At 42.9% G+C, this 137126-nt stretch overlaps 4 protein-coding genes, 1 long non-coding RNA gene and 1 pseudogene across 5 annotated transcripts; 3 read left to right on the top strand and 3 right to left on the bottom strand.

The window, feature by feature from the left end:
• Positions 1-6035: 6035 nt before the first annotated feature.
• On the bottom strand, positions 6036-7231 carry LOC106833908 (transmembrane epididymal protein 1A-like). The gene is given in 2 exon segments (XM_070497963.1): positions 6036-6924; positions 6927-7231. Coding segments are annotated over 2 exon segments (906 nt in total). The 5' UTR covers positions 7095-7231; the 3' UTR covers positions 6036-6186.
• An 11428-nt stretch (positions 7232-18659) lies between these two features.
• LOC106833977 (transmembrane epididymal protein 1A-like) lies at positions 18660-20206 on the bottom strand. The gene has a single exon (XM_070497687.1). It carries the CDS (start codon positions 20018-20020, stop codon positions 19115-19117), a length of 906 nt encoding a protein of 301 aa, XP_070353788.1. The 5' UTR covers positions 20021-20206; the 3' UTR covers positions 18660-19114.
• Positions 20207-23323: 3117 nt separating this feature from the next.
• Positions 23324-26309, bottom strand: LOC106833976 (transmembrane epididymal protein 1A-like; annotated as a pseudogene).
• Positions 26310-36867: 10558 nt separating this feature from the next.
• Positions 36868-49626, top strand: LOC123280720 (uncharacterized). Its single transcript, XR_011498359.1, has 3 exons — positions 36868-37026; positions 37616-37758; positions 49368-49626. It is a non-coding gene; the product is annotated as an uncharacterized lncRNA (long non-coding RNA).
• A 1831-nt stretch (positions 49627-51457) lies between these two features.
• On the top strand, positions 51458-52231 carry LOC106833987 (transmembrane epididymal protein 1-like). The gene has a single exon (XM_014845384.2). The coding sequence runs from the start codon at positions 51458-51460 to the stop codon at positions 52229-52231; it is 774 nt and encodes a 257-aa protein (XP_014700870.1).
• Positions 52232-62541: 10310 nt separating this feature from the next.
• On the top strand, positions 62542-126253 carry RGSL1 (regulator of G protein signaling like 1). The gene is made up of 21 exons (XM_070497819.1): positions 62542-62554; positions 65636-65718; positions 69181-69255; positions 70490-70619; positions 73203-73364; positions 74693-75660; positions 89600-89662; positions 90082-90304; positions 93076-93183; positions 103478-103583; positions 108139-108332; positions 109722-109839; positions 110245-110359; positions 112227-112356; positions 115736-115910; positions 118901-119039; positions 119284-119408; positions 121638-121747; positions 123788-123880; positions 124952-125018; positions 125949-126253. Exons 1-21 carry the CDS (start codon positions 62542-62544, stop codon positions 125983-125985), a joined length of 3234 nt encoding a protein of 1077 aa, XP_070353920.1. The 3' UTR covers positions 125986-126253.
• The last annotated feature ends 10873 nt before the right edge of the window (positions 126254-137126 follow it).

Genomic DNA, 137126 nt, shown 5'->3' with positions numbered 1-137126 from the left:
ATGCTGTGTTTATACTGCTTTTCAAGTAATTTATTGCGCCTTCTTTTTAGTCTGAAAAATGAGAATTAGTACCCCTTCTTCCTTTCAGCCTTGCTGTGATGGTTGAGGAAATGTGTATGTGAACACAGTCGTGAAATGGTTGCTTGTCAACATGCACAATAATTGTATGTGCATTAATTAATTTATATACACACATATATTTTCATCGCTACTAGTGCTATTAGTTGATCATTCTATTTTTATTACCTGAAATCCACCTGATGGTGTCTAGCTTTTATTGCATCTTTCAGGAGCCCCAGTCTTTGAGATTTTTTAGTTTGAAGACCAAGAAATCATGCTTCCAGTGCTTTTGCAGGAGGAAGGGAAGAAGTTTGTTCTTCTGGTTGTTTTTTGTACCACAAGTATGGAAAAGAAACGTTGCCTATGACCACACACACATAACTTGGCTTCTTCGGTCAACATCCCTTGCCTTTAAGAGTGTGTCTAACACTGTAGTGCTTTAAAGTAACAGATGCAGCATTCATCTCAAACACAGGGACTTTGGGTGTGTTTCAGACCGATGACAATCCGGACTGGGTAAGGTGCCTTGCAGGTGTAAGAGATTCCATGTTAAGTTTCCCTGCTGCGTGTTGAAGCGTTATGATGTCGTGGGTGAAGGCTGGGCTTCAACTGAGACAAACTAGGTTCAGATTTGGGCTTCACCTCTTACTAGCTTTGTGCTGGCTTAGTGACTTAGCCACATGAAGCCTCAGTTTCCTGCTTCCAAAATAGCTACCTTGTATCTTGTAGGGATGAATTGGGATAGCATATGCAAAAGAGATCAGGATAGTCTCTAGAACATAGTGAATATTTAGAAAACAGTAATATAATTATTATAGGCCAAGATAAACTGGAGAGATTGGATTATATCTTTCTCCATAACAACCCATTCAGTACAACTTTCTAACAGTGTCATGTTCCACTGTTAGTTTTATGAGAGTGGGCTTGGACCTGGTAATAGAGTGAGCGGTCCTCATTCCATTTTCTTCTATAAAGTCTTAAAGAGGTTGAGGAGAGAGAGTGGAGGAGGGGACAAGTGATGTTCTGGTTTTTAAAAAGATGGTAATTTCCAGATGCCAAACTGCCTGAGCATAAACCAGAGCCTTCTACTGCACTCAGCACCATTAAGTTCCCCGAGCAGGTTGTGTATCTCCCGGGAGTGTCCGGGGTGAGTGTTCAATAAGTGATGTTTGTTGACCACACAGAAATGACAGCGGCATCATCAAGAGAACATGTGCTTTGAGTTGCCTTTCCAAGAATGAGAATGGATTTGCTTTGATCCATTCATGTGACCAGGGGCACACTCTGTGAGGGTTAGGAAAGTAATACATGACCACTGAGTCTTTCAGGAGGGAACAAGAGGCCTCGTCCTCCTCAGGCAGCCCCCTACTTACTTAAACCAACCGAATTAGGGCCCAAAGGAGTCCAGGGACTGATGAGGAAAGCTTAAAGGAGTATGAGGGAAGAAAAAGCAGAAGAAAGTCCTTTAACTAACTATTTCGCCCCCAGAAACCCAGGCTGTACTTTTAGAGAAGTTAAAAGTAGAACAGCCTGTGTCACCCAGTTTGACTTTGCTGTGTCTGCTGCCCTTTGTTCTCCTTCTTCCCCAAATTGCCATCCACCCCCATCCTCCACCCCCTCCATAAAAAGAGCATTAGAATACTTGAACCCATGAACCCTTCTGTCTCTTAGTACACCCTGTGTCAAAGCTGACAGGGGGCTCCATTACATGTGCTTTGAAGTCAGGTCTTTCTAGTTAGAGTAGCTTTGTCCAAGGGGTGGATAGAGTCGGGGAGCAATATTATAGGTAAAGATTTTGTTCCAAACCTCCAGAAATGCCCAGAGACTAAAAGCGTTTCGTGAATGTTGTTCCATTTCCTGAAGTAAAGGCCTTGTCTTGGGTGGGCTTTACCTGCGAGTTCTCTCAATTTCTTTCTTTCTATTTTAAAGGACTCATTCTCCCTCTGCAGGTCATAAGCCCTTATCTAAAATGACAGATGCGACATTCATCTCAGACAGGGACTTTCGGTATGTCTTTCCCAGGGTCTGTGTGGGTGCCTTGCACTCATTAGAGACAAGATTTGGGGGAGGGCTCAAACACACCCAAACCTTCAACCATAACATGCAGTGTGGGAAATGGAGTTTTCCCTATATTTGAATGATTTCAACAGGCATTCAACTAAACCCTTAACCTGGGCTAAAGAGACCCAGCTGAGACCCAGGCTTGAGGAACACCCTGGAAACCCAACCCAGAATTGTCAACTATTTTTTTTTTTTTTTTTAATAAACCAACACTGGTTCTTTCCGAAAGAATAGACCATAGTATAATCTTAAAACAAAACAAAAATAAAACAAAAAGAAGAAAAGAAACAGCCTTGGAAGTTAATGTCATTACTCTTAAGCCAAATTTTGAGGCAAAGCTGCAGTTAGCCAAGCTTTCAAATTTCCCTCTGCACAATTAAAGAAAGACTAGGTTTTACCTCAATTCATTATCCAACACTGAACACACAGGAATGGTTCTTTACATCCTTTCTGATTGTTTGATATTCTTAAGCTCAGGTTAGGAAATTAGAAGTTCAAATCTCAGCTGTGTTTCTTTAGCCTGATTTGAGTTTTGTTGAAGACCTCTTGAAATCATTCGAATATGGGGAACACACCATTTCCTGAACTGCACGTTATGACTGAAGGTTCGGGTCTGTTTGAGCCCCACCCCAAAACTTGTGTCTAATAGGAAACTGCTTAGAGTAATTAAGTTCATCTTAGCTGACAACATGGGAAAATAAGTCTTCCTGAGGAAATTAAAGCTGTGCAATTCTAGAATTAATCTTCACACCATTCTATCTTATTTAATTTTTTATTGAGGCCACATGGGTTTATAACGTTATATAAATTTCAGGTGTACAGCATTATGTTTTGACTTTTGTATAGGCTACGTCATGTTCTCCACCCAAAGTCTAGTTGCCCTCCGGCACATACACGTTGCCCTTTGACCCCTTTCGTCCTCCCCTCTCCCCCTCTGGTAACCACTAATCTATTCTCTGTATCTATGTTTTATCTTCCACATATGAGTGAAATCATACAGTATTTGGCTTCTCTGTCTGACATTTCTTATTCTATCGTAGAGGTGAGGAAGCTGAGGCCTCAGTGACTTGGAGGAGCTAGCTGAAGTCACCTTTGTGCAGCATTTCACAGCCTAATGTGCTTCCAGGGTGTAACTCCCTTGAGAGCCTTTTTCTGCTTCCCTTCCTTCCCATCTCCTCAGGCTGTGGACGAGGCATTCTGAGCCACCACCTCGAAAGCACTGAGATCCCTACTCTACCCCTGAGGAAAGTACCCGGTGCAGGGACTAACCGGTTTACCTCTCAATCCGACATTGTGTCTCACCCAGTGCCTTACATACAGTGGATGTTCAGTTTATTCTTTGTGAATAACTAGATTACCAGAAAAAGAAAAGCTTTATGGCAGCTTCTCTGTAAAGGATTCTTTGGAGATCATTTTGCCTATTTAATAATCTGTCCCTAGTTTCGTTGTGCTGTGAATCTGGGATTTTTTTTTATAGATAAATTCTGTTCCTTATTTTCAGTGTATGTATGAATCCTTGTTCTCTAGATTGATTGGAACATTATTGAAGCTTATTAAAAAGTTTAGGAAATGTAGCATTGTAGTCAAAAAAGATCACAGTGTGTCCTTTAGCGCTTTTCCCGAAGATATCCTCAACTGGATCCACAGCCCTTCCTCCCTCACCCCCCATCCCATTAGTTGATTTGAATCCCTGTTTACTTCACATTCACATGCCAGATTTTAGCAGGAAACAAACAGTCCACAGATATGTTTTCTGGATGCTTGGGCAATACTTAGGCTGGTTCTGTACTTTTCCTGACCTCCTTTCCCCTCCTCCCAGTTCTTTTAAACCCTTTCTTGAGAGACTTGTTTACAGGGTTGGAGAGCTAAAGGCTTGGCTGGGGTGGTGTGAACGTAGTGCCCTCTGGTGGAGTTTTGTGAGAAACTCTTCCCCACGAGCTGAAGAGGGGAAGTTTTTTTTCTCGACTGGCCTTCAAAGGCTGGGGGGGGGGGGGGGCTCTCCGTTACATCTGAAATATAGTAAATTAAGAATTCGTAAGCTTATTACCTACACCAGATATTTAAGAGATGTTATGTTGGGGTAATCCACTGATTACCAGAGGTTTGGCTATCAATATAAAGTTAGCCCTCAAATGACTAGAAGTGGGCAGCTTGCTTTTTCATCATCTCCCGTCAATGCGTGCGAGAAGTGAATAGAACAGGAGGCCCCTCGAGAAAGGTCACTGAAAAGCCCCTAGGAACCAAGAGTTAAGGGGAAATGGCAAGGATCAGAAATCTTGGTCACAAACAAGTCTTTCCGCAGCTCCCACTCGGATCCCAGCCCAGAAATTTAAGACCTAGCCAGAAGTTGAGAGCCCGCCAGACTCTCACTTCCAGAGAAGACTAGAGGGTGGGGGCTGGGGATGGACAGAAAGTGGGACATAGACTCACCCTTTGGGGGGGTCTAAACTATTTACACCGAGCGGCAGCTGTAGCTGGGCCTTCTGGCTGAACTTTTTTTCTTTCTTTTTTTTTAACAATTCCATTTTGAGGATCACTGCCTGCTCCATTGCCTTTAGCAAAGTCACTGTGTCCCGGAGGACACAGTCACTGGCTTGAGTCAGACACACCTGCACTTGAATTCCTGTCTTGCCTCATACCAGCTGTAAGACTTGGGCAAGTGAGCCTGCTGAGTCTCAGTTTTCTGGAGGTTCCTTATAGGAATGCTTGTGAGAATTAAAAACAATAACAGAGTAAAGTGGATTTTGTTATCCCAAGAACGAGGAAGCAAGTGGGCTCATTACTAAGGAGATGACTCAGGCTTCAGGGCTGTTGGTGTTTTCCAGAGGCTCACAGAACCTCGGACCCATGTGGCAACACGTTTAGAAGGAACAGGTGTTGGCGGAGATGCTGGAAGCAAATAAGCCTTCATTAAGCATCACCTATGCTACATATTTGGCACACACATAGGAAATGATGTAACTTGGATATGGCAAAGTCCTTACCCTTTAGGAGTCTACACTTTAGGTGGCGAGGAAAAACCTCCCCAAGGGAAATGATTTCAGAAACACAACAAAGCAGAGTCTATCAGCTGTATGAGCAAATTATCAAAGCGGGTTTAGTATAAGTGCCTAAGAGTTCCCGAACACGGGAGTCAGCGAGAGCTCTTGGAGAAGGCCCCCTTGGGGGTGCTCATTGGGGTGCAGGGGAAGGTAGGTTTTATGCTGGGTACCAAATAACATGGTAAAAATGTGATTGTGGAATGGCTTTCTGTGAGATGCAAGGGAGTGAAATTTGCAAAGATCCAAGGATAAGATCTAGTAAATTACGTGTGCAGAGACTGCGAGGGCGGAATAGGTAAGCTTTGTGAGGAATAGGAATAATAAAATATGAAGTGGGGGAAGTACTGAGGCATTTGAAGTCTATAAAAATTTGGATTCTACAAATTTGAAATGTTACTATATTAAAGCATTGGTAAAGTCTCACTTTATTGATCTGAATTTGAAAAGAAGCCAATCCTTAAAAAGAGGGGCGGGGGAGAGTGGGGATCAAAAACAATGTAATTTCAATGAATATAAATTAATTATAAATTCTGATTACGCTACTCCCACATGGTGGCGCCACATTGGCAAGCAAACAGATGTACCCACTTTTCTTTATCAGGATGACATTTGAATGATTCCTGTTTTGAATTGCGAGAAATCATTATTCCCTCAGGTACAGGGCAGTCGCTTGTGCCCAGAGAAGAGGCTGCTAGCGTCATGACTGCTGGATTCTGTTCTCTTTCCTTCTATTGCCTTCTCTCCCCACAGGGCTTTTCTTGCACACTTAACTATTCCCCTGGTCCCCCACCACCGCCCACCCACCAACCCCATCAGTGTCCCTTTCTCAGGCTTCTCTCTCTTCATCTCCTCAGCGATTAGCGGTTCCAGGGACAGGAGATGTACCAGCAGATGGAGACCACCTGCTCTCCTTCATGTGGCCATTACCTTCCCTGGGGACCAGAGAGGGTACAATGGCAATGTCTGAGAGAACACACAAGGAGGAAGATGGAGTGGACCATGTGCCAGGCATCTAGGTTCTGTCTCAGGGCGAACTCTTTGAAAGGAGAAGAGCCTGTTCTTCTTTCTCTGCCTGCTCCCCTTCCTGCAGCAAGTTGTAGAGGGATCCTACAGTGCTCGTGGCATATGGAGCTTCTTTAGTCTCCATGAGCTTCAAGCTGGGACTGTGACAACGATGCCAAAAGAAAGAGACACCATAGATTCCCAACAGGCACAAAGCATTGATCATCAAATGCCAGCAGAAGAAAGTGGTGATAAACATGATGTCGCTGATGTCATCGTCCTGCCATGGGTAGCCCGTGACAGGTCTGTACAGAATGAAGGCTGCCTGTATCAGCCAGGAGCCCATCAGGAGAAACAGAAAAGTCTCGATCAGCGAGAGGTAAAACATTTCAGGAGCCCAGAGCTCTACAGTCAACACCAGCATCAGCAGAAAGACCACCAAGATGAGCAGAGAATGAATCTGCAGCTCCACCCCTGATGAGTCCTGAACATGTGACACCAGCAGCAGCAGGAGCACATAGAAGGTCAGGACCAGGGTACCTTTTTCTAGGAGTACACATCTCTGAGGCAGCAAGTTCTTACTCGTGACATCTACACAGCCATTGAGGCTGAGGAGGATGAACATGGTGAGGTGCTGCCACTCTTTGGGGAACATAAATCTCGGTGGCAGCTCCCTATTCATCAGCTTCAACCCTCCTGTGACACAGCTGATCTCATAAGCTATCAAGAGGGAGCCAGTCACCATCTTCAACAAACCTCTACATAGCATAGTTTCCACAGCCTGGCCCATCTTCCCTTATTCCTGAGAGGGCGTGAAGAATACAGGAGAGAGTCATTGAATATCGCAGCTTTGGAGACCACTATTGCCTGATACAGTCCATAGAAGACTAGAAACAGCCCTGGGTACATATGACCGATAAAGTGTCCCATTGAACTGCAGAACTCCCTAACGTAGGAGAGAAGACAAAGCTCGGACACGTCCACACCTTCTGGAGCCACTTCAGGTTCTGGGCTCTGGAAAGAATTGCCTTCCACCAACTTTTATCATCTTACCCCACCCACTGCTCCCCCACAGACAGGAAATGTCTCTTGAAACAAGCCTACGCCTTTGATGGCCTAAAGCCTCACTGTTCCATTCCATTCTGGTACATTGGAAACTAACTGGCTTCTGCCAAAGAAGAAAACTGGTGTATGTGCTTGCAGAGGCTCCCCTCTATGGCCCTTGAGGCGCTCTGATCACACTTGTCCCTTTCTCCCGTGGCTTCCTTCCCCTTGTGCTGCCCAGCACCCAGAGGAGGGGGTGGCGGAGCATGAGATGGGGGTAGGGGTTGCCATGGTGTCCAGAGGAAGCCAGGACACTTCCAAACCCTTGAGTATCCTTCAGTACTTCTCAGACATAACTTTGGTCCACTTGTAAGTTTTTCTTTTTGGACACATATATTTATAAACATTTGGCTATGTGACCATGTAACGGCCTATCTGACGTCTGTTCTTCTCTTATAGACACATTCTGAAGATCACCAAGAAAGCTCCCTTCACCTCTTCCTTTTACCTCTTCACATCCCCACTCCCTTCCCTCCACTTCAGCATCTCTACTAGCCAGTAAATGGATCTGAAATTTACCCTTTGATATTCATTTTAGGGACTGTGGTGGTTTCATAGTATGTCAACCTAACTAAGCTTGAGCACGTTTCCCAGAATTTGCTTCCCTGTGTGGCTCCAGGTTGGGTTGGCTACCAGAGAAATTTACTTGAGCATCTGAAGGTGGAAGTCAAGCAGCAAGCTAAGCATTCTCTGAGGGTGTAGGGTGCCAGGTGCCACTGTAGCTGTCGCATCCCGTTACTGAGCTGCTGGCTCACTTCCTTGGTATGGGCAGCAGGCAGGCCTACAGCTCCCTCAGCTTCTCTTAGTGTGAGGGGTACCGGTTGCTTCTGCAGGTCACCTGCCACTGAAGTATGAGGTGGTGAGAGGCAGACACGGGCTCCAGTTGGTCCTCATGGCTTTCAGTATGTCCTTGCTCTTCCCTCACTTCCTGCCTGCTGATCTGAGGCCCCTTCTACAGCAGAGAGGAACCAGCCTTCCACAGACTTCTTCACTACAAATGTGTAAGTTCTGATAGCCATAAGAAATCCATATTCCGTATCACTCTGCTCCCATGATCCATCTCTCAGCGATGCAAGGGATTAAGGTGTAATCCTTCACGTTCAGATACTGTTGAGAGGAGTGTCTCCAGTGAACTGTGTTGGCCATGAGAATTAGCCCATCAGATTCATCTATCTATCACTTAACTACCGTCTAATGTGCCCTCAGAAGACAGTGTCCTGGGTATTGGGTAGCAGCCAGCAGAGTACAAGGCAGAGAGGAAGGTGGAGAACAAGGTACAGGGAGTGGGAGGCATGCCCGGGGCCCACAAATGCTTCTGGGTTTATTGCAGGAGCTACATGGACTGGGAGTTTCTCTGTTGGTGATAACTGTGGTGAGGGGAGAGGGAGTTCGTCACTCCACTGGAACCATGCTGACGTCACAGTCATCTGCATAATCAGCCGTCCTCACAGTGCAAGCAATGGTGTGGGGCAGAGAGGCAGCATTTACGTGCTGACAGCGCCCCTAGTGGACAGGAGAATTTCTAGCCAGATCACAACACTGCCTCTGAGCCCTCACTCCCATACAGAGATGGACTCTTTCTCAAGTCCACTGAATTCCAGGGACATTAAGTTTCTCTGCCCTTGAGGATGGCAATAATTCAGATTACTTCTTACTATTGAGAGATTTAGTGGGGCTGGAAATTTGAGTGTGAATGCAGATTGGAAAGACAAAGCTTAATTGGTTTTTTTATTATTTGCTTATTTATTTATTGAGGAAGATTAGCCCTGATCTAACATCTGCTGCCAATCCTCCTCTTTTTGCTGAGGAAGACTGGTCCTGAGCTGACATCCGTGCCCATCTTCCTCTTCTCTATATATGGGATGCCTACCACAGCATGGCTTGCCATGTGGTGCCATATCCACACTCAGGATCTGAATGAGCGAACCTGGGGCCAGTGAAGCGGAACGTTCAAACTAAACCGCTGTGCCACCGGGCCAGCCCGAAAGCTTAATTCTGCTTTCTGAAGGGATTTGCTTACTGTAAATTTCTATTTTATGTGTTTTTATTCAATTAATATATAGTCACTTAGAAAAATCAGGTGAAATATATAAGCAAAAAGGAGAACATTAAAAATCATCTGTACTCCATAATAGGGAGGTGGCCATTGTCACCACTGAGTATAGAAACATAGTTTCAGGAAGGCAGCATGAGGAAGTGAAGATGCATTGGCTGGAAGTCCGAAATCTGGGTTCTAATTCCAGTTCCCCCTGATTGCTGATTGTCATACCCCTTAGCTGAAAAGTTGGGGTTGAACTTTCTGTTAAAGTGAAAATAAAAGGACGTGAATGTGGTTGCACAGTAGTGAGCATCTTTATCTCCTGTCTCTCTCCCCCTTTTGGTGTATTATCCAAACCCTTGGAGCACACTGCAGAGCTCAGGACTGAGAAGGGGAAACTCTGAGCGACATTTCTGAAGTGAGTCAAGGAGGAGAGAAGTCTAGGGGTTCCTTTGGTTTGGGGTTGCTCTGGGAGAAGCACAGGGTCCACTGCTCCCCTGAGCATCAGCAGGGCCGGGCTGGGAAGCACGTGGCCTGCAGGCCTCAAGAGGAGCTGCGTTCGATCACTCTTAATGTTGCTCCTAGTCCTTCGAGGCTGTGGTCCAAGTGAGGCAGGGGCGGCAGAGCTTCCTCCAGCTCCCGCGCTCCCCCCCAGTTCCTGGCAGCTGTGAGCTGGTTCTCAGTGGCCAGAGGAAGGGAGAGAGAACAGCAGCACTGACCCAACAGCAATGCGAGGTTGAAAGTGGCACGTATGAGGACAAGTAGCCCCACTTACGCTCCCATCTCGGATGCTCGGGCCCCCACCTTGGCCTGGCACCAAAGCCACATGTTGTTCATTAAAGCACAAACACCCTGATCTCAGACTTTGAAGATAGGAATCACCCATCCCAAACCAGACACTGCCCACAAGTAGGCGAGAGGAAGCCGAAGGTGGTGAATGATTAGCAGAACTGGCAAACAGCTCCGGAGCCTGTGGACACCGAGTCCTGGAAACCTGTGTCATGAGGAAAGCTTAGTTTGACCGCGGGAGCCCTTGGAGGCCCTTCATGGCCTGGCTGCTCCACTGTGAGAGTCCCCTAGTCCTGACCCCCAACAGCCCTCACTCCCCTGCCCGTTCTCCAGGGGCCCCTGGCACAGCCGCTGCCACTTGTCTGGCATGAAATACCAGAGTGAGCAAGAATGTTTTCAGGAGTTCAGAAAACATGAATTTACTAATTGCTTTGGATTCTACTGAGGGTAGCAGGGTGTATAAAAAATTTTGTGACATAGTTCTTGTCCTCAAAGAGATTACAACTTAGTTGAAGGCACACACCTCTGCACATGCACAAAACACAGACATTAGAGAACTATTTAGACTACCTCTGTTCCATGGAGATTGTCACATGTGTTAAATTTTCTAAAAGCAACATAAAAAAGCATAAAAAGGTGAAATTACTTTTAATGAGATGGGTAACCAAATATTTCCATAATATTTTTCAACAAGTAATTAATCTCAGAATTATCAATGAAGTACTTTGTAATCCTTTCATACTGTCTTCAGACTCCAGCGCATATCTTGCACTTCAAGCACCTCTCAATTCAGACAAGCCATATTCAAGTGCTCAATAGCTCCATGTAGTTATTGGCTGTCTATTGGATTGCATAGATTTAGACAGTATAGAATGACAAGTTGAATGAACTTTTAAGTTTTAGTGAAAAGAGCAGTTCATGGAGAAGGTCAAAGTTTGGTCAGAAATGGCATCTAGAGAGCTACACTATCAACTTGTCAGGCTGTGGGATTTTAGTATGTTGCTTTCCGAAAGCATCTCTTTTGTTTTTCTCCTCAAATCCCCTCAGTACGTAGTTGTATATCTTAGTTGTGGGTCCTTCTAGTTGCAGTATGTGGGATGCCACCACAGCGTGACCTAACGAGCGGCGCCGTGTCCGTGCCCGGGATCCGAACCAGCAAAACCCTGGCCCGCTGAAGCAGAGCGTGCGAACTTAACCACTTGGCCACGGGGCCGGCCCCCAAAAGCCTCTCTTAATTTACTTCCTTTCTGTTTAAAGGCATTATCATCATCATCAAAAAATGACTGTAACTCACCTTGCTGCAAGGCAGGAATACACTGTAGGAAAAGAGAAAGCCAGAGGTGAGAGCACAAGCAGAACCACAAAGGGAGCAGGTCCCTAGAAACTGGGACCAGGTTACAGACAGGCCATCTGTTCATGCACCAAACTTTGATTTTATTTCAAGTAAAGATTACTAAGCCTTAGGGTTTGTCACTGAGTTACCAAAACAAGGCTCCCAAGAGACGGAAAATAAGTCTAATTTCTTAGTGTCAAAGGTCATGCATGCTTTATCTCTCCTGGCATACCAGCTCATAATTTTCCTCTGGCATTTTCTATAATGTGAGCTTTTTACCTCATTGCATAACCGTGACTTACGTTTCACAGTTTATATAATTGATATCAGGTACTTTTTGACAATCACATTTCAACAGCTGCAAATTTCTTTTCTTCTGGAAACTTTGGGCAAGGAGGAAGCACGTACTCGCCTTACCTCTGTTGTACTGAGTTCTGCCCTAATACTACACTATGAACTCATACCCGTGGCTGAGGACAGAACTCAAGGACCATGAGTCTGTTTTTCCATGGATCGTTTCTCTTCCAAACAAGAATATGCATCCCCAAATTAGGTGTTACCCTCTGCTGCCTCTTGTTCGGGATTCTTAATTCTGTAATTTGAGAACCCCATTCTAAATTCCAAAATTCCTTGTGGGAGAGACAGCTATCTGACCACTGAATATTCTTGCTCCCCTCCCACAATGTAGTGTTCCTAGGAAATTGCTGCCCCTACGGGGAGCAAATTGCTCAGCCGCACAGTGACTGAGTTTGGGCCAGTGGGGTACGTGTGGAAGTGATTTACACCACTTCAAGATGTGGGCCATGGAAACCTCCCTCCTATTCCTCACCTCTTCTTTCCATATCTGCTGGCTGAATACAGAGGACTTTGAGGCCCTAGAGGAGGACAAAGTCACAACATGGGAGGAGTCTGGCTTCTGAAAGACCAGGTGAAAGGCTGTCTACTAATTAGGCGTGCTGACATTTGACTTTATGAGTGTGACAGAAATAACCTGTTGTGCTGAGCCAATAAGATTGAAGGGTTTATCTGTTTTATATCCGTTAATTAATATACATTGTCTACCAAGCCTCCAAGAGGCCCACTGGAAGCTCATGTAAATTCAACTCCTGGTCATCAACTTTGATGTGACAAACCACCCGGAGGGTTCAATTGATCACTTCCACCCAGCTCTCTCCTCTGCCTTTAGTATCTCCAAGTCTAGAGTTCTCATCAGCCCTGTCCACACCACTGTTTCTGGGGCCCTGGAAACTGAACCCACATAGGCTGCCTTATGATTACAGACACGGAGTGCAAGAGCTTGATGGTCCTGAAGCTTCTCATTCTCATTGGGATCTCTGCTTCATTTTGGATACAATCTTCCAGTAACAGGGCCACATATCTTAATGAGATAGAGTGCTTCTCATCACTGACCAGAGCTCGATGAACCTTTTCCCAAAACTCATACCACCTGTATTAGTTTTCTATTGCTGCATAACAAATTAACATAAATTTAGGAGCTTATGCAACACAAATTTATTATCTCACAGTTTCCATGGGTCAGAAATCCAATCTGGGTTAGCTGAGTCCTCTGCTCAGAATCTCACCAAGCTGAAATCACGGTGTCAGCCAGGGCTGTGATTCTCGCCTGAGGCTCAGGGTCCTCTCGCAAGCTCACTGGCTGTTGGCAAAATTCAGCTCCTTGTGGTTCGAGGACTGGAGCTCCTAGCTCCAGCAACTAGAGGTTGCTCTCAGTTTCTTGCCATGTGGCTCCCATAGGAGTTCATAGCATGGCTGTTTGCTTTCTTCCTGGCCAACAGGAGTGCATCTCCTTGATGATTCCTCTTCTTGTAAAGACTTCAAAGGTCAGATCCATCCAGAGCAATCTCCCTTTTTCACTAATTCAAACTCAACTAATTGGTAACTAATATGGGAGTGATATTCCATTATATTCAGCAGTCCCACTCATGCTCAAGGGGAGGGGCTTATACAGAGAGTGTACATCGGGGGAGGAACCTTGGGGGCCATCTTAGAGCACTGCTTACCTCACCATCCAATCCTTTTCAATCATTACTATAAGTTGCACTATAATTGTGTCTGTCTTTGTATCTTTCTCATTATCATATTGCTAATCTCTGCGTGGTTCCCTGGAAAATAGTAGCTATTTAGGATTTTCGAATGAAAGAATTAATACTTTGGTCACCTCGATTGAATTTAGAAGATTCTCTTAATTTATTACCAACATGTTAACAAATTAGTCCCTTTTGTTGTGTCTTCACTTTTGTGAAATTCACTTGTAAAAGTTCTTCTCTGGTCATTGTTCCAAATATCTGGGGGTGAATTCTGTTTTAGGCTTCTGACTTCCTGTGCAATTGCTCCACTGGTGTTGCAGATAGAGTCCCAATAGGAAATAGATGGCAATCCAAATGGGGATAATTCAAGGAGGGTTTAATAAAAGGACTTCTTACCTAGATGTGCATAGGTTGTAAGGAAACCATAAAGAATAGTTGAGTAACAGTTGGCACTCTTACTACCTCAAGGCCTCGAGGGAAATGGGAGGGGAGAAGTTTGTGGATGTGTAAGGATGGTGTAGTGGGTGGAATGATGGGCCCTAAAGAGATATTTCTAACTCCTAACGCCCAGAACCTGTGAATCTGACCTTATTTGGAGTAACGGTCTTTGCAGATATAATTAAGGATCTTGAGATGAGATCATCCTGGATTTAGAGTGGGATCTAAATCCAATGATAGGTGACCTTAAAAGAGAAAGGCAGAGAGAGATTTGAGACACAGATACACAGAGAAGACAGTATGAAGATGAAGGCAGAGATTAGAGTGATGCATCTACAAGCCAAGGAATGCTGAGGATTTCCAGCAGTCATCAGAAGCTAAGAGAGAAGCAGGAGACAGATTCTCCCTGACAGAGTCCGGAAGGAACCAACACTGTGTACACCTTGATTTTGGACTTCTGGCATCCAGAACTGAGAGAACAAATTTCTGTTGTTTTAAGCCACTAAGATTGTGGTGGCAGCCTGGGAAACTAATACTGATGGTGGCAGGATACTGCCAGCCCGAGGTGACCACAGAGGCAGGTGCTAAGAGAATAAAAACCCTATTCTTACTGTCTTCTCCACCCTCCTGCTGGGGCTTGTCAGTGGCTGAACATTGCCTGAAGCCAGAGGATAAGGGAGCTCAGCGATGTGCTACAGACTAGGGCAGTCTCCTGGGAGAGCGAGCAGGATGGAGGTGAAAGATGGATTTGGAGGGGCAAACTCAAGATATACAGCACAACTCTTTTTAGGTTATAGGTAAGGTAATCATAAATCCCCATCTGTCTGGAGCAGTTTGGTTTTTACCTGTTGTCCCAGGGCAAGAATTAATTTTGCTTCTTTTCCCTCTCAAGCATCTAGGTTTGAATGATAAATTATATGGTCACTTAACTATAGGTTAAATTCCAGTTGGATCATTATTCAAATGGAGATAGAGTTTGCTGTAGTGTGTGTTGCGTGAGGCAAGGCACCACACTCATCAAGATGCCTTCTCTCCTGATTGCCCTGTGGGCCTGACCATTCTCGACAGGTGTGAAAATTTAACACCTTCTGGAGTTAACAAGAACACGCCCGTCTCCAAAACCTGGCTCATACACTCCATATTTTCTGCATTTAGCTTTTTTCACCTCATCTTGGAGATCTTTTCATGTTAGGGCATACAGTTCTGCCCTGTCCCTCTAACTCCTTCACAGTACTCCATAATTTATTGAATCATTCCTCTGTTGGTGAACATTTGTTATTTAAACTTCCCTATGGAAACAATGCTTCCGTGACCATTCTTGTACATGCTCTTTTTGTAGATGTGTGAATATTTGTAGAATTGATACTGTATTAGAGTTCTTGGCAGGAGACAACAAGAATCCATCTGGCTAGCTTAAGAGAAAGGGATGTATTAAAATAGGTGAATTCGTTCACAGAATCATCAGCGGGGCTGGAGAAAGAGACTCAGTGTTAAGTTTGAAGGACCAATGCCTAGAACTCCACTGTCGAAATGGGCTTAGGTTGCTGCTTCTGGCACTGACCTGAGAACTACAGGGCAAACCAGCTTGATGATGAGAACAGAGGTTACCATCTTTGCCACCACTTGTTTTGTGGAATAGAAATCCCATGCAGAGCCACTTTCCTTCCATTGCTTGCTTCTGAGCTGACGTCTCAACTGAAGGTGAGTAATTGGTTCCATGTCTGTGCCCTAGGTAGCTACGGGGGAGGCCAGGAGTTAAAAGTCAAAACCCACCAAGAAGGCAGGCCCAACAGGGTGGAAACTGATTAGAATGTTGGGAGGATATTTCAAAAATGTTGTTAAGCTCATATGACACATGTCCTCTGCAGATCGCAAGAAGTGGAATTATTTGCTTGAAGGATATATGCACTTTAAATTTTGGCACACTCTGCCAAACTGACTGCAAGAAAATATAGACCAATTTACAGTGTCATCTACAGTGCATAATAGTTTCCCTTTCCCTACATCTTCTCCAGTAATGGGTAATACCGTCTCCTTAACACTATTCACAGTTTTTGACAAACTGACAGTGAAAAAAAAGATCCTACTTTATTTAAATCTGCTTTTTCTCAGAATTGGTTAGGTTATCATATTTTTTTATGTTTATTAGCCTTCTTCTTCTAAGACAGTCATTTATATCATCTGCCCATTTTTTATATTAATTGCCTTTGTGTTTATTTATGTTTGAACATCTCTATATATTCTGGGTATTAATTTTTTTTCCTGTTACACATGTTGAAAATATTCTTCACAGAGTCTGGTTTTTTTTCTCTTTTTCTTGTGTCTTTTACTTACATGATATCTAAATAAAATGGGTAATCGTTTCAGAGTTTTTTTTCTTGCTCAAGAAAGTTTTTCATGTTTTCTGCTGTAAAATATCTTCCTTGATTTCCTTTAAAACATTTTTACAGCCTTGTTGCTCATGTTTAACTTTTCAATCCACATATAATTTTTTTTTTTAAAGCTTCAGTGCATGGTTATATATCCTAGTTGTTAGTTTAGTTCTCTGTGTAACCACTGCCACAGTGTGACCACTGACAGATGGGTGGTGTGGTTCCACAACTGGGAAACGACCCAGCTGCCTCAGCAGTGACAGCCCTGAATCTTAACCACTAGACCTCCAGTGCAGGCTCTGTAAATCTTTTTTCATGAGTTCTGTGAGTCAGAAATTAAGTGGATTTTTATTCCCCCAAATGGAGAGCCAGTTATTCCTCACATTAATTGAAGAGTCCATCTTTAATATGTATTTAATTCTTACACTACCTATTTCTGTTTCTAGAGTCTCTATTATATTACACTATGTTGATTTATGGACCTATCATACTTGTTCTTTCCAACACCACAGTTTTAATTATCGAATATTTATAAAGTATTATGAAAGCTGATGAAGCAATTTATTCCTCATTTTTACTTCTAGGGAAAAAAAGACCTGCACTCCTCTCTGTATTTCTTTCCCAGATTTTAGAACGGTTTTGCTGAGTTCCATTAAAATTAAATTCTGTTAAATTGTCATATTGAGAATTTTTTTTATTGGGAGTGCATTTAATTTAAGAATGTTTCTGTAAATGCAAGTATGTTACCCAGAAGTTATGTTTTATGAGGGACAGTCATTCCTCCGTATCTGTGGGGCATTGGTTCTAGGACCCCTCAGGGATACCAAAGTTGTCAGATGCTCAAGAATCTTAGGCTCTTTGTATCTGTGGGTGCATCCACGGATGCTGGAGGGCCGACTGTGTTACACTGGAAGAAATTCATTAATTATCAGAGATTTGCTTAGCAATTTAGAACTTGGGCACAAAAGACTTGTCAAGATCAATGAGGAAGTGTTTTCTGTGTTTCCTCATCATTTACCATGACTGTATTTAAAAATTGCAATTAACAAATGCAAGCCCAGAAGAAAAATAATAAGAAAGAGCCTAGGAACTAGGTGTAATAGGAGAAACAAGAGGATTAGAAATACTTAGTCAGAGGAACATGTTGTCCCAGGCTCCACTCTGACCTGTACCCAGAAATGTAAGCCCCAGCCAGGCGTGAGGAGGCCCCTCAGCCTTTCCACACCCCCGTGAGCCTGGGGATATAGAGAGAGGAAGTGTGATGTGCACATGCTCTTTAGAAGGATGTGGGATAGTGCATTGTTCTACTCATGCGCTCTAGGTCTCCGTGCTGCCCGCTTTCTACCCATTTTATTCTCTGGATCAGTCACTCCAACCCAGATGACAGAAGCAAGGGCTTGACTTTCAGACCTACCAGCTAAAGTTGCCGCCATGTCTCTGACCAGCAGTGAGTCTTTGGACAAATGAACCCTTTGGAGCCTTAGTGATGGAGACTTTTGGAAAGCCAACAGTGTGTACCTTGTGTAGATATATTAAACAACGATATACAGAGAAACGATTTTAAACAGGCCAGTGGAGTTTATTTTGCACACAGACCAGGAAGAGAGTGGACCCGCTGCTTAGATGATTCAGACTTTAGACCGTGGATGCCTCCCTGAAGGTTCACGGCGCAGTCAGACGTTACCTTTGGGAGGGACAGGAAGGAAGGCTCTGGAAGCAGAGACTTTATTAAACATCAACCACGTAGAGGACAACGTTTTATTCCTCTGGAACACGCAGAGCAAATTTGGTAACTAGGATGTGACAAATTCTCTGCTCTTAAGGAGCCTATGTTTTAGTTGGTGAGGCAAAACTTCCCCACGAAAGACAATAGAAACAGGACAAAGCAGAGTATAACAGCAGCATGGACAAAGTAACAGCAGATTTAGAAGAGTTGCTGAAAAGTTCCAGATCAAAGAAGTAGAGGAGAATTTTCTGGAGGAGTATTTCTTGATGGTAGTAGTGCAAGGAGATTTAATGCTGGGTAGAAAACAGCACTGTGCAGTAAATATGTGACTGGCAATACCATTTTCTAAATTGTACAGCATGTCCTTTGGCAAAGGCACAAGTTAGGATGTAGTAAATTAAGATGTAGTAAGTTGCTGGTGGGGCTGGCGGTGGTTAAACAAGTAGCTAAGCACCTTGCTTTGGCTGGATTAGAAGTCAGGAATAAAAATGTGACAGCATTTAATAAAAATCGGTTTATGGAAACTTGAAAAATTGTAATATGAAAGTATTAATTCTCATTTTATGTGCAAAATTTGAAACATGGTAATTTACCCAAGTTTAAAAAACGTATATGAGATTCTTATCACTTCAACCAGGTAGGAAAGTGAATTGTACTATATCTGTTTCCACATGGTGGTGTCACTTTCGAAGGCAAACAGAAATACCCACCATCACAATTTTGATTTGTGAGAAGTCTTTATTCTTGGAGTAAAAGACTGGAGAAGCAGCCGTTGGCAGCATGACTGCTGGATTCCACTCTCTTTCCTTCTATTGCATTCTCTCCCACCAGGGCTTTTCATGCACACTTACCTATTCCCCTGGTCCCCCACCACCACCCCGCAAACCCCATCAGTGTCCCTTTCTCAGGCCTCTCTCTCCTCATCTCCTCAGCGATTAGAGGTTCCAGGGACAGGAGATGTACCAGCAGATGGGGAGACCACCTGCTCTCCTTCATGGCCGTTACCTTCTCTGGGGACCAGAGAGGGTACAACGGCCGTGTCTGAGAGAACCCACAACGAGGAAGATGGAGTGGACCATGTGCCAGGCATCTAGGTTCTGTCTCAGGGCGAACTCTTTGAAAGGAGAAGAGCCTGTTCTTCTTTCTCTGCCTGCTCCCCTTCCTGCAGCAATTTGTAGAGGGATCCTACAGTGCTCTTGGCATATGGAGCTTCTTTAGTCACCATGAGCTTCAAGTTGGGACTGTGACAACGATGCCAAAAGAAAGAGACACCATAGATTCCCAACAGGCACAAAGCATTGATCATCAAATGCCAGCAGAAGAAAGTGGTGATAAACATGATGTCGCTGATGTCATCGTCCTGCCATGGGTAGCCTGTGACGGGTCTGTACAGAATGAAGGCTGCCTGTATCAGCCAGGAGCCCATCAGTAGAAACAGCAAGGTCTCGATCATCAGGAGGTAAAATGTGTCGGGAGCCCAGAGCTCTACAGTCAACACCAGCATCAGCAGGAAGACCACCAAGATGAGCAGAGAATGAATCTGCAGCTCCACCCCTGATGAGTCCTGAACATGTGACACCAGCAGCAGCAGAAGCACGTAGACGGTCAGGACCAGGGTACCTTTTTCTAGGAGTACACATCTCTGAGGCAGCAAGTTCTTACTCGTGACATCTACACAGCCATTGAGGCTGAGGAGGATGAACATGGTGAGGTGCTGCCACTGTTTGGGGTACATAAATCTCGGTGGCAGCTCCCTGTTCATCAGCTTCAACCCCCCTGTGACACAGCTGATCTCATAAGCTATCAAGAGGGAGCCAGTCACCATCTTCAACAAACCTCCATAGCATAGTTTCCACAGCCTGGCCCATCTTCCCTTATTCCTGAGAGGGCGTGAAGGATACAGGAGAGAGTCATTGAATATCGCAGCTTTGGAGACCACTATTGCCTGATACAGTCCATAGAAGACTAGAAACAGCCCTGGGTACAAATGACCAGCAAAGGTTCCCATTGAACTACAGATCTTGCTAACGTAGGAGAGAAGACAAAGCTCGGACACGTCCACACCTTCTGGAGCCACTTCAGGTTCTGGGCTCTGGAAAGAATTGCCTTCCACCAACTTTTATCATCTTACCCCACCCACTGCTCCCCCACAGACAGGAAATGTCTCTTGAAACAAGCCTACGCCTTTGATGGCCTAAAGCCTCACTGTTCCATTCCATTCTGGTACATTGGAAACTAACTGGCTTCTGCCAAAGAAGAAAACTGGTGCATGTGCTTGCAGGGGCTCCCCTCTATGGCCCTTGAGGTGCTCTGATCACACTTGTCCCTTTCTCCCGTGGCTTCCTTCCCCTTGTGCTGCCCAGCACTCAGAGAAGAAGGGGAGGGGAGCATGAGATGGGGGTAGGGGTTGCCATGGTGTCCAGAGGAAGCCAGGACACTTAGAAACCCTTGAGTATCCTTCAGTACTTCTCAGACATAACTTTGGTCCACTTGTAAGTTTTTCTTTTTGGACACATATATTTATAAACATTTGGCTATGTGACCATGTAACGGCCTATCTGACGTCTGTTCTTCTCTTATAGACACATTCTGAAGATCACCAAGAAAGCTCCCTTCACCTCTTCCTTTTACCTCTTCACATCCCCACTCCCCTCCCTCCACTTCAGCATCTCTACTGGCCAGTAAATGGATCTGAAATTTACCCTTTGATATTGATTTTAGGGACTGTGGTGGTATCGTAGTATGTCAACCTAACTAAGCTTGAGCCACGTTTCCCAGAATTTCCTTCCCTGTGTGGCTCCAGGTTAGGTTGGCTACCAGAGAAATTTACTTGAGCATCTGAAGGTGGAAGTCAAGCAGCAAGCTAAGCATTCTCTGAGGGTGTAGGGTGCCAGGTGCCACTGTAGCTGTCGCATCCCGTCACTGAGCTGCTGGCTCACTTCCTTGGTGAGGCCTACAGCTCCCTCAGCTTCTCTTAGTGTGAAGGGTACCAGTTGCTTCTGCAGGTCACCTGCCACTGAAGTATGAGGCGGTGAGAGGCAGACACGGGCTCCAGTTGGTCCTCATGGCTTTCAGTATGTCCTTGCTCTTCCCTCACTTCCTGCCTGCTGATCTGAGGCCCCTTCTACAGCAGAGAGGAACCAGCCTTCCACAGACTTCTTCACTACAAATGTGTAAGTTCTGATAGCCATAAGAAATCCATATTCCGTATCAATCTGCTCCCATGATCCATCTCTCAGCGATGCAAGGGATTAAGGTGTAATCCTTCACGTTCAGATACTGTTGAGAGGAGTGTCTCCAGTGAACTGTGTTGGCCATGAGAATTAGCCCATCAGATTCATCTATCTATCACTTAACTACCGTCTAATGTGCCCTCAGAAGACAGTGTCCTGGGTATTGGGTAGCAGCCAGCAGAGTACAAGGCAGAGAGGAAGGTGGAGAACAAGGTACAGGGAGTGGGAGGCATGCCCGGGGCCCACAAATGCTTCTGGGTTTATTGCAGGAGCTACATGGACTGGGAGTTTCTCTGTTGGTGATAATTGTGGTGAGGGGAGAGGGAGTTCGTCACTCCACTGGAACCATGCTGACGTCACAGTCTTCTGCATAATCAGCTGTCCTCACAGTGCAAGCAATGGTGTGGGGCAGAGAGGCAGCACTTACGTGCTGACAGCGCCCCTAGTGGGCAGGAGCATTTCTAGCCAGATCACAACACTGCCTCTGAGCCCTCACTCCCATACAGAGACCGACTCTTTCTCAAGTCCACTGAACTCCAGGGACATTAAGTTTCTCTGCCCTTGAGGGTGACAATAATTCAGATTACTTCTTACTATTGAGAGATTTAGTGGGGCTGGAGATTTGAGTGTGAACGCAGATTGCAAAGACAAAGCTTGAGTCTGCAGGAATTTGCTTATTTTCAGTTTTAATTTTAGGTGTTTTTATTCAATTAATGTATAGTCCTTGTAGAAAAACCAAGTGAAACATATAAGCAAGAAGGAGAACATTAAAAATCATCTGTAATTCCATAATCGAGAGGTGGCCATTATCACCACTGAGGTATAGAAACATAGTTTCAGGAAGGCAGCATGAGGAAGTGGAGACGCATTGGCTGGGAGTCAGAAATCTGGGTTCTAATCCCAGTTCCCCCTGATTGCTGATTGTCATACGCCTTAGCTGAAAAGTTGGGGTTGAACTTTCTGTTAAAGTGAAAATAAAAGGACGTGAATGTGGTTGCACAGTAGTGAGCATCTTTATCTCCTGTCTCTCTCCCTTTTGGTGTGTTATCCAAACCCTTGGAGCACACTGCAGAGCTCAGGACTGAGAAGGGGAAACTCTGAGCGACATTTCTGAAGTGAGTCAGGGAGGAGAGAAGCCTAGGGGTTCCTTTGGTTTGGGGTTGCTCTGGGAGAAGCACAGGGTCCATTGCTCCCCTGAGCATCAGCAGGGCCGGGCTGGGAAGCACGTGGCCTGCAGGCCTCAAGAGGAGCTGCGTTCGATCACTCTTAATGTTGCTCCTAGTCCTTCGAGGCTGTAGTCCAAGTGAGGCAGGGGCGGCAGAGCTTCCTCCAGCTCCCGCGCTCCCCCCCCCAGTTCCTGGCAGCTGTGAGCTGGTTCTCAGTGGCCAGAGGAAGGGAGAGAGAACAGCAGCACTGACCCAACAGCAATGCGAGGTTGAAAGTGGCACGTATGAGGACAAGTAGCCCCACTTACGCTCCCATCTCGGATGCTCGGGCCCCCACCTTGGCCTGGCACCAAAGCCACATGTTGTTCATTAAAGCACAAACACCCTGATCTCAGACTTTGAAGATAGGAATCACCCACCCCAAACCAGACACTGCCCACAAGTAGCTGAGAAGGAAGCCGAAGGTGGTGAATGATTAGCAGAACTGGCAAACAGCTCCGGAGCCTGTGGACACCGAGTCCTGGAAACCTGTGTCATGAGGAAAGCTTAGTTTGACCGCGGGAGCCCTTGGAGGCCCTTCACGGCCTGGCTGCTCCACTGTGAGAGTCCCCTAGTCCTGCCCCACAACAGCCCCCACTCCCCTGCCCGTTCTCCAGGGGCCCGTGGCACAGCCACTGCCACTTGTCTGGCATGAAATACCAGAGTGAGCAAGAATGTTTTCAGGAGTTCAGGAAACCCGAATTTAGTAACTGCTCTAGATTTTACTGACTATGGCAGGGTGTATAAAAATGTATATGACATAGTTCTTGTCCTCAAAGAGCACTTCCTGTCTCTGCCTGCAGGTTTCCTGGGGTGTGGACAGGCTGATGGGCCTCTGCACGCCTGGCTGAGGCTTACATTTCTGGGTACAGGTCAGAGTGGAGCCTGGGATAACTGCACACCTCCTTCCTTCAAGCTGGGACTGTGATAAGAATACCAAAAGGAAGAGACGCCATAGATTCCCAACAGGCACAAAGCATTGATTGTCACATGCCAGCAGAAGGAGGTGGTGATGAACATGATGTCACTGAAGTCATCGTCCTGCCATGGGTAGCTCATGAAAGGTCTGTACAGAATGAAGGCTGCCTGTGTCAGCCAGGAGCCCATCAGGAGAAACAGCAAGGTCTCAATCAGCAAGAGGTGAAATGTGTCGGGTGCCCACAACTCTACGGTCAATACCCTTTCAGCAGGAAGACCACCAAGATAAGCAGGGAATGAATCTTCAGCTCCACCCCTGACGAGTCCTGAACATGTGACACCAGCAGCAGCAGAAGCACGTAGAAGGTCAGGACCAGGGTACCTTTTTCTAGGAGTACACATCTCTGAGGCAGCGAGTTCTTGCCCATGACATCTACTCAGCTGTTGAGGGTGAGGAGGATGAACACGATGAGGTACTGCCACTGTTTGAGGTACATGTATCTTGGCAGCAGCCCCTTGTTCATCAACACCATCCCATCATCCAGACAGGGGACCACACAAACCATTAAGATGGACTAGTCACCATCGTCAACAAACCTCCATAGGATATTTTCCACAGCCTGGCCCATCTTCCCTTATTCCTGGGAGGGCATGAAGGATACAGGAGAGAGTCATTGACTATTGGGGCCTTAAAGAACAATGTTGCCTGATACAGTCTATAACAGAAAAGATATAGCCTTGGGTGAAAATGACCACTGATCTTTCCCATGCATTTATAGGTCTGGTTGATTAAGGAGTGAAGAACAGAAGTTAGGCCCTTTCTGCCCTCCTCCCCCTTAGGGCCTCTCAAGTTTTTGACTGCGTAGACAGAGCTAACTTGTACCTACTTTTATCATCTCCCTCTGCCCACCGCTCCCAGACAGAATGGAAAGTTCTGGACAGAAGCCTACACTTTTGGCGAGGTAGGGCTCATTGTTCCATTCCATTCTGATACACTGAGAACTAATTGACTTCTGCCAACAAAGGAGGATGAATATTTCCTAATATGCATTTGTGAGAATGTGTGCTTTCGTGAGCTCTATGTCTGGGCCCTTGAGATGTGTCTGGACACACTTCTCCTCTCTCCCGTGGCTTGCTTTCTTCTTCCCCTGTCCCGTGCTTAGAGGAGCAGAGGAGAGGGGAATAAACGTGGAGACCACCCAGAAAAGGCCTAGGCTACTCACAAACATTTGCACATCTTTTAAAACTCCTTACTCATATCTCTGGTCATAAATTGAAAGCAAATATATTCTTCCCGAACATAAAAGTTTATCAACATTTGGGAGTATGCTCACATGTATACATATTGAGCACCTACCTGACCTCTTTATTTTTCTGTAACAGATAGATTTGGGGAACCACCAAGAGAGCCCCTCACCTGCCTCCAATTCTCTCTCCAATGAATAGTAGATGAACCTGAAAAGCTCCCTTTTGAGATCAATCGTAGGGTGTTAAGGGGTAATTTCTTAATAAAATGCAGATATTTTGAGACAAGTAGATTCAGGGAGTTACTTATATTGAGTTAGCTCGTTAACTTTGTTCTCTCTTTAATTATCATTTGCTAAGTTAAGTTGTTATGCCCTGCTGTTAGATACAGCCTTGCAGCTGAGTTCTAGCCAATGGAGTGTGATGGAAAAGATGGTCTCACCCACAAAATCTTCCCTCACATACTCTTCCATGCTATTTTCTTTTCCTCTGGCTTTATACAGAATATCACAGCTTACTTGAAAGTCATATGTTGTTGAGGATGGAGGAACCCCAAGACGGAAGGAAGAGGTTTCCTGGATTCCTTCTAGGAGTCCCATACGTTGTTCAGGAACTCTCATTTTGGACTATGTGTGGTCAAGAAATAAACTTATTTTGGTAAAGCAGGGCAAATTTTCACTGTTGTTTGTCATAGCAGCTAGTTCACCCAAGAGAATGCAAAATTAAGACATCGTCTTTATAGAAAAATTTGGAAAAAAATCCACAACCAAAAAATGAGAAAAAATTAAGCACTTGCAGTTCCAAACCTGACGATAACCACTGCTCATGTTTTGCTGTAGAACTCAAGCTTTAGGAAGGCAGGGTTGTGAAATGAAAAAATAAAATGACCGGAAATTGAGAGACCAGGATTCCAGTCCCAATTTCCCCCTAATTAACAGAGATTCAGTTTCTCTATTAAGGATTGGAAAGAGCTTTGGTGTCTGCGTTCTCTAAGTAGAGAGAGAGAGAAGAGGGAGGGAGAGGATGACGGGGAGGGAGTGGGAAAGAGGGAAACATGGGCATTGTTGCATAGAAGGGAGTGATTTTGTTACACCGCAGTTTTTCCTTTTTAGCTAGTGGTCAAAACATCCAGAAAACTTCAAAGTGCTGAATGCTCAGGCAGAGGAGGTACGAAGAGAAGCGGTGAGCTTGACATTGTGATGAGTGGAGCAGGGGGAAGTCTCTGCTACTCTCTTCGGTCCTTGCCTTTGCTCTGGGAAGTCATTGATCTGCTCTGAGGGGAAGCGGCCCTTCTATGCAGCAAAGTCCATTGCTGCACTAAATAGCCGTCATCAGCAAAGAGCAAGTGCATGTTTTTGAGTAGCACAGTTCTACCGAGAATGACTGCAGGTGTTGAAAAGGTTGCTTTGGGTCAGTAGTAACATCATCTCCCACACCTCAGAGCTGTGGGTCTACGGGACGTAGTGGACACTGAGGAACAAGCAGATATCCTTCTTCTCCTGACCACCACCTTTATCTCCATCTCTTGGCCACTCTGGGCAGCTGTGAGCCAGTCGCCAGAGGAGGAGAGAGAACAGCAGCAATGACCCAACAGCAATGCGAGGTTGAAAGTGGCACGTATGAGGACAAGTAGCCCCACTTACGCTCCCATCTCGGATGCTCGGGCCCCCACCTTGGCCAGGCACCAAAGCCACATGTTGTTCATTAAAACACAGACATCCTGATCTCAGACTTTGAAGATAGGAATCACCCATCCCAAACCAGACACTGCCCACAAGTAGCTGAGAAGGAAGCCGAAGGTGGTGAATGATTAGCAGAACTGGCAAACAGCTCCGGAGCCTGTGGACACCGAGTCCTGGAAACCTGTGTCATGAGGAAAGCTTAGTTTGACCGCGGGAGCCCTTGGAGGCCCTTCATGGCCTGGCTGCTCCACTGTGAGAGTCCCCTAGGCCTGCCCCGCAACAGCCCTCCCCCCCACCCCCGTTCTCCAGGGGCCCCTGGCACAGCCGCTGCCACTTGTCTGATATGAAATACCAGCGTGAGCAAGAAAGTCCTCAGGAATTTTGTAAACATGAATTTACTGGGCGCTGTGAGATAATCTTGTCCTCACAAAGCTTATAATATAGTTAAAAGTGTATTATACGCAGACATACACACACACATGAAATACACAAATATGCATTAGTTAGAGAATTATTTAGAATTAGAGGATGGCATGCTGAGTGATGTGTAGAGTGCATTTTAGAAGATTTCAATGACGGGAGTTGTTCATGGGGGAAGTTCAAGGTTAATCAGAATCATCCCTAGGTACGTCCTAGAAAACGGTTAGTAACTCAGGGAAAGTTTTAGTGTCAAGTTCTTTCAAAAGCCTTTATACCAGCTTTAAAGGAATCCTTCATTTCTTATCATTGCAGGGGCGCTTATGACTAAGAATCCAGTGCTGTATTGTATAGATTGTAGAGCAGCAGGGCCAATTAAATGCTTGCCCTACCAGTCTCTAATGCTAGGACAGCGACACTTGTGGGAGAAAGAGTGAGACCCTGAGTTTGGGACGAGGAAACAGGTGAGGCTGAGAACTTTCAACTCCCCAATTCCACCAGACCTCCCTTTCCACTGGAGGAAATCCCTCTTCCCACCTGAGAGGAAAAAGTCTTCCTCTGAATAAATACCTTTCAATGACCACACCTCGGGGACATCCATCACAAGGGTACACCAGTCTTTGTAGGACCCACTGTCACCGCTCTTATCACCTCCCTGTCCATAACGAGAGTATATCCCAATATAGCCCGGGATGTACAAGACCTGGTCTAAAGCGGGAGAGGAAATCAATACACCAAAAGAATTAGAAGACCTCACCAGTTAGTATTGGCAAGCGTGTGGGGAGCATGGATGTGAACGAATTCTAAAGGTGTCTGACCATGCAAAGAGTTGATTGAGCCACATTTATCAATATGAGTTTACTTGCCTGCGATTCTAGGTTTAATATGTGGCTTGAGGATCTGGGAATGGTATAAATAGTCTGCTAGTTTGGCCACTTGAAACCAGGACTCAGTGATGGCCTACAGTCAGTGAAGATGGCATATTGGAACTTTCCTGGCCACCATTGAGTCCAGAAGCACTGCCAAATAGAGCTTTCTGCAAAGATGGGAGTTTGCTATAACCTGTACTGTCCAATACGATAACTTCTAGCCACCTGTGGCTATTGAACACTTGAAATGTGGCCAGTACAGCTAGGGACCTGAACTTTTAATTTCAGTAAATTTAAATTTGACTAGCCACATGTGGATAGTGGCCATTGTATGGAATGGTACAGCTCTTGTGTAAGGATTCTGAAGGCTCAGTGGCATGGCAAATGACTGCGTCTTTTATCTGAGTCCACTCTGGCTGCACCCCGCAGGTTATGATATATGGAGTGCTCTCATTATCGTTCACTTTTGAATAACTTTCCCATTTCTATTTTTATTTTCTCTTTAACCCAAAAGTTATCTAGAAGAACATCTGTTAATTTCCAAATAAACTGTGCCCTTTTTTCTTTCTTTCTTTGTGTTTTTTGGTAAGGAAGATTGGCCCTGAGCTAACATCTATTGCCAATATTCCTCTTTTTTTTCCTCCCCAAAGCCCCAGCACATAGTTGTACATTCTAGTTGTAGGTCATTCTAGTTCTTCTATGTGGGATGCAGCCACAGCATGGCTTGATGAGCAGTACTATGTCCGTGCCCAGGACCCAAACCAGTGAACCCTGGGATGCCGAAGCGGAGGGGGCAAACTTAGTCACTTGGCCGTGGGGCTGGCCCCTCCTTTTTTCTTTTATTATCCTTTTTATGTTGATGTTATTTCTGCTTTTTTAAAAGTGTTGTTGTTCTTCATAAATCTTCTATGAGAAGTATACAAATATCCTGTATTCCTATTAATTTTAAATGATGTGATGATTTCTGAGATAAGTATGTTATTTTCTTTGTCCACCACTCTGGATTTGTTCATTTCTTTTTTTATTTCTACCACTTTTTATTTTAGCATATAGATGCCACAGAGTTCATGCATTAAAATTCGTAATTGTTATATGTTCTTGGTGAATTGAATAGAAAGAAGAAAATATATTTGTCCCTTTTCTTTGTTAATGATTCTCATCTTTAGTTTACTTTTGTCTGATATTAGCATTATAACATGTGCTTTCCTTTATTATTTTCTAGTGTACTTTCATGCTTATATTTTCAACCTTTCTGGGCCCAGTTGTTTAAGCACATGTCTTGTAATCAGCAGGTAGCTTGACTTTGTATTTTAACCTGTTCTAAAAATCTGTGTTATTTTGACAGGAGAATTTAAGATACTTAAATGTATCATGATCACTGATATATTTAGACTTATTTCTAATATTTTATTTTATGCTTCCCTGTTCCTTTCTCGGTCCTGACCCCAGTTCCTCCTTTAAAAATATTTCCGTAGGAATGAGTAACTTACATTTACTAGAATGAAGACTTCCATGGAAATAAAGATATGTCTGCTAGAACTGAAGGTTGTGGGAACTTGAGGTCGGTGACACATTACTGTGTTTCCATGTTCTCCAACTTTCCTCAGCTGTCCAGCTCTGTCTTTGTAAAATTTTGCAAACAATCCTGTGGATCTTGGAACCTTGATATGCTATAGGGTCATGCCACATAGGAGAGTTTTGCCTGGGTTCTCACAACACAGCGGTTTATGTGACAACCTCCATTCTTTTGTTCCTCAAATAAATGAATTTTTATATATGAAATTTAATAAACATGAAGGCCTCCCCTCATGGGTACCTCATTCAGAGCAACACAGTTACTGCAGCGTTATTGGTTAGCGTCTTTTCTGCCTGCTAAGAAAGACATTTTGAGATATCCTAAGAAACAACAGGGTGAGGTGGTTAGTAGAATGACTGCAGGAATACTGTGCCATGGTTGGAAACTCAGCTTTGTCACCGTCTCTGCCGTTCGATGGTTATGAGATTTCAGTCCAGTAAGTTAACCTCTCCAAGCCCCATCTTCCTCGTAAGTAACCTGGGGTCAGTACCGGCACCACTTAGCGGGTTACTGTGAGGATCAGAAGACATAATTCGTGTAAAAACAGGGCAGTCCAGGGCACACAGGAAGAACCCAGAAAATGGTAGCTGATATTGTTCATAATTATCTTAGTCCACACCCAGGACTCTAGACACGACTATTTTCATACAAACTGTCGTTTCCCTAATCCCCTCTTCCTCCCCTCCACCTGGCACCAGGAGAGCTGCGGAGCTCCTTGAAGACACATGATATCTCTATGAAGAGACATAATCTACTTCTCTTGATATTCTCAGCATCCCCAACACTGACTCAAGGTGTCAGTCTGTGAACAGAGGGTCCTGGGTTTAAGAAGGCGCCGCATGCGCTGGCCTCATACTGGCAACCTCTGCCCTATTTTTATGTTTCGTCTGCAGTTGCTGCGTTAAGAAGACCTGGCCTTAATGAAATATTCACTCCTGGATCCTTTCATGTCCCAAATTAACTTTAATGAGCAAACAGGGAAAGATCAAGAGGGCTGCGACGGGGACTTAGGGGAAACTTTGAAGCGGAAGCCAGGATGGGGTAGATGCCCTCTGGAGACAGGCCAGCGTTTGCTTTTGATGACAGCGAACCCTCAGATCTTGTTCATTTGAGCTGCAAACAAGGGGCTCCGGTACCAGAATACCTGAGATTTCATCTTTTGCAATGCCTCTGTGTTCCACATTCAGCAAACATGTGTTGAATACCTACCGTAAGCAAGAAATTTGCTCTGATGCTTTTATTATATGCTTTGGGTAATACCAAGGTGAGTAAGACACTGTCACTGCCCTCAAGGATTTTATGCTCTAGTAGAGGAAACAAACCAAGTTAGGAGGGGGACTTTGACATGTCATAAAAGAGGTACAAAGTTTCATCAGATCAAGGAAGGAGCAATTGCTTCCACCATGGAGGGAACCAAGACTGCTGTATGCAGGAAGTTAGATGGGAGTTGCCCTTTAAGATTAGTAGGATCTGGAAAGGTTGGGGGGGGTGTGGGGGAGAGCAGTGGTCTTTCTGGTGGAGCACACAGTGTGAGGACTGGCAGGGAAGTCCAGGGAACGTTCTGGGAATAGTAAGTTGTTCCTACCCTGTTTCTTCTCTCTGTGTTTTCATGGGAAAATCTCTTAATCAGTTTGAGCCTCAGTTTCTCCATGGGGCTAGTTCTATATACTTCTCAGAATAATTGTAAAGATTAAATGACTTGTATTGTAATAGGCAAGTGTGTAGATCATCGTATGTGCTTGAATAATGGTAGTTAGTGTCCCTCATGCCTGTTTCTGTTTCTACACTTTATTCCAGTCCCTAAGCTGGTGAGAGCAGAGCCCCAGGAATTTCTACTGGAATATGGAGTTTGGGAGCAAAAACAAGGCATCTGCAGGTCAATACTGATGTTTAAGTAAGGAAGTTTAGGATTGCCACAGGCAGTCCCCAGAATAGACAGTCCCTTCCCGTCATAAAAGGGCCCTCGTGTCCTGCATAGAACCAATCCTAGACTCACTATCCCCCCTGTTCCCGTCCTTGTTGCAAGATATGGTCATCTTTTCCAAGTGCTCTGTCACCTCCACATCACCAAAAATCTCTTCTTTCAAAGACATTTCCTTCACTGCTTGCCCAGTATTCTAGTTGCAGACTTTCCCAGAAAGGAGCTTAACAATTCATCCGATGCTCTGTTCTTAGCAGAGTTGGTCTTCCGGACTTGTCTCAAGAGTAGTAGACCTCATTTGGTATTTTTGATATTTAATTCTCATTTCCATTTTTGATATTCAATTCAACAAATATTTGAAACAGGATCTTAACTGTAATCATCTTTCTGCCTCTGAGTTTCAGCAGAGGCTTCAAAGGCCAATAATAAAACTGTTGGTGGGAAATCGCGTTGTCATTCCAAGGTGAGATGCTGGAGCCTCCTTCAAGACTTTCAAAGGGAATGCCTGGAGTCACGCCGCAGACCTTTGCCCAGCAGCCAGCTCGAGCCCATGTAAGAAGCTGAGGTTGACAGGAGATCAGAAAGTGGGGATTTCTTTGCAGAGAACTGTCACGTCCTGTTCATTCTCTATACACCATCCCCACTGGCCAGTGGGAGGGATGAATGTGCAGTCCCCTCACCTTTAGCCAAGTGAAAGGGGCTTCAAGGGTGCTATGGGGAGAGCAGGGTATGTGTTCTCTGGAGGGACAGAGAGGTTGTGTCTGACTCTGTGGCAAGAGGCCCTCATGGGGCTGCCCCTGCTTGGTGCACAGCCGGGGAGATGTGGTACAGTGGAGGTGAGGTGCGTGCCCACTGACAGAAGGACAATGGCAGTTGTGTCCAGGATCTGCAATGAACCCTGTGGAAGCCAGCAGGACTGGGCTTCTTCAAGGGTTTTTCCCCAAGAGGACCCCATGGAGGTGTGAAAGGACCTAAGGGATTCAGAGGAGGAGTCAAAAGTGGCCATCTGGAGGAGAGGCGTTGCCAGCATTAAGGTAGCCTCAGTGCACCATCTCTGAGGAAGCCACAAAGGCATCTCTAGAGAGAGCATCAAGCAGAGAGCATGGACAGATATACCAGCCTCATAAGACTGTGCTCTTTACCCCAGAGGGGAGTGTTCCCCGGGCCTAACCAGGGAGGGATCAGAAAGGGCAGCTAGAGAGTGGGCAGAGGGGAAGCAAGGGAGAGAGAGGAGCTGACCACAGGCCCTGCTGCAGCCACCTCCACCACCTTGGTGGACTTCTCAGCCTAGAGCAGCCCAAGCTAGGAGACGGGGAGTTTTAAACTAGACAAATGTTTAGGGTTTAGATATTACATATGAGTTGGGCTGGATTATTTGGTGATTATACCAGACTGGACCTTTATTATATGAGTGACTGAGATATTGGCCTGGGAGCAAAAAAATCATTTCCACGGAGCAGGTTTGTAGCAGGTCCATGGTGAGAAAGAATAAACTGCTTCCAGCTTGCGCCTGGACAGATCACACGCATTCAACCAACTATTACCACACTGTTAAGAGCTGAATACAGCCCAATTTCTGCAGTCTAGGGGCTGCTAAAGAGCAGTTTAATAAAAGGCACACCCTGAAAAGCCTGCCAGTAGCATTCCAAAAGAATATAGAGAAATGGGAAGGAAATTCCATCTTAGGACCTGGGAGCATTTGTAGAAGGGTATCTGAGGTGGGGCAAAGACATTCAATACACACAGAACTGCTTGAGACAAGACAGGTGTACAAGAAAGTGCAGGAATGCTTGGAGTTCAAGATCACATAGGCTGTGATTGGCAGTGGGAATGAAAAATGTGGTATGTTTTAAAAATAGGAACCATAAAGCTTAAATTCTCACAGCACTATACCGTTTGCAAAGCTCTTTCGGATATCTTACTTCGTTTGACAATGACCACAACCCCTGGGCTAGGCTGGGAATATGCTCTTAATACTTGTTTGACAATTGGAGTTACTGTGGGTCAGTGTTATTGTCTTTCCCAGCAGTACAGGGCTGGTCAATAGCATAGCTGGGATCTGAACGCAGGCTTCCCGCTTTCAAGTTCTGTCTGTTAGTTGTTTCCTGGCATTTGTTCCTGTCCCTCCACAAATGTTATAAGCAATTCAGTTCTGGAGACTATTTCAAATTTTACTTTTGGAATTATAGGGGTGTGTTGTGAAAATTGTATTAATTGATTCATTCATTCAACAAATAATTACATTTTAGCAGAAGGAGATAGATAATAAAAAATAAGCAAGTAATGTATGTATATATTAGATGCTGGTAAAGGCTAGAGAGAAAAATAAAGCAGAGAAAGGGAATAGGCTGTGGCAGGCCTGTGAGGGGTTGCTCTTTTAAATAGGGTCATCAGTGAAGGCCTATGTGATAATGGTGACATTTGAGCAGAGCCTCGAAAGAAGTGAAGTGAGCTAGTGAGTCGGCAAACATCTGGGGAAGAGACCAGTTAGGACTGCGGCGGTTATCCAGATGGGGGCTGACGGTGGTGTACACCAGGATGAGAGAGGTGAAGATGGTGAGAAGGGGTCAGATTTCATATATTTTTTGAAGTATTGTCAGGAGGATCGAGAGATCGATTCAATGTGCGGCTTGAGAGACAGAGAGGCATCAACAATGACACCAAGATTTTCAGCCTGAGGAACTGGAAAGATGAATTTGCATTCTATTAATGAAAATGCCTTTATTTGAGGATGGCAAAGGCTTCAGGAGGAAAAGGGTTTGGGGGAAAGGAGTTTCTTTGGGACATGCTAAGTTTGAGATGCCTGTTTGACTTTTGAGTATTGATGGCTATTGTTTATAAATGTTTGGAGTTCCGGGAGAGATCAAGACTAGAATATAGATTTGGGAGTTAGCATATAGTTCTGGTGATTTTCAATGGAGCGCTTATCAAGAGGTGTGAAGGATCTGAGTTTTACCTTATTTACTAGTCAACGAGTCAGCCTACCACAGCCTCATGGAAGCCGGCAGAAGACATGAGCCTCTGGGTCATAGACAGAGGCCTTTTTTACTCACAGCAATGGCTGTAGCCAGAGTAACCACCTTTTCCCTCCCCAGTTCCATGAATCTCAAGTCCCAAAGGCAGCCTGGAGAGGGCCAGAGATGCCTGCACACGCTGCGCATTTTATGACAGGAAAGGAACCCAGGCTGAGGAAACCTGAACATTTTGTAGTGGGCGAAAAGCTCTTTGCTCTGAGGTGGACACTATCTCTGTGTCCCAAAGCTGCTTCCTACACAAACAACCTTGAAAAGACAGTCCAGAATAAAGCCAGTTAGCGTCTCTGCTCATGAGCCAGGCAGAAATGCAAGAGACCTTGGAGAATTGTCTCACCGCACAGTATCACCCTCAAAGGAGCATTGTGGAAATTTTAAGGGGCATTTTTGGTTTTTCAATGATCAGGGGGTGCTACTGTTATTTCACAGGCAGAGGCAGGGATAGCAGACATCCTGCAATATAGGGGACAGTATCACACAAAAATAACAATGTCATGGGCCACACAACTTTTAATGTCCTGTCAGGCATTCACTTAAGTGAAAAAAAGTTATAATTATTTGAATTATTTAAGCCTAGACTCTATTTCCACTTTACAAAATATTCTTAGTACGAAAGAATATTTGGTACAAAATATTCTTTAATCATTTAAATCAAAGGAACATCGTACTTTGTTCAGAATTCTATCAAGAGTCACTATTCGGATGAAAAAATACATGGCTAGCAGCAACACTGGTTACTGGAGAAGCCACACGTATATCAGACTACAATTGTAGCTGACACAATTATAGTGATTTTATGTGTGTGTATATATATTTATTCAGCCTTTATTTTATAAGGTCAAACACGAAGAAAATGTTTTTGGAATACTATCTAACTTCTCTTAAGTAAAACTTACTCATTATAAGAAGATATGATATAGTCAGATGCTTGTATCAAATACTGTTGAAAGGTCAATGGAGAAGAGGAGTGGAAATTGGCCACTGGATTTAGCAGCACAGAAATCATTAGTGACCTTGAAAAGAACAATTTCAGGGGAGAGGTGGGAGCAAGAGTCTGTTCGAAGTTGGTTCAAAAGAGCACGAGAGGCCAGGAACCCAGACAGGAGGGTAAACAACTTCCTTGAGGAGGTTTCCTGCAAAGGGGAGCCAAACAAGAGGGTGAAATGCGAAGCACCTAACACAGCGCCTAGCACACAGGAAGGGCTCAGTAAATGTTGGCCCAAGAAGGGCTTGAGGACCCTGGGAGGTGCTCAGTAAACCGTGGCCTACTGAAGAAGCGCTAATAAAAAGAAATGTAGGCACAGGGGCTGGTGGGGACGGAGCTTCTCCGAGTCTTTCCTTTTGAGTCTTAAAAGAAATGATGGAGTTAGAGGAGGAGCATGGAGATGAGAGGGTGTCCCGACACGGGCTGAGGCACCAAGACGGAGAGGGGCTGGAGGAGGGGCAGCCTGCCTGCAGAGCTGGGAGCTTTTAGGGAGCAGCCGGGCTTGAGTAGAGAGACCTGGAGACACAGCTGACAGGAGACCTTGAATGCCAGATCGTGGCATTTATTTTGGGTCTAATGAATCAGTAGGGAGCCAGAGATCTTGAGGAGTCAGGAACATAACGGGAATATAGCGTTAATTATATTTTTCAGACTACGTGCTGTGCTTCTGTTCCAAGTGTTGAAGTTGGGCAGGTTGCAACTCATGCTCCAGACAAGCTAATGAGAAGCATATGTTTTTATGCTAACTCCAACCTCAGTTTCTTCCCTGAGTTAGGACAATCCTGGGAATAAAATTCTGGGGATAAAGATCAATGGGAAATAGAAACTCAATTTAGAGATTTAAGGAGGGGCGGAGAGAATGGGTCTGCTGAGTGAGTGCCTTTGATGCTGGCCTTAAAACAGACTGTTTCTGCGGAAAGCAAGGCACTGCTATCTCAGAGGTCTGTTGGTGGCAGGCTCTGGTTTCCCAGATGAGGGTGAGTATGCCTTAACAACGCCTCTCCCATTTCTGTGAATCAGAATGAGAAAACAGTGACCTGGCTGGGTGTTTCAGAGTCACGGTAATTCATCTTGTCACGTATAGTATTGAGATTATGACCAGGCGTGGTGGGCACAGCCCAGTTACCCAGGGAAACGAGTGGAGACGGTGGCTCTGAGAGGCAGTGTGGCCCAGGGGCAAGCACCTGGCTGGACCCGGGTTTGAATCCTGACCTTTCACCTCCTGGCTACGTGACCTTTGATAAATCCTTGAATCTCAATTCCTTTACTGTCAAACAGCGATGATGCTTATTGTGAGGATTTACTACCCCCATCGTTTATCACCTAAAAAGAATGTTTATTACTGCCATTAGTTTTTTTAAGTGCCTTCCAGTCCTGGCAAGTCAATAAGTGACGGAGTCAGTGGAGAACTATGGGAGAGAAGCGGCAGTACTTTCTGGCGGGAATGTGACAGTTCCACCCAGTGCAGCCCCTCTTAGCCTCCGATTATAGTCCACTCTTTGGCAATCCTGCTTTAGTCACATGGTCCAGGTTATAAGGAAAGCTCAACTGAGATTGCAGTCATTTCTGAGTTCTTTAAATTATTAGATTATTAGATTATGACTCAATATCCTTTTTGATCCTGGGGCTTTTCATATAGAGAGATTGGGCAGATGCATAGCTGGAGGAAATGAGCAGGCAAAGAAAACAGCTGTAAATCGGTGACTTTGGGCTCTATCAGCAGCGCAGAACTACAGCTCTCTCTCTTTTTTTTTTTTTTTTAGGAAGATTAGCCCTGAGCTAGCATCTGCCGCCAATCCTCCTCTTCTTGCTGAGGAAGACTGGCCCTGAGCTAACATCCATGCCCATGTGTCTGTGTGTCCCTGCTGCAGTAAAAGTTCCCTTTTCTTTCCTGGGAAAAGAGATGGAAACGCATCAAGGAGGAATGAAAGGTATTGTTCTACATACCCTCCTGGGTGGCACATAGGCCTCGGTGTTCCTGAAGTTTGGATACTCCTTGTCTCTCAGGAGGGTGGGCAGCCCTCTCTTTGTCCTGAAAATGCAGAACCTTCCTGCTGTGCTCAAACTATTGAAGCAGAAGGGGTCAGGACGGACCCTTTGGGCTTCAGGAAGTTAAAAAGCTAGCAGCAGCTCAGCCTTTGGAGGGAATCCCAGAGACTGGGAAGAGCATGAGACTCAGGGTTTAGCTGGGAGTAGATGCAATCAGGCCTTCTGAGCAGGGCCTCAGTGGGGTCAGCAGGGGTCTGACAGGATCCAACTGGAGAAACCAGGTCCTGGGACCTGTGCAAGGAGCACTGGTGTCTGAGGCAGCACAGAGTGACTGTGGCCACTCAGAGTGGACCTCCTTCAAAAGCCCCTGCTAGCTTGAGCAGGCACTAGGCTGTGGCAGCCCCTACCTCACTGGGCTGCAGCCCTGGAGACTCTGAGCTCCAGTTCCCCTCTGAAGCTGGAGGGGCGGGGACATCATTGCTGTATCTACAGCAAGAGCACTCTGTCATGTCTCTTCCCTTTCTGATAAAGGCTGTTGGACAGATCTTCTGGGACTGCGTTAGCCATGGGGTTCTTGGAGAAAGAGAGAGATGGACTGTGGCGGATGACAAAGGATCCACTTCCTGACAACCTGGGAGATTGGGGCTGGAGCCACTTCTATTTTCACTTCAGAAGTGAGTGACATTACTTCTGTCCAGAGAGGGTGAAACTATTAATGTGTAATTTTTTATATCTGCATAGATAGGAAACCAGGACAAGGGCTGTGTCCTCCTTTGTCTGATGTTCCCATAACCAAACCGTTGTTTCTTACGGCTGTTCAAGGGAGCTGAGTTATTTTGACGCCCCTGGGTCAGCTTTCAGAATGACCCTGCCACCTACAAAGCAGTAAGGAAGCTCTCACTTCTCCTGATGGGAAACTCAAACAAGTCTTCTCTCTCAGAGGCCCACCCAGGGCCCAGAGCTGATTTTCACTGTGCTGTGACTCAAGGCCATTATGATACATCTTAGTCTGGCTAACTAGCTGGCAGAGGCATCACGGTGCCAATCTCGCAGATGCAGATGGGATTGCTAAGAACACTTGAGGGGAACTTGAGGTTCTCAGACAGCCTTCAATTCACAGACCCCTGACTTCCCTCACATGAGAAATTGGGCTGCCTCATGGGCTTCGGTATCTTAAACTCATGATGGAAATAAGGCTAATGAGAATGGGCAGGTCCTCTTAATTATGATCTTTAACACAGATTATGTGTTTAGTGGGCTATTTCTGATGGCTCTAACCCTGACATTAGTCATTAGGATTTTCTGTACTTGGCTCCCGTATGTCTGTCCTCCCAAGGAGAGAAGAAATCAAAATCCTTTTCAGGTGATTTGGGACTCAGTTGCAGGGCAGCAATGTTCTCTGATTTCTCATGAGTATTGAAAGCTCCTGACAGGAATGGATGCGGTGGGGAAGAAGGTTACATCAAGGCTGTCCTGCGAGCAACCTCGGCCCTCAGAGGAGGCTCCTTCCAGAACGTGGGACACCCTCTGCTGCCCGCATGCACACACCGTGTGGCTGGACCAGTGCCACCGTGCCCTGAGAAGAAAGTGTAGGGGAGGAAGAATGTTCCACTACCCTCTAGGTTCTTCTGGCCAGTCTAAGTTGACATGAAAAAGAATAACAGGAGAAAATCAAACAATTTTAATAACATGTATACATGGGAGAAACCTAGGAAAACTTGGCCAAAGTGGTAAAGCCATCACCTTAAATGCCGTCTTCAGCTAAAGACAAAGGAGGATGTTGGGGGCAGTGGTTTGGGACTTCAAAGGGGAGGAAGGCAGTTCACATGGAGATGAAAAAGCAAATGTTTGGTGAACAAATGTTTGCTGGGCCATCTATAGACAGTGAGAGAGAATCTTGCTAAAAATGGGCCTTGCTAGGCTCCTCCCTGTCTGCCACACCTAGTCCATAGTATACTATAGTTATCCATGCTGATAGCTCCTTCCTGAAGCAGGCCCTCTGTCTTAAATTCTTTTAGGCAGTTAGGGGGAAGGTCAAAGTTTCTTCCTGACTCTTTTGTTCTTAAAAACAATTAAGCCAAAGAGACACATTCTGGGGTGGCCAATTCTGACCCCCCAGAAAAGCAAAACACCCACCTAGATGTGTGAACTGTCCCAAGAAAATGAGCTTGTCTTTACTAACTACTCCAAGGACTTCCATTTTTGGCAGCATAGCAGACTGACCTAAACCCCTCATCTCACCCCATGGGAAAAGACATGCTGGATAAAACAAATAAGTTGTAGCAGAACAAGATTATTAATTTTTACCTAAGATCTAAAGAAGAAACCCCAAATCCCCAGGTGATAAAAATATAAACTAACTCAGCCCTGGATGACAGGCCCATGGGTTGACCCTACGGCAGGTAGGGTGGGACAGGGACCAAGACAGAGGCCCTCCTGGCTGAGGTTTCTGTGCCAACAGGGGGACAAGAGGTATAGGCCTGGCCTCAGACACTGGGGGAGCTAAAACATAGATTTCTACATAAAGGCTGGGTTTGGAAGTGCGTCTGCTTCAGTGTGAGGGAGGCCAAGCAAATTCCTCCCAACCGCTCAGGGAGTCAGGGAGCTGCTGTCTGCTGTGAGCTCAGCGTAGAGGACAAAACAAGGCACAAGTGAGAATCAGAATCCTCTCTGAATTCACACGACTCGAGTTTAGGGGATGCCAGAATCTCAAGCCATGACGTTCATGTAAAATATAGTTAGCATGGACTAGTGAAACTTCTGGGTGCCCAGCAGAAGTGAGTGAGACTCCTGGAGGAAAAATCAACACCGGCTGGAGTGGGTTCATAATCAAATTTATAGGCCCCCCGCTGAAGGAGATTGTACTAGTTTGCTGGAACTGCCGTAACAAAAGACCACAAACTGAGTGGCTTGAACAGAAGGAACCAACCCTGCCGACACCTTGCTCTCAGACTCCTCACCTCCAGAGCTGTGAGACTATACGTTTCTGTTCAAGCTTCCCCCCCAGCTGCTGGTGGTTTGCTGGCAATCTTTGTCGTTCCTTGGCTTATAGAAGCATGACCTCGATCTCTGCCTCCATTTTCATGTGGCTTTCTCCCTGTGTGTGTGTCTGTGTCCAAATTTCCTGTTTTATAAGGCTATCAGTCACACTGGATTAAGGACCCCCCAACTCCAACATGACCTCATCTTGACTTATATGGTTGCATCTGCAGTCCCCCATTTCCCAATAAGGTGACACTCTGAGGTGCTGGAGGTTAGGACTTCAAAGTATGAATCTGGAAAATGGTGTGTGCACAATTCAACCCGTAACAGAGACGACCCACAACAAGGAGGGTCAGCTGATAGGCATGGTGGTAGAGTAGCAACCCAAGAATGTACCATGTCACATAACAGAAGACTCCGAAACAGACAAGGCTCTTCACTGCTGTCAGACTCAGTTTCCTCAGCCATCACAGGGAGGGAGCATCCTTCACTAACATGGCTGCTGTGAGGGTCAGACGAGATAGAGTAGAGAAAGCTCCACAAAGTGAGAGGGCGTGAATTTTCATTTCTATTGTTTTAATTAAAACAATAACTCCCGTTTATTGAGGGCTGTGCTAAAGTCTATCTCACTCAGTTCTTACCATAACCCTGTGTGGTGAACATCCTCATTTCGTGCGTAAGGGGACTAAGGCTGAGATAGGGTCAGTCATTTGCCTGAAGTCACATGGCTAGTAAGTGGCAGAGCTAGAATTGAAACTTTAGACTGTCAGCGTCCAAAGTGTGAGCCCTTAGCTATTCCAAACATTTCCCCATATTAGGGCTGAGTTCTGGGGAGTAGTGAGGCTGAGGAAGATGCAGGAGGAAGGAGATGCGCTCTGCAGTGACAGGGAAGATCCAGTCCAGTGAGGAGAGTAGATGGAGATATATTTTAAAAGCCAGTAAGCATGGTGTTGAGTGAATAAATGAATAAAGGGATGAATGAGCCCTAGTCCCTGCCCTGGAGGAGGCTGGGAGAGCAAATATCAGATGTGCATTGCAGCCTCGGAGAGAGCAAGCAGCCTCTGACCCCGAGGGTGTAACTTTCTTGGAGGCGGAGGCCAGGAAGGCAGGGAAGGCTGCCAGGGGCAGGCAACTTCACCCTTGTTTGGAATGCGCCAGGGTAGGGGCTCTATCTTGAATCCTAGCTCTACTGTTTACAAATTGTATGACCTTGAATAAGTTACTGAATTCTCTAAGCTTCCATTTCTTAAACTTAAATGGAAAGAAGTGCTTGTTTGCCTTCTTAAGAGCCACCTGCCTCTACTTTTATCCTATAGAACCCCCCCCACCCCTTTTTTTTTCCTGCTGGCTACTCTCCTCCCTCTCCGGTGTGTCAGGGGAGGTGGGCCTGGCGGCCAGCCACAGCTGCAGAGTGAAGCGGGTTGAGTTTGGGAGTGATTCCCTTGCTGGTGCTGGGTTTAGGTGTGGGCGTGAAATCCAGGTCCAGTCAGGGAGACGGAAGGGGAAGCCCACTCCAGCGAGGTCCTCCTCCATCTTGAAGAAATACACACACACGCACACACACACACACACACACACACACACACACACACAGAGTCAGCCCTCCACATCTGCAAGTCCCACATCTGTGGATTCAACCAACCATGAATGGAAAGGCCTATGATGGTAGCGTCTGTACTGAACATGTTCAGACTTTTTTTTTTCTTTTCATTATTCCCTAAACAATACAGTATAACAACTATTTACACGGCATTTACATTGTATTAGGTATTATAAGCAATCTAGAGATGATTGAAAGTATATGGGAGGATGTGCGTAGGTTGTATGCAAATACCACACCATTTCATATAAGGGACTTGAGCATCCGAGGATTCTGCAATCTACCTGGAACCCATCCCCCAAGGATTCCAAGAGATGACTGTATACACGCATCTCCAGGCTGGGTGGAGATATATATATATATAAAGAACAAAGCTCTCTTTTCTGCCTCTGGGCGTTCTCTGAGGATGTGGTATCTGGAAGTGTGGCAGCATCTTGAAGCCATGATGCTTGCTAATCTGAGGATAAGGCCCAAGGAGAGTGACAGAAAGGAAAACTAGAAATAACCTGGATCCTTGATGACTTCATTTAGCCACTGTATTAATCAGCTCTGGGGCTGTACTCCCTCTGGAGTGCTTGTTAAGAGAGAGAATAAATTTCCTTTTTTTTTTTTGTGACGAGGAAGATTGGCCCTGAGCTAACATCTGTTGCCAATCTTCCTCTTTTTGCTTGAAGAAGATTGTCACTGAGCTAAAATCTGTGCCAATCTTTTATTCTGTATGTGGGATGCCACAGCATGGCTTGATGAACAGTGTGTAGGTCTGAGACCAGGATTTGAACCCATAAGCCCTGGGCTGCCAAAGTGGAGTGCACAACCTCAACCACTATACCACCAGGCCGGGAGAATATATTTCTTAATGCGTAAGCCAGCAGAATTAGGATTTTCTCTTTTTTACAGCCCGAAACTTGCTAAATGATTTATCACCTCATAGATTTGTGTGGAATAAATGAGGTAATGCCTATAAAGTGTTTAGCAGTATGAAATGTTGACAATGATCATTAACAGGACAATTTATTATGGAATGATATAGTGTTTTCTTCTTTACTAAGATATGTGATATTTCTCCAAATATATATGAGAACATTTTTTGCCAGAATCCAAGCTTCTGCTACCAAACTCAGCTGCCAAACAAAACACATAGTAGATGTTTAATATCTATTTCATGATCAATCAATGTATTTTTTCCCTAAATGTAACCCTGATAGACAGTCTAACTCAGATGACCTTGTGAGGTTGGTGGAGACTGTGTCCCAGAGAAGAATGTTTTATTTCGCCACTGGGAAGTGAATTCCAAGAGAATCTAACTAGTCTGAAAAAGCAAAAGATGGTGGATCTTTCTAAAACTGGAGGGTGCCAGAATCCCAGGCTATCGGACTAAAAAGGACCTGCGAATCATCTGGTCCGCCATCTTCATTTTACAGTTGAGACCCAGAGACTTGCTTACGGTCACAGAGCTGGAGGCCAGGACTGGAACCCAGCCTCCAGACTCTTCCTCAATCCCTTTTCATTATCTGTCATTACTTGCTCCAGAGTCGAACTTCCCTTACAACCCGAATAAGGGCGGAACCCTTTCCCTGGAGGCTGTTCAGGCTGCCGGGATCCATGGGAATCTGTGCATCCACTTTCTACCAAGGTCATTCTACAGAGTTGCTGCCAGGGACCAGGTGGCCTGGCAGGAGATCTGAGACTCGGCATCCTTTGCTGACTGCAAACATCAGCCCCTCATCCCCGAGGGGTCACTGAGGGTCAGGAGTTGGGAGTGGCCTATGCCTGTCCACACACTGATCAGCTCCTAGCTTGAGGGCTGGTAACGAGGGCAGTGAGGGGCAGAACAAGGGAGAACACAGCACTCACAGCCTGGGCGGCGCCGTCCATCCCAGGGTGAGGTCTAGGAAGACCTTTGTTCCAGTCCTAGTCTGGCTCTGCACGTGGCCTACCCGCGCCCCCCCCCCCCGACCCCCGACCCCCAACCCCACACACCATGTACATTCACGGCTTTCTTCGTGCCATTTTCCGCACCTGAATGCTCCTACCTACTTTCATCGGCTCCCCACCCCAGTGGTTGGCAGGTTCAATTTAAATTTCGGTGTAAATGTCTACCTCTCCATAAGAGTTAACCACACCCTCCTCCACGTTCCCACCATACTCGGTTTATTCCATCATCGTAAAATGTAATTCAAAACAGCTTTAGTTGGGTATTTTCCACTAGATCAGTGCTTCTCAAACTGTAGATGCATGCAAATCCTGGACATCTTGGTAAAATAGAGATTCAGGTTCTGTAGGTCAGGCATGGGGCCCGGGAGTCTGCTTTTCTAACAAGCTCCCTGATGATGCTGACACTGGTGGCCTCTGGGCCACGCTTTGAGTGGCAAGCTACTGCTTTGAGGTCCTTGAGAGTAGGTGCCTTGTCTTATTCATCTTTGTAATACTAGCTTTTAGCATAGTGTCTGGCTGATTATAGGTGATTAATATGCATTCATTGAATTGAAATGAAGTGGGTCAAGGCACCGGTGTTTCTGGGGTGTCTCCTTTAACTGCAAATATGTGATCTGGGCAGTATTAGAAAACTATTGTAACTGGGATGGCAGAAGGTGAGGTGGGGCAGGACTTGGGGCACACAGGAAGGCAGGATACATCCTGAGAGGACCAAGACCTCAGGTTTACAGATCCAGAAACTCAATTTTACCAGTCTGTTTACGTTCTGAAGGACTGATTGACACTAATATACAAACCAGAAGCCCAATTTATTCATTGACATTAAAAGATATGTCTTTCCAGTGGCTGAAATGATCGTGCCTGCTTATGAGACACTCCTGCCCCCTCCACCCATCCACGCTCCCCCCTAAAACCCTGCCCCTCGCCCTGGGATCGAGGTAGCTAGGAATAGCTTAGCTCAAAACATTGACTCAGAGCGTGGATAACTAAATTAACTTATGGGAAAAATAAAGCAGGTAAAGGAAATGCTTGACAAATTGTCCCTTCTCCAAAAAGATTTCACTTCTGCAATAGAGTACTTATTTTCTCCCAGATTACAGGCTTTCCTCTTGGGTGGCACTGGAGAAAGACAGATAAATTCTTGCTTCTAAGTGTCTGTGTTTTTGGACTCCATATTGACCAACCACTCCCCCTTCAGCCAACACATCCTTCTATCAGGAAGTGCAGCTTCAAAAGAACCGATGCACTCACAGCTTTTTCCCAGTGTGTTCTGGTCTTGAGGATACATTCAAAGCGGGCATTTTAGTGGCGGGCGTGTGTGGCACTAAGTAGCTCTTAGAATGGGACACTTCTGCAGAGACAATCCTGCTCATTTGATGCTGACTCCCCCGTCCCCCAATTCTGAGGACACCTCATTTGGCCTCTCCTCCTGACCATACCAGAGTGGGATTGGGCAGAGTGGGACAGATCCCGTGCTGGGCTCTCCTGTGGCCTCCGGGCCCCGTAAGCCGAGGGGCTAGCTGGGCAGGGAGGCTCACAGGCTTGGCCCACTTACATTTGCCTCATGCTGAGCTGGGGTTTTCTCATACTTGTTGACAGTCTATGACTGAGTATGTCAGCATATACTTTGTTACCAACTAACCCACTGACCATGTGACATCCTGTGAGTCACTTCTCTCTAGGCTTCAGTTTTTTCTTCTGTGAAAAGAGGGATTTGGAAGAAATAGGCTCTATGGTCTCGTCCAGCTCTAAGATCACCAACTTAAAGTACTTTATATCCTGCTTTAAAGCACGACATTTCATGGAGTCCCCACAACTCCACACTCACCTAGGAGGAGAAGGAGTCTTAGAGAAGATAAATACTTTGTCTTGAAACATCCACCTAGCAAATGGCCAAACTAGGTCTCAAAGACAGAGCAGACTCCTGGTTTTCTTAATCGCTAACTGATAACATCTCCTGGGGCCCTGACAAGGAGGATTTTTACTTCCCTCCCACCCTCTCCTCCTCCCCCATGACAGCCCCTCTTGGGAAACGTCACTGGGTTCTGCTTTTGTGAAGATGTTGCCCCACACTCCTGGGTGGATCAGTGGGTTGGTGAGGGCAGGAAGACGGTGTCTAGGTGTGGTTAATAACCAGGGTGGTGTTTTCTAGTCTAGTGCAGTGGTTTCCAAGCATCAGGTGAAGGATGGCCTGCACTGCCAGTGGAGAGACAGGGTATGGTTCGAAATGCAGATTCCTGGGTCCCAACCCAGAGACCTCATTCAGTAGGGTCAGGGTGAAAACTTAGTACTCTGCTATTTTTAAAAGCTCTCCCGAGATGATTCTGATACATAGCAAGGTGTGTACCTTACTGTTGGGACCAGTGTCCATCAGATCCTGTCCTCATGGATAAGCCAGAGAGTGGCCACGGTAGTACCAGGAGGGTTGTTCAGGTGGACGCTTTGCTTGTGGGTCATGGAACATCAGTTAGTGCATCTGGCACCTGTTCCTTCCCCATCCTAGGTGGATGCCCCAACAGTGGTACGTCTGGCTCAACAGGGAGAGCTCCTTTCTTCTGCCAGATTTAGGCAAGCAGTCTTCTGATTTACATTCTGTCTATTTTTGGCTACGAGCCTCCAAACCAGAGATACGTCTTTTCGTTTCATCCTTTTAGGTGACACTTCCTTCTCTCATACGGTTGTTATTAGCTGGAGAGGAGTAAGAGGAGAGTTTTCACTCAAGTCCCTCTAAGGAACATGAGTTTCCAAATTAATTTAATTAGTTTCCTAATTAAATACCAGGACTTTCCCCCATGACGTCTCTGGGGTCTGATGGCCACACATGCAGAATTTGGTAGCATCTTTCAGCCATCAAGTCTACCCCTCACTAATGAACCCTCACTGCCTGTCGCTGAAAGGCAGACCTCTGAAGATGAGCTCGGTGCTGCATCCCCACGCCCTTTGCTGGGATAACACTCTGCCCTTGGTTTATACCATGTACTCTCAGTGGGGGCAATATTGCCCCCAAGGGGGTGAAAAGTTATGATTTTAGATTCTACAATGGTTTGTGGCCCTCCAGAGGGCCACAGGACATAAAACAGATATACAGTATATCTACAGTATTAAATTTTCATGGGATGAAGGTGATAAGGGAACACGTGTTGAAAATCTTCCTTAGGGAGGATAAAAATGACTAAAGGGTTGAGAAACACTGGTTTACGCAAAGGGGTTGGTATCTCTGGCTGAGGAGGTATAATTATGCCAAGTCATCCAGACCCTTTCATTCGGCCTCTCCTGTGTCCAAGGACGAAGGAATCAAAGATATTGAGCTCGCCTGTGTTAGTTTCTCCAGCTGTTCGTTGGGGATGATAGTTTGCTCTGTCTTCACAGCCCGGGTGAGCTCTCTCCTCTCATTGCATAGCTCTGGTCATTTGTTCCACTCATTTGGCATTTAGCTCTTAGTGTTAGTGACCTTGTGTCATTTGTATGTATCTGTTCTGTCTTTATAGCTAGATTATAAAGCATTTTATGTTGGAGACCAGGTGTTTGTTTGATAGTTCATTCATTTATTCACTCGTCTATCAAATATTCACTGAGCACCTCCAGGTATGGCGCTAGATTCTAAAGAGACAAGACAGGACATGGTCTCTGACTTCAAAAACTTCCTGGTAATTAAAGAGTGGTGAAACTGGGTGACAAGTGTAACGGTAGAAACATGTACAAGTTGCATAAAGAGATATCCTTACTAGTTGGGAGGAGGCAGTGGTTGAGCTGAGCCTTGAAGGAGAAAGGAGGAATTTCCCAGATAAAGAATGTGGAATAGGAAGACCATTCCAGAATGAACTGGAAGCTTCTGATGTGCCTAGAGACAATGATACACCCAGGAAGGGACTGAAAATGAGGCCAGGCCAAAGTACAAGGGGCCTTGAAGCTTATTAGACGGGCATGGATTTTATCCACAAAGCAATGGGATGCCACTGGAGAATTTAAATTAGCCGGTGGCATAATGAGCTCTCTATTCCCAAAAGCTCACTCTGGTTGCAACGTGGATAGGAATGTATGCGGACTGGAACCTGATTAAGCGACGTAGCAACAAGGCAGAGTCGGTGATGCCTGGACAAGGGCAGTGGGTGGGGATGGAGCGGAAGTCCCTGACCATAAAAGTTACTCTGGAAGGAAAATCCAGAGAACCTGTTGATGAATAGGCTGTGGGGTTGAGTGAAAACTGATACCACCACTTTGAAGGGAGATTTATCATTATCTATTAAAATTAGAAAAGGGAATAGTCTATGACTCAGAAATGTCATTTATAGTTAGCTACTCTAAAGAAGGATATTTCAACATTGTTTGTTAAAAATTAGATAGACCAACACGTCCATCAATAAGGAACTGGATAAAGAATGTGACATTAAAAGGCATGAGCAGCACCTCTATATAACAAAATGGTTCTGTCTCCAACGCGTTCTCTGACTGAGAGAAAAAAAGCCAGTTATAGCATCATACATTGAAGCGTTGATGCGCTAGCGAAAAACTCATTTTGGCATTTGGGAGAGCCCCATTGTGGACAGCTGGCCTCCCACCTTCTCACCCTGAAGCAGACTTGCTAGACGTCAAGTCTCACACACCCACACTTCTACTTAGTCTTCTTATCTCTTTAAAAACATTTTAATAGTGAATAGATACACAATAACATTGACAGAATGCACGTAAACTATACAGAGTTAGGATACAATGAACACTCTGCTCACCACCAACTGTAAGAGCAGAAAAACACTGTCATTATTTCCCATGTCTTCTGTACCCCTCTCTAGTCCGTCCTATCCTTCCCCTCTCAGAGGTAATCATTTTCCTGAATTTTGTTTATAGTTCTACATGTGTTCACATTGTTTACTTTTGTGTGTTCTTGAACTTTATAGAATCACATGGTATGTATTATTTTGTGATATTCTTTTTTTACCCCAAATTATATTTTTGAGATTCCATGTTTTGTATTAGACAAGGTTCTCCGGAGAAACAGAAGCAATAGGAGAGATATAAAAAGGAGATTTATTATGAGGAAATGGCTCATGCGATCATGGAGGCAGAGAGGTCCCATCTGCTCTCTCCAAGCTGGAGACTCAGGAGAGTTACTGGTGTAATTCCAGTCTGAGTCTAAAGACCTAAGAACCAGGGAGCCAAAGGTGCAAATCCCAGCGTGAGGGCAGGAGGCTTATGTCCCAGCTCAGGAGACAGGTAGGAAGGAGAGGGGCAAAGTCCTCCTTCCTTTGCCTTTTGTTCTAGTCAGGCCTTCAACAGATTGGATGAGGCCCACCCACACTGGGGCAGGACATCTGCTTTGCTAAATCCTCTGATTCAAATGCTAATCTCACAGTTGAGCCCAGAAATAATGTTTAATCTGGGTCCCGTGTGGCCCAGTCAAGTTGACACATAAAATTAACCATCACGATGTTGTTGAATGTAGCTGTAATTTTCATTTTTGCTTCTCTATAGTATTTCATTTTATGAGAATTTTACGAATTTATCTATACATTTAATTAATTTAAAAATTTAAAAATAAGTTAAAAATTTAATTAATGAAGGACATTTTGAACATTCCTCTTTCTCTCTACCAAAACAGTGTTGCTACAGACATTCCTGAGAGTTACTATACAGTGCATACAAGGAAGGATGTGTATCTCCAACTTTACTATATAACGCCATATAATGACAAATTCTTTTCCAGATGGTTGTATCAATTTACATTCCCTCAGCAATGTATTAATTATTCTGTTTCTTTCCCATTGTCAGTCTATTGTCAGGCTCATTTTTATCAATCTGGTAGGAGTGAAGTGATATCTAGTAAGCAAATGGGGATCTCAGTCCTGTACCCACAAGGAAACAAATTCTGCCACAACCATGTCAGCTTGAAAGAGGACCATGAGCTCCAGAATGAAACGCAGCCTGCCTAACACCATGACTGTACCTTGTGAGACTCTGAGCAGAGGACCCAGGAAAGCCATGCCTGCATCCTGACCCCCCAGAAATGGAGATAATAAATGTATATTGTTTTAAGCCACTAAATTTGTGTTAATTAGTTGTGTAGCAACAGATAACTAAGACAATATTGGATCCATGGAGAAGGAAATATAATCCCAAAACACTTCTTGGTTCTGCAATGAGCAGTATTTATATACCCTATGAAAGGGCTGAGAGCTGTTTTCTTTGGTTAAAAAAAATTCTGGAGAGGGGCTGGCCCCTTGGCCGAGTGGTTAAGTTCGCGCGCTCCGCTGCAGGTGGCCCAGTGTTTCGTTGGTTCGAAGCCTGGGTGCGGACATGGCACTGCTCATCAGACCACGCTGAGGTGGCGTCCCACATGCCACAACTAGAAGGACCCACAACGAAGAATATACAGCGATGTACCGGGGGGCTTTGGGGAGAAAAAGGAAAAAAATAAAATATTTTAAAAAAACCCAAAAAATTCTGGAGAAGGGCTTAGATTGGCCTAGCTGGCTCAGGTACCCAGCCCTTGACTGTTCTGTGACTAGGAAAGCAGGATTTATTAGAAGATGACAGCTCCCATTTAACCCGAGTGGTTTGGGGGGGCACTTCCCAGAAGAGGGGAGCTTTCATAGTCGAAACAACAGTAAATTTCTACCATGCCAATGTAATTAGAAAGTCAGAAGTATATCTAAAAGGAGATCATTTTTTCATTATTTGCAAATAATATGATTATATACAATCATTTGAAAATTAGTAAGAACAGTATGTAAATGCAACAAGATGATTAATATGAAGATAAATATACAATTACAGTTTCTTATATCAGTAAAAATTATAAAATGAAGTGGAAGGTCCGTTCATAGTAGCAACAAAAGACAATTTACCAAGAAATAAATCAAAATGGAAAATCTGTTGGCTCAAAATGAACAAATTTAATTTGAGACATTTCCTATACTTGATTGACTGTCAAGAAGGATAATATGAGGGAATTACATTCTAAATAAATGCTTATTTCATGAGGGAAAATATTTGATGGCTAATTCTCACTAAGGTTACTAGTTTAAGAGGATCTTCTTTCTTCCAGGTACCTACATTTTACTTAGTGATTCTCAAAACTTAGTGTGCGTAAGAATTGCCTGGGAATGTTTATTGAAATGCTTATTGTAAGACACCACCCCAGGAGATTCAAAATCAGTACCTCTGAGTAGAACGTATTCACCTGCATTTTAAGTTGAAAAAACACTGCTTCGACCCAAAGGAAGGAATCTTAGATGGTGGCATCTCAGTTCCATCTGGAGATCAACAGGAGAGAGATTCCCGGGAGTAAACATTTTTCTGGCAATCCTCAAACAACATCAGAGTAATTGGGCACTGTGTATGTTTATTTGTGGCTCATAAGACTATGTACGCCAGGGGAATGCATTTGTGCCTAGTGTTTCTCTGACGTTGTATGTGAGGACTCTTAAGGGATGTGCCCTACATTGTCTGTTTCTCCATGCTTTCTCTGAGTTCCCCCTCATGTTCTGTGAATTTGAGAGGGAAGTAAGAAGATAGCAATGGCATCAAGGACACTTGGGAGGAGAGCCAAGTGGGGGCCTAAAGCACAGTCTCTGAGAATGGCAGATGCCCAGGCATTGTGCTGGAGAATGTGCTCATTCCATTGTTTGGCAATGGTTGGTTAGGCGTCAACGAACCAGAGCTGAAGAACGGAAACCATGACACCCACCCCACCATAAGTTTGGCTTGCCTCCAGAGCCATTTCCCTTCTGTATGTGGATGCAGTGAGCTGGCTAGAGGATAAAAGTGGGCTTCAGGAAGCTCCATCCACACTCTAGAGCCTGAAGTGGCCATTCCTGAGCCTCTGGCTTCTGCCTCTGGTCAGACCTACCTTCAGTTCCATGGGGGGCTTCGAGGGTCATCTGTTCCCAGGGCTGTCTCTCTTCTTCTATGGACTTTATCACACACGACTCGTCTCCAAGGCTTTGATATGCAACTACCCTATCCAGTATCCGCCAAGCCGTCCCTGGAGCAAAGGAAGATGGGCGAGGCTGCGGCAAATATACTATGTTGGGTTGGTGAAGATATTGAGCGCCGGCATTTTAGTAGCCCAAGAGCTGCATAGCGTTCATGGACAGTTTGTACTTATCAGCAAGATATATCATCAGAGAAACTTTTTGTACCGCAAACAGTGGCAGCACCTCACTCTATATATGACCTTCTTCCTGAGTGGCTGTGTAGATGTGGTGAGCCAGAACCTGCTGCCCCAGAGGTGTGCTGCTCTGGAGCAAGCCGCCCAAGCCCTGGGCATATTTCTATTTGTGCCCCTGATGGTGTCTCATGTGCAGGACTCAGAAGGAGTGGAGCTACAGTCTCACATCCTGCTCACGCAGGCCATGTTCCTGCTGTCACTGGTGGTGATCGCAGAGCTGTGGGCTCCCAATATGCCGCAGCTGTGGGTGATGAAGGCCTTTTTTTATTTGATGACAGGCTCTTGGCTGATGCAGATAGGGTTTATGCTGTTCAAACCAATCTCTGGCTATAAATGGATGGACGATGACAAAAACGACATTATGTTTGTCACCACCTTCTTCTGCTGGCATGTGGCTTTCACTGCTATTTTGATGATCTGGATCTACGGCTTCTCCTTTTGGTGGTATTGTTACATTTGTTGATGTCTGGACCTGCTGAGCCCAGACTGGATCCTGTCACCTGTGCATTCTGGGACACCTGGATGAGACGTTGTAGGAAGTGGCGTTGTCAGAGAGGAGGACCAGGTGTCCTTCCTTCAGAGGTCCCGCCAGAGGCAGCAGACTCTGCTGAGGTGGGCATCCTCCTTTCTCCCCTTCCGGCTTTGCTCCGTCTCATGTGCTGAGCGGTGTACAGAGGAAAGGCAAATGAAACATGAGGGGCGTGTGACTGTGACCTTCCCTCTCCACTCCGCAAGTTTTTCCCCGCCTCCTCTGAGTCGCCTCAGCTCCAGCCAAGCCCATCTTCTCACCCTTCTCCTCTCTACTCCTCACTCCCCTCCCAGGAGAATGTGAAATAAATGTACTGTATCCTGCCTTTGGGTCTTTATAAATGTCCCTCACCCACCACGTGGAATAGCGACACTAGCCGCATTTCGTACAGCATAATAATTTACATTCTTTAGGACATCGTAATAACTTACCCATCATAAGAACCACCTCCTCATTCTTTCTCTTTCTGGATTGCTTCAGTACTCATAGTAAACCCAAACTGTTATTTTATTTATTTATTTATTTTAAAGATTGGCACTTGAGCTAACATCTGTTGCCAATCTTCTTTTCTTCTCCTTCTTCTTCTTCTTCTTCTCCCCAAAGCCCCCTAGTGCTTAGTTGTATATTCTAGTTGCAGGTCCTCCTGGTTGTGCTATGTGGGATGCCGCCTCAGCATGGCTTGATGAGTGGTGCCGTGTCCGTGCCCAGGATCTGAACCGGTGAAACCCCAGGCTGTCGAAGCGGAGTGTAGGAACTTAACCACTTGGCCACAGGGCCAGCCCCTGAACTGTTATTTTGACTATATAGAACTCACAGAAGTGTTATTGAGTTCTTTCTTTTGATTACTCTAGGATTTATGGAAGAGAAAGTCAGACCCTTTTTTTTCAGCTTTATTGAGGTATACATTAAGTATATTATTGAGGTACACATTAAGTATATCAAATACAAAAAATTGCACATATTTAATATATACATTTTGATGAGTTCGGACATACGTATACCGTGATCCTATCACCACAGTCCTTAAAGTCAATTTCTCTCCAGGGTCTAGTAGGACAGAGCAACACCCTAATGTAGGACTCAAAAGGGGTCGTCTGCTTCCAGAATTTCTCGGTTTCTGTCTCTCCAAGCGTAGAGTCTGTCGGATTCTTCTACCTGGATAGAGCAGCCCATCGCTCTCTATAGACCGCAATCCATTTCCAAGTGGTAGACTCACCTGGACCCACTTCTTTCTGGTTCTCACATATAATAAAGTCCAAAGGCTTGTTTATTCTGTGTACTTTTCTTTTTAATCCTCACAACTATCTTAACGGGAAGGTTTAGAGATGATCATCTAAAACTCTAAAGGGTTGGGAAACTGGCGTAAGGTAGTTAGAGACAACTATGTCACAGAAGGCTATAGCTGGGTGTCAAGGGGCAGGGAGGAATTCTGAGGATAGAGTTAACTTATTGGGGACTTGCCAAAGAATGTCTTTCTGCCACCCATTCTGCTCCTCTCCCTGCTGCCCCCAGGATGTGGAGAACCCGTCATACTTCGCTTACTCCTGGTCATGCTTAACATACCGAGGCTTAGGGTAGAGTGAGGCTGGCAGGGATTCTAGAGGGTCATCAGCCTTCTAGTTTCCCTTTGGCTTCTAGTTCCTAGGAGAACTGGATGCATCCCTCTTCCTTCAGTTCTGACCTCACTCTTCCTTGTTAATTTTCTTGTTCAAAAGTTAAGGTGTAGCACGCATGAATTGTTGTCTGGTTGTGAAGGGCCTCTACCCTCTGGTTTTGGGGGCTTGTGAGCATTCTTGTTAGCGAACCTGAAGTGAGTTTGCTCACCCGTGGCGCAGCAAGCCAATCTCTGACACCGGGTGTGGTGGAAGAAAGCAGGAATTTTATTTTTGCACAGTGCTGAGCAAGGAGAGAGGGCAGCTAATGCTGAAATCCCAAACTCCCCGAAAAGCTAAAAGGAAGGGTTTTTATTTGGAGTTTTAGATAGGGGAGGGGGAGCATATGGCCTTGCTGGTCGGAGCTTTCCCACCAGCCTGTCTTTGGCCTTGAGACACTTGCAGAGAGGAGGAAGCCTGTGACCTTGCTGGTCAGCAGCTTTCCCACCAGCCCGTATCTCTTTGCGGGAGGAGATAGTCCAGGTGCTTGTCCTTGACAGTGTCTCTCTCCATGGAGGATAGCGGATTCTGGAGCCAGGAAGCCAGAGAGTAAGCAGGGAATGAGTGTTTTGGTTTTAACCCCATATATGCTGGGTTTAATGTGGGGAAACTGATATCAGGGTCGATATCATTCTGAATTATTGCAAAGCAGGGAGGTGCTTCCCAGCATCATTTAGGTGGGGCTCAGCAATGTCTCAGAATGCAGGATGGCATGCGTGTGCAGGACATCCAGTGTGTGACCAGCAGACAGCTCTTAGGGAAAGCTTACACTTCCCCCAGTGGGACGATCAGGTGACAACGCTGCTCTCCACTAGAGATGAGCAGTGGTCCCTGGTGTGGAGATAAAATATTCCTCAGGCATTAATTCAGATTCTGTGCTTCTCCGTGGTCCTGGTGACCAACGGGGCTCCACAGCTTCCCCGGTGGGTTCTGCCCCGTTCCTGGTTGTCACCCCCAGGTCCTAACCCCTTGTTCCTCCCCCACAACCTTGGGGGTCTTTTCAGGCCTTGCCCAGCCTGCCAGTTCCCTCTCTCCAAGCCTGGCTGAACCCCCTCTAGTGTCCTGAGGTTGGGGTGGTGTGGACTCTATTGTTCCTGTAGATTCTTTTCTAATGACATGGCAAAACTCTATCTTCTACTTCACTCAGGCTTCCCCTCTTTGATATTAAGAGCATATTTGGGATTTTTTTAACCTAAAAATTTACCCTTTTTTGCTATTAAAACCTGACCTCATCTTGAGGCAATATCTTTCACTAAATCAGGGAAAAGCATATAGGGTGGAAGAACAGAGCCAAAGTATTAGCATTTCAAGATATTACTTGTCTACAAAGGTAAAAGTTGAAGAGCTACCAAAGACACTTGTTGACAAGTCTGTCCCGTTTCTGAGTACTTCTGAGGTCCTGTTAGATACCGATGGACTCATCTCTAGTTGTGAATTAATGCCTCCAGATATTATTATGTCTCATAACAGGTATCCTCGAAGTAAAATAATAAATACTAGCAGGGACCTACTAAGCCACAAAGAATTATTACTGAGCCTGATTTAATGGTGGCATGGATGAGCCTACCGTTTGGATAGGGCCTTCTCATATTCCTCACACCACGGTGGGTACGAGCACTCTGACGGTAATCCTGATCACTTTGGATTGTAAAACCAATTGAAGCTAAATTTGAGGAAAAACAGAAACCACCTGAATAGTTTTGGAAAGAAAGGTGTAATCTTTACCACCATCCACCAGAGGGCACCATCTTCACATGAGCAGGAAAAGGGCACTTGCTCTCCTTGTGCTATCAATTTAAAAGTGAAGGAGAGATGAGGAGGAGGGCAGAAAAATACGTAAGCAAGTGTCCGGGCATCCAGGAAACATGATGAAGATCCGTCTGTTTCCTGTCAAACTAGATGTGCAGGCATGAATAAGCACAGAATTCAATCGATAGATATAGATTATATAGATTATTTGGATCTCCATCCATACACAGATAGATATAGATATCTATATATCAATATGTGTGTGTATCTCCAGAACACATTCGTGTCAAAACGTCCTTCGAGCTAAAATGACTGATTTTTAGCAACTCTATAAAAATCATCAAAATGCCCTTGTTTAGCCCATCACATAAGCATGCAACAAATAATTGGTGAATGAGTAAATGAAGTGTGTATCTAGTACAAGTGTAGCACAGATGAATGTCGGTTTAATTCTGATGTGGGTTTTGAGGCATAAGTAGGAGTCTGTTAGACGAAGGAATTCAGGACAGGCATCCTGAGGTCTTAGCTGTTCCTGCACTCAGACACTGAAGCTTGGCAACCACATGCCCTGGCAGTGCAGTCCTAGTGATGGAATTTCATGGCCCAGTTGTAAAAGAGAAAACTGTTGAGTTCCTGCCCCCTACGAAGGGTGGCTAAGGAAAAGCCACACAAAATTGTTTTATGGAAAGATTGATAATTTGCTTTTCAATTTGAAAGCAGAAAATTATTAATGGGCTCTTACTAATTGAGGGGGAATGTTGTGCCAGCAAAAGCAAGGCTTGCAATTGCCTGTATTGTAACAAATATTCAATTTATTATGGTACATATTTAATAAACTAATTGTTAAGCTTTTACACTTGACATATAGAATTATTTATAAATTTAGTAATTTTATTTAAAAATTGTTTTTACTTTTTCATTTTTCAATAAAACCCTACATGTTGTAAATCAAATTCTCCTAAACAGATACCACTTCCATATTTAATTAATAATAGTTTCTTAGATGTTTCAATTCATGAATTTAAAAGATCTGATTCTTTGAAATAGCTAACAAGGCAGATTTATAAATCTAACAAAGAAAATCCTCCAAAGAACTTAAGAGGTTCTTATAAATTTAGTAAGTGAAATTTTCAAATAAAAGTAAAACAAATTTTAAGCATGCTATTTTATAAAAAACAGCATACACAAAATAGCATCCAGTTTTAAAAGTACACTTCCAGGAATAAAACTTAAACCAAAGGAAACATTTTTTCTACATTAAAGGGTTTAAATATACCCACTCAACCCAAAGAAAATTAGCATCTTGAATCACTTGAGGCTTCTCTGTCCAAAACTCAGAATTCTAACACATATTTTTGGTCAAAGAATATCTGGCCAACAGGAACCTACCAAGATGAAACCTATAGCTATTGAGTCGACTCCTTTGTATGGTCATATCCATGATGAGTTTTTGGTTTTGTTTTTGTTTTTTTGAGGGTTTTTTGGTGTGGAAGATTCATGCTGCACTAACATCCATTGCCAATCATCCTTTTTTTTTTTTTTTTTTTTGCTTGAGGAAGATTGGCCCTGAGCTAACATCTGTGCCAGTCCTCCTCTACTTTGTATGTGGGATGCTGCCACAGTGTGGCTTGATGAGTGGAGTAGGTCTGTGCCAGGGATCTGAACTCAAGAAGCCCAGGCCAGCCCCCGTTTAATTTTTTTTAAATCTTTGGCCAAGACTTAATCAATTGCCAATCACAAAAGATTCTACTACTTTTAACTCAGTATCTTTCCCTGAAATGAACCGTTAATTGGATAGGCTATTTTAGTGGAAGACTTTCTGGTTTTCCTTCTCTTTCTGTACTACTATAGTAGTATAATTGCACCAAGATGTAATATGTACCAAAAGCATTTTGAACTCTTTATTCAGGCTGAAATTGTACCTTCCTTGACTTTTAGAAATAGTATGTATTGCATTGACCATCGTTATGAAGCCTTTGTTTTTTGTTTTTGTTTTTTATTTTGGTGAGGAAGATTGGCCCTGAGCTAACATCTATTGCCACTCTTCCTCTATCTTTTGTATGTGGGATGCCGCTGCAACATGGCTTGATGAGCCATAAGTAGGTCTGTGCCCGGTATCTGAACCTGCAAACCCCAGGCCGCTGAAATGGAGCACGGAAACTAACCACTATGCTACTGGGCCGGCCCTGTATTCTGAAGTCTTTGTATTGAAATCTATTATATTGGCAAAGGTGACAGCAATTAGCAGCAAGGTAGAAATTCTATCTGCCGTGTCTTTCCTTACGTAACTCACCACAGATGAGAGCAAACATGAAGTTCTGAATCAGGAGACACAGTTCTGCCCCGGAGGAGTCTGTGGACTGTCAATGTTATATTTAGAGCTTTTGTAAGTTAACGCTGGGACAGTCATTCTGTTATTTGCTCTGTGTCCCTCACCCTCTTTCAATGTCCCAAGCCCTCCATCAGACAATTTTTAGACCTGTATATTTGTGCAGGACTTAAAGCTTTCCCTATCGCCTTCACCTCCTTTCTCGGCTGAATTAACAAGCATTCTTGCATACCGACTTTGTGCCAGGCACTAGAGGCACAAAGATGAGTTAGACATGCACTCCCACCGCCTTCCTGCCGTTTCCTTTCAGCTGAGCTCATTCAGTTACTAATTATTGTGGTTCATGTTTCTACTGTTAAAATAGGACACCAGTTTGAGGGAACAGATCGGGGAAGTAGCAGCGACTTTAGTTTTTTGCCATCCAACCTTCTATTTGTTTAATAACCTCTGAGTCCCTCTCCGTACTGCTCCATCCTCTCCAACCCTGGGTGACTTTCGCGTTGCTAAACTCATTGCTAACTCCCAAGGGTTTTATAAACTATTACATTTGTTGTTAATTTAACAAGCGATAACTCCCAGATGTCCTGTCCACTTAAAACATCAACTTCTAAGAGGCTTGAGTTTCCTTTCTCTGAAGGGCTGTCAGGCCCTTGGTTTTCTCATTAAACAATGCTTCCATTTCTATTGTCCTCTTCTCACAGGAAGCGACTATTAAGAGCAAGACCATCAGCCCTTAAACCTTAAGACTTTAGGGCCAGCCGTGTGTGTGGTTAAGTGCACTCGTTCTGCTTCAGTGGCCCGGGTTTCGCTGGTTCATATCCCGGGTGCGGACATGGCACCTCTTGGCAAGCCATGCTGTGGCAGGCATCCCACATATAAAGTAGAGGAAGATGGTCATGGATGTTAGCTCAGGGCCAGTCTTCCTCGACGAAAAAGAAGAGGATTGGCAGCAGTTAGCTCAGGGCTAATCTTCCTCAAAAAAAAAAAAAAAAACCCGAGAAAAAACCTTAATACTTTAGCCAAAAATTACTGAGAAGAGAGTTGTTCCTTGTCACACCTAAGAGAGGGTTAAAAGGGTTTAAAAGCCCTAGGATTGTTGGGAAGCTTTCTTATACCGAAAAAACCTTGTCCCATGAAAGAACGTTAGAAGCTGGAAGGAATGTGGTTAGGAGTGAATTGCCAATAAAATATCACTTACATTTGAAAAAGTGTTATACTTTCTTTAGTATGTGTAAAGACCAAATGCTGTTTTTTAAAGCGATTTTGATGAGAAGAGATTCTTTACTTCTTGATGTTTTGTTTGTGCCAAGATGAGTTTGTAGCCTAACATATTTCTTCAATCAATTATCAGTTCCCTCATTCATTAGTCGGTGTAACACACACACACACACACACACACACACCTCTTAAGAGAGTTCAGGGTAAAGCTCTGGATAGTTTAATAATCTCATTTTATTCCTTGGATTATCACCTTCTTTGGAAAGAACGATCACAACCTGGGCAAAAGAAATTCTTCCAGGTCTCTTCCTAAAAGAATGGCATAGAGAGCACTGACGTAGAGCCACATTCCTCACGATAGTGTGCCTTCAGACCTATCTGCGTGACAATCTGTGTGAAGCCCCTCGCTGCTCCTAATCACTGCCCCGCCATCTCCCCTACAGCTGGAGAGCCTGACTATGGGAGCCAACAACAACCAAATGGAGTGTTGTCACTCCATTGATGACAAGAACTAAAAGCCAGTACCCCTGGCTAGAGGCTTGAATTGCATGATGGTTGGATCCCTGACCCTTTCCAGACCTTTTAGTTTCCAAGGAAAGGGAAGCAGGTGTCTCACAAACTCCTGTGATAATAAGAATCACCAGTGGTACTTGTTAAACGCATGTTACCGGATCCTTCTTCTGACAATTCTGGCTTAGAAGGACTGTGGGGGGGCTCAGGAATCCGTATATCTTGCAAGTGCCCCAGATGATTAGCATCATCAGGCACATAGAGGAAATACTGGTTTTTGTAGTTAGATAGACCTGAGTTCACATGTCAACTCTGATACTTAACCAGCTGTGTGTTGGGTCAGATCCAGCGTGCAAAGCTCTGGGTGTCTCCTTTACCCCGGTGCACAGTTACCCTGGAAATGGCAGCTTTGGCAAAGGATTAGGAAAACAGATTCACAGTAAGTTCTTGCAAAAATATTGCAAGGTTCTAAAGGGCAAAATGCTTTCTTTTTATTTAAGAGCTTCTAGTTCTGGCTCAGGACTGAAAATTGGATGAGGGACCTGATATTCTGCCAGGTTGGCTCATTTTAGGCTCCTATTTATATTAATTCATTGACTCAACAAATATTTACTGAGCACTTCATGTGACAGAAACTGCTCTAGATATTTGGGATGCGTCATTGCATGAGACAGTCAAAATCTCGGCCATCATGGAGCTCATATTCTCAAGTAGAATCTTAGTGGCTGCCCACACATTTTTTTCAAGGGACTCTCTGAGTAACACCAACTATGTGCCACTACAAAGAATTTGTGGGTTGGATCATTCTGATAGCAACACTGGCATAGCTGCTATTATGATATCCACAGACGCTTTGTCTTCGGTGGTCAGCATCACCTCCCCTTGAAATCAAAGCTCATTTTCAACTCTGGCATCTTCTTTCAGCATTTGTGGTTCTCCCCACTGTGACACTATTGTTGGTGCCACCACCATCGAGTATTTGTGGTCATAGGCACCACCATGCCTAATCTCTCATTGCCCCTGAATTTTGAGCCACCTCTTCAAGGTGAAAAGTTCTGAGCGGCAGGTCTGATTCTGAGCCTAGGACAGGTGTCCATGTCCTCGCTGCCGGGGCAGGGAGAGCGACTGTCTGGCCCCCTCTGGCATCCAAAGTGGCAGACAGTCCCTCCAAGACTCACACAATGATTTTAATCAAACCCAAAGCCTGGACTACCCAAAAATCATTTACCTATCCTTGAAGTGAGCAAGAGCCTAGTCTTCAAACCCATTTAAGGCAATAAAAAATGAGTAACAAAAGTTAATTTCCATATTAAAGTATTCTGAATGTTTGTCTTACCACTGGTTGTTCCCTGTGAGTAAACTGACGCTGAGTCCCAAACTTCCAACTTGGAACAAACATCTTAGACCTTGGTAAGTTGGAAATATTCTAGAAAGTTCTTCTGTTTCCTTCATTGTCACTTATGATTGTTCTTCATTTCTAGGATTGCCTCCATGTGGATTAAAAGTTTTCTGCTCTTTTCTTTGAGATGGGCTTGATTGTCCATAAGTGGACCTGGCCCAGTTTACAGCTGAGAAAAACATTATACCATCTTGAGAAAAATTAAAACGAAAGACAATTATAACTTATTTCCCATATTGTCTCTTGCTTGCTTCTACCTTTTCCGGAGTGATGGGTCCAGATGAATGGGAAGTGATCAGGATTAGAGAATTTTTGTTCAAAATTGGTTAGAGAAAATCTCCAATTCTTATGTACACCACAATTTGATGAAAATATTAAATGGCTTTGTTTCAATCTTCTGGTAAAATTCTTCGATATATGGGATACCTTTTTCCAAGTAGCTTCTTTCCATATAGATATTGTTTACTTCTTCTTTTATAACATCTGTGGGAAAGAAAGTGTAATTAAACACAGAATAATACACACGAGAAGTGGGAGGAATTATACAGAAAAATAGATCATTGTGAGGAATTCCAAGAGGCTTACTTTTAAGTCCATTAAAATGCCTTTTCATGTAAAAAGGAGGTTTGATTTACTGGCATATTTAAGATAACATTGGCTCTTGAATGAAATAGGCAGAGTTAAATCTCAGTGTTGTACTTACTATCTTTCAATGAAAAGGGGGTGATAATAATCTCTGTTTTGCAAAGCTGAGAACTGAATGAGAATAAAGTATAAATACTTAGTCTAGCTTCTTCTTCATGGAAGGCATTCAGCTAATATTTATTCTATTCCTTTTCAAACCCAATGGATAATGAAGTAACCCACAGCCAACCAGAGGAAATTATCTGAGAAGGAGGAGAAGGGGTAGAAAACAAAACATGGATATTAGGTTGAATTTTCCACCTTATCGGAGGGACAAGTCAAGTCATTAAACATTCATTGAGTGCCTATTAAATTTCTGGAAGAATATTAGATCCAAAAGATGCATTAGAAATAAATGATCTCCGATCCCTGCTCCCCTGAAGCATAAAGTCAAGTTAAAGAGACAGAACTTAAACTCAGGATCTTTAATTGGTCGATTATGAAGAATCTGTCAGTGCACAGAAAACAGTATAGCCTAAAGGCCTTAAGTATTGGAAGAGTCTGGTAATTCAAGGGGATCCAGGAGATCAGATGATAAAGACTTATCCTCAGGTTGAGGTCTACACTACAGATTTAGGCCGCTTCCCGATGGAATCTGGAACCCCTTAGAGGAGGTATCACTGTGTGTTCACAGGGGGCAGAGTTCTGTTGACTGCGAGCTGATTCTCCTAATCAATCACGGTGGCAAGAAGAGCATGGCAACATGAGCAATGCTGGTGAGTCTCTGAGAGGGGTGCGTCTGAGGCTCTAAGCCCCTCAAATAAGGCAGACCACTCACCTTCCCAATCCATGGCAGATCTGAGACATTCGGGGACAACACACGCAGCTTTTATGTTGTTCATGCCCTTTGATTTCCTTGTCACTTCTTTTTCTCCCCCACCCTCCACCTTATGCCACAGATCTTTCAGGAAATGACAGGGCCCCACTCATAAGACAACTAAGGGAACTAAGAGGAAGGAAGTAAAATGCAGATGGGGCCGTCACGTGCCATACCTCCTCCAGGGAGAAGACTAGCATGAAGTTTGGGATTATCCAATGATTTCTTTTGTTCCAAAGTCAATTTTATTATTGTGTTGAATTAGTGTTGAAAGCCTTCCCAGATTATTATGAAGTTTGAAGGCAGAACAGGTGAGAATGGAAAAACAAGAATGAAGAAATAGGATGGGAAGGGGAGGATGTGGGGAGCCTTGTTCCTATACCCCATAAAGACTGTGTTGTTAATGCCAAGCCCTGTCATAGTCAAGCACCCTGTCACCAGCAGTGTGTGCACCCATGGAAAACAACCGAGTGGGAAACTTCTGCCAAAGTCCACTTTCCTACAGTCGGATCATCTCAATAATCTTATTCAACAAATCCATGCCAGGCTCTGTGAATGACAAGCAAGGAAACGAACAAAAGCCCAAAAGATGGAAGATCGTCTCTCGAAAGAACAACCCATTCAACGTTTTTAGAACTTAAACACGGTGCAAACACTTTTAGTGCCTAGAGGAAGAAAGGCGAAAAGACATAGAGCTCAGTCTGGTGAGGAAGACAGAGCGATCAAGGGATGAAAACAGTGACTTGTTAAACGTAATGACGGAAGATATACACGACGTGCAGGGGCTAGTGATCAATTTTACCACTGTAGTAGATTCTACCATTCTTGGTTCACCAAGAAGATGATATGTAAATCAGTTTTTGATGGATGACTAGTAATTTGTGAAGCAGACTGGGATTGAGAGGACATTTCAGGTGATGGGAATATGGGAACACAGACATGGAGGTTGGGAGTGAGAGTGCATAGCATGTGCAGGAAAGAGCAATGTCTTGGCTGGCAAACAGGAGGCAGCCTGATGGAGAGTGGCAGGAGATAAGGCTGGGAGGGAACCCAAAAGCCAGATCGAGTGAAGCCTCAGACACTGAGTTTGGACTTTACCTGGTAGGACACTGAGGAGTCTTTGAAGGGTTTTAACAACAATGGCATCAGAAGATTATGGTGGCTGTGTGTTGAGAGTGTTTGGAATGGAAAGAGACTGGAGCTAGACCATTTTAAGAAACCGATGCAGTAGTCTAGGGAGAGATGATAGGGGCCTGAAAGAAAAGAGTGACTTTATGGATGGAGAGGAGAGGACAGATTCCACAGATATGTAGACGAGGAAAAGACATAGCATGGTCCTCCACTGCATATGGGAGTAGCGAGAGAGAGACAGAGAAACAGAGAGCGAGAGGGGAATCAAAGATGATTTTCAAGTTTCTGCTTTAGACAATTGGCTAAGTGGCGTTCCCAGTAACTGACCTGGGAATACAGGGAAAGTAGCAGGTTGGGAAGCAAAAGGATCAGCTCAGCTTTGAAAATGTTGAGATGAAAATGCTGGTGGATGTCCACGTAGAGATGTCCCAAAACTCAATGCACATTTAGAACTGGAGCCAAGGAAAGAAGTCTGGACTGAAAACATAGACTTTGGAATCATCCGTGTGGAATAGATTAAATAAATCAGGGAATGCTCATAAAAAGAAGAGCAGAGGGCTGAGGAGGGAGACAGAAAGAAAACATAAAAATTTACAACACTAGATAGCAAAAACAAAGATGTCTGTAGAAGAGAGGGCAAGAATGACGTCAACTCTGTTACGATAGTGTTTGATTATCTGGGATTCTATTTCTATTTCTGTTACATGAAAACAATAACCACCAAGTATCATCAGAAAAAGTGATGGAGGGCATTGTTTAGTTTTCTTCTATGATCATAACTGCACTCTAGCGATTGCGAGTAGCATGTACTATTCTCACCAGACCTTTAAGCAGACTGAGAGAATGGACTAGTGTATGATATTTAGGTTGCTCATTTTACGTCTTTCATTGTAAGCTTTGGGTAGGATGGAAAAATGTTGGGCCATTGATAAAACAATTAGCTTATTATTAACTGGTTGAACATTGTCCTCTAAAGAGCATTGACAATGAATTAGAGTAAACTTAGAGGGGCCACCTAGTCCACCTGTGGTCTCTGTGTTCGGCTTTGTGACATTCAACATTTATCTCCTCAGATTAACTTGGGCAGCACAATGTTCAAGCCTGAGAGGGATAATAAGTACGTTGCATGACCAAATCAATAATTTTAAAACTGTTGGGTGCAAACCAATAGGGTGAAATTTGACTGAGGTAAATGTAAATTCCTGCCCTTGGTTTCTGAAAAGTGGCTGCATAAATAAAGGATGGTGGAGTTAAAAGTGTCCCATGAAAGCCCCCGAAGCTAACCCCATTTCCAGCCACACTAATATAACATAGGATATGGGCAATAGTTGTCACATGCCCTTCCCTAGGAAGCATGTGGAGTGTTTGAGTTGTGGGTACCAGTCCACCAATGGGAAAGGACCAGATGGAAAGGAGGCCGTGCGAAGAATGTTTGAAAAATTGCTTATTGACTAGTCAGAGGGGTTGGAGGTAAGCAGAAGGTTGTGATGTCTTCATAAAAATTGGGAGCATTGTCCCAGTTAAGAGGACTTAGGTGAATTCCATCAGATTTCAGAGGGCAGAAATTTCTACAATTGGGAGGAAATAAAAGAAGACAGTCCACAGTAGGAAAAGTCTTTCTAACCATTTCATGGCAGCCCTGTTAGTTAGTGAGCTCCCCATAGCTAGGAGTGTTTAAGCGGAGAGATCCTGCAGAGGAGAGTCCTGGAGAAGGGGAGAAATTGAATTAAACAACCTTAAAGGCTGTCATCATTTGAGATTTGGCCATGTGAAACGATTCACTCAATTGCTTTTTTTTCTCATCCTGAATGCAATCCTGGTTCATGAGGGTTTTTTCCTCCCCATACAGAGATAATTGGTTCTACGAATCTTATAATTCTGCTAGAGGATGAAATCTTTGCTGATTTTTTCAACACATTTCTTTCTCTCCCGGTAAGTATTCTCAGACTTAAACCCAAATGTTTCATCAACAGCTGAATAGTGAATGTAACTGAGCTGAGTACCATTTTTTTCTTTCAACTTCTTACCAAATCAAAACTATCTCAAGTTGAGCAAATAAATATGAACCAGAACTTTCTCTAAAATCTCCAGGAGCTTCCTATTATTGATATAATAAATCCCCAACCCCCAGCTACTGGAAGGCCTTTGCCTATCTACGGTTATTTCCCATCACAGCCTCTGCCCTCACTGAGTACACCTGGCGTTCTCCCACCGTGGCGCCTCTCCTTGGCTGTGTTCTTAGTTTCCATAGTTTCACCAACCAAAGTCTCAACCATTTTTCAAATCTCTGCCTAAATCCTGCTCTCCTTAAGGAATTCCTAGGTCCTTCCAATCAAAACTTATTTCTCCCTGCCTCTGTGCTCCTGAGCATGTTGCAAATCTTTTGGTTTATTTGTGTGTGTCTCCCCCACTGGATTGTGAGATTGTGAATTCCTGCAGGACAAGGACCACTGATTATCCATTCTGCTCTACTCCCCTCACCAAGTGTTTAGCACATAACAATTGTTGAGTTGTTAACCAGAACCAAACCTATATATTTTTTCAATCTATGCAACTAAAACAAACCTCAAACATCAAAATATTCTTAAATCCAAACCTACACTACTCCCACATCTGTTTTGGTTTAAATCTTTGGTTACATCTGACACGGGTGCCTTATTAATGGTGGCTCATCTCAGTGAACCTTTTTCCATGGAATGCCACCTGTTGAAAGGCGAAATTTCATACAACTGGGAAAACACTCTGTATTACCCCATCAACACTTACATGGGGGTGGTCACTTTGTGCCGGCCACTGGGATTAATCTGGGGCCTTGGATATCAATGATATCATCCCTCTCCTCAAGGAATTCCCAGTCTAATGTGAGAGACTGACATTTAAGGTGAGTGCAAAGACGATTGTGGGTGACATGACAGAAGTGTCTCGGAGGCAGCGGGGTTCAAGTGCCTTGGAGGGAGAGGCCACTCCTATGCTCCTACCTGGAAGAGTTGGGAAATGCTTCAGTGAAGAGGTGACATAAGCCTTGAAAGAGGGGACACAAGTCTTGAAAAAAGACTAGGTATTTGACATTTGGTTGGGGCAGAAGATGGGGAGGCAAGGAGAAAATCCCGGGGGTTGAGTAGCAATAAAGCAAGGGCCTTACAGAGAGACAGAACAGAGTAAGTAAATGTACCAAGGAGTACAATCCTATGGCACTTTGGGGGAAACTCTAAGTAATCCAGTAAGGTTGAAGAAAAAGTTGTGAGAGGCAGACATAGCAAGAGATAAGGCTGCACAGCCAGGCTAAGCCAGGTTGCTGAGAGCAGGCAGGCCGTGCTTGGGAGTTTGGACGTCATTCTGAAGGTGACAGAGAACCGTTGAAGGGTTTTAGGTAAAGGAGTAACATGACCAGACTTTCATTTGAGGAAATGATTTCTGCAGAAGTCCGGCCATAGGTTGGGCTGTCAGGGGACCTGGTGGAGGCAGGAGACCAGTTAGGTGATTGTTTCAATAGTCTAGGTGGGAGGTGATGAGAGTCTAAAGGCAAAAGGATGAAGAGGATGGGAGAAATGGGAGAGCGTTTTTACAAAGCAAAACGCAGGACCTTGTCACTGAACATCTGGGATATGTGGTAACAAGAAGGGAGGAGTGCCTTGGGTGCTTGGGCGGATGGTGGCGCCAGGGACGTGGTCAAAGGAAGGACGAGGAGGCCTCTGACAGACGGTCTTTTGCGTGGTCCTCACTCATGCTATTGCCTCTGCCACTGCCTTAATGAAAGGTTTCAGAAGTAATTGTAAGGCATGTTAGTTAGTCAGTTCATCAACAGCCCACAATAATTTTCTAGAAATGGAGAGAGTGATGTGGAATCCCAGCCAAGCATTTAAGAAAGTCCTGGCCATTAAGAAAGTCCTACCAGTCCTAGGTAGCTGTGGTCTCTGTAGAGAGACAGGGGTAGTTCATGTTGAATACTGCTGTCAATTTACAAATTTCTACCATTTAATTTCCACGATCACCCTGTGAGGTTGACATCGTTCCCTTCTTACAGATGGATCTCAGAAGTTAAATGACTTGCCTGAGATCACGTGGCAAATCTGGGACAGTTCTGGGAGCTGACCCGGTCTCCCAGCTCCAGGCCTTGCATGTTTTCCACATCAGCCTCGTGCCCTCTATGGGGCAAATGTCAGTGGTGAAACTGCTTCCACGCCCTCCTCCCACATAATCTCATGACTTCACAGTCCCACTGCACACGCCATAAAGGTATTTCCACACCCCAGGCAGGGTGTGTCATGTCAAACATTGAGTGCAGAGCAGGGAGGGGTCACTAAGGACTGAGTGTCCTTTCTAGACTGGCATTTGTAAAGTGCAGGCAGCACCATCCCCTTCCTTTGATCCCTCACAGTCAAGGCCAAAGGGGAGAGAGAGAAGGAGGGAGCCACAGACTGACAAAAGTTTGGGGTTGCTAGTCTCGGGAGATGGTCAGACTGACGTGCTGTGCTGACAGCTCAGCCAGGAGTTGGGGTTTCAGCCCCTCTAGTTTGTCGCAAACACTTTGGGGACACTTTGAGACATTTGGTGCCTCTAGTGAGACTGCCAAGCTTAGAAACCTATAAACATAGAAACCCTTTCCCATCAGTCTCGAAGCTGGTTGCCTAGGTAACAGTCCCTTCTCCATGACAAAAGAGAACAGGAGCCGAGAATTATCTATCCATTTTGGACACTTTTACTGCCCCCATGAGGAATTTGTACCCCTAATGCTCACATCCTCAGTCCTCTCTACTTTCTCCAGTTCAAGAGTTTAGGCAAATCCAGAGCTGTTTCTCTTGATGAAAAGGCTTGAAGCCTTTGCTTGCTCTCTAAGTCCATGGAGAAATGAACAATGCAATACACAAAGTACATACCTTTGCATATCGTGGGCTCTGGCTTCAGTACACAGGCAAGATAACTCCCAGGTTGGGGCAGGGTGGAGCCAAAATATAAACAAATCTTGCAATTTAGTCTATTTTGGATGTTTTTGTGCAAGGCAAGTTGACCGAGTGGAATAAATTTAAGAATTAATGTCCCTTAGGGGCTGGCCCCGTGGCCGAGTGGTTAAGTTCGCGCGCTCCGCTGCAGGCGGCCCAGTGTTTCGTTAGTTCGAATCCTGGGCGCGGACGTGGCACTGCTCATCAGACCACGCTGAGGCAGCGTCCCACATGCCACAACTAGAAGAACCCACAACGAAGAATACACAACTATGTACCGGGGGGGCTTTGGGGAGAAAAAGGAAAAAATAAAATCTTTAAAAAAAAAAGAATTAATGTCCCTTAAAATAGGAAAGCAGTAGAAGCTCTCTTCCCTTGTGGCTGCAGATGGCCCATGACGTGTTCACGAAGAGAAGCTCTGCTCCTTTGGCTGTTTCCTAGCTTTCTTTTGCAGGTCTTTGGTCAGACACCATTTTATACTGTTGAAAATTCGCAGTGGAGTTTGTGGCCTGAAATACCTTATGACTTGGTGAGTAAGGTTCTTGAAGGGCAGAGCGTCTGGGGTGAGGGAAGGGGGAGCTAAATTTGAAGTGTGGATTGGAGAGGGAGAGGAAGAGGAGGCCCAAAAGCTGACTATGGAAAAAACTACAAAGCAGGTGAGTAGAGAGACAACATCAAGCGAGGGAGACATTTCTCCTTTTTGCATTTTTTCCACTTGGGCAAGCAATTGCTGCTGAATTCTTTCCCTTATCTAGTCCATGGGTAGCAAATGGGATTCATCTCTCATATCTTCTGTGATTCTTGGGTAGTAGACGCTTGGAGCACTGTGTTAAGAACTCTGAGGCCACACCTGAGCAAGAAAGAGTCTGGAATTGATTGGCAATGGCTGCCACGGGTGTGGGATAGGAAGTGTCAGCGCCTGGGCCACACAGTGATTATTTGATTACAAGCTGTAGCGCAAAAGAAGTTGCCACTTTCTGGTTCCTAATGACTACCCCACCCTTCTCCTCCAGAGGCTTGTCTTTCTCTATCTTTTTTCCTTATTGATTGTCTTTCTCTTCTTTTCCCGCTCCCTGTCCTCCTTTTCCACTATGTAGACCTTAGACTTACCAGTGGCTTCCACATGCCCTACCAGTGGTGAGTGGGATCAGAAAGATCACCGCAAGCCCTGCTAACAAGAGTTTGTTTTTCTCTGGTTCTGCAGAGCTGAGCAAGCCACTCCACTCTGATTCTTATATTTGGTTTTCCTAGGAGAACCCTGAAACTTAACATTTTTATTTTTTTCTTCCTTCTCTGTTGGCTCAGTCTCTCGGGGAATCCATCCCGTACTCTAAATGATGTTATGTCTGAGTCTGTGTGTGTTTTTGTACATGTTGTACAGTTAATATGAGTTGGGAGCTTGTGAGAAATTATATGTGCTTACAAAGAAGTAAGTTGAATAGAGTTATGACTCAACACCACAGACCAAAATCTCTTCTGCTTACCTTCTATCAAGCAAGGCTAGATCTTTTCTTAGACAACTTCACCCAGGAATAAAGAAGATTTTTTGGTGGAAGACCAAGCCTTTTCTTTCCTACCAATCCATTTACTCCTCTGGCAGCCTTAGCCTGAGTCCTCCCTCCCCCTAGATACTGTTTTTAATCGACACATCTCTCCTCTGAGCCAGATACTGTAGGTGTGAGATTATTGCCCCTTGCTAAGCTGCATTTCTTAGCAGTTCAGTTCCATTTCTCTTTTCTGTTCCTATTTTGTTTGGACTCTAGATTGCAAAGTACAAAGGATTATTGACCTGGTTGGAAAAATATCGGTTACCTTTCTTCTGTAAAACCAACTTGTGTTTCCATTACATTCTCTGTCAGGAGCTCATCAGTTTTATTAACTCCCCAGAAGGAGGTAAGCATGGGGAGTGGGCTGTGTGGAGAAATATGGGAAGCCGGGCTACATAACGATCCTGTGCCTATCAGTCCTACAGTAAGGTACAAATACTGGTTGTCTTTGTCTCAGCCCATGTTGCGTCAGTAGGTGAAATCTTAGGCTGAAAAATTGGTACCCAGAGCAATAAGGAGGAGTCGGATAGGCTGGGCTATTTGTCTCACTGCAGCCGGAAACGAGAGAGTTAATGGTGGTCACCCAACATGGCCAAATTACCTAAAATATATCCAGAAGCAAACATATCTCATCACCTTTCATTGCTACCACCTGTCTAAGCCACCATCATTTCTCACCTGGCTGCTGAAATCATCTCTTAATTAGTCTCCTTGTTTCTGCTTTTGTTTTCCTGCTTATAGCAGCCAAAGTGAGACTTTTAAAACTTAATTCAGATTATGTCATTCCTTTGCTCACCACCTGTGCCCTCCCCACCACCAGGAATGGTTCCTGTCTCAGTGTGAAACCCAACGCCCCTACAATGGCCTTCAATGTCCTAGAGATCTGGCTCCATTTCCTTTCTGACGTCGTCTCCTCCTACCCATCCCTCCCCCCCGACACCATTCCAGACACATTGGCATCCTTGCAGTTCTTCAAACATGCTGGACTCATTCCTACTTCAGGGCTTTGCACTGGCTGTTCACTCGGCCTGGAATGCTCTTCCTTCAGATATCCACATGGCTCCTTCTCTCACTTCCTCAAATCTCCGTGCAAATCTCACCTCCTCAATGAAGGCTACCTTGATGACCATAATGCCCACTCATCCAGCCCACCCCCAGCACTCCCAACACCCTTTATGTTGCTCAACTTTTTTCATTTTTTCCTGCAGTGCTTATAGCCTTTAACCTTCCTAGATAATGTACTTATTGTGCTCATTGCTGATTTTCTATGTCCTTCACTAGAATATAAGCTCCTTGAGGGCAGGGATTTTTCTTCTGTTTGCTGATGTATCCCAAACACCTAAACCAGTACTTGGCACTTAGTAGGCACGTAATAATTATTTGCTGAAAGGATGATTGAATAAAATTTCCATTTAGAGTTTAATTGGTAACTTGACTCTTTGTTCAACTGGCCAAAGGAAACTATTTTCCACCCCAGGGAAAGTTAAGATTCAGGAGTAAAATGTTGTAAGAAATCACCCACTATACTCATCTCCCTCCTTCAATATACGTACTGGGAAAATTGGACTGGCAAAATCACTGTCAGTTGGGGACCGTATAAGGTGAGGGGCCTTGGTTGAGGGGTGTTTTTGATCTGTGCACTGTAGGTGTGCTTGTGGGTCCCTTGCATGTCACTAGAGGTTCTGGTGCCTTGCTTCAAAAGCACCACATAATCAGGACCCAACTCATTTCACTGGCCACCATTTTTCTTCACTCATACTGAGCGCATGGGGTCTGGTTCTGTGCAAGGCTGAGAGAGGGGCTGGGGAAGAGCTCATTCTCTCTCTCTCACCATGAACTTTTCCTGGCAGCGAAAATGATGAGATGGCAAAAGGCAGACCAATGGCTACTCCAGAAATGCATTGGCGGGGTCAGAGGGATGTGGCGCTTCTACAGCTACCTCAAGGGCAGTGCCGGTGGGTCCTTACAGTTGTTTCTGGGGCCTTTGCAAGTTCTTAACAGCTGGAGAGTTACATGTGTCTACGGTGACTGTAAAAAATGTTCTATAATGTATAGGGTAAAAGTCTTTGAAAACTGGCGTCCATAGTGCAGGTTAGGGAAAAAGCAATCAGAGTTCCTTTCATTCATTCATTCATTCATTTAAAAATGTTTATGGAGCACCACTGTACGGCAGCCACTGTGCTAGTAGGTGGGGATACGAAGATGAACAAGAGCCATAAGTCCCCGCTTCTTAAGGCTGCCATGACAGTGGGGAGACAGACAAGCAACAAGTAAACAAATAAATCCCTGTGGCAGAAGTGTTGGCATGCACCGCTTCCTGTTCTATCGGGTCCAGTAGTTGATAGTGCTGAGAGGCTGGCAGCCAGCACTGGCTGACACACCAATTCAGCAATGTTAAGTTTCACCTGGGGACAAACCCTAGTTTAAGGGTGAAATCCTGCATCTCCAGGGAGCAGGTAGGGAAGAACTAGACAGACTATCCTTCGGTTTGTCACCCAGACTTCAGCTCTGGCGAAGTTATAAAACAAGGAATGTCGTCTTTGGCACCTTTTGCCTCCACGTTCTTCTGTAGGCTCTTCTAGATCCGTGATCTAGGAAATGTTCTTTTTCCTCTGATCTTTATTTTTTGGATAAAACTCAAATGTCTCACAACCTATCCTCAGAGTCTTGCAGTTTTACCTAAAGTGACAGTTTTTCTAACAACAAAAAAGTCACAAAAGATCCCTATCCATTAAGTTCCTTCTCCCCGTGCCTCCCATCCACCCCCACATTAGGAGATGATGCCTTAACCCAGAGGGGTGACTAATGGTGATGTTTGAGGCAGTAAAGAAGGCTGGTGGGGGGGAGGTATGAGCTGCTACACCCAGATGCAACCACTGAAGGGGCGAGATTGGGGTGCAGCTCTGTGCCTACCCTGTCTGATCTGTAGGTGAAGAGCTGGTGGATTTCTGGATCCTTGCTGAGAAGATCCTGAGCATAGATGAGATGGACCTGGAAGTGAGAGACCACTACTTGTCCCTCCTCCATGTGCTGAAGGCCACCCATCTGCAGGAGGGCTCAAGGGTGCTGACTCTCTGCAACATGAACATCAGTAAGAATCATAAAGCATGTCTGAAGTGAAATCCCTGGGAGATGTAACGAAAAAAATCAAGCCAGTGTCTGATGATCCTCAGACTGCCACCCTCTCCATCTTCTCTGTATCAGGGATGCCAGAGGGAACCCTAACCCTTTACAGGGAAGGGTTGAGAGAGACCAGTTGTCTTTAGGCTGGTATGCTCCTCTTCCTTACTTGCGGATTAAGGTTGGCTGGAAGGAGTAAAGAGGAATTGGGACAGGGTAATTGAACACCTCTTGCATCTTCTGAGACTTCATTGCTTGTCATTTTTTAAATTGGAATTCTCTAGAACAAATGACAGCCTGCAGGCCAAATGCAATACAGGTCGCCTATGAGCTAAGAATGTTGTTATGTTTTTAAAGAGTTAAAGAAGAAGAAGGAGCCAGCTCAGTGGTATAGTGGTTAAGTTTGCATGCTCCACTTTGGTGGCCCAGGGTTTATAGGTTTGGATCCCAGGTCCGGACCTAGCACCACTCGTTAAGCCACGCTGTGGTGGTGTCCCACATAAAATAGAGGAAGATTGGCACAGATGTTAGCTCAGTGACAGTCTTCCTCAAGGAAAAAAGGAGGAAGATTGGCCACAGATGTTACCTCAGAGTCAATCTTCCTCACAAAAAAAAAAAAAGAGGACTGTGTAACAGAGACTGTGTATGACTCACAAAGCCTAAAATATTTACTTTCTGACCCTTTACAGAAAAAATTTGTCAATACCTCCTCTAGAACATCAGATTCATCCAAATTTATTTGTTTATTTGTTTGTTTGTTTGTTTGTTTATAAGTGAGGAGGCATTCCTAACCCAAATAAAATGTGGTTCCAAAAATTTGCTGTTTGGGATTAATCACATTCCTCTCTATTCATATAGATAATTGAGAATTTACAACATTAAAGTCAGGGCTGGTAAAGACTCCTTCAAATTATTTAGTCCAAATGCCTTCCTCCAGTCAGATCTGGCCCTAAGAAATTCCATTCAGAGGTACATGTCTCCTGTACTTAAGCATGTTTTCTTGTGCCTTTTGCTTTTCTTTACAATAACATTCAACAGTCTAGAAAATAGCTCAAAGAATCCCATAAAAATGTTTATTTCTATTGGGAAGAAGGAAGGTAATCAGAGAAAGGGGCCACTGTGCACTGAGCAAACTCTAAAAATGTGGGCTCCCTGTTCGACCTGTCCACACCCCAGGATTGTATGAGAAACAAATGAAATGCTTTACACAACATTTGGAAAAATTCAGATCTCTCCAACATCAGCATCAGCACCATTACCACATCATTTTTATCCTTCATCTCTCTGTATTCTTTCCAGAGTCCCTCCTGAACCTCTCCATCTGGCATCCCAACCAGTCAACCACCAGAAGGGAGATCCTGAGCCACATGCAGAAAGTGGCTCTGTTTAAACTCCAGAGCTATTGGCTCCCCAACTTTTACACCCACGCCAAGACGATCATGGCCAAGGAAGAATCATGCCAAGGTCTGATGCAGGAATATGAGACTCGCCAGTGCAGTATTTGCTATACCCACGGAGGAGGGCTCCCTCTGAACATGAGCATCAAGAAGCACCATCAGCCCCAGAAGCGGTACTCAAGCAGGAAAACCAAGAGGAAGATGTGGCAGTTGATAGACCATGGCTGTTGGTCTCTGGAAATGGATAACAAGCCCGACACTAATACTATGTTCCGCCAAGAGATGTGTCCCCAGGAGAAGGTGGTTATACAAATGCCTTCCCTGGAAGTGACCTCTTCAAAGGAGAGAATAATCAGTTCCCTGGAAAAGGATATTTTCTGTGCCAGGAAGTCCAACGCGAAGAATAAAGCCAAGAGCCAACTCCACATGGAGGGCCTCTTTGAAACGAAGTTCTCTGCCCACCTGAGGACTGTCACCCCCATCATCAGTCACTCTCCCCAGATGATAATCAAGAAGGCCATCAAGCAAAGCCTCCCCTTGGGGTATACCCACTGGGCCTTGCGAGCTGATGCCTGTGCAGGGAGTCCCTTCCGGGACCACCTGAAGAAGTTGAATTTGAAAGTGGAGACCCAACTCCTGGACCTCTGGCAGGACCTGCACCATTTCCTCAATGTCCTGAAGAGTAACAGGAAGACTGGGAATGCTGTCTTTCGGCACACGCTGGGCAACCGAATCTGTGAGCTCCACCTGAATAAGCAGATTAGCCCATGCCTACCACTCAAATCCAAAATCATTGACGGCCTGAAGGAGCTCCTCCCTTCTGGAGATGTGAGCCCCTGGATTCCCATAGCCCAGAAGGAGATCTGCAAGGTAGGTCTCGCCTCATAGAAATGGGTTAGTATCTGTAAGATTAGGTCAAGACTGACCAAAAATCTTATCTGGTCGTCTATACTGGCTAAGTTAATGACATGATTATCCACATAACCTTTCACATACTGAAGAGTTGGTTGATCTCATAGGAGAAACCATACAAATTCCCAAGAACCAGCCAATACTCCAAAGCAAAATGGAGCTGAGGCAGTGGTCAATATCCATCTTTTATTTCTTCTTCAATTCCCCCTTATATGGAGTCTCCCAAAACCATGAACCTTGGAGTGTTCCATTGAGGGAAGTTTTAAGAACTCCGTTCAAAACACTGTGTATTGAAATGCAAGGTCTCTCCTTCCTAGACTGGCCAGAAAGGAAATGGGGAATTGGGAGGGGCTTACTCTTACCCTAAAATATTAGATAGAAGCATGGGCCTATCCTGAAAACTCACAGGAAGTAAGGCCCATAGCTTGACTATTGTATCATCGAGATCTTGGCAGAAAACAAATGGCAGAGTTAAGTTGGGTAACAGATGAGATTCCAGTAAAAGGGACTACTTACAAAGGAATGGGCATAAGGGTAGGGAAACCATAGAGGATAGTGCAATACCCCAGAGCAAGTAAGGGGGAATCACTTTTATGACTCCTAGGCCTAGAGATTTGAGGAAAGGGAGCAGTTATCAGAACCAGGAGAGAAACAGCTGTATGAAGTGAAACATTGGCAGGAGCTGTAATGGTCAGTAGAGAGGTATAACCAGTCCACAGTGATCTGGCCAAGAGGGATCAGGGAATAGATACACCAAGCTCACTCACCTCCTGTTTTCCCATCTCCTGTCTGGACTCCTGACTGGAGAAACCCAACCAGAGCTCAAGGGAGCTGGTTGATATGGTCCATACAGCTTAAATTCCCAAGGTACAGACAGGGTAAAGAAGGGTAGAGAGTAGATCTGGAAGGGTAAGTGGATATAAACAGCAAAATTATTTAGTGCCTTATAATGTATCTACCTTATAAAGTATATTCATGCATATTACCTCCTTCAGGCTTCTTAGCACCTCCTAGAGGCAGACAGGGTGCTATTGTTACCACTGTTGTATAATTGTGGCAAATGGACTCAGAGAGGGTAAGTGGATTAACCCAAAGGCACACAGCAGGCTGGTGGAGGAACCAGGGTCAGAACCCAGGAGTTTTTGGTTCTAAGTCCAACACAATTTCCAATACACTATAATTTTCCAGGCTTGCACATCTGGGTAGTGTAGGACCAGATCAGTCTGGTAGATCCACAGGCAGAGCTCTCCTTTGCACAATTCTTGAGTAGTGGAAGCCCAGAGGCCCCCTTGCCCTTTGTGGAGGCATTTGGGGCTAGAGGCTTAGGCTAGGGCTGTGCTTCCTGGATCAGCAGATATCCACAGAGCAAAGCCCCCTGCCTGGGCCTTGGTCTTCAGTTTCTCAGATTAAAAATCTTGATATCCTCCATGACTCACTTCTTTGTCTCACACTCATGTCTAGTCTATTGGTGAATCCTGTTGGTTCTACCTTAAAAATATATCCAGAATCCAAAAGTTCCATGCACCCCTATGTTCATCGCAGCATTGTTCACGATAGCCAAGTCATGGAACCAACCTAAGTGCCCAGCAACTGATGATTGGATAAAGAAGATGTGGTATATATACACAATGGAATACTACTGAGCCATAAAAAAAGACATAATTGGCCCATTCACAACAACGTGGATGGACCTCGAGGGTATTATGTTAAGCGAAATAAGCCAGTCAGAGAAAGACGAACTCTATATGACTCCACTCATAGGTGGAAATTAGTAGATTGATAAGGAGATCTGATCGGTGGTTACCAGGGAAAAGGGGGGGTGGGGGGAGGGCACAGAGGGGGAAGTAGTGTACCCACAACACGACTAACAAAAATGTACAACTGAAATCTCACAAGGTTGTAATCTATCATAACATTAATAAAAAAAAAAAAAAAAAAGGACAAAGTCGTCCCATTCACAACAACATGGATAGACCTTGAGGGTATTGTGCTGAGTGAAATAAGCCAGACAGAGAAAGACGAACTCTGTATGACTCCACCCATAGGTGGTAGTTAACATATGGACAAAGAGAACTGATCGGTGGTTGCCAGGGGAAAGGGGAGGTGGGGGGAGGGCACTAAGGGTGAAGTGGTATACCTACAACATGACTAATAATAATGCACAACTGTAATTTCACAAGGATGTTAATTTTCATAACCTTAATTAAAAAAAATTTCAGAAAAAAAAATATATATATCCAGAATTGGCATTTCTCCCCTCCTCTGTCACAGTCATTCTCATCCAGTCTTGCCTGGGTTACTACAATGGCCTGCTGGCTGATGCCTCTGCATCTACCCTAGGCCCTCAGTAGGCTCGTTTCCACACTTGCCACAGTGATTCCACCAAAACATAAGTTGTGTAATTGAACTGAAAATAAGCAAAAGGAAGTCAGTGAGGACTTTGAAAACAGATGGCTTTCTGTCTCCAGTAAAATCCAAAGCCCTTGCTAAAACTAACAAGGCAGACATGATCTGTCCTCCACCTCCCCTCTCTGGCTCCATCTTCCTCCGCCCCTGTGCTCATCACTCTGGCCATGCCAGGTACACTGCCAGCTCATCCGTGCTGCTCCTGCTGTGTGTAACATGCAGGTCCTGCATGGCTGAGTCCCCACTCCCTCAGGTCTTTACTCAAGTCATCTCAGTGAGGCCTTCTTTGCCCATTCATTCAAATTTCAACTCTATCCCCATTTTACTTTTCTCCTTAGCTCCTATCATTATCTAGATCCATCCATCTATCTTTCCATATGTAAGTACCTACCTATACTATGTGTGTGGGGGGGTATACAAAATACAGGTATAATCCTTACAGTGTGCATGTATGCATACTTATATACAACATACATCTATTATGTACACATACAATATACTTGTATTATATTTTAAATAGATACCTAATATGTATATATGTTATATATTTTAAACTTACTTTGTTTATTTTCTTTCTCCCTATGAGGGCAGGGATGTTCATCTGTTTTGTCACTACTGTCTCCTCAGCATCTAGAACATTACCTGACAGTGTAGTGTTCAGTGTTCAATAGGGCTGATAGACATCCATACTCAAGAGACACTTGTTGAACCAATCAATCCCAGTTGGAAATGACCACTCTTTTGACCTTGCCCAGGACTATCGTTTCTAGTTTGAGACAAGTGACTCTGTAGGAACTCTGATTTTCATCCATCTGCTCAACCATCCTCCAATTATCCAACTAACTTCTGTTGAATGCTGAAAGCATGCCAGCCAATTTCTCTATTTCCTGACTTCTCGCTCACTGACGTGGAAACATGGAGTAGAGGAAACAGTTACTTTAAGTCCTGGCTCTGTCACCGTTTGGCTATGTGGTTTTAGACAAACTCGAAGTCTAAATTTTTAAATTTCCCTAGGTCTCTTTGTCCTCATACAGAAAATGAGAATTGGGACAAAATCCTATTGTATAATTATATTTGTGAATTTAATAAGTTTATAGATATATTGAGGATACTATACTATAAAGGGCAAACAGGTAGAGAGAAGAGGGTGTGAACCTGGAAGACAGAGCATTGGCCTAAAACTCTGATCTTGGTTCTAACCAACGAGGGAAGGACTGAGAGAAAGTGGTAGCAGTAAAGAGACCCACAGACACTGGCAAGAGACCAACTAGAATGACAAGAAATTAAACTAAAATTCTTTAATTGAATAAAGAGAAGATCTAATAGAAAGTAGATTCAAGGTTACCAGGGGCTCAGGGAAGTAAAATGGGAGTTATTGCCTAATGGGTACAGAGTTTCCATTTGAGGTGATGAAAAAATTTTGGAATAAACAGTAGTGATAGTTGTGTACCATTATGCGTATGATTAATGTTGCTGAACTACATACTTAAACATGGTTGAAATGGCAAATTTCCTGTTATATGTATTTGACCACATTAAAAAGTTTTTTTTTTAAGAGAGAAAAACTTTTAGAGAGAAAGACACAAAGGATATTGAGTTTTAGTGAGGAGAGTAGACAGCAGGGAATTTGAATTCCAGTTTCCCCACTTTCAAATCATTTGATCTTAGGCAGAAGGTTGCTGGGTCCTTCTAACCCTTATCTCCACATTGGTACAATGGGGATCATAATAGCTCCTTCAGAAAAAGACACTGTGTGTATGATATCTGGCAAGTAGTAAGTACACAAATGTCATCCTCTTCCAACCCTTTATCAGACCCATGGAATCTTAGAATAGGACGAGGACTTTGAGGTTCCCTCAGCCTCTCCTCTTGTTGTACAGATGATCAGCCAAGGTCTAAGCTCTCACTACTGTGAGCTCAGAGCCTACGTCGGATTTCTGCTCAGTCTATTGCCGGGTCAGCAAACTACAGTCCAGGAGCCAAATCTGGCTTACCACCTGTATTTGCATGGCCAGAAAACTAAGAATGGTTTTACGTTTTTTTTTTATTAGGATTATGATATTTAACAACCTTGTGAAATTTCAGTCGTACATTATTGTTAGTCATGTTGTAGGTACACCACTTCACACTTTGTGCCCTCCCCCTACCCCCCTTTGCCCTGGTAACCACCTATCAGTTCTCTTTGTCTATATGTTAACTTCCACCTATGAGTGGAGTCATACAGAGTTCGTCTTTCTCTGTCTGGCTTATTTCACTCAACATAATACCCTCAAGGTCCATCCACATTGTTATGAATGGGGCGACTTTGTCCTTTTTTATGGCTGAGTAGTATTCCATTGTATATATATACCATATCTTCTTTATCCAATCATCAGTTGCTGGGCACTTAGGTTGGTTCCATGTCTTGGCTATTGTGAATAATGCTGCGATGAACATAGGGGTGTATGGGACTTTTGGAATTGCTGATTTCAGGTTCTTAGGATAGATACCCAATAGTGGGATGGCTGGGTTGTAAGGTATTTCTATTTTTAACTTTTTGAGAAATCTCCATACTGTTCTCCATAGTGGCTGCACCAGTTTGCATTCCCACCAACAGTGTACGAGGGTTCCTTTTTCTCCACAGCCTCTCCAACATTTGTCACTCTTGGTTTTGGATATTTTTGCCATTCTAACAGGTGTAAGGCGATATCTTAGTGTAGTTTTGATTTGCATTTCCCTGATGATTAGTGATGATGAGCATCTTTTCATGTGTCTATTGGCCATCCGTATATCTTCTTTGGAGAAATGTCTGTGGTTTTACATTTTTTTAATGGTAAGAAAAATATCAGAAGAAGAATGTATCATGACACATGGATATTATATGAAATTCAAATTTCAGTGTCCATAAGTAAAGTTTTATTGCAACATAGCTATGCCCATTTGTTTATGTGTTGTCATGTGCTAACTGCACAGTGGAATAGTTCCAACAGAGACCATAAGGCCCACACAACCTCAAATATTTATTATCTGACCCTTTACCCAATACTCTGAGGAGTGGCCAGGAGGGTTTACTGAGTGATGAACAAACTCAATTCTGAAGAAAACCCTAATACATTCTAACAAAAAACAATTATAGGAAAAAAGAGACAATATAAAAAATAAAAATAGTATGTCAAGTTAAAAAAAAGCAATTATAGGGTTTTTAGATATTGTTTTATTATATTTATTTATTACTATTATTTTGATGCATATCTGATTATTTCTTTGAATGGAAAATGCTCTATTAAACATTATTTCTTAAGAGCCCAGTTTGGAGGGAGTGACATCAGCATCATGGTGGAGTGAGTTGTTCCTTTTGTCTCTCTCCTCTAAGTTACAACCAGTAGGACATCCATAGACCAACAGAGGACTCTCTGCACAGCACATCAGAACGCCTGAATGATACATACATCTATACATCTGAAGGTGGGTGGACTGGACATCCTGGAGGCAGTAGAGCTAGGGGTGCAGTGGCGGCAGCTCCCAAGACTGGACGTCCCAGGGACTGCAGCTGTGCCTGTCACCAGAAACCCCAGGAACTGAGGTAACACTCATGAGTGGAGGCCCCAGGAATCCAGGCAACCCATGTTCCCAGAGGCACCAGGAATCACTACAAGCTCACGACCAGAGGCTCCTGAAACCACGACAATATGTGTGACCCAGCTACCCTTCTCTCCCAGCTGCACCTCTGAAACTGGCCCTTCCAGCAGTGGGGGCTGCATCTAAGACCCTGATACCCCTGGCAGCAGCACTGGTGCCCATGACATGAGGTTCTAAGAAGCTCACCAGCACCAGAGACCAGGGGCTGCAAGAGTCACAGCAGCACTTGCAGCTCAGCCCCTACACCTCTCCCAGCAGTGGCAGGTGGCACCCAGGATCTGAGACTTCAGGAAAAGTAGTGGTGCCTGCAACCCAAGCCTTAGTAGCAGCACTCCCAACACTCCCTGCCAGCAGTGGGGGCTGCATACAAGATCCTAGGCACCCAGCAGAAGCAGCAATACCCATGACCTGAGGTTCCAGGAACCACGCAGATGCTGGAGGCCAGATGCTTTGGGAACCCCAGCAGGACTCATGACTGAGGTACACCTCCCCTCATGGTGCTGGCAGTGTCACCCACAACCCCAGCCCACCCAGCAGCTGGGTGACACCTGTGAACCCAGAGCTCTGACAGCAGCATTGCCAATACCCTCAGATAACCTGGGAGTGGTAGCACAGTCTCCTGTGCCTGAGCCTGAGGAGAGGCTGTGGAGAGATGGCTAACAGCAACAGTGGAGCCCACAACCCCAGTCCTCCCCAGCTGCAGAGATGCCTGCAGCTTTGGCCCCCCACCCATAGCAGCAGCACCTGCAGACCCAAAACCTGGATGTGGCAGAGGCACCCATAACTCTGACTCATCCCTACTGTCCTCCTTCCCCCACTGCAGTGGGGGAACACATGACCCAGGCAACCCTGGAAGCAACAGAAGTGCTTGCAGCCTGGAGACCCTGGTGGTGACATCCATGGCTGTAACTTTGTAAGCAGTGAGGCACCAGCAACCTCAGAGGCACAAGCAGCACAGAAAGGCACTGACAACACCTCTGGCAAAAGCAGTGGAGGCTGGAAAGCACAGTTCTCAAATACAACCAGAAACAGCTCAGAATCAAAGTAAATAAAGCCCTGCCTAAATAAGAACGATGTTTGCTACCACAGATGCGCCAGCAGAGGAACAACTTATTAAGCATCGTGAAGAACTACAGTAACATGGTAGAACAGAAACAAAATGAGAGCTCTCCAGAAACCAAACTTGAAGTCATGGAAGATTGTGATCTAACTGAGAGAAAATTCAAAATAACTGTCACAAAGAAACTCAATGAGTTATAAGAAAACTCAGATGGACAGTTCAATGGGCTTAGGAATAAAATTAATGGACAAGCACAGTACTTCATGAAAGAGAGTCAAACTCCAAAAAAAAAAAAAAAAACCCCAAAATCAGAAGTTCTGGAACTGAAGAAAACAATAAATGAGATGAAGAATATAAAGTAGAAAGCCCCAGAAATAGAGCAGACCATATGGAAGAGAGCATCAGCAAGCTTGAAGACAGAAATCTAGAAGTGTTCAGGTGGAAGAGGAGACAGAACTAAGATTTTTTTTTAAATAGAGAAAATCTATGAAAAATATCTGACTCAATTAGGAAAAGCAACGTAAGGATAATGGGTATCCCAGAAAGAGAAGAGAAGGAGAAAGGAGGAGAGATCTTATTTAATGAAATAATAGCTGAGAACTTCCCAAACTTGGGGAATAAACCAGATATGCAAGTACATGAAGCTGATAGAAAACCTAATTATCTCAACACAAAAAGACCTTCTCCAATGCATATGATATTGAAACTGTCAAAAGTTAATGACAAAGAATATTAAGGGCAGCCAGAGAGAAGAAAATAACTAACAAAGGAATGCCCATTAGGCTATCAGCAGATTTCTCAGCAGAAGCTCTTCAGGCTAGGAAAGAGAGGAATGATATATTCAAAATATTGAAAGATAAAAATTGTCAGCCAAGAACACTCTATCCAGCAAAGTTATCCTTCAGATGTGAAGGAAAAAGAAAGACTTTCCCAGACTAACAAAATCTAAGGGAGTTCATTGCCACTAGATCTGACTTACAAGAAATGTTGAAAGGAACACTCCTACCTGAAACAAAAAGGCAAAGATTTGTAAAACTTTGAGCAAGATAAATAGATAAATAGACAGAATCAGAAAATTGCAACTCTATATCAGAATAGATAAGTAAACATTTAATTATAACATAAAAGCTAAAGGGAAAGAAAGCATTAAAAATAACTATAACAACTCCACCTTGATAACAAACTCATGATAAAGGGATAATTTGTGACAATAGAAACAGAAGGGAGAGAGGAAAGGACAGAACATGCATGGGCAAATGAACATAAGATGCCACCAGAAGAAAATGACTATCTCATTCATGAGATCTTTTATACAAACTTCACAGTAACCACAAAAAAAAAAAAAATTCAGAGCAGAGTCACAAAACATAAAAAAAAGAGGAAACTGAGAAACACATCATAGAAAACTGCCAAACTGAAATGGCAGACAGAAACACAAGGAAAAAGAAACAATGGAAATATAGTACAACCAGAACAAAAGATAAAATGGCAATATTAAGCCCTCATATATCAATAATCACCTTAAATGTAAATGGATTGAATTCAGCAATCAAAAGACACATAGTGGCTGGATGGATTAAGAAATAAGACCCAACAATATTCTGCCTCCAGAAGACCCATCTCAGCCCTAAAGACAAACACAGAATCAGAATAAAGAGATGGAAGATGATACTCCAAGCAAATGGCAACAAAAAGAAAGTGGGTGTAGCCATACTTATATCATACAAAGTAGACTTCCAGCCAAAAAAGATAACAAGAGATAAACATTATATAATGATAAAGGGGACATTTCACCAAGAAGATGTAACATTAATATATATGCGCCTAATATAAGAGCACCAAAACATATAAAGCAACTACTAACAGACCTAAAGAGAGAAATTGCCAGCAATACAATAATAGCAGGGGACTTTAACATCCCACTAACCTCAATGGATAAGTCAGCCAGACAGAGTCAACCAGGAAACATTGGCCTTAAATAAAACACTAGACCAGATATATAGAGATTTGGAGAACAATCCATCCAAAGGCAGCAGAATACACATCCTTCTCAAGTGCACGTGGAACATTCTCAAAGATAGACCATGTATTGAGAAACAAAACAAGTCTCAATACATTTAAGAAGACTGAAATTATATCAAGCACCTTTTCCAACCACAATGGTATGAAACTAGAATTCAACTACAAGAAAAAAGCTAGAAAAGTCACAAATATGTGGAGACTAAATAACATGCTACTGAGCAACTATTGGATCAATGAAGAAATAAAAAGCACCTGGAGACAGATGAAAATGAAAACCCAACATACCCAAACCTATGGGATGCAGCAAAAGTGGTACTAAGAGCGAAGTATATAGCAATACAGGCCTACCTCAAGAAACAAGATAAATCTCAAGTAAGCAATCTAACATTACATCTAAAAGAACTAGAAAAAGAACAAACAAAACCCGAAGTCAGTAGAAGGAAGTAAATAGTAAAAATCAGAGCAGAAATTAATGAAATAGAGACTAAAAAGACAATAGAAAAGATCAATGAAACAATGCTGGTTTTTTGAGAAGAAACAAAATTGGCAAACCTTCAGCTAGACTTACTAAGAAATAAAGAGAGAAAGCTCAAATAAGTAAAATCAGAAACGAAAGAGGAGAAATTACAACAGATACCACAGAACAAAAAGGATTATAAGAGAATGCTATGCAAAACTATACACCTACAAATTTGAAAATCTAGAAGAAATGCACAAATTCTTACAATCATACAACCTCCCAGAACTGAATCAAGAAGAGATAGAGAATTTGAACAGACCAATCACAAGTTAGAGATTGAAACAGTAATAAAAAACCTCCTAAAAAACAGAAGTCCAGGACCAGACAGCTTCTCTGCTGAATTCTACCAAACATTCAACAAAGATTTAATACCTATCCTTCTCAAACACTTCCAAAACATTGAAGAAGACAGGAAGCTTCCTAATTCATTTTACAAGCCAACATTACCCTGACAGTAAAACCAGACAAGGACAACACAAAAAATGAAAATTACAGGCCAATATGACTGATGAACATAGGTGCAAAAATCCTCAACAAATTATTAGCAAATCTAATATAACAATACATTAAAAGGATTATACACCACAATCAACTAGGATTTATTCCATGGACACAGGAACGATTCAAAATCCACAAATCAATCAATGTGATACACCACATTAACAAAATGAAGAATAAAAACCACATGATCATCTCAATTAATGCAGAGAAGGCATTTGACAGGATTCAACATCCCTTTATGATAAAAACTCTCAATAAAATGGGTATAGAAGGAAAGTACCTCAACATAATAAAGATGTATGACAAATCCACAGTCAACATCATACCCAATGGTGAAAAACTGAAAGCAATTCCTCTAAGAACTGGAGCAAAACAAAGATGCCCACTCTTGCCACTCTCACTCAACTTAGTGTTGGAAGTCCTAGCCAGAGAAATTAGACAAGGAAAAGAAATTAAAGTGATCCAAATTGGAAAGGAAGAAGTCAAACTGTCACTATTTGCAGATGACATGATTCTATACATAGAAAATCCTAAAGAATTCAGCAAAAACCTATTCGAAATAATAAACAAATACAATAAAGTTGTAGGGTACAAAATTCCGTTGTATTTCCATAAACTAGCAGAAAGAGAAATCAAGAATGCAATCCCATTTAAAGTCACAACTAAAAGAATAAAATTCCTAGGACAAAATATACCATGGAGGTCAAAGACCTGTACACTGAAAACCAGAAGGCATTGTTGAAAGAAATTGAAGAAGACAAAAAGAAATGGAAAGATATTTCATGCATATGGATTGGAAGAACAAACATAGTTAAAATGCCCATATTACCTAAAGCAATCTACAGATTCAACATGATCTCAATCAGAATCCCAATGGTATTTTTCATGGAAATAGAACAAAGAATCCTAAAATGTCTATGGAACAACAAAAGACCCTGAATAACCAAAGCAATACTGAGAAAAAAGAACAAAGCTGGAGGTGTCACACTCTCTGATTTCAAAATATACTACAAAGCTATAGTAATCAAAACAGCATGGCACTCACACAAAAACAGACACACAGATCAATGGAACAGAATTGAGAGCCCAGAAATAAACCCACACATCTATGGACAGCTAATTTTCAACAAAGGAACCAAGAACGTACAATGGAGAAAGCAAAGTACTTCAACAAATGGTGTTGGGAAAACTTGACAGTCACATGCAAAAGAATGAAAATAGACCATTATCTTACGTATACACAAAAATCAGCTCAAAATGGATTAAAGACTTGAATGTAAGACCTGAAACCATAAAACTCATAGAAGAAAACATAGACAGTACACTGTTTGACATCAGTCTTAGCACTATCTTTTTGAATATCATGCCTCCTCAGACAAGGGAAACAAAAGAAAAAAATAAACAAATGGAACTACACGAAACTAAAAAGCTTCTGCATGGCGAAACAAACTGTTAACAAAATGAAAAGACAACCTACCAATTGGGAGAAGACATTTGCAAATTGTATACCAAATAAGGGGTTAATATCCAAAATATATAAATAACTTGTACAACTCAACAACAAAAAAAAATCAACCCTATCAAAAAATGGGCAGAGGATGTGAACAGACATTTTTCAAAAGAACATTTACAGATGGCCAACAGGCACATGAAAATATGTTTAACATCACTAATTATTAGGGAAATGCAAATCAAAACTACAATGATGTATTACCTGACACTGGTCAATGGCTATTATTAAAAAACAAGAAATAACAAGCGTTGGAGAGGATGTGGGGAAAAAGGAATCCTTGTACACTGCTAGTGGGTATGTAAATTGGTGCAGCTATTATGGAAAACAGTATGGAGATTCCTCAAAACCTAAAAATAGAACTACCATATGATCCAGCTATTCCAAATCTTGTTATTTATCCAGAGAACATGAAAAGACTAATCTGAAAAGATATATGCACCCCTATGTTCACTGTACCATTATTCACAACAGCCAAGACTTAGAAGCAACCTAAGTGCCCATCAAAGGATGAATGGATAAAGAAGATGTGATATTGTGGTATATAGATATATATATACAGTGGACTACTACTCAGCCATAAAAGGGATGAAATCTTGCCATTTGCAATGACATAGATGGACTTTGAGGGTGTTATGCTAAGTGAAATAAGTCAGACAAAGACAATTACCGTGTGACTTCATTCATATGTGGAAGATAAACAAACAAACACATAGATACAGAGACCAGATTGGTAGTTACCAGAGTGGGAGGGTGTGGTGACAGATGGAAACTAGACTTTTGGTGGTAAACATGATGTAGTCTACACAGAAGTCAGAATATAACGATGTACACCTGAAATTGATATAATGTTATAAATCAATGTGACCTCAGCAAAAAAAAAAGAAACCAATTTGATCATTTATTCATTAGTTATTAGATGGAATCATAAATCGTTCAAACTAGAGGGGCCGTTAGTAGGGTACTCATTTCATTTCACACATTTTATTTGTTATTCATGCTTAATACATATTTAGAGCTCACTCATTACTCAATAACATTATATTACATTGTATATTGCTAGTATTTAATTGCTGAGCTGAATTCTCTTAGGAATATACTTCACTCACTTCCCAGGAGCCCAGGAGATCTGATCAAGTTACTAAAACTCATACTCTTAAACTCACCTTTTGGGAACATGACGGGGGCGGTTTATGGAGACAATCTTACATTCTTTAAAAATTATTTTAGTGACTCATTGCCTGCAAAATAATGCCCAGACTCCTTAGCAAAGCATTCCAGTCCCTCATGTATAGTCCCAACCAACCCTCCTTGCCACTGCCCCATCTCTGTGCTCTTAGCAAGAATGTTACCGCTCAGCTGTGCTAGAATATTCATCTTTCTCAAACATGTCCTTTCTCATCTCTGTGCCTTTGCTTAAGCTCTTGCACTGCCTGGAATGCTCTTTACTCAACTTTCATATGGTGAGCTCCTACTTATCCTGCGAGGTGCAAACTCTGGTTTAAATCTCTCTGCCTTTATGAATTCTTGCTGGATTTCTTAGATCAAAACAGAAGTAATTGCTCCCTCCTCTCTGCTCCCAGAGAACTTGGTTCATACCTCTATTGCAGCATGTGTCATTCATCATGCTGGAAGGTGAGCGAGCTCCTCAAGAATAAGACTTGTATCATATTGATCTGTATATTTCCAGCCATTTGAACAGTGCCTGGCATGTGGGAGGCACTCAGAATATTTGTCAAAGAACGAATGAAAGCGAGATTATGGGTAAACAAACCTAGCTAAGCACTAACTCATAGTTTTTTGCATGCTGTTTTTTGTTTGTTCGCTTTCATGTAATGAAATATTCTTCACAGATGGGTAAGGTCTTCAAGTGGGGGATGTGAAGAGTAGACACATCAAAAGGAGATGCTTGGTTTTCATGACCACTTTGAGAATCAAAGAGATAGTACTTTGAAAAGAAACAAAGAAGTATGCATATGTCAAGTAATTGTCCTTCAGGAAATTATTTGTCATATGTCTTCTTAAGTAAATATTGATTACTATTCTCCGAGATTCAGAGGGAGGCTGCGTGAGCTGCCATATTCAGAGAGGCAAAGGAATGCCTCCTGATTGATCATGGCTAGCGTTTGCTGTCCTGTCATATCTCCAAGTTAGAGAATCCAGGATCTGCAGCCTGCTCTTCTCTCAAGAGAACACCAGCAGGAGAGACGCAGTCAGCTGAGCAGCCCCTCGTAACGCTTATGTCGTGTTTGGATTTCAGATGCTCAGCCACTGTTATCATGAATTCCTGGAGGAAGAGGACTACTGGTTTCTCAATTTCACAGTAGGAGGGACTTCGAGGTGGGGAGGAATCATGAGGTTGGGGCAAGAAAAGAAAATAATTGCTCTTTTAGAAGCCTTTTTTGTTAAAGTAAATGAGATTTTGATTTTTTTCCTAGAGGCAACTGGGGATTGACATGGTCCCTGACGTTCTAAAGATAAACCTCTCAAGGAAAAAGACTCAAGTGCATAAGCTGACTTGGAAGAAGTCATTCATATAGACTTTCTCCTTTGTAGAAAATGAGTTTGATTAGAAGAGGGAAGGGTTTGGTGTGTAACGGAGCAATGGGTCTTAGCAAATTAAAAACCATCTGCATAAGTCTGCATGACGGGGAAGCACTGAGGACTGGGCTGTTTCAAAAATCTTGTTTCTGATCTAGTTCATGTAGCAAACGCTGTCTGCCTCCCACCTCCTTCTCTTAGACTCAGACTAGGTTCATCAGCACCAGGTGGAATAGAAGAGAATCTATAAACAAAGAAGAGAATATTCTTCTTTATAAGAGGTTTGAGGAATCTCTGGAGTTAAGCCAGGGTTTGGCTAACATGGAGGAAATGGATTCTATGCAGTGGCAAAAGATAGCTACTGAGGACCTGAAACAAGGCGGGTCTCTCCAGGTACAACTGAAGTCTCCAGTGTTTCTGACAGGTAAGGGCAGTCACCGTAATTTTTTTGACCCTTACGTGTAGGCAACTGGGAAATATTAATACTTAAAATTTAATGATTATTTACTCTGTGTGAGCACTGTGCAATGCAAAGCCTTCCTCATTTGATCTTCACAATAACCTATGAGGTAAGTACTGAGTAGCTGACACACAGAGAGGATAAGCGACATCCCCAAGGTCACACAATCAGTGGCAGAGCCAGGATCTGAATCCAGACTGACTGACTGCAGAGGCCCCTACTGGCACTCAAGTTTGGCCAGACTCATGCCCATCAAAGCATCACCACAGTTACACTGAATACTTCATTTCGTGAGTTTGAGAAGCATGTTCCGCCTCACCATACCTCCACCAGACTCAGGCCTAAGGCACTTCTGTGAATATATTTTACCAGTCACCCCCCGCCCCCAACATCACATACCAGCCCATCCAGGCAGTGGAGAGAAGTGGATCTGAGCACAAGGCAATGCTGTCCCAGAGGTCTAGCTCTACCAGTGACTGTGTGAACTTGAGCAATGTACTGAACCTCTCTTTAAGCCCTAGTTTTCTCAACTGTAAAATGGGAATAACAACAGACTTGTTGTGAAGATGACCCGAGATCATCTTTGAAGGCTATTAGCGTAATGCTTGGCAATAGTAAAAGTCCAATAAATGTTAGCCATTATTATTCAAATTGAACACAACGCTTTAATTGTCTACGCTGAGGCAGTCAGAGTAATGCAGGATTTCTCAAACTTCAATCCACAGTAAATACATTTGACTTCAGGGGTCATAAACCTGTATGTATGCGTGTGCCTATACATGGAAAAACATTTTCACAAAGCAAGACTTACCCTTATTACATAAGATGGTGTACTCCAATATTCTCTGTTCTATTCTATTCTATTTCATTTTCTAAAAGCTAGTGATAACTCAGCTTATTTTTTGACATACTATTGAATCATGACCTTCACTTTGAAAAACACGGATAGAGAAGGAGTAAGCGAAAGCTTTGAAAATTCGCTTCCACCACTTCTTTGCTTTGTGAGCCTAGATAAGTTACTTCATCTTTCTGAGCCTCATTTCCTCATCTACAGAACGAGGATAACGGCCTCTACTGGGCAGGATATTTCAGAGGATTGGAGGTAATGCACTCACAGAGCAGGCAGGTGCTCAATAAGTTGTACATGTTAGATTACACTAAAAAATGTAACATTCAACTCTTTTAAAACTTTGATGTGCACTCCATATACAAAACACGATGCCTTGGAGCCTTGCCTCTCGGAGCCATGCATGGGCACGAGTTATTTAACTCTAACATGAACAAGCCCTCCATTTTACCTCAGGGTAGATTTTCCTCAGGGTATCCGGAACATTCCAGAACCTCTTCCAGAAATCAAGAGAAAAGTGGAAGAAAGGATGGCTGATAAATTTCACCACACATATGCTGGGCAACAGGCATGTCTTTGGTGGCTGTGTAGGACAGGGGATGGCCAGGAAGAGCGCAACCACCCTCCATGGAGATGCCACCTCCCTCTCCCCAGCACACGTTATTACTTCCTCCACCACTGCTTTTTTGAAAGGCAAGTCTGATTTATAAATGGCCTCCTGTGCAACCCAACCCAGGGCCCTGACTCCCGGTAGGCTGATACCTCCACTCAGGCTACACCATAAACTTACAGAACACCAGAGCTAGAATACTCTCAGCTTTCATATGGAGAAAATGAGTCCCAGAGAGGTGAAAAGACTTGCCTGAGGTTGCTCAGCAAGAAAGAGGTTGATCCAAGACCAGAAAGCTGGGTCCACTGCAGAACCACTGCTCTTACAATTTATAGCCAGATTCCCCTAGCTGAGAGTTGATAATGATGACAATGACAATGCTGACATAGGCTGACATTTGTGGGTCCACCCCCAGTATTCCTTCTAGACTCTACCAGCATAACCTCAGAGAGCACTGGACTGCCCTGGAGAGTTCCAGGAGAACCGTGTGCAGTTAGACTTACTCTAAACCCCAAAACTCACAACAGAAATGAGTGTTTTCACCTTGGTAGCTGGCAAGGTGCTGCTAATTTGCTTTTATTGCCCAGAACTCAGTTAAAACTTCCCTTGCTGTCTCAGTCATGCTGTCCCACCTCATTTTGGATACAAAAAGGTATTCCCTTTCAATTCATTATGCATGACTAGAAATGATGTATGGCTATTTCTAGAAAAAGTAATTCACTCTCAGAGGACAATGATTTGCAACCATTAATGATATTCAGTGATATGAGCTGTCAGTTCTGAAAGTAATTCCCAAAGACAGAGCCAAGAAAAAGTTCCTAGCATGTTCTTTGCCATATACTATCCCTAAGTGCATCAAATTCTTTGAAGCAACAGCAGAAGGTTTGAAATGCATTTGCAACTCCTCCCCACAACAGACGGCTGCTTGGAAGGGGTCAATATTCATTTGAATGAATTACTTTTTATATATATGTTAACAATTAGTGCTTCTTTCAAAGTCATAGCTCAGTTACCCTCGTGTCCCTCGGGCAGAAAATCTCCATGAGTCGGGTGGCCCCAAGAGGGCGGAATCCTCCCATTCTGGAGGGGAGGGCAGGCTGTATTTCCCTGCTTCTAATTTGGCCTAGGGAACTTGTATTCCTTGTGTAAACATTCCATTAAAACACTATTGTCCTACTTAAATAACATTTTAAAGGTAATACCTTCAACAAAAGTTTATAAATCTTTGAACCCAAAGTGGGCAACTAGACTCTACTTCTGTTTTTCCCTACTTGATAGACATAGAGAAAATGTCCTTTGAAGAACTCTGCTGTAAGTATCCAAAGGTGGCTATAGAGAAGATCAGTGATGACTACAAAACATATTGTGAAAAAGCACCTAAAGTAGGTAAGTGTTTAAACTCAGGGATAGATTTGAGACAACTAGGTAAGAGAATCTCTAAACTCAAGAGGCATAAGCCAGAAGAAGAATCGTCCTCCATTAGAAATGAGGGATGGTCAAGGGAGAATGACCATGGTTTTTTTTTTCTCCTACAAAGCCATAGAAGGACATCATGAAAATGATATGCAATTTATAAATGAATGAGGGTGATGATGAAAATTGTTAATTCTTACCTTCTTACCTGGTTATTACTCTGGGGTTTTAAATAATGCAGATTTGCATTTATGCAAATTTCTTATGCCAAGTTTCCTGGAGTCAGAGATGTGTGGAAGGAGGTTTGTTGGTGCATGTTCTTAGAAGTAATAGATATAAGGGAATAAGGAAAGCAGGCCTGGGTAGATGTAGATGCTGAACTGCAAGGCAAGTACGATATGTTTCAGAAGATCCTATAGGAAGCTCTAAAGCTAGGATGGCCCTCAGAGTTGTCTCTCATTGAGAAAAGGGACTTCTTTGCCTCCACAGTGACTCGGAGGTGGATCCCCTGGGAATGATATAACCTTGGGTCAGGCAGTGCCCTTTGGCCGCGGCAGCACCCCAAAGAGGTCTCAGCTATGAGTTGTCTGCAGCCAACACTCTGGGCAGCTAAGGGAATCAGTGCTTTGGTCCTAAAGGGAAGATCTGAGCTGTGCACCACAGCACCCACTACTGTCCACTTGCTTTTTATGGAAATTTCACCACCTTGGAACAGCTCCTCCAGGAGTCTGGTTGGTTTCTTTTCCTAGGGGACTTTTACTAGAAAGGCTGACCCACACTACTACAACTCTCTGGAGACCACAAGGATCACTTCCCTTCTCCCTCCTCTGTTACCCATCATAGATTCCCTTCATGCTCAGCTAATGTCTCTGCTGGTCTTGAGGGGCTTTCCTGGAAGGATGACCTAGACTCTCTCTCCTGAGGGACTTCTCAGACTGTGGCTGCACACTTGTCAATTTATCACCAAAATTGGACAGGAGAATACCAAGAGTGAAAATGAATTCTCCCCTGTCCCTGCTGTGTAACTGATGACACTAATGATCACAGTCAATTACCCTGCCAGTACAGTGACTCCTTTGTTTGTCTTCTGGCCTCTTGGCATAAAGAGCTTGAAGTGACTGAGTGCCAACTGAGTTCCTAGTAGAAGCATTCCCGCTCTGGGCACCAGGATCTCTAGATTGGCACTATCCAATACAGGAGCCATTAGCCCCATGTGGCCACTGAACCCTTGCAATGTGGCTGGTACAAACAGGTTACATAAAATATATTATTAAAATTAATTTCACCCTTTTCCTTTTAGTTTTTTTAATGTGACTACTAGAAAATTTAAAATTATATATGTGGCTAACATTATATTTCTATTGGGTAGTGCTGGTATAGACCCACAGAACCTAAAGATGTAAGGGTTGGAAATTTCCCTAAGTCAGTCGCTGATACTGATGGTAAATGAATCGCTCCTACTTTCATCTCTTGGTTCCCATACCTATGTATTCTACTTATTAAGGACACAACGTCTTATAATGGTCTTCAATTTATTAGGGAGGATGATACCCCATTGTCCTAGGGTACCATCTCCAAGCTAGTTTCACAGCTCCACCTTCAAAAAACGGCTCTGTTTCTCTACTGGGCAACAGCTCTCATAAGTGATAGAACTAGTGGATCTCATTGTCACATGCCCGTTGTTGCCAACTTCCTGTGCTGTAAGTATCACTTGGTCAGAGGCAGTGCTATGTGGGAATCAAACACTTGTAAGGCCCCAGAGAGCAATGCTGACTGAGACCTCGCAGGTAGGAATACATGTCAGTTCCAGTCAAGATAAATTGCTACCCCTTCCACAGTAGAAGGACTCCAATGTCATCAATTTGCTCAGCCATTTCTCCAAAGAGTGTGCTTTCTTTTCTTAGAGAATGGTATTTAGAAGCCAATGGTATTTAGGAACAAATAAAAAATAGGAAGGTAGAATTTAAAACCTAATATATAAGAAGTTACAGTAAATGTAATCGGACTAAACATTCTAATTAAAAGGCAATTGTCAAATTGGATTTAACAAAAACAAACAAAAATACAAAAAAAAAATTTCTGCTTAAGAGGCTCACCTTAGGTATAAAACAAGAAGATATTAAAAAATAAAAGGATGGACAAGAATATAACAAGCAAACACAGCCACAAAGAAAGGTGATGACTATAATAATATCAGACAAAGTAGAACATAAAGCAGGAAGCATTGATAGAGATAAAAAGTTACTCAACCAGGAAGCTATAACAATTCCAAATTTGCTTGCATCTAGCACAGATAGAATAAAGGAAGGACTGAAAGTCTTAAAAAGATAAATAGAAAAAATCAATAGAGTGAGAGATTTAAAAATATCTCTTTTGATAAATGATAGAAATGTAAACCAAAACTCTCAGCAAAGATACAGAAAATCTGACCATGCTTAGCCAAATACACCTAAATGATAAGACAGAGTACTTCACCCAACATTGCATGTCTTATAGATACCTAAATGTAATAAGAGGATGTCATAAACAACCTAATGTCAACATAACTGAAATTTCAAATGAAACAGACAAATTTGTGGAAAATACAACAAACTAAAATGACATGAAAAAAATAGAAAATCTGAAAATTCCTATATATTTTAAATAAATTAAATTTGCAATTAAATCTCTCTCTGAGATTGAGACACAGGTGCTTGCCAACACCATTTCCATCTAAAAGGGTAATGGAGGACCTAGTAAGAGCAATGAATTAATGAAAGGAAATCAAAGGTATAAATATCCTAAAACAATAAATAAAACTCTATTGGCAGAGGACAGGATTGTGTGTGTATAAAATTCAAAAGAATTTGCAGACGAACTTTTTGAATGAATAACTTAATTTAGGGAGGTTGTGGAACACACGGCCAATATATGAAAATCAATTATATTTCTATATGCCAGACACAATTAAAAAATGAAACTTTAAAATCATGCCATTTACAAGTATACCAGAAAATATCAAAAGACTGGAAACAAATATAACGGAATATATACAATAATGTTACATGATAGCTATAAAACATTATTGAAAGAAATTAAAGACATAAACAAATAGAGGAATATACCGAGTTCATGGATTAAAATGTACAATGGAGAATGACATCACAGAAAATGGTGAGTAGGGAGCTTCAGGGCTCCATCCCTCCACAAAACAACTAAAGATTTGGCAAAAATTGTCAGAATCAGAGTTTTACAGAACTTTGGAATCTAGTCAAGAGCTTACAACAACCAGGAGAAGTCTTGGAGAAGAGAGAAGGGGCTGCATTGTGATAAGCAAGTGCTGTGGCAATTGTCCATCTACCATCCCCTAATTCCCTCCCCGCCACTAGTGATGGCATGATGACAGCAGCGCAAATTCTTGATGCAGGTTGCTAGTGCCAGAGAAAGCAATATGGATCTTATTTTCAAAGAATTGTGGTGCTCTGTTTCAACCTGAAGTTGCTTCTTGGCTCCCTGAAGGACTGGCACAAGGACTTGCCTTTGTTTTGCCCTACTTGGAGTGTTTTTAGGGCTGAGAGGCTTCTCAAGTGACATTTGCCAAAAGCATTTAAAGGCACAAGTATTGGCCACAGCAGCCTGGGCCTGGGGACAACATTAGACAGACCAAAAAGCTGGAGAGAGATGAGGTTGTAAAAGTAGATACACGGGGTAATAAGAACGTTTTTTTCCTGCTTTGTTTTTTTTCTCCCCAAATTCCCCCAGCACATAGTTGTGTATTTTTAGTTGTAGATCCTTCTAGTTACGGCACGTGGGACACCACCTCAACATGGCCTGACGAGTGGTACCATGTCCGCATCCAGGATTGAACCAGCGAAACCCTGGGCCGTGGGAAGCAGAGCGTGCAAACTTAACCACTCAGCCACAGGGCTGGCTCCATGGGTAATAGGAACTTTTAAAACTCCCACATATACTTGAAAATCAAGAGAGTCATGCACATGGCCAGAATTGGATGTGTGCTCAGAAAAGGCATGAGAAAACCCAAAACTTTCACCTCTGGCTGAACTTCAGGGTCCAGGGAAGCAGGAAGTTAAGGCTAAGAAGAGCTGTAAATGGCCTGGCTGAGCATTTGCAAAGATGCTCACAGAGCCAATTTACACAGCCTAGTAGAGTAATTTTTTGGGTTTTTTTGAGGAAGATTAGCCCTGAGCTAACTGCTGCCAATCCTCCTCTTTTTGCTGAGGAAGACTGGCCCTGAGCTAACATCCGTACCCATCTTCCTCTACTTTATATGCGGGACGCCTACCACAGCATGGCTTTTGCCAAGCGGTGTCATGTCCACACCCAGGATCTGAACCGGTGAACCCAGGGCCACCGAGAAGCGCAACGTGCAAACTTAACCACTGTGCTACCAGGCTGGCCCCTCTTCTTTTTTTGACATCTAAGGAAACCATCAAAACACTACTTGGCCACAAATTAACAGAACACAGACTTCAGTGGCCAACATGACAAAGAATACAGACTTTGCAAAAATAATTGAGAAAAGTCACCAAACAAGCAAATGACAACCACCACAAAAGCAGAAACAACAAATCCCAGGCAGAGGGGAGAATCTGATTTTCAGAGTTGCCACATTATAATGCTCAAAACCTCCAGTCTTCAACAAAAAACAATGAGGCATACAAAAAAAACCATGTAAGGCCCATTTGCAGGAAACAAAAAATCAACAGAAACTGTCCATGGGTAGCCCAGCCATTTTGTTTGCTAGGCAAAGACTTTAAAACAACTGTCTTAAATATGCTCAGAGTCAAAGGAAACCATGGACAAAGAATTAAAGGAAGTCAGAAGAGTGGTACTCACCAAATAAAGAATATCAATGAAACAATAGAAATGATGAAAAGAAATTCTGCAACTGAAAAGTACAGTAACTTTGAGCAAAATGAAAATTAAAATATCACATACCAAAACCTAGGGGATGTAGCAAAAGCATTGCCCAAAGGGAAATTTATAGTTGTAAATGCAGATATTGAAAAAGATACCAAATCAATAACCTAACCTTATACCTTTAGGAACTAGATAAAGAACAAGCTAAACCCAAAGTTAGCAGAAGAAGGGGAATAATAAAGATTATAGTAGAGGTAAACAAAATAGAGGATAGAAAACTAATAGAGAAAATCAATTTTTTCTTTGCAAAGATCAGCAAAATTGACAAACATTTAATTACACTGACCAAGAAAAAAAGAGAGAAGACTCAAAATTGCTAAAATCAGAAATGAAAGTGGAGACGTTACTACCAACCTTAGAGAAATATAAAGGACTATAAGAGAACATTATAAGCAATTGTATGCCAACAAAATAAATAATTAAGATAAATGGACAAATGTCAAAAAATGTGCAAACTATCAAAACTGACTCAAGAAGAAATAAAAAATTTGAAAAGACTATAAGAAGAAATTGAATCAGTAATTGCAAATCTCCCAACAAAGAAAAACCAAGGACCACATGGCTTCATTGGTGAATTCTACATAACATTTAAAGAATTAACACCAATCCTTCTCGAACTCTTCCAAAAAATGGAAAAGGAGAAGGCACTTTAACTCATTCTATGAGGCCAGCATTATCCTGATATCCAACCAAAGATATCACAGTTAAAGAAAACTATAGACCAACATCCCCTAAGGACATAGATGCAAAATACTAGCAAACCAAATCCAGAAGAATATTAAGAAGATTGTGTACCATAACCAAATGAGATTTATCCCAGGAATGCAAGGGTGGTTTGACATATGAAAATCAATCAATGTCATACACCACTCTGTTAGACTGAATGAAAAATCCTCTCAACTGATGCAAGAAAACACTTGACAAAAATCCAAAACTCTTTCATAATGAAAACATCCAACAAACTAAAAATAGAAGAGAACTTTCTCAATATAATAAAGGACAAATCCACAAGTAACATTAAACTCAATGGTAAAGGACTGAAAGCTTTCTCCCTAAGATCAGGAACAAGAAAGGAGGCCTTCTTCCACCACTTCCAGTCAACAGTGTACTGGGAAAAATAGCCAGAGCACTTAGGCAAGAAAAAGATAGAAATGGCATCCAAATTGGAAAGGAAGGAGTAAATCTATTTCTATTCACAGATGACATGATCTTATAGATAGAAAATCCTAAAGAATCCACACCAAAAAAATCTAGTAGAGCTAATAAATGAATTCAGCAAAGTTGGCAGGGTGCAAGTTAACGTGCAATAAGAAGTTGTATTTCTATACACTAGCATGAACAATGTGAAATGAAATGAAAACAATTCCATCTGTAATAGCATCAAAAAGAATAAAATACTTAAAAATAAATTTCACTAAAGATATGCAAGACTTATAAGCAGAGAACTACAGAATTCACTGAAAGAAATTAAAGACCTATGGGGCCGGCCCTGTGGCTGAGTGGTTAAGTTCACGCACTCTGCTTTGGCAGCCCAGGGTTTTGCCAGTTTGAATCCTGGGCACAGACATGGCACCACTCATCAAGCCATGCCAAGGCGGCATCCCACATGCCACAACTAGAAGGACCCACAACTAAAAATACACAACTATATACCAGGGGGCTTTGAGAGAAAAAGGAAAAATAAAATCTTTAAAAAAAAAAAAAAGAAATTAAAGACATACATAAATGAAACTATATCCTGTGCTCTTGGCTTAGAAAACTTATGTGACAATACTGCCCAAAGTGATCTACAAATTCAGTGTAATCCCTATCAAAATCCCAGTGATTTTTGTGAAGAAATGGAAAAGCTCATCCAAAAACTCACATAGAATTGCAAGGAACCCCAAATAGCCAAAACTATCTTGAAAAAATAAAACAAAATGGAAGGACTCAGACTTCTTGATTTCAAAACTCACTACAAAGCTATAGTAATCAAAACAGTGTGGTACTGACATAAGGGTAGACATATAGATCTATGAAACATAATTCTGAGTCCAAAAATAAATCTATATATCTATGGTTTAGATTAAGAAATTTTTGGTTAATAATTCTGTATGTCCTCTCTGTTAGTGTGTTATTTTTACACATTTTCTTCCTCTTTTGGTGGTTACTGTATAGATTTCAAAATGCATCTTTGACATGTTAAAGTTTAATGTAAATTAGTACTTTTACTGCATATATATTATTGTTTTATGTCAATATTTACTTAGGCTTACTCATATATTTACTTTTCCTTTCTTTTTTATTGTTTCCTGCTCGTCAGAGCGGCCATCTAGGATTATTTTCCTTCTGCTATAGGGCACTCTTTGGTATTTCCTGTAGTGTAGATCTAAAAAATGTCTTTATTTTGCTTTTATTTTTGAAGAACGTCATCTCTGGATATAGAATTCTTGTTGGAGTTATCTTCTTTCAGCACTTTGAAGATGTTATTTCACTGTCTCTTGGCTTCCTTGGTTCATTTTGAGGAATCAGCCTTCAATCTTCACTGACATTGCTTAGTAGAAGAAAATATTTCTTCCTCCACCCTATATCTTCTCATTGTCTTTGCTTTTATGCAGTTTTACTATGATGTGCCTAAGTATTTATGCAACTTGTGGTTGCAGGACTCCTTGCATTTCTGGCTTGATGTCCTTTGTCAGTGTTAGGAAAATTCCAGTTATTATCTTTTCAAATATTTGTTCTTCTCCATTAGATCTCTTTCCTTCTTCTGATAATCTTACTACACTTATTTTCAACATTTCATCATGTGCCATATGTCTCATATGCTTTTTTTCTGTATTTTTCCATGTTTTTTTCTCTATTCATTTCAGTCAAGATATTTTCCTTTGATGCAACTCCTAGTTCAACAATTCTCACTTCAGCTGTGTATAATTTGTCAATAAAACCATTTATTAATTCTTAATTTTCTAAATTGCAGTCATTAAATCTTTTATTTTTAGAATTTCCATTTTCTTTTTACTGTGTTCAGTCTATATTGATATTTTTCTTCTTCTCTTTAATTCATTGAACTATATTAATAATAGTAATTATAAAGTCCATGTTTGGATTCCCTGTGTTTATTTAAAATGTCATATTTTTCCCCCTTGGTTTCGGTCAAGTCTTTTTAGATATCTTATTATTTCTGCTTTGTTTGTGAACATTGTTGGTACAAATTTGTAAAGATAATTTGAGGCTCTGGGTGATGTTATTTTCTTCCAGAGAGGATTTTATTTTACCTCTGATATACACTGAACTAGTAGCATTCAGATATCCTTAATCCTTTTAGGATTGAGTTGGCTCAAAGCTAGCTTTTATTCTCTCTGATGAAAGAGCTATTTCTGGTTTCCCTGATTCCTAGAGGTTCCGATCGAAAGCCTGGGATGTTTATCAGGGCCTCTTCACCTTTGTGGTCTGCAATTTTTTTCTCCTTCTGCTCTGAGAGTCTGTCCAAAGCTTTGCTAAATTTCTCAGTAGCAATTGTCATAATTGTCAAATGCCTTGAGAGTAAAAGCAGTGCCAAAAGTTTTTTTGCCCATTTTTCTAAAGGCCTATAGTTTGTTTTCTGTCCTATTGTGGCTTTATCACTGCAAATGCCTCAAGGGCAGTTAAAGTATTGGTGTGGCTTACCTTTCTGGTTTTTAACATTCTCTTTGTTTCTCATTTCTATGTTTTTATTTTGTTTTGTCTCAATTTCTTACAAGCTTACTTATGAGGATAAAAGTGGTTTTTTTAATCCAAAATTTCTAAGTATTTTTTTATTGGGAGGTTTTTTGGGATTCCTTTGAGGGTTTTTGATATCTAGTCTTCTATAATTTGGATTTTATTTTTTAACATATTTAATTACACTATTTAGATCCAGTACATATATCTATTGTTTTCAATCCTTTTTGTATGCTATCTGTCACCGAAAGTGTTACCAAACCATGCAAAAAATTCCTGTGGGGGTACATTCCTACTTAATAAATATTTTAAAGCATTGCCTATATTACTGGGCCATGTTCCAATTTCTGGGGGTGAGATGAGTAATATACCATCCCTACCTTTAATGAGTTGATAATCTATATTTTCTTCTACAATATTAACCTCAAAGGGCTCCTCAATACTGAGACCCTTGGAATCTATTATTCTTTAACAGTAATGCTTTAATACATTTTTTGAAATAATGGTTTCTAAATGGCAATAATGAAATAGATACCCACTCTAAATTGTGTGTGGTGTGATAGAATACCAGTTGGGAAGCTTGTAGCGGAAGCAGTGTCCTCAGGAAAGAAAATGGTTTCAGTTAAAGCAAGATGGTATAGGGAACTCTTACTAAAGAGGTCAAGAATCTGTGAGAGCTTGCTGATTACAAAGCAGTAGTTCCAGAGGGCAAGTGGAAGGGTTTAGGATGGGATAGCAGAGGTGTCAAGGAAGACCAAATGTCATGTGGAGTACGGTCTAGTAAAAATGGTTGATTGGGGAAGGCATGAAATTTGGTGTTGGAATGAGAAGCATGATGGACTCGGCCTCAGCAGTTTTCTGAGGAAGGTGGGTTCTAGGCCTTGTAGGGAAGGAAGAAATTTTCCTTTACCCTTCTAGGTTCTTCTGAGTGGTCTAAAAATTAAATTGACATGAGACAGAATTACAGGAGAAAATGAAACAAAGTTTAATAATATGTATACATGGGAGAAACCCAGGAAAACTGAGTAACTCGCCAAAATGACCAAAGCCACCACCCTAAATATCATCTTCAGCTACAGAAAAAAAGAGGGTGTTGGGAATAGTGGTTTGGGACTGCAAAGGGGAGGAAGGCAATTCAGATGGTGATGCAAAAGCAAATGTTTCGTAAACAAGTTTGCCATGCCTTGCAGAGACAATGAGACATGGAGAAGACTTTGATCAAATGGGCCTTGCTAGGTTCCTCCCTGTCTACCTCACCTGGTTTATATTATATTATAGTTATCTATGGTGATAGCTCCTTTCTGGAACAGGCCTTCTATCTTAAATTTTTTCAGGCAGTTAAGGGGAAGGTCAAAGTTTCTTCCTGAGTCTTCTGTTCTTAAAAATAATCAAGCCAAAGAGACATTTTGGGGTAGCAAATTATGCTCCCTTACAGCCTAATGGCCAACAGACTTAGATAACAGAGCTTGGACTGATATTAACATCAGGAGTGAAAACCATCCCTAAGTCACCTCTTAGTACTAATGGCCTCAGATGGCAGCAGTTGTGGGACTGTGGTTTTTCCACATGCACTCAATGTATGATAAATGGCCTTGCTACTTTGTCCTTTCTTATTCTCTGCAGTGTCCTTTATAACATGGTATTCCCCAATTTTGTGATTTATCATTAGATTTTACAGTGGAAATTGTCAGAGAACCAAAGATACTTCCACCTTCATATAGGAAGATGTCTTTGTTTAAAAGAGTTGGTGCAAGGAAGCCTTCAGTAAGACCCAGGTAAGACATAGGATCTGGCTACAGTAACATCTCAAGGCACAAGTTCTCTTTAATCTCAACATCTCTAATCCTGAACTTACCTTTCTGTGGGAAGGTTTCCAGACTTTTTTCCACATATCATACATACATGCACAGACACACTTTGTATTTTAAATCATTATTCATTTTCTAAAGTCGGTACCTTGCAATAGATATTATACAATAACTTTTTTAACTTAACAAACTATTATGGATATCCCTTCATGGCAATGCATATAGGTTTACCTCCTTCCACAGTATGGATGTAGCATGATTTATTTAACTATATATTTTTATGGACATTTACACTATCTTTAAAATTTCATTGCTATAAATAGTACCACAATAGACATCTTTGTATATGTATCCTTGCCTATTTGTGTTTTTCTGGATTGTGTACTACTATGGTAGCTTCCTAACTGGTTCCTTACTTCATCTCTCTCTCCCTTATAATCAATCCTAGAGTCAGCCTCTGGTAAGTTCCCACTGATGGGCAAAGATTCTGTGGTCCTTTCTTTTAGGAGTACCCCCTCACCTTTCGTTCCACTTACCTTAGCACAAGTGCGACCTCACAAAAAATTCTCCACATATATGTCTTCTATGACTTTCCTCTCCTCTGACACTAAATCTCTAAAACATAACACCAAGCACTTACCATGTACTATTTTTTACTGCTCTTTATTTTTTAGGTATGTTTTCCACTTTCTTGACTATAATTTTCTTGTAAGCCATATCATTCATCCAGTCATTAATTTTTTTTATTCAGTAATTATCTACTAATGACTAGCTATATGGAAAATCCTCTTAAAATGATAGAGATATATTAGCAGATAGAAATTTGGTAGTCAAAGTCACTGGCAGAATACTTTGCATAGAGAAAGTTCTCAGAAGTATGTTTTCAGTTACTGATAACATCTATTGGGGGTGGTAAGTCCTCTGTCTTTCCTGAAGACTCTATATAGTTATTACTCCTCTTTAAGGAACTGAAATTATTCCTGGAGATTCAATCATTTATACCTTTGCTGTTCCTATTTGTACTACTCACCACTCTTCACTACATCTACAAAAATACCTATTTTCCAATTTAGTTGAGTATGAGTATCACAGAAGTCTTTTCTAAATCATGTATTCACAAGGTCATTAAATTCTAGAGGGAATATGCAGGGCCATATAGTCTAGCTTCAGTGAAAACCACAACAGAATGGCCCAGGGATACCAGAATTGCAACTCTCTTAAACCTTGTCCCTAGCCTTTTTTCAATGTAATAAACAGTTATTTATCATATAATGTGTCCCAGACCTTCTGTGAGTGCTAATGATATAAAACATAAGGCATAGTTCTTGCCTTTAATCTAATACATAACTAAATAAAATGTAAAGCTGACCTTAAAATCTTATGATAAAATGTTGGCTAATTACTGTGAGAGTGTGGTGGAAGGTGAAGGAAATTTTGAGTGAGGATTAGGAAATGGAGTACTAGAGGCAGCCCTGAACTGCATGTAGGAATTCAACTGCAAAGAAACGGTAGTATTTTGTGGGTAGGGCTAAAACTTCTAGCTGAAGAAATGACAAAAAGATATAAACTCATGAATATGAAAGCAGTAGTCAAAGACTTGAAAAGAGTCCAATGGTGTTAAGCAGAATGCAGAGGGTGAAGGGACATAAAACACAAGATCAGAAAGCTGGATTGAGATCAAATAACTGAAAGAAGGTCTTGAGTGAATTATTGAGGAATTTGTATTGATTAAATGGCAATGAGGATTCATTGGTATTTGTTGGAGCAAGGATAGCAGAAATGCTTGTTATATGGATTTTAAAAATATTACTTTGGCAGAAACAGCAATGATAGTATAAGGAGTAAGAGACTCAGGAACTGAAGACAGAAATAATAGTTGGAAGATTGTTACACTTGTTTAGGCAAGTGATATCAAAGGCCTGAAGTAAAAAGTGGGAATAGAAATGGAAGGGAAGATACAGATTTAAAATACAATGAAGAGGAAGAATCAGACTTCTGGAATGGTGGAGTAAGAACCACACAAATTTTCTCCTCATGAAAACAATGATAAGACTGGACATACCTGTCAAAAAATTCAGAACTCTATAAATTACGTTATCCAAAAATGTCAATTAAAAATAATTATTAGACATCCCCCTCAGCCCCCCACCCCCCCCCCAAAAAAAACCCACAGGAAAGTATGTCTTGTACACAGAGGGAAAAGAGCTATCAATAGAAACTATCTCTGAGTTGATTCAGATATTGGACTCAGCAAAGACTTCCAGGCAATGTGTCCAATGTACTAAAGGAAACCATGTTTAAAGAATTAAAGGAAAGTATGATGACAATGATTCATCAAATATAAAATATCAATAATAAGATAAAAATTGTAAAATAGAACCAAATAAAAATCTGCAGTTGAAAAGTACAATAACTGAAATGAAAAATTCACTAGAGAGAATCAACAGCAGATTTGGGTTGGCAGAATAATCAATGAACTTGAAAATAGCTCAATAGACATTATTCTATCTGAAGAAAAAAAGAGTAAAAAAACATAAACAGAACCTCAGAGACCTGAGAGATTTCACCAAGCACACCAACATACAAATAATGGGAGTCCCAGAAGGAGAGGAAAGACAGAGAAAGGGGCATAAAAATTTTTGAATATATAATTGTTGAATACTTTCCAAATTTGATTAAAACCCTTAATCAAGACATACAAGAAGCTTAGTGAACTCCAAGTAGGATAAACTCAAAGAGCTCCACACCTAGACACATCATAGTCAAACCACTGAAAAACAAAGTGAAAATCTTAAATGCTGCAAGAGAAAAATTGCTTATCATATTCAAGAGGACTACAACAAAATTAAAGTTTACTTCATATCAGAAAAAACATTGACCAAAGGTAGTGGGATGATATATTCAAATTAAACCCAAGGGAAGTAGAATGAAGTAAATAATAAATATTAGAGTAGAAACCAATAAAAGAGAAAGAAAAAATAGAGGAAATCCGGGCACAAGTAGGGTTTTTGTAAAGAGCAACAAAATTGATAACAGTTAGCTATACTGACCAAGGGGAACAAGTGAGATGACACAGATCACCAAAATCTGGATGGAAAGAGAGGACATAACCACTGACTCCACAGAAATTAATCAAATTGTATGGAAATTCAAGCAAGAAATTAGACAACTTAGATGAAATAGGTAAATTTCTAGAAATACCCAAATTTGTGAAGTTGACTCATGAATTAGAAAATGTGAATAAATCTGTAACAAGAAGAGAAACTGAGTTAGTAATTTAAAATCTTCTCACAGAGAAAAGTCTAGACACAGATGCCTTCACTGGAGAAATCTATGAAATATTCAAAAGATAAATAACACCAATAGTCTGTGAACCCTTTGAGGAAATTGAGGGAAAAGGAACCCTTGCTAACTTATTCTGTGAAGCCAGCCAGTATTATCCTGATCCCAAAGCCAAACAAATGTGTCGTAAGAAAAGAAAACTACAGACCTATATCCCTCTCCAATCTACATATAAAAATCTTCAAAAAAATATTAGCAAACCAAATCCAGCAACATATAAAAAGGATTATACAGCATGACCAAGTGGGATTTATCCCAGGAATGAAAAGCTGATTTAACACCCCAAAATCAATTAATGCAATATGTCATATTAATAAAATAAGGGAGAAAACTTCACCTGATTAACTCAATTGATGCATTAAAAGCATTTCACAAAATTCAACATCCATTTATGGTAAAAATTCTCAACAAAATTAGAATATAATGGAACCATCCTCTCCTGATAAAGGGCATATATAAAAACCTATAGCTAATGTCATACTTAATGAAATAAGTATATAAAGGAGGAAGAACAAGTTGGACAACTTGCAGGTGTGTGTGGAGAGGTTTAAATAATACCTATGAGATAAAGATGAGGTTAAAAATGGCAGTTGACATTTTAAAGTGGAGCTTATGGGAACTAAAGATATAGTTTCACTATATCAATGAGAATTGAAACCACTTCCTCATATCAATGAAAATTGAAACCACAGGGAGGCAGAGATGACCTAGCGGAAAAAAAGTCATAAGGAAAAAGTAAAGAAGATTCAAGATGAAACATTAGAGGCACCTGAGTTAAAGGAATAGTGAAAGAAGAAATCAACAAAGGAAATTTAGAAATATTGATCAATAACTGCTGATCATTCATGCTCTGCCTCACTGAAATGACTACCAATTAGGGGTTGCTTTGAATCTATAATGTAAAAAGAGGGTTTCCTTGAAAAAAAAAAATCCCCTTCAAGATATCTCTTCTCCTCTTCCATTGTGGTTGTCAAATGATTGGACCAAGCTCAGGACGGATACATAAAAGTTTAAATTTATCTCCAAGGAAATAAGAAGAGTAACCAATTCATTCACCCTGCTCTTCACACATGGCTAAAGGCCCACAGCCTGGGAGATGCCCTTCCCCATTCCCTAACTGGAGAAGAATCCAGGGTGACCATGCCCTTCTCTCCACCAATGATGCTTTCTTTTTTTCCAGAAACTTGACAGAAGTCCTTCTAAATACACAACACTTGGAGTTCTTCAGGGATTTCCTCAAAGAACGGAAGGCTGAAAGCCCATTGCAGTTCCTGGTAGCCATACAGAAGATCAGTATTGAGACAAATGAAAAGGTTTACAAGTCTCTCCTTGAAAATATAATCAAGACTTTCTTCCGTGGCAGAGTCTCTGCTGGTATGCATCCCCTCCTCCTGATACTGTTTCCTCCTCCATTTAGCATCTTATAAGAATAGTTTGGGAAAGAGCTTGTCTTATGTGACCCCCCCGAGAGAGCAGAACAGAGCAGCAGCCACGTGGGGTAGAGCTGACATAGTGAAAGCAGAGAAAAACAATAATGAATCCAAAGCATGATAGTAGGAAAAGAAACCAAGTGCAAGACTCTTGCACTTATATGTGAAATACATCCTCTTGTTTAACTTTATTCAACCCTGAAAATAAGATTTTATTTAATCCCTATAAGGTAGGGATAAATAGCTCCATTTTACTAATGAGGAAGGTGAAACACAGAGAAGTTAACAAATGTTCAGTTGGTAGAATTTGAATTCAAACTCAAGTCATTTGACCCTCCAATCTATTAGACTGGAGGTGGACACAAAAGAAAGAGCTGTATGCAAGGTTGCAGCGTCCATCACCCATGGGTTGTAAAGAGAGTTGTGCTAGGAAGGAAAACTCTCTCCCCAAAAATCTTTGTTTCGTAAGTTTTGTCTTGCTTTCTTGCAAGGGGCAAGAGGCTTAAGGCAGGAGGGTAAGTCTGACCCATATAAATTCATCTTGGCTGGAAGCAGAAGGTGCAAGTAAAGCATTGACCTATAATTCTAGAGGAAAACCAAGTGGGTGAGCATGGTTCCACCCTGGGGGGTAAACAAATCTACAACAAAGCAATAAAGATAAAGCCTCCTGTTTTGACACAGATGAACAGACAGGGCTTTTCTGTGTGTTTGTTTTTTGTTTGTGGTAAACCAAGATAAAGTTATTCATTTTTGAAAGTAGAAAAAGAGGTAAAATTGGCAAATCTTTACTTGGAAGAAATATTTATTTGTTGAGTCTCAGGGTATCAAGTTCTATACATCATTTTGAATGATGTAGAAGAGAAATGAGAGTATGCTGATCCTGTCCTTTATAAGTTTTCCTGTCTTGTTAATGAGCACAATAGTCTCTGAACACCCCGAGAATCATATTGCCCTTATGATGCTTATTTGTAATCTTGAACTCTATGCCTACCCCAGCAATTTAACTTTAATTCTTTACTCTTCTACTTTCTTCCTAAACCACAAACTTCAAACTAGCTGCAGAAATGAGTCCTTTATACATTTCTTTCCCCTTAAGCACTTATCTTTAAAATTTGCATGGAACTAAACCAGGAAAGTACTTGATCTACAAATACACTTGCACATAATGTTCGAAATATGCTTTTGAGGTTTTTCAAACAAATTGTGGAGAACTCCATCTAACTAAATTGAGAATAAGAGACTATAAGACTCTAAGATGAAGACAAAACCAGCTACCTCAGAAACGGTAGACAAGAAGATGATGGCTTTTTCTCCCTCTCTTGCATTTTTTTAGAAGAAATGCTGCAGTGCAATGCCCCTATTATCAAAGAAATCTCTCACATGAATACTGTCAGCACAACCACATTGTTAACGCTCCAAAGCTATGTCATGAAATCTCTGGAAGAAAAGTGGTGAGTATTGCTGGGTGAATGCAGTGATCCTTTCTGAAGCTGCTCATTGGTTTCTGAAAGTTACGTTACTCAAGGAGTCTCACAATCTATTCTCGAAGTTCACTGTCAGAGCCCGCCTACAAAAGAAAAGCCAAACTTATCTTGAACCCCCTACCTACATACACACACACACACACACACTCACACACACACACATCCTGTTCATTTGACTTAACAAGGAACGATACAGCAGAGGTCAAGAAGGACAGACGGATTGAAACGGTAAGATGTGCATTTCTGAGTATCTCACCCTTCTCCGATTCCCACTTCACCTGCCTCCAAAAGCTAAGATAGGTTTGCCTTGACTATTACCTTTTATGTGTCAGGCTTTTGACTTCTTTGATATTCTTGGTCTCCTTCTGGCAGGTTTAAAGATTACCAAGAGCTTTTCCCACCTTGCCATCCGGAGGGGGAACCTCACGTTCCAGTTTTGCCTAGGAAACCCTCAAAGGCAGTAGCAGTTTACCTACAGGAATCCCAGGTCAGTGAGGAAGACAGTGAGGATGAGACATTAGGAGCAAGAAAACCACTGCCTAGGCGTTGCTGGCCATACAAAAGAGTTTCACTGTTAGCCTATTTAATCACCAAGAACAACTGCTCTTTGAGGTAGGTTTTTAAACCCCCATTTTGCAAAGGAGGAATCTGAGACTCAACGAAATTGTTACAGTGGGAATTTAAAAAGAAATCTCTTTCTTCGTTATCTGTGATTAGAACCAATTGAGTGATTGGCACAGGGCTCAGATGCATGGAGATCAAAATGTCAATTTTTTTCCTGCTGAAAGCTAGCTTGGAGGACGTGGATTGGCCATAAAGACAAATGGTTTGATAATCTTCTCTGCACCCAAATTCAACTTGCTTACTCGTCCAATCATTGGCATCACAGAACAACTCAGGCCTCCACTTCCCCGGGTGAGCCCCTTACTGTATGACAAGGGGCAGGCCTGAACACAGGTGTCATGCAGACAAGCATCTCCCAGAGAGAGAATGCAAAGAGTTGAGAGCAAAGCATGCCCATTTCCTTTTCCAAACTTGTCAATTATCTAATTCATTCTTTATCCCCTGGGAGGAGAGAAAAAGAGAAGAGGAGACAGAAATGTTATTCAGGAAAGTCTCTCCATATGATGTGAGAAAAAAATACATTATTTAAAAATCCTTTTAAATAACCCCTTGCTCAATGTGTCTTAGATTTCAACTAGTATCAGAAGGATTGGGGCCCAACTCTGACTCCAAAGGTCAGGCTAAGATATCTCTGAAAATAGTGTCTATGGCCATTGATCCAGTACTCCTGATATGAAAGTGTGCTGCTTTGTCTTTTCTCGTTTTTATTTCCTCCATACATGAATCAATTCCATGTCCAGGTACCAAGAATGATCATGAAGCACATTAAAAAGAATCTGCACCCAGAACCAGGACAGTTTGTTTTAATTTCAGGTCTTCCTTGTTCTTAGATAAAAGAAGAAACCAACCGAATGTACTTAATCCCTCCTTTGCGCCAAGCGCTGCATTGGGGTTTACGTATATAATCACTGACCCTCATCACTACCCGTCAGCTGTTGTTTCTATTTTCCCTGTGGAGCCATCAAGACACAGGTCAAGTAGGTTGACCCAAATTACACGACGAGGGGAAAACTAGGCTCCAGGCTCAAAGTTTCTGATCCTAAATCCAGTGGGGTTTTTAACTTCACCACTGTTTACGTTGAGATTCCTCTCTGTAGAATGAGACAACTGAACTAGTTGATCAACAAGATTTTTTCTGGCTCTAAACATCAATTTCTCAGAGGGCAAATGAACTGGAGAATGGTCACTGGGTATCTATTAAGAAACGGATGAAGACACTTAAAAAATGCATTTGTGTGCGTGGGTGTGTGCTGTGTAAGAATGTGCATATAATTACATTTTTCTTTTTTCAATGCTTAGAAATGGTTCTACTCATTTCCTTATTTCTTCAACACGGCAGAATCTGCCTGAGCCATTATTCCCTTCTTCTGAGTCACACTCCTCTCTGTCCTCTGTTGCTTCCTGTTTTTAGCTCTCACACTGCCTCTCCCAATCTCAGCACCTCAAATCTTCACTGTTGAAAGACAATGGTAGAAGGAGCATTGCCAATGCCCGCAGCCACACCTGGTTGGAGCGGAATCTTCCGTCCACCAGCCACTTAGTCTGGAAAAGTTTACACCAGTTCTCTGACCTGAGTTTCCTCCCCTTTAAATTGGAGTTAAAAATTATTCCTTATAAAGGAGGTGTTATGAGGATTAAATGTAATGAATGTCAAGTTTCTGGCACATACAGACTCTCAGTGGACAGCAGCTATACTAATGAATAAGTCACATCCCTCTCTCTTTCCCCAGACGAGAGGCTGGCTGAGAATGATCAGCTTTATCAAGAGCTTTTGCAACTACCGCAGATTTATGTCTAATCCCAGCAAACGCCAGGAATTTGAAGACTATCTTCACTTAGAAGTACACAATAGCAAGGAAAGTAAGTCACATGTCTAATTTACCCCCTTTCCCTGTTGATGTTCCAGCCACAAGGGTTAGCCCAGATTAGAAGCTGCAAGCTTATTGCTTTGTGTCAAGCCTGTGTTAGCTGCAGTCTAGCAAGAACCCCAGGTCCTGGTGCAAAGCCAAGCCCAGGACTGCCTAGAGAGGACATGTGCCCAGTGGCTTCTGCTCAGGGAGCCAGAAAGGGTGAAGAATGACTAGTCTAAAGCACTGCGAGATCTTACATTCTGCAAACCTGTCTTTGTATCCTTTGTCCGTAGTATGGATTTATTCAACTACTGCATTCATTCGTTCATTCATTCATTGAACACACTTTGTGAGAATCCTCTATGTGGCAAGCGCTTTGCCAGGAGCTGGGGATAGAGTAGTGAACATGCAGCATAGGATCTTCCCTCATGGCACCTACGGTTTTGAGGGCAAGACAGAAGCTAAGAGCCACAGATGGTGGAGCCAGATTGCCTGGGTTTGAATCCGCCACTTTCTAACTGAAAGACCTTTCGAAAGTGACTTTGTGCCTTTTCCTCATCTGTAGAATGGAAGTAATAATTGTGCCTATTCCCTAGGGTTGTTGTGAGGATTAAGTGCGTTAATACATGTAAAGCACCTTGGAACATTCTGGGCAATAGTAAGGGCTATAAAAGGGTTAGCTAGTATTATTGCTAATATTATATAGTGGTGACAAGTGACCCCAATGATAATCACAGGGAGATCCTAATTAGTCAAGGGGGAGGATCCAGGAAGACTTCTCCCAGAAAATGACATAAAGTTGAGTTTTCAGGAACGAGCAACAAGATTTATTTTATTTATCCTAAAATAAGAAAGAAGACGGTGCCATTCAAGAACTGAAATCAGGCTAGTTGGACTAAAGATGAATGAGATGGGGAAAGCGCCTGAAATGAGACAGTAGGGATGGATAGCGACAGAGCTCATCTCTCTGATGACTTTTGAGCAGTTCTAACTCTCAGTTAAGGCTGTAAAACACAAATTTTGCAATTGTATGTTTCTATGAAATAAATTCCTCAGATGGAAGTAATGGGTAAATGGTTAAAAATAGTTAAATTTTGGCCCTCTAAAAACCTTGTGTCAATTAAACTCTCACCAACAGTATAAATGAGTGCAGATTCCTCACATTGTCACCAACGTGGGATATTATACATTTTTTTAAAACTGCCAATCTGGTAGATAAAAAATAATGTACCACTCCTATGTATTTTTAGTAATTGAACATCTTTATTGGTCATCTGCTGCCTTTTTTGAACTGTTTATGTCCTTTGTCTATTTTTCTATTGGAATTTTATTGTTATTATTATGTTTTCTAATGTGCAAAACGTTTTTGAACGTATGTTTTATCAACTGCTTCACAGCCAAACATTTAGAGTTTAGGAATATTTCTAGCTCTTTTGTTTCTTCTTTTAAATAAAATCAGCTCAAACCATTATGCTGCAGAATGTAGGAAGTCCAGTTTCACCCTCCTTCCACTTCCCACATCCCCTGCGTTGCCTGAGAGCCCAAGAACAGGGGTGCTTCTGCAGCTCAGGCGGAGATCTACCCGACCAGCAGTCTGCTTTCCATCGCTATAGTTTAGCTTTTTCTAGGATCATTATATCCTCCAATTAACTGACCCATTTATTATTATGAAAGGATCTTCTTTATCCTTGGTAATATTCTTTTCTCTGAAATCTACTTTTTCTGATGTTAGTCACTCCAGTTTTCCTTGTACTACTGCGTTAGCATATGTATCTTTTTCTATTCCTTACTTATGGCCCATTTATGGCTTACATTTAAAGTGCTTTTCTTACAGCCAGCATATAGCCAGATCTTGCTTTTAAAAAAACAAAATCAATCTGACAACTTTAGCCTAATTGAGAGCCGATTGTTAGATATTCAGGAATTTTGTGAGCAAGTTGACAAACCAACGATAGCTTCAGAAATCAATCATGGTGGGAGTGTTTACTATAGAAATCGACAAATAATACAAATCAGACTCTCCCTCCCCTACCACAGAGAGTCTACAAGCATCCACTGCTCCAAGATTTCTTGGGTGGGTTTAGCACCCTCTTTTCCTAAAATCCCTGACTATCATATCAACTTCAGCTGTTATCCAGACCTTTTTTTTCCTTTAAACTCAAATCTAAGTGATAAAAAAAGAAAGATTGTAAGATAGTAAGGAGGGACCTTATGTCTTGTTCAGTGCTATAACCCTAGCACCTAACACAGTGTCTGGGACATAAAAGGTGCTAGGTGTTTATTGAACGTTGAGGTGACCCTCCCATCCTATAGGTAACACTGCACTGAAAGGAATCCCATTTACACCATAGGGGGCACCACGTCCACATCAGTTATTCCTGAACAAATATCCAGAATAAATGATTTATGGGAGGAATAGTAAATTCTACAGCTGATTGACAATTTCCTTAAATCCAGCCAGGCAATTAACTAGGATCTACTTGTCAGATCTAACCCCGAACTGTTCTCTTCTCAGCCCTGAATCCCTATGAATGGATTTCTTCGGATATCCTAGTCAAGAAACTTTCTAAAATAAGTATCTTATTTTTCTGAGACACAATCCGAACCTTATGTACTCTCCTTTTTATTCCTGTCTCTTTTCTACTCCAGCTTCCTACCCTCTTTCCTTTCTTTAACGAACTTTTTTTTTTCTTTTTTTTAAGATTTTATTTTTCCTTTTTCTCCCCAAAGCTCCCTGGTACATAGTTGTATATTTTTAGTTGTGGGTCCTTCTAGTTGTTGCATGTGGGACACCGCTTCAGCATGGCTTGATGAGTGGTGCCATGTCCAAGCCCAGGATCCAAACCAGTGAAACCCTGGGCCACCGAAACTGAGCACGTGAACTTAACCACTCGGCCACAGGGCCAGCCCCCTGACGATCTTTCTCTTTGCTCTTCGTGTTTTGGCTTTTTCTTTGTGTTGCTTTCCCAGTTTACTTCTAAATTACTTCTCTGATAAACCTTGAATAATCAACATCAGGACCACACATTCCATTTTGAAGTCACATTTGCATATTTAGTCTTTGTAGAAATGTTAGGGATTAGCATAATTATAGTGTGATTATATTTCTATTAGACAAGCACCAGGAAAACGCCTTTCAATACTCAGTTGATTTTTTTTTTTTTTTTGGTATCTATGTTGTCATGCTATCTGATCAAATGGTTTTTTCAGCAATCCTTCAAGTTGAAGTAAATGATTGAGACTAATGGTAGGGAATCACTATGTCAATCAGACCAAAGGTGGGTCCACAGTTTTCTTTCTTCATTTTAGTTTTATGCCCAGGTCAGAGGCTTCAGGCTTAAGAGTGAGCTGCTCAAACTAGATGTGAATTGCCTCCTCTTCTCTTTCAGATCTCTCCCCATCACCAAACGTATCAGGACGCCCAGTCTCAAACCCCACAAATGTCCGGAGTGTGGACCCTGAAAATGGAGATATAGTGCTTTCGAAGCGACGTATATTTGGCCACAGGATTATCACTGTCAATTTTGCAGTCAATGATTTATATTTCTTTTCTGAAATAGAGAAGTAAGTTTTTCATCTCTCTTTCCCCCCATGGCTTTCCATTCTTAGTATCTCCCTGCAGACTGGAGTAGCCTATAAGTGGCACAGTGATTTCAGCCCTGCCAGGCTGAAAATCTCCATCTGAAAATCTCACTGAATGCTGTCACTCTATCCATTTCCGCCATTCTTTCCTTTGGGTCTGAAAAGCTCTTCAGTATTCTGGGGTTCCCAATATTGAAATGCACTTACTTATACCCAAGAAGGGGAGCACTTTTTTTCCTATTATTTATTAATATGATAGGGGTCCTCTTCTGTCGCACCATTGGACCAATAGTTCTTTAGTTAAGGCAAGGAATTATAATAATAAAAATTATGTGTGTGCGTGACATTAAACAGATGTTTTTAATTTAAAATATGTTAATGTACATTCACTCACCTGTCAAACTTTTGATATAAAGCCAAAGCCATTCCACTATTTGGAAGTCCACATATTTTTCTTATGTAAGCTATACCCTAAACGTTATCTACTAATTCCAATTTTTCTCTTCTTAAAGTGGAGTGAGAATTTAAAGGTTACTGCAAAGCAATTTAATCCTTCTGGATTTTTATACTCGTTTTTTTCAATGTTTTGAATTGACTTGCCACACCTAACTCAATAGCAATTTTCAAAAAGCAACTTGCCTTTATTGGAACATTCCAAAGCATTCCGATTTATTTTCACAGAAACAACAAATACCTTTTCTTTTCATGTTCAAATTTTGTCAATTTTCATAAATTGTGAATTATAGTAACAAGCACAACAGGCAAAAATATTGGGGAAGAAACATGACTAACTCAGTAAATATCTGCCTCAACTAGTTGGAGAAATGTGAGTGTACTGGAGAAGGGACCACCAGTGTGTACCGTCAGCGGGCCACAGGCATCAGTCAGTGTGCTTCCGGAAGTGCAGAGCACCTGGTCACTCAACACATCACTAGGGCATTTGGTTAAGATCTTCCACTGCCCCCAGTGAGGGATTTAGCTCAGGTCCACAAACACTTGTTGCTTGCTTTCTCTTTCTTGGCACTGAAGATACAAAAAACAACTAAGACATTGCTCTCTACTCTCCAAGATCCCATAGACGAATGAGGATGGCAGAAAAGACACACAAAAAAGTGAGGAAGTGGGTTGATAGGTGCTATGGACAAGTCAGGCCCAGGAAGTGCATTTAGACAGACAAGTGAGTCCTCAGGTATGATTTCTTGGGAGACTGGTAGCTGAATTTTGAAGGATGAGTAGGGGCTAGTGAGATTAAAAAAAAGTGTGAAAGGAGGAGGCAAGTGAGGAGCAGAAGAAATACCAGAATGAACAGCCTCTGCAGCTCCAAGTCCCGTCGCCGTTGTCTCTGCTTTCTCCCTTGCCCTCTACAACCTGTTCTCTGCCCAGCGGCCGGAGCAGCCTTTTAACAGTGTAAACCAGATTATATCACTCTCCTGCCTAAAATGTTCCGGTGGCTTCCGATTACCACTGGAATAAAGTCCAAATGTCCTCCCATTGCCTAAAGGGCTCTGCAGGAGCAGGACCTACCTACAGCTGGGAGCTCACCTCTTGCTCCTCCCTGCTTGCCCCTGCTCCGGCTCTGAGGCTCCACTCTGCGCCGCCCGCGCCCCTGCTCAGCTGCTGCCTGCTTCAGAGCCCCTGCACCTGCTGCTCCCGCTGTGGGAAGAAGCCCCAGCCCTCAAGTCTTCAAGTGACTGTCTCTTTCTTTCTCTTTGTTCCAGTCTCAGTGCCCATCCCCTTCCCAACCCCCCTTCTGTTGTCTTCATAGCACTCTACTGGGTATTTAAGGATTCGTTTGTTTACTTATAAACTCCTTCCCCTCTTTGATTTGTGAGCTCCTGGAAACCAGGACTCTGTTTACAATGTTCACTGCCGACCCCCTGCTCCCGGAACTGTGCCTGGCACAGAGTAAACCCTTAATAAGTGTCCACTGATTGAATAAAGGCATGGATATGCAAAACAGGCTTATAATGGGGGCTGGCCCCGTGGCCGAGTGGTTAAGTTCGCGCGCTCCGCTGCAGGCGGCCCAGTGTTTCGTTGGTTCGAATCCTGGGCGCGGACATGGCACTGCTCATCAGACCACACTGAGGCAGCGTCCCACATGCCACAACTAGAAGGACCCACAACGAAGAATATACAACTATGTACTGGGGGGCTTTGGGGAGAAAAAGGAAAAAATAAAATCTTTAAAAAAAAAAAAAAACAGGCTTATAATGGGAAAACCGTGGTTACCAGGTATGTAAAATAGTTAGGATTTAAAATGGCCTGAGGGAAGTAAGCTGTGTACTTAAATCGAGAGAAGGTATAACTGAGAGATACTTGATAGTTAATAAAAGAATACGTTGCTGGGAGACAGAGTACAAGAGGGGTTACCAGGGGCCGGGGGAGATGAGGAATGGGAGTTAGTGTTTAATGGGTATGGAGTTTTAGTTTGGAAAGATGGAAAAATTTCTGGAGATGGATGGTGGTGGTGATTATATAACAATGTGCATGTACTTAATGCCACTGAACCAGTTAACAATGGTTACACTGGTAAATTTTATGTTATATATATTTTACTACAACAAAAAGAATTTTTAAGAAAAGGAATATGTTGCTTCCAAGAGTAGTGGTAATTGTGAGAGGGTCAGCACAGGAGGGGAAAGAAAGAGCAAGACAGCCCTTGGCCCTTGCAGTAGTCAGAGGCGAAACTGGGGCAGGGGCTGGGATGGGTAAAGAGGAGGGGATGGGCTAAATAAGGGAGTTAGTGGTACAGAAATACACTTGAAGAAGCACTTAGCATATTATCTGACATGTGGTTGTCACCCAATTGGTATTTGATGATGGATGAATTATGATTGACTGAATGAAGTCACAACCTGGCCCAGGATTGGCCCTGTCTCTTTTAGGCCAGAAAGAGGTCTGGGCTAGCCACCCTATTTAGTCACTGCTTTCATCTTCTCCTTGCTAATTTCCTACTTCCTGCCTCTTTTTAGATTTAACAATTTGGTGAGTTCATCTCAGGTGCTACTGTTCAACGGGGCATACAACGAGAATGATGTGATCCTCCTGAGGTCCAAAATTAACATCATCCTAAAGCTATTCTTGCATTCTGAGATCCCTCCAAGGCTGAGGGTAAGAGGGACTCCCGCTCCTCTCTGGCCTTTTGCCAAGAAGCATTTCCCCCACAAGAATCCTGAAAGCTAGTTGTCAGGTACTTCCTAAGTCGTGGGTCAGCCAGATGTCCTTTACCTAGCAGCCCCATGAAAAGCTTCTGCCTTCTGGGGAGGGGGTGGTCTTGAAGGTCCTGGGGGGCCAAGAGAGGTTTTCTGCCTTCCTTGGAGCCTCTGCCAGTGACAGGCTCCCATTCTTTGGATAGGTGAATATCTCTGACTCCCAGAGGGATGCCATCCTTGCTACCATTGCAGAGGGCCACCTAGATCGGAACACCTTCCACGGGGCTGTCATGTCTCTCTTCCCCGTCATTATGTACTTCTGGAAAAGGTAACTATCTCCCCTCAGCCGAGGACCACGAGGTCAGGAAAACACGTTTGACTTTCTAGAGAGTTTTCTGTCTTCCTCTAGCCCTCTGTTTCACAGTCTCTAGTTTCGTGGGAACTGAGAGGGTGCATTCTTATTCTCCTCGCCGCCCTCCATCCCTCACACTCTCACACTGAACACTGAATCAGAGGATGGAAGGCCAAGTAAGACTGGGGATCAGAATGCCTGCTTCCCGTCTCTTCCCTGTACTTGCTTGGAACAAGGGCGTTAGGTTTTCTTAGGTGTAGATTCCTCGCCTAAGGGTGAGGGTGGACCCCAGCTACTTGGGGAGAGGTTCTGTCGAGGCTAACACAACTATGCTAGTGCTTAACAAGCCTCATGGAAGCAGCAAAGCCAGAAAAGTTTTGCTCTGTTAAGGCCAGATCCCATACTTACTGCCAAAGGCACAGTTGCTAGATATTTCAGTTTTCAAGAGGAGCTAGAAATTCAGATTTTTGGTGTCATATTTCCCAAGGTTAAAGTGGCAAATGTGGCAATTAACTCGAAACAAAAACATGGTGAGGAAGCCGGGAAGGCCAAAAAAATAAAACGAAAACCAACAAAATCTCTGCATGACAAATGCAAGCCGTGTGGTCCGCCCGTTCCTGATCTTCCTGTCCAGGTGTGGGCTGAGAGTCTGGCCTAGGTTCTCTCAGCTGGTTCCTTACTCCTGTGGTCCACAGTGGCGCCAGCTCACATCTTCCACATAGTGAATGGCAGTGCCCTGTATGATGGTGACCAGAGGACAAGTGGCTGCAGTGTCCCCAGACCAGGCTAATTGGGATATTTAGATTATTATGTGAGTCCAGCTCTTTGGGGCTCCCCTCTCCCAAACACACACAAAAAGTTACTTTATGAAAATGGAAGTGTAAAGATTACTTACCAATCACCAACCTTTACTTTAAAATCTCTAAGATAATTATTTAATACAGGATCCAAGGAAATACAAAAATCTAAGTTTGAGATAACCAGATCAGCCTTTTGAACACCAGCTGCTATCTAGCACTTAATTCGAGACTGGATTCTAGTTCTCCACACCAGAACTTAGTGGGAATTCATCCTGAAACTTTCTGGAGGACCAGGAATCTCTGGGAAATATATTCTGCTCCTGGTTTGAGTCAGCACTCAGCTTTCTCTCATGCCTCCTTAGAAAGTATAGGGATGCTTCAGACAGGCTTTGAATCCCTAATCCTCGTGCAGCTGGCTCTTTATCTGCTTTCCTATATACTACAAAGAGTTTTATGTTGTGCACTGTGCCCATGTATATTATCTCAGATGAACCTCTCGACAACACTGTGAGGTGGGTAGGGCAAAGCATTATTGTCCCTATGAGGAAACTGAGGTTCAGAGTGGTTAAGGGACTTGCCAAGGATCACTTGGTAAACGGTAAAACCGGGATTAGAAACCAGGTCTCTTGGCCTCTTAAGCACCATAGAGAATGCATCCGTAGCATGTTGGGAGGTCTATGATGGGAGGGAGACCCAGTTTAGCTAGTGGAATGGGAGAAACCAACTGTGATCAAATAGAGTCCCTCTTGGGGAGGGGGAAGGAGGGCAGCAGTCAAGACCACCAGAGTCAAGTCAGGAAAAAAAATAAATGCAGTCTCAGCCAAGACCAATGTCCAAGGGGTCCAATCCAAGGGGTGAGGGATAGCAAGGGTTTAGGGACCAGGGAGGAAGAGACGGAGAGTGTTGCGAGGGCTTCTCAGGTTGCAGTGAGTATGTGAGTCTGAGTTCATGTGAGGAACCAGGGTCTACTCCAGGGAAGAGGCTGTTGGGAGTAAGGTGAGGGGGTCACAGCTCTCAGTAAGGAATAGGATGGAACTCGGGGATCAGGAACTGAGAGGAGGCCAGTCAGATGGTCTGGCTGCAGCATCTCACAGTCTGATGATGAAGCGAGCACCCCAGAGGTTAACCCCACCCCAGGTTTGGGTACAGCAGGCTTTTTACAGACTCTGTTCACTGGTGATTCCAGAAGGAAGTCCCAAGATATTGCCCATGCCAAGCCCTCACTGGAGCTGGGCCTGGACAAAGAGGAGGCCTCAGAAGAAGGGCCACTCTGAGGCCAAGCGCTCTCCTCTCCTCTGTTGGACACCCCACTCTCTGAGAGGACTAGTCCTAACCTGGTTCCCTTGTGTTCTAGCCCCTGGGCTGGTGATTTTCTCCCTGTGACCAGAAGCCATTCTTCTCACAGGTTTTGTTCCTGGAAGGCAAACCGCTCTTACTTCCAGTACAGGGGGAAGAAGTTAAAGGACATAAGAATTCCTCCTAAACCTGTGTACAAGTACCCTCCTTGGAGTGGAGGTAAGTTCCACCATGACCCACAGCCCCATTCTCTAGCACACAAGACTCATGAAGGCAAAGTGAGGGCCAAAAAGGACCAGCTGAAGACTTCACAGAGGGTGTTTGCTGGAGGGATAGGCATCTTGTTAACTTGGCCCTCAGAGAAGCATTAAAGTATATTTACCTGTGGCTATCAGTGCTAGCAAAAGGGTACCCACCCATGCACTGCTCCCCAGCAGGACCTCCCAGGATGCCTCTGGGTGTGTGGGTCACAGTGTCCACAGTGCGTAAATGGAGCTGGTGACCTGCTTTATGGCTGTTGACGAGCCCCGGCTCCAACTGTCTCCATTCACCCTACCATTTGAAAAGCATCTATTTTAAAGTGTTAAATGAGAAAATAGAAAAGTGGATGCAGATATATAAGTGGATATATAGAGTTTTTATGAAAGCATGGGAAAGAACTTAGAAGTAAACATCAAGTGTTAATAGAATTATCTCTGGGCGGGGTGATTATGAGAGGCTTATATATTTATTGTTAACATATTATTAATTATACTTTATTAATGTATATTATTTATATATTGTGTATTAGTAGTATATTTATAAATAAATAGTAAGTATATATATATGTGTGTGTTTTCTCAGCACAGAGCAGTTAAACTCAGTCCCTTTCCCGGCACCTGCGCTGGGATCGGTACCCGAGCAACAGGGAGCTTTACCGAGAGGGAGGAGGGTGCACAGGGCACTGCCTGGCGATGGCAAGGCTGGATGTCTCTGCAGTGGAAAGTTCTGGGAACCAAAGAGAACAGATCTATGAATCTGGGAACAGTACTAGCGTCAGAACAAAATATAGAGATAGAGCAGAAGTCTTAAAAAGAGCAGCCCAGAGGCCGGCCCGGTGGCGCAGCGATTAAGTTCACACGTTCTGCTTCGGCGACCTGGGGTTCACTGGTTTGGATCCTGGGTGTGGACATGGCACCGCTTGGCAAGCCATGCTGTGGTAGGCGTCTCATGTATAAAGTGGAGGAAGACGGGAATGGATGGTAGCTCAGGGCCAGTCTTCCTCAGCAAAAAGACGAGGATTGGCAGCACATGTTAGCTCAGGGCTAATCTTCCTCAAAAAAAATAAATAAATAAAAGAGCAGCTCACAGTCCCATGATGGGGCTGAGCATTCTGTTGTTTCAGCTCAAACCTGCTCAATTCTCATGCCTATTTTCCCAGATACTTACCCCCGCCCCCACTCCAGCCCCCAAAACAAGCATCCTACTGCCTACTTGGAGTTCAAACAAGGGCCCTTGAGACCTGAATCCATCTCTGGTTTGCCTGAATGGTCGAAGAAGCAACTCAGGCCGGCTGTTGGGCCCAGCTCCTGCCCCTCTGAGAGGGTCCTCACCTTAGTAAGCAGCAAACCACTGACCTCCCTGGCTGTAGCCGCCCGGATGGGCAGTGAACGTTGTTCGTTGTCATCATCTCTGCCTTGTGAAATGTTGCATCAGCAGACAGAAATCAGCAATCTTTTCAGTACACGGGGCAAAATGTCCCTGTGGGTGCAAGGGCTTATTTAGGAGGGGGGTTGGAGGTAGGGAAGAGGAGGGGTAAGAGGAAAAGGAGCAGAGGAGTGGCAGGTGGCAGGTGGTGGGGGGGGGGGAACCATACTCCCTCAGAGCACCAATAAAATGCCCTTTGTGGTAGCTAAAGAGCCTCAGCCTTCGGCTCGTTTCCTGTTGCTGAGCTCCAGGGAAGTAAATCCCCAAATCTTTTCTGGTGTCAGAAGTTGGAAAAGGGCAGCAGGATGCCCTGAATTAAGAGGTCAGGCCATTGGGGTTGCAGGCCTGGAGAGTCATCATGTAGGAGCTGAGGGCTCTGGAGCATCTTGCTTTCCCTCTCTCAGCCTCGGACCCTGAATCTCAATACAGAGGTTTGAGTTTAGGTCAGGTCTAGCATTTACATCCTGTAATCCAAGGAAATGTGAAACCGGAGCTTTCTTACTTACATAGCAAGATTTATTTTGTGGGGTGTCCCTGTAAGGGTTTTTAATGCTCCCCTTCCTTCTTCCCCAGGAGACCACGCCATCTTAAGATTCACCTTGCTCAGAGGTGTTGAGTGGCTGTGGCCTCAGCCGCGGGAAGCAGTAGCAAGTTCAATCCAAAACTGTGAGTTGGAGTTGGAACCCCACTGATCTTAACAGTCCACAACTCAATTAGAGGACAACTCTAAGGCCAGCTTGGCCAATTCCTTATTGACCGCAAGGAGACTGAGACCTCCCCCCAAAATGTGAAGTGACTTGCTCAAGATCACACAGCTCCTGAGTGACAGAGATGGCATGAGAAGCAGGTCTCCTGATTGTCCTTCCAGGGCTCTGAGCACAGCTCTCATTTGAATAATCGTGTCTTCTTGATTCTTTTATATCCTCTTGCAGGGGTGCCTAAATCTTCTCTATATCCCCACTGGCTCCTCTGCCCGTTTCCAGGCACAGTGTGTGATCTTTATTAAGAGACAATCATCACACCCCACTCTTCCTTTCCCCTCCCACCGAGAGCACCTGCTGGCTGGAACAGGACCTCCTGCTTCTTGGCAGCTCCTGCTAGTGGTCTTCTCATCCCTGTGAATAACACTCTGGTCCCTGCCCCCATACTGAGGCCACGTTATATCCTTTTTCTTCCCCATCTTCATCTTCAAGGGGTCAACCCCATTCCCAAGCACTAACCCTGCCGTCATTTCCACGTGGTTTCTCCCAACAAGCCTTTCCTTTCTATCCCAGTTGTCAGCTTCTATTGCCAGGTTGGGGATGCTGCGTCTCTGCTTCTTGCAGGCGTGAAATGCCAGCTTGCCTGGCCTGCCCATTTGCATATGTTCCTTTGTTGTTTAATGGGGAGGCCACAAGGAAACATTGCCCATGATCCATGGAGTCCAAACAGCCCTAGAGTCTTGATTCTAGGGTTCATCCGGCCTAATCTCCCAATTTTGCATCCCTGAGTCTATGGGGTTGGCATCATGAACTTTGCATCCAGATGAAATGTCTCCCGGGACAAAAAATATGGCAGCATCCAGACCAGGTCTCCTGAATGTCCCTGGAGCATCACTTCTTCACCCTCACTTCCCAACTCCATCCCTGGAAGTGTTCCCTGGACACTGTCCTGGGACGGTCCTCCCCAGGCTGGGGGCCTCCAGGGAGTGTCTGTGCCTTGAGTTCTGATGCAGTTTTTCTCTGTATTTGTCTTTAGCTTCATCTACCAACCTCACCCAGTCAAGACACGTGCTGTCCTCCGTGCAGCTGTATCCTGTCCCAGGGTAGGCATGAGCCGAAGTCTTCTTCATCAGTTCAGAGCTGCTGTGCCCAAGTGTACACTGAGAGATGGGGAAGAAACTCCCCAGAGACCCAGCTCCACATCCTGACACTCCTCAGTACATAGAACCAAGAAGTTGAGCTTGCTGCTTCTGGAGAGGCCTGTAGTCTGGGAAGTTAGGGAAAGGTTTCTCTGTGGGTGTCCTTGCCCACCTTGAACCAGAATGGGCAATTTTAGGAAGTCAGAGCCCCTGACCCATCTTCCAGTAGAACACTATTGCTGGGGGAAGTGTCCCAGATGATCTTTTATTGCCAGCTTCCCTCATACTCCAGTCCTTCAGATGGACTCCAGCATAAGATGGGAAAGAAAGAAAAGCTGGTCTTCTCCTTGGCAGGATATTGGCAATAAGAACAGAAAGGATCTGAGCCTGTCAAAATCTGACTCAGCCTAACTCACTCTGTACAAGCATCAAAGTGAGGCTGATGCTAAGTTAGGGTTCTAGGAGTATTCCCAGGGGTCATGGAAACCACAGCTGTGCAGTGCCAAAGTGCTGCTTGAAGGTCAGGGTTATAGACAGCAGCCTCTGTAAGTGGCAGGCTTGGCTTCCACACCAACCATGCCGCCTTCTCAGACTGCTGCAAGTCCAACCGGGGCCTGGAGCTGCCCAGGTATAATTTGCCAGTGCTGGTGCCTGGAAGACAACTCAGGGACTCTGATGCTCTTTGCACAGAAAGGCAATGCGTGGCTTCAGAGGTTACAAGCTCTTGGGAAGTGAGGTGAGCGTAAGAATGCAAGGGGCCCAATCTTGAAGGCAAAGGGTTTTGGTTTGGGCCATTACCATTCCTAAAGGGAATGACAGCAACAAACCAGCAGAGGACACGATGCCAGCTGTCTCATCACCATTGTGTAACTGGCCACTCCTCTCTTCCTTCAGACGAAAATTACCCGGTTCCAAAAAGGAAAAGAAATAAGCAAGTCAGGCCCCCAACAGAGGCACATCATCTCTCAGAAGCATCCTAACACCAACAGAACTTTTCTGGTCAGAAGTGAAATGCCCTGGCGCCATCTGCCTTGGAAAGATCAATGGGGTGACAGCCCAGACGTGGCAGAACCGGACGGCAGTGGGTAAGATGTGGGCAGAGAGCATGAGCAGAAGTACCTCTGCCTTCCCTGAGCCTGGCAGTCCTTCAGAGATGACTTTTCCACAGTGGGCATGTAACAGAACACAGTACTCTTGGGGTCAGGAGACCTGGGTTCTCCTCTCACTCTGCACCTGCATGGCCTTGAGCAAATTCCTGGCTCAGAGTTGTTGAATAATCCCATGACAAATGTAGGTAGATGGTATGGAACACTCTGGGAAGCAAGGTGCTGTTTGTATCAGCAGTGACAGATGGGGTCTTTTAGTGCTAGGATCTCCCATATGGACAATGATTCACACCCACTGTCTCAGCAAACCCTCAGCACCCTGTGAGTAACCATGTCGGAAATAATTTATTTTTAAACGGATAAAGAAACTGACACACACAGAGGGTAAGTGACTTTCCCAAGATCACTAGGTAGCGAATGGCAGAGTCTGGACTAGAACACACCACTTGTGATTCCTTGGCTCGTTCTCGTTCCATGGTGACCATCTACACAAGCTTTCATGCACTAAAGGAATAGTTCTTCCCTGGAGTTCTGTTCATTTGCCAATTAATAGACAAAGAGACTCTTAGGAAAATTTTTGACCTAAAGGCCTAAATTATTGTCATAGTTTTAGAGAAACTAGGCCCATTTTCTGTCCTTTGACGAAAATCAGAAGTAAAATGATGGAATGTCCTAAAGGAGTCCTCACTCCTTTGATATAATTGAGGAGAGGTTGGCTCCATAGGTTGCAGAACAAGGAAAGATTAGAAAGCTTATTGGAGAATCCTTTCGAATCTCCAGCCAAAGGTTCCTGCCATGCTGATGTTCTTTATTTCCTAGACTTTTCTCAAGGATGAAAATGTTGTGGTGTCAGACCAGGGCTCACGAACACCCACGATTGTGAATCATCTGGGTAGGGCTGTGATGTAGCAGGTCCGGGAAGGCTACAGGCAGATGTGGCAGAGGAGGTCTGGATGCAGGCGAGGTGTGGAGGCCCCCAAGCCACTGGGAAAAGGTCCAGTGAGGCAAGCATTCTGCAAAAGAAAGGACTAGAAGAAGGGAATGAGGCTTCCCTCCCCTAACAGGGCTTCAATTAACAGAAGGAGGAGAAAGCGTGAGACAGAATTCCAGTTCCTAAAAACCAAGCAAGAAACTAAGGCAAGAAGCCAGGAAAGGAATGGAGAAGAGCTGAATTGCTGGAATTGAGGTGCCAGGAAAGGGCTTGGTCAAAAAAGAATAAGTCAAGAGCCTGTGCATGGAATCAGAGGATGTTAGGCCAGCAACAAGGTGATTGATAAATATCCAGTAAAATATTGACTCAGGGTCACGTGCCTACATACCCTCACATTGGACTGAGGCAAGGCTGAACCTACAGATGGACAGTAGGTGGGTCCCCCTGAAGGAAAAGAAAGATCATTCAATGGACTTATTTGAAACCGTGATCTTTGCCCATTTCTTTATTCTCTCTCTCTACACACTCACCCATAGGTACACCCACATGCAGGTACACAAGCACACACAAACATGTTACTTACAAGGCCTCACAACACTTTGTAGGATCAACCTGAATAGGAAAAAAAAAGTCTACTCTTTTGTGGAGTCTTGCTGATTGCTTCCTTTGGTTTCTTATGCTCTCCATTCAGAGATCCCAGATCTAGCATTTTCTAACACCAGATTTAGGCTAATGTCACAAAGTCAATCACCAAGAATGCAAGCAGGTAATATAAATGAGTAAGGCAACCCATGAGAGATAAAAGGGAGTGGGAGAGACTGTGATGAACTGGAGAACACATCTCAAAGGGGACAGTGACAGCTCCAGCCTGCCAACCCAGTGTTGCTAGAGCTTCTTAACTTAGGAAAAAAATAAGAAAGGAAAGAAAAGAAGGGAGGGAGAGGGAGGAGGGAAAAAGGGAAAAGGAGAAAAGAAAAAAGAATGCGAAATTTAAAATGTTTGTAATACCAGGCAAGTCAAACAAAATTTGGCTATAGACAGGATTGGGCCACAGCCCAACAAATTGCAATCTTTGCTTTAAGCTTTTTCTTTCCCCTTGAAATTATATTTGGGTCCTAGGTCTACCTTAGACAGAAAATATGGGAGGGGAGGAAGAAGCATCCCAACAATAGACCCATAGGGACCACTGACATCCAAGGAAAAGGCCGAGGAAGTAGGGTCAGTAAGGAAGCTGGTTTATTCTAGTCCCTGTGTTAGTTCTCTATTGCTGCTGTAACAAATTACCAGAAACTTCAGGGCTTAACACAAACTTACCATCTTACAGCTCTGTAGGTGAGAAGTCTGGCCTGAGACTCATCAGGCTAATGTCAAGGTAAAGGACTGCATTCCTTTCTGGAAGTTCTAGGAGTGGATCCATTTCCTGCCCCTTTAGGGTGTTGGCAGAATTTATTCCTCACAGCTGTAGCACTGAGGTCTTGTTTCCTTGCTGACTGTCAGCCTTTCTTTGCCTGATTGAAAAAGCTTCAACTCCTTAGTGGCATATGCAAGACCATGGACAAGCTGACCCCAGTCGAGGTTTCCAGGTTTGCCTCTTCCCCTTGTGCATTCCACCCTCCAGCAACAATTGTCTAAAACGTCCTCCCTTTCTTCTCCACCTGGTGATAAAAGACACCACAATGGTGACAGCTGGCTTTCTCCTCTCTCCTCTCCTCTTTGTTTCTGTGGCGCACTTTTCTTCCTCTTTGGAGATACTTGTTCATGTATGTGCCTCACCTACTAGGATATACTTTTGTAGGCAGAGACCATGTCTCCTTTTGCTTTGTGCCTCCCACACCTACCACAGTGACATGCAGATAATAGTTGCCCCATAAATAGGCATTGAATGCCTGAGTAAACGAACCATGCCGGGTGCTGGGAATGTAGTGAAGAAAACAGAACGTGCAGTTTTCTCGGGCACTGACCTTACAGTCGATTAGAGCAGACAGTGCTATTTACCAGAAAATCAAATCAGAAATCAATTACAGTTGTGACGAGCACAGTCAAGAAGAAACATCAAGTGCTGCTTTCTTTACAAAATTTTTTATGTTCCAACAGACCCTGATGCTTTAAGAACTTTTTGTTTTTTTAGGAAGCTCACACAACCCATTCAGACTAAAGAGCAACAGAAAGAGGCAGAGAAGAGAGACCTGCCTTCCACTTCCAGGAGCCCTTTCAGCTACGTGTGTCAGGGAGCGACACGAAATCTCTCCTCTTTCTACAGAAGTATGAAAAGACGTCTGTGCCTCTTTTTAAGTGCCTCCAACTGACCCAAGTGTCGCCACGGAGGAGGGGAAGGCTCATGTTTGCAGCACCTTGGGGTGCCAGCCCTCACCCCTGTGCCTCAACCAGGGCTGTAGGTCATTAGCCAGAATAAAGGATGTCCATATTCACAATCCGTGGGCCTCCCAGCCTCTTCTTAAAGGAAGGGGCACAGGGAAACAATATGTTGCTCCCCAGAGGGCTCCCAAGGTCATTTCCAATTCAAGAGATTAGCAGAAATACTACTTCCCATCCTGAGTCAAGACCATGGGCCAGGGGCCGGCTCTGTAGCCGAGCGGTTAAGTTTGCGCGCTACGCTGCGGCGGCCCAGGGTTTGGATCCTGGGCGCAGACATGGCGCCACTCCTCAGGCCACGTTGAGGCAGCGTCCCATGAGCCACAACTAGAAGGACCTGCAACTAAGATACACAACTATGTATGGGGGCAGCGGGGAGGGGAGTTGGGGAGATAAAGCAGAAAAAAAGAAAGATTGGCAACAGTTGTTAGCTCAGGTGCCAATCTTTAAAAAAAAAAAGACCATGGGCCAGCGGGTCTCCTCCAGTGGCTCTGACACATGGGCCCTCCCCTGACCAACAGAGCCCAGGCCTAAAGGCCCTGCTGCCATTCCTTCAGAGCTCAAGTTCTTCCATGAGCAGGCTGGTTTTAAATCCCATCTCTCCTCTTTAGTAATTTCGTGATCATCATCAAATTACTTAACCTAGTGTGTCCCAACACCTTTGCGTGTGAAATGGAGATGATAATGTCTGCCTCAGAGAGTTGTTTGGGGTCTAACTTGAGATCTTGTGGGCCAAGTGCACAGCATGTGGCCAGTCACAGAGTTGGGGGCAGGGACATTAGTTGCTGCCCCTCTTTCCACCTTTTCTCTCAACTTCCCAGAACATGAAGGAAGTGATTGACCAGGAGTGGCATAGTTGAAGAGTTAACTCCTGAGGAAATTTTGAATGCATTTCCTTCAACAAGGTACATAATCCATGGAGGTTGAGTGGCCAGGACATTATAAGACTGTTTAATTCCTAATGTGTATGTAGGCATTTGGAGGATTTCCGTATGTTATACATTAACTATTAATGGGAGGTAAAAAGATTCATTCCTGTGCCCTCTACATGCACATCCTAAGCCCCTAAAAGATAATTTAAAATATTCACGACCTTTTATTGAGCACCTACTATGTGACAGCAGGGATAGAAATCATAAGACTTACTTCACAGGCAAGCTAATGGAGGTATAGAGAGGAGAGGTCTCTTCTTGCTTCTTGCTGCATGGTTTCTGATGAGAAGTCAGATGTAGTTCTTATCTTTGCTCTTCTATAAGTAAGGTGTTTGATTACTCTGGCTTCTTTCAAGATTTTTTCTTTATCTTTGATAGTCTGCAGTTTGAAGATGATGCTCCTGAATGTAGTTGTCTGGCAGTTACTCTTCCTGGTCTTCTCTAAGCTTCCTGCATCTGTGGTCTGGTGTCTACCTTTAATTTCAGGAAATTCTCAGTCAATATTGCTTCAAATATTTATTTTGTTCCTTTCTTCTCCTTCTGGTTTTCCCATTACATGTACGTTACACCTTTTGTAATTACCTCACAGTTCTTGGATATTCTTTTCTCTCTTTTCCAGTCTTTTTTCTCTTTAACTTTCAATTTTAGAGGTTCCTATTGACACATTCTCAAGCTCATGGCTCTTTCCTCAGCCATGTCCAGTCTACTAATATGTCCATCAAAGCATTCTTCATTTCTGTTATAGTTATTTTTATCTCTAACATTTCTTTTTGATTCTTTCTTAGAATTCCCATCTCTCTGCTTACTTTACCCATCTGTTCTTGCGTGCTGTCTACTTTTTCCATTACACTCCTTACATCATAGTGGTTTTAAATTCAAGGTCCGATGATTCCAACATCCTTGACATAGCTGGTTCTGGTGCTTGTTCTTTCTCTTCAAACTGTGTCTTTTGCCTTTTAGTATGCCTTGTAATTTTTTCTTCAAAGCCAGAGGTGATACACTTGGTAAAAGGAACTGGGGGAAATACATTGGCCTTTTGTAATGTAGTGCTGAGGTGTGAGAGGAGCAGAGCAGTCTATGGTGTTATGATTAGGTCCTAGGCTTTCAGTGAGTCTGTGCTGCTGGGCTGTCAACTTCACAAGTGCTTCTCGGTTGTTCCTTTTTTTCACCCCTTTAGGTGGTACAGGATGGCCAGAGGTGGCTGGAGTTGGGTATCTGCCTTCTTCCACTTGGAAGGCTAGAGGGAACCATGGTTGAGTATTTCCTTTCCCCCATATGGAAAGCTAGAGAGGCTGGAGTTCATTATTTCCCTTCCCCTAGCTTGGTTAGACTCTGATGAGACCCCAGTATGTTAGGTCTGTTAAAATAGTTCTCTCCTGGGCAGGCCTTTTTCAGAATACTCTGGTATATTTCAAAATGGTTACTTTCCCCCTTCCCCTGCTGGAAGCCCAAAGGGATTTTTCTCTGATCTTTACTGTGAGAACCTGGTAGAGTTCCTGTAGATAAAACTCACATGAGTGTGAGGGCCCTGCTGTGACTAGGTCTCCCTGGGTTTTTTATCTCTCAGACTTGTTCACACTGAGCCTCTAGCAATTTGCCAGGTACAGTTTAGGTTTTCCTACCCCAGTACAGGTTCTCACTGAGGTGCGTTTCTGCTTTGGTAAGCTGTGATTCTCTGTATTTGCCTGTCTGCCCCTCTCGTTTGGGGAGCATCAGTTTGCCCTGTGACTTCACTTCTCTGACAGATCTAAGAAGAGTTGTTGATTTTTCAGTTTGTTTACCTTTGTACTTATCGTTAGGACAGAGTGATGACTTCCAAGCTCCTTACATGCTGGATCAGAAACCCAAAGTCTCAAGGAGATTTTTTAAAAGCTTGAGCCTGGGGCCAGCCCCATGGCGTAGTGGTTAAGTTCAGCATGCTCTGCTTCAGCGTCCCGGGTTCACAGGTTCAGATCCTGGGCACAGACCTACACCACTCGTCAGCCATGCTGTGGCAATGACCCACATACAAAATAGAGGAGGATTGGCACAGATGTTAGCTCAGGGACAATCTTTCTCAAGCAAAAAAAGAGGAAGATTGGCAACAGATGTTAGCTCAGGGCAAATCTTCCTCAGCATAAAAAAGAAAAAGCCTTGAGCCTTGACCCTACCAGGGTTCTGACTTAATTGGTCAAGGAGGAGCCAAGTGTTTCTTACATACAGTCAGGGTAGAGAACTACTGATAGGTGCCACACACACTTTACTGCTGAACAAGGAGAGAGGTAGACAATGAGAATGAGCACAGAGGACTTTGTCCTCTTGGTCACTCTCGTTATCCTTCTCTGGGCTAGATCCGGTTCTTTGAGTATTATTAAAGGGGATGTTCATGTGAGATTCATAGAACTTTATGTTCTTTTAGTATATTCATAGTGTTGGGCAGTCAGCAATACAAATTACTTTTGGAACACTTTTACTAATCTATGATTCATCTTGGGGAGTAATGCCATCTTAATATTACTAGGTCTCCCGATCCATGAATGCAAAATGTCTTTCCATTTAGCACTGTAACACTGAAACTTATACAATCTTAAAATTGAGGTCAGCATTATAGGTATGTTTTGCTTTGTATAACAGCTGAATTGTTAATAGTTGAATAAAAATTCACTTTTTCTATAAAATTATTTTCTTAACTAAGAATATATTCTTAGAGCAGTTTTAGAGTCACAGCAAAATTGAGAGGAAGGTACAGAGGTTGCCTGTGTACTCCCTGCCCCTACACACGGATAGCCTTCTCCCTTATCAATATCCCCTACCAGAGCGGTATGTTTGTTACAATTGATGAACCTACATTGACACAAAATAATCTCCCAAAGTCATAGTTTACATTAGAGTTCACTCTTGGTGTTGTACATTCTCCGGGTTCAGACAAATGTGTAATGATATGTATCCATCAATATGGTATCACACAGAGTATTTTCACTGCCCTAAAAAGCCTCCACGCTCTGCCTGTTCATCCCTCCTTCCCCCACAACCCCTAGTAACCATTGATCTTTTCACTGTTTCCATAGTATTGCCTTTTCCAGAATGTCATATAATTGGAATCAAATCGTATGTAGCCTTTTCAGGTTGGCTTCTTTCACTTAGTAATATGCATTTAAGTTTCCTCCATGTCTTTTCATGGCTTGACAGCTCATTTCATTTTACTGCTGAATAATAGTTCATTGTCTGGATGTGTACAGTTTGTTTATTCATTCACCTACTGAGGGACATCTTGGTTGTTTCCAAGTTTTGGTGATTATGAATAAAGGTGATATAAATATCTGTGTGCAGGTTTGCGTATGGTCATAAGTTTTCAGCTCCTTTGAGTAAGTACCAAAGAACAGGAATGCTGGATCATATGGTAAGGGTGTGTTTAGTTTTATCAGAAACCACCAAACTGTCTTCCAAAGTGGCTGTGCCATTTTTCATTCCCACTAGCAGTGAATGAGAGTTCCTGTTGCTCCACATCTTCACCAGCATTTGGTGTTGTCAGTGATCAGGATTTTGGCCATTCTAATAGGTGTCTAATGATATCTCATTCTTATTTTAATTTGAACTTCCCTGAGGACGTGTAATATGGAACATCTTTTCATATGCTTTTTGCCATCTGTATATCTTCTTTGGTGAGTTGACTGTTAATGTCTTTGGCCCATTTTTTAACTGAGTTATTTGTTTTCTTATTATTAAGAGTTCTTTGTATATTTTAGATAACAGTCCTTTATCAAATGTGTTTTTGCAAATATATTCTCCTAGTTTGTGGTTTATCTTCTCATTCTCATGACATCGTCTTTCACAAAGCAGAAATGTTTAATTTAAATGAGGTCCAGCTTATCAAATTTTCTTTCATGTATCATGCCTTTGTGGTTGTATCTAAAGTTATTTTCATACCCAAGATCATCTATGTTATCTTTTAGGAGCTTTATAGTTTTGCATTTTACATTTAGGTCTGTAGACCATTCTGAGCTAATTTTTGTGAATGGTGTAAGGTCTGTGTCCACATCCATTTTTCTTGCTTGTGGATGTCCAATTGTTCTAAAACCATTTGTTGAAAAGACTATCTTTGCTCTATTGTATTGCCATTGCTCCTTTGTCAAATATCAGTTGACTATATTTATGTGGGTCTATTTCTGGGCTCTCTATTCTTAGAATTAATCTATTTGTGTACTGTTCTATTGATCAATTTGCCTGTTCCATTGATCTATTTATCTGTTCTTTCACCAATATCACATTGTCTTGATTTCTTTTGCTTTATAATAATTCTTCTGTTTTTGGGGGGGAAGATTAGCCCTGAGCTAACATCTGCTACCAATCCTCCTCTTTTTGCTGAGGAAGACTGGCCCTGAGCTAACATCGGTTCCCATCTTCCTCTACTTTATATGTGGGATGCCTACCACAGCATGGCTTTCGCCAAGCAGTGCCATGTCCACACCTGGGATCCAAACCAGTGAACCCCGGGCCGCTGAGAAGCGGGATGTGCAAACTTAACTGCTGTGCCACCGGGCCGGCCCCAATATAATAATTCTTGAAGTTGGGTAGTGTCAGTTCTCTAACTTTGTTCTCCTTCAATATTGTTTTGCCTATTCTGGGTTTTTTGCCTCTCCATATAAACTTTAGAATAAGTTTGTTGATATCCACAAAATAACTTGCTGGGATCTTAATTGAGATTGTGTTTAATCTAAAAATCAAGTTGGGAATAACTGACATCTTGATAATATTGAGTTTTCCTATCCATGAACACAGACTATCTCTCCATTTACTTTTTTCTCTGATTTCATTCAACAGAGCTTTTTAGCTTTCCTCATATTGATGTTCTACATTTTTTTTTAATTTATACTTAAGCAGTTCATTTAGGGGGGTGCTAATGTAAATGGTACTGTGTTTTTAATTTCAAATTCCACTTGTTCATTGCTGGTATTTGGAAAAACGATTGATGTTTGTATATTTGTATATTAACCTTGTATCCTGCAACCTTGCTATAATTGCTTATTAGTTCCAGGAGGTTTTTTTGTTGATTCTTTCAGATTTTCTACATAGACAATCATGTCATCTGTGAACAAAGACAGTTTTATTTGTTCCTTCCCAATCTGTATACCTTTTCTTTTCTTATTGGATTAGCTAGAACTTTCAGTATGACGTTGAAAAGGAGCAGTGAGAGGGAATATTCTTATCTTGTACTTGATCTTAGTGGGAAAGCTTAAGTTTCTTACTACCAAGTGTGATGTTAGCAGTAGATTTTTTGTAGATACAGTCATGCACTGCATAGCAACATTTTGGTCAATGATGAGCCGCATATATGACAGTGGTCCTGTAAGATTAGTACTATATAGCCTAGGTATGTGGTAGGCTGTACCAACTAGGTTTGTGTAAATACACTCTATGATGGTCACACAACAACAAAATCACCCAACGAAGCATTTCTCAGAACTTATCTCCATCACTAAGCAATGCATGACTGTATCCTATCCTTTATGAAGCTGAGAAAGTTCTCTTCTATTCCTAGTTTACTGAGAATTTTTATTATGAATGGGTATTGGATTTTGCAAACTCTTTTTCTGCATCTATTGATATAATCATGTGGTTTTTCTTTTTTAGTCAGTTGATGAGATTGATTACATTAATTCTTTTTCAAATGTTGAACCAACCTTGTACACCTGGGATAAATTCCACTTGGTTGTGGTACATAATACTTTTTATATACTGTTTAATTAGATTTGCTAATACAGGAATACCTCATTTTATTGTGCTTTGCTTTATTGCACTTCACTGATATTGCATTTTTTACAAGATCTTCCACCAGCAAAAAGATTACAACTTGCTGATGGCTCAGGCTTAGTAATAAAGTATTTTTTAATTGATTAAAGTGTGTACATTTTTTTAGATATAATGCTATTGCACATTTAATAGACTACGGAATAGTGTAAACGTAACTTTTATATGCACTGGGAAACCAAAAAATTTTCGTTTGGTTGACTTGTTTTATTATGTTATTCACTTTATTGCAATGGTCTGGAACCAAACCCACAATATCTCCAAGGTATGTCTGTATGTTTTTGAAGATTTTTGCATCTGTGTTCATGAGAGATATTCGAATATGGTTTTCTTCTGTTGTAGTACCTTTGTCCAGTGTTGGTATTAGGGTAATGCTAGCCTCACAGAATTAAGATGTATTCTGTCTGCTTCTATCCTCTGAAAGAGATTGTAGTCAACTAGCATGATTTCTTCTCTAAATATTTAGTAGAATTCAAAGTCAATCCATCTGTGCTTGCTGCTTTTTGTTTTGGAAAGTTATTAATTATTGATACAATTTCTTTTGTGGATATAGACCTATTTAGATTGTCCATTTCCTCTTATGTGAGTATTGGCAAATTGTGTCTTTCAAGGAATTGGTCCATTTCATCTAGATTATTAAATTTGTGGCATAGAGATGTTCGTTAGTATTCTTTTATTATCCTTTTAATGTCCATAGGATCTGTGGGGATGTCCTTTTTTTCATTTCTGATATTAATAATTTGTGTCCTTTCTCCATTTTTCTTAGTAGCCTGACTAGAGGCTAATCAATATTATTGATCTTTTCAAAGAACTAGCTTTTGGTTTCATTGGTTTTTCTCTATTGATTTCCTGTTCAACTTCATTGATTTCTGCTCTGACTTTGATTATTTCTTTTTTTCTGCTTACTTTGGATTTAATTTGCTCTTCTTTTTCTAGTTTCCTA

This window comes from Equus asinus, chromosome 25 (genome assembly GCF_041296235.1).
Source record: "Equus asinus isolate D_3611 breed Donkey chromosome 25, EquAss-T2T_v2, whole genome shotgun sequence".
In the NCBI taxonomy this organism is placed as follows: Eukaryota; Metazoa; Chordata; class Mammalia; order Perissodactyla; family Equidae; genus Equus; species Equus asinus.
The sequence above is the reverse complement of the archived record's forward strand: the minus strand, read 5'-3'. Positions and strand labels throughout refer to the sequence as shown.

What these genes read in the sequence shown, in the direction of transcription:
- LOC106833977 (XM_070497687.1), bottom strand. Translation starts at nt 20,020, where the DNA reads ATGGGAACCTTTGCTGGTCATTTGTACCCAGGGCTGTTTCTAGTCTTC.
- LOC106833987 (XM_014845384.2), top strand. Translation starts at nt 51,458, where the DNA reads ATGGGGGGCTTCGAGGGTCATCTGTTCCCAGGGCTGTCTCTCTTCTTC.
- RGSL1 (XM_070497819.1), top strand. An exon ending in AAATCTCTGGAAGAAAAGTG is followed by an intron (nt 109,840 to 110,244) that starts GTGAGTATTGCT and finishes TCCTTCTGGCAG; the next exon opens with GTTTAAAGATTACCAAGAGC. An exon ending in TTTACCTACAGGAATCCCAG is followed by an intron (nt 110,360 to 112,226) that starts GTCAGTGAGGAA and finishes CTCTTTCCCCAG; the next exon opens with ACGAGAGGCTGGCTGAGAAT.